This window comes from Podarcis erhardii (assembly GCF_964252035.2).
Source record: "Podarcis erhardii genome assembly, chromosome: 4".
In the NCBI taxonomy this organism is placed as follows: Eukaryota; Metazoa; Chordata; class Lepidosauria; order Squamata; family Lacertidae; genus Podarcis; species Podarcis erhardii.
Genome location: NC_138508.1, coordinates 48,347,700 through 48,491,878, shown reverse-complemented (window position 1 = coordinate 48,491,878; position 144,179 = coordinate 48,347,700). Strand labels below are relative to the sequence as shown.

Below are 144,179 nucleotides of genomic sequence, written 5' to 3'. Positions count from 1 at the left end.
ATACGTATGTTCTTTTGGCAAAGGGACTACAGTGTATGTGTTTTCAAAAGAGCTGAATATGCAGCTCAGCTTTTTCTAAATATATAAATGCAGAAAGGGGCTGTAGAATCCATGAGGTTCAGTGTCATCTTCCCTTGATGAAACGCCTTTAGGAACCCAGCCAAGATCCATGATGCATGACATATTACCCTAGCAGTATGTCAACAAGGCCTTCAAAATGCAAAGTACATCTGGGAAGTTATAGTTGTTTGAAAGAAGCTGGTAAGCTAAAAGGGGTTATGGACAATATCTTTTGTGTCATAAAGGCAAAGCAGAGCTTCTTTGTTTGACTTTCCAAATCTTATATGGGAGCAGAATAGTATGTTTGTCATATGTTTATATAAACATAGGAGCTTTATGTAAACTCTAAGACAGAAATGGCATTGTATTCCACCCAGTTTTACCTACTGTGAAATGCATTACAGACTGTACTTTAGCATCAATTGGCAAACTCTCAGTCAAGAGACATGGTTAGGTTCACGTAATTTATAAGGGCCTTATGGAGTTGAGCGCTTTGCATAGTGCCTTCTTGCAAACCATCCATAATTCTATATCTCAGATTTTAGGAAAATAAATCCAAGATATGTTATGCTAAGTTTGTGTAAATAGAGGGATTGCTGACCACAAAGTGCTGCTGTGCCACTTTCGAATTCTGGAATTTGATTTTAGTGTTGGGGCTTCTAGGGAACAAAAACCCCATTTGGAAAGTTCTATGAAGCAAGTCTATGAACCTAACTGACCAGAAAGGGCTGCATCTCAGCAATAGTAAGTGCACTCATCCCTCATACAAAACAACAATTTCCATTGGCTCAGTATTGTGTACATACCACCTTAGTTGTCCCATTTGTATTTTGCTGCCAACCATGAAAAGGCACTGAGTAAGCAGAGTGGCTTCTGATTCAGATGAGAAGGGTGTTCATTAAAGGCTGTCATCAATGCATCGATGGTACCAAACATTGAATCCATGCCCAATTTTGAGCATTTTGACAATTTGCATCATGTACACATTGAAATGATTGTATACAGGGAATGACCACTTTGCATGCAACCAATGTACACACAACCGCCTTTGCGTGTGCTGCTTTTTGCCCCTGAATGGGGTGGGGCTGGAATGGGCTTATGCATGACCACTGACACGTGCAATAACCCAGAATGCAACCTCTGCACAAATGGGGACCTGTCTGTGCATGGGAATAATGTGCATCATGTACACACTGCAATGAGGTGGGGCTAGAACAAGATTTTCCCTATGATGGGTTTGTCACCCCCCCTTTTTGGACAAAGGTTCTGTGCCTTTTGTCATTGTATGACATGGGTAGGCAAACTAAGGCCTGGAGGCCGGATCTGGCCCAATTGCCTTCTAAATCTGGCCTGCGGACGGTCCGGGAATCAGCATGTTTTTACATGGGTAGAATGTGTCCTTTTATTTAAAATGCATCTCTGGCTTATTTGTGGGGCCTGCCTGGTGTTTTTACATGAGTAGAATGTGTGCTTTTATTTAAAATGCATCTCTGGGTTATTTGTGGGGCATAGGAATTCGTTCATCCCCACCCCCCAAAAATATAGTCCAGCTCCCCACAAGGTCTGAGGGACAGTGGACCGGCCTCCTGCTGAAAAAGTTTGCTGACCCCTGTTGTACGACCTGGAGAAATCCATCTCCTTTCGCTTTTTCAGGCATGAAGATACAGCAATGGTTTGCCAGGCATATATACAACAGAGATAGGTCCCGAAGCACCAGCTAATCCCATAGTAACAAACACCTCATTGTCACTAGCAACAAAAGCTTTTGCAAGAACTAATAATAGAGCAGGATATAGTTTTGCCCAGCCATCTCTAGGTGCAGATCATCCACCATGGCCGTGATTGGGTTGACACAGGTTTAGGCTCCCTGCTGCTCTTCACAGGCTATAGCGGAGTAAATCTGACTGAAACTAGAAGGGTCAGTTCTAGCTGAACTGTGACAAGGCAGGGACAGAGCCAAGCCAAGAGAGGCAGAAGCAGGGGTGGGCTCAGAGAACTGAGTCTGCTTGCCTTTTCACCCTGATTCCATCTCTTGCCTGTGTAGGATTCTGATAGGAACATGTGGAGCTTTTATTTATTATTTATTTGATTGATGTTGAGAATCTTTACTCAGGGCACCATACAAAGGATAATTTAGAATAATTATAAAACCAAGGAAGCCACACAAGGAAGCAAAGCAGCTAGAATTTCATCGTAAGGTCAGGCTAAAGTGAGTCAATCTAAATGACAGATGGAAAACTAGATCCAGCCAGCAGGATGGATGTTGAACTAACCCACCCCCATGGGCCCCTTTGACAACTGGACAGGCCCTCCCAACTGCCATTCTGCCAATCACCTGATGACACCAGGAGATAGTACTTGTATTTCAAAGGAAAGAATAAGGAGCACACACTAAATGTGCCGTCAAGTGATCATTCCCCCCCCCCTTTTGCAGGCACCACTTAAACTGAAGCTGCCTCTGCAAAGGAAGAACCTTTGAATTCAAGGCAGGGAATATAAGGGAAGAATCAGGAGTGCACTCCAAATGCCCTCCCAATTCTTCTTTTCAGCCAAAAGTTGATGCCAAATCAAAAGGTGTTCATTATTGCTGCAAAGGTTTGCATTCAAAGTTTACTCTCCACTCTTCATCCTTTAGCCACAGCTTGCACTTGTCTATGCCTGATGTGATATATGTCAGGCCCAGGAAAAATAGGCATGGTTTGTCCAAACCAGCGGTTCTCACCACTGATCAAAGTAACCTTCAGCTGGTGCTAGATAGGACATGAGCTCCAGACCAGGGCACCATGACTGACAAGGCACTCTCTGCAAATACTGCCCACATCATCTCTGACAGGAAGGAGACTCAGAGAAAGGCCTATTACATCAGACAAAGGCACCTATATACAGTTTTCATTCACTTCTCTAAGACACAAAAAGGGTCAGTCCTAAGACGTTTTTAGGCTGATTACCAATTTAACCAAAGCACTACAAAAGTTAGTATTGCAAGCTGCAGCTACCAAACTCTGTGCAAATCCATTAAATACTAATTTGAGAACAGTATTTATGATGAAAACAAGACTCTCCCCACCCCTCTAGAATTTCATAGTTATTTGATACAATGTTGCTACAGTAGCTGGAGGTTGCTGACTGCTAGGACAGAATGGTTAAGTCCTCCTGATTACAGGTTTTTTATGTTATTACCAAGCACTCAGTCTTGTATTTGAGAGCCAAATTCATCGTGGATGTAACCTAGTTTGAAATGAATGAAAGCTCCTGGCCCATTAAGTTTAGCCTGTGATAAAGTCAAGGGCAAAAGGATATTCTTATGCAAAGTAGCATCAATGCAGATATGCCACTAATCGCTGTGGATTAGGAGGAGGATATCCATGTCCTCATAACACCTTCATGCTGATCTTTCTCTCTTTCTCATTTTTCTAAACACAAGTATAAGGATTTATTCCTTCCCCAGAGAAGACACAGTGCTATCTGTTAATGAAGCAACAGAGCATCATTAAAGGTGCAAATCTCTTATTACTTTGGAGATGGTGATTTGATAAAAGTGTTGTTATGCACAATGTCATATTAAAGGTGTTCATTTTGCTTCTCCAGACCCTATCAAAACCTATTAGCAAATTAGCTTCCAGTGCTGGGTACAGCAAGATCAACCTAGCCATGCCAAAAGCTGATAATTCAAACTGAATTTAGGCACACACCTGATAGTTTGATCATGAAATCAGTTCTACAACCCACTGTAGCCCCCTTCATAGGTTAATTGCATGGCGGCAACTCCACGTGATTAAGAGGAAGCAGGGCTGTGCCTTTGGGGTCATTCCTGATGTCACAAATCTTCCTGGCCCTGACCCAAACATCCACACACTGAGAAAAGACAGTGTAGAAACATGTTCTGGAATGCTGCATGATCAGGGCTGCAGAATACACAAAGGCAGCTTCTGTGGTGCCACTTTGAGACTGCTTCAGTAGGAAGATTCAGTAGGAAGAATATAAGGCAGAGGCCAAATTCATATGGGAGATTCTGGGTGGCTTCAAAAAGGCTGCCACTGGAGCTAGACTCATATGAACATATACAATTGCAAGCCGGAAGTCAATTTCATTGGGCAAAGTGCGGCTGAAATAAACATGCATAGGAGCAAGCTGTTCAGTTCTCTGATTTGTAAAAATTGAAGTGCCAAGCACAGAGGAGGCACAGAACAAAAAAGCCCTTTGGATTCAAAGTACTAAATAGGCTAATAATAAAGACAGCACCTTGGTATATTTTCAATCCTTACGCCTCATGGTATGTGTAACTGTGATGGGACACAAAGCAACCGCGCTGTCAATACTTCAGTAGCCTGTTAAAGGCAAATGTGGCAAATCATTCCTGCTAAGCTGCCTGACAGCTGCAATCCCATTATGAGACTATTGCTACATATCATGTGCACAGGTTTGCTTGGACGTAGATGCCTTGATGTTTATTGAGATACCATAAGCATAGTGCTGAAAGGTATACAAATGTCTCCTTCAGTCTTTATTCCTGGGAAATACAACCCCTTTGCGCAATGGCCACTTTGTTAAAACAATAATGGGGTCTGTTGCCAGGCTAGTAGCACTCTCTGAACTCATTGCTTTAGTATAACATACAGAGTTGACATATAAGATGGAGGAAATGCAAAATACAACTTTGCCATGTTGACTGCTGGTTTACTGGTGCATTGGCCAATTAACAGCTCTTTCACCTTACTTACATGAATATTTACAACCAGAAAAGCAACAGACAGATCACATCACATGCTCTGCAATTCCATAGCAAACCAAAATCTGTTTGATATCAACTTACCTGCTAAGAAGAGATATATTACTCTGAAACTCAAGTGAAATGTCACAGTTCAATGATTAGCTGATAATATACCGTATATTGAATTCAGTTAACATATATTGAATTCGGTTGCTGGGTGTATGCTTAAGCATATTTAAACAGAGCTTATGTGAAATATCTCTGTCTTTATGCAATTATAAATGGAGATGCAGAAGTAGATTATGATTTTATTGCTTAAAATGCATTTCCTCACTTAATCATAATGTTCTGAGTTAAGGTACATTGCAACTGGGAATGCAACTATTGAGTAAAAACTAGGTTATGTTTCTCTTCCATATGTGAGAATATGCATAAAAGATAATCATTTAGCTAAATGGATGTAAATTAAGAGCAGTGTAGATTACTGTTACTGTAAAAATAGGTTAAGATATTTCTACCACACTCTTGCTTATTCTGTTTCTAAATAAGCATACAGTTTTCAGCCATACCTTGTGTTATGTTTGCTTCACGTTGTGGCTTTTCAGGTTACGAATGTGGCAAACCCGGAAATGTTTACTTCTGGGTTCGCCCTGCGCACATGCTCATAAACGATCTGCACGCTTTGCGCATGCGCAGAAGCACTCTATTGTGCTTCACGCACGTGCAGTAGTGGCACTCTACTTACAGACTTTTTGGGGTGCAAACGGCACCCCGAAATGGATCGCATTTGTAAGTAGAAGTGCCACTGTAGTTATTAAATTAAAGGCTGACTACATGTTACAGACCAACATGCTGAGCCAAGTCCAGACTACAATGTTTTAAATACACAAGCCACTTTCCTTTCCCTTTTTTTCTTCCTCGGCCCTGCTTTCCATCTTTCCTGTTCTACCAAAGCACATTATATCATTTCATCTTGGGTTTTACCTGTTGATTATCTTTTGTGGATATTTACAATAGCATCAGGAAAGTTGTAGCCATTTGATGAGATAACTTGGTCCTGTGTAGATTTCACTAACAGATGCATTCATGGGAACATTCAAGGTTCCTTAAAGTAAAACTGATATTTATGTCGAGAGGCAGCAACATTTTGAAATTGCTCTTGCATATGCTCACACTTTCTCAGCTGGGAAAGGATTTTCAGGCTCCTAACATGCCAGAGACAGGTGGATATCCAATATAGCCGCATGCTGCAGCATCTGCTAATGGTTACAGATTACATTTAAAACAGCTATGCATCTGATAAGTACACTAAGTGTTGACAGGTATTCAGCTAAAGCAGACTGTACAATAATATGAAAAAGCAACACATTACACCCATGTTTTAATCTAAGATGCCACTTTAGAAAGGTTAAACATTATTAACAGATACAGACCTCATTTCACAGAATGCATTTTAAGGACAAGAGATCTAATGGCCTGGTACACTGATCCACATCCATTCACTTGCAAAACAGTCACAATTAGAATGGCTCTGTTATATAAACATATGAAAGTTTCCAAGCAGGTCTAGAAACAATATGTAATTTGTTTCCCAATGTTTCAGTTATTTCCTTTCACATAGAACACCAGCAGAATAACTACTGTTTGTGGCAAGGCATGGGGTTCCAACTTTGCATAACCTTTGCAATCATACATTCCCCAGATTCATCTGCCAGTCATCAGTAAGAGTCGAACAAAATGCTACTACCACTGGAGTTTGGGCTGGTACTTTATATTTCAGCGAGCATAAATGAATTTCCAGAACATAGTTAAAATCGCCTGTTTGGCAGCAAGCTCTGGACCTAGCCTAGAAATAAACAGAGGCCCCCTGTGAAGGAAAAGAGCATTTTGCTTGCAAATTCCTGCCTTGAAGGACCTGGTGGCATGCCAGGTGAGGAGTACAGAGTACCAGCACTTACCCCCCAAATGTTCAAAGCGTGGCACTTACTGCAGCAACTTCATGGTGAGTATCAGCAAACACACACACACACACACACACACAGAGAGAGAGAGAGAGAGAGAGAGAGAGAGAGAGGGAGAGGGAGAGGGAGAGAGAAGCACTGGGTGAGTTACATATGACTAGACACTCTAACCCAACCCTCATGTGTTCCAAGGCCATCAGTGAAACAGTTGGTGCAGTTTTTATCAACACATCTTAACAGTATCTAAGGGCTTCACTGTGGAAGAGGTTGTGGAAGTAATCTGCATTACATTCCTGAAATGAACACTCCGACGATCTGTTGTGGTAGTGATGTCTTTTACAGCCCCTCTTCCCCCCCAAAAAAAACCACAAAAATAAAAGCATACTGGATAGCTTCGAGTATATGCAAAGGGTCTCAGCTCTGCTGAGTTCTGCCAATTTGTGTACACCCACAGTGAACTGTAGAAGCAATCTTGTCTTCTGCAATTCACACAGGTTTGGGTAGAATGGAACATTCCATTCTCTGTCAAAATGTCACAGAGTGGAACAGGCTATTCTGTTCTCCCCTCATTCTCTAGGGGCAGGTCACATTTGCAGGGTAGAATCTGCAGATGGGAAAGTAATGTGTTTAATTCTACCCTAAGGTTACCATGTTGTTGTTTTTTCAAATAATCTCTGGGGAGACTTTTTTTTTTTTGAAAAGGGAAAAAAAGCTTATTTTAAAAGTTTGGGGTTTTTGTTTTTGTTTTGTTTTTGTTTTTAAAGAAGTAATATCTTCTCTTCTGTAGTCTCCTCTGTCATGCAGCCTTCCTCTGAGCCCCGGCTTGCTCTCTTGGAGCGCTAGCCGCCGTGGAGTAGGCTCGGCTCAGGCCTGGGCTTGGCCACGTGTCCTTACCCTCCCGGTGCTCTCCTACCTCTCCTCCGGCAGTGATGTGGCAAGGTCAGGGCTCCCCTCTTTTTTCTCCTTCCTCTTTCTCTCTCTTCCTTCTCCTCCTCTCCTCCTTCTCGCTGCATTGGCTCCGGGGTTTTCCTGGCCCCAGAGCACCGCTGGGCAGTTGGTCGGGCACTCTCGCTCTCTGCTCAATTTGGGTCACTGGGGGGGAGGTCAGCAGTCCCCCCCCCCAGTTGATGCGCCGGCCGTCCCCAGTTCTCCCTTGGCAGTGGCAGTGGCAGTCTCAGCAGCCCAGAGCCAGCCTGGTAGCGCAGTTGGCTCTAGCTGGCTTCAGGAGCTGCTCACTGCCGTGGTGCCCACCATTTTACCTTGCCAGAAGTCCCCATATGATGTGTCTTGTGCCATTGAACCAACCACACAACATTCATTCCCTACTAATAAATCTACAACACTTAAAATATAAATTCAGGGACATTAAATGAAATCAGGGGCATTCTGGGGATGGATTTTGTCCGGGGACAGATTTGTAAATCCAGTGACTGTCCCCAGGAACCGGAGACATCTAGTAACAATATTCTACCCTACTCCTCCAGTTTTCTCCCAAATGCCACCCCCCAGGAAACCAGACACTACAGATCCCCACTGTAGAATGTCTCATGACTGCAACATGCTTCAACAAAGATCAATGCAGTAATTGTGTTATGACATTAAGCTGCTAGACTACATTTTCAGTGAGGAATAGTGAAGCTCGCTGGGTGACCTTGGGCCACTCACAGCCTCTCAGCCTAACCCACCTCACAGGATTGTTGTGGGGGTTAAATGAAGATGAGCCACCTTGTGCTCATTGGAGAGAAAAAAGTGGGATATAAATGAATAAATAAAGTGTATATTGGTAGTTGTACCATTTCCACCCCACTTTCAGAATCCTATATCAGAACACAGTGAGGCAGCCCTTTCCTGATGTGAAGGCTACAAATGCCTTGCATCAAATTTCCACCAGACATCTTAGTTTACTGGTACATGATGAAAAATGATAATGCTATATTTATAATCTCTGTGGTTTCTGCAAAATACAATTTCATTCCTGAGGACACATTTTTCACAGAAGGATTCTGCCATTATCAGCTTCTCATATATTGCAGGAACTTACTTTCCAGTTCAATTCTCCTTCATGCTTTCGAATGGGGGGGGGGAGGGTTAAGGCTGTAATATAGAGATACATGAGATGAGGCTTCCCAGGGTAGCCCACAGAGCAGGTTAGAGAACAATTTTTCTGATGAGGACTGTGTTCGTTCAAGGGTCATTTGTTGGGGTCCACATGTTGGCAATGTGAAGGACCACTGGTGGGTGCAGCCAACCCCGTTTCTCTTGTTCTCTTTCTGTCAGTCCATTCTCTCTCTTTCTCCTTCCTTCTCTTCTGTCTCCATCGCTGATCACCAGACTGCTAGGGCAGGGACAGATCACTCTGACCTGCTCACCTGCAGAGAGCAGTGGTGGCACCAGGGGGGGAAATCTGGGTGGGCACTGAAGGATCAAAGCATATTTCTGGGGGGGGGGGAGAGTTAGCTCTCTGAAATAAAGCCAACACTGTATGTAAGTGACAGGATCCCAGCAATGGAGGTGTAAGTGGGGTGGGAATCTCCTTGTTTGGACTGGTGTTTGCCCCTTACCAACCTCTGGCAGAGAGCTTTTGAAATTAGATTGAAGACCACACAAAATTACCCAGAAGACCACATGCAGACTTAGAGTGCAGAATGTAGATGCCATCATGCTTAGGATAATATTTTATTCTCTGTTTTAAATGCACATTTTATATTTGACTTCCTTTAGTAATGTTTTATTTTGAAATGTTTAAGATAAATATTTTTTGTTAACTTTGCTATGTTAAATGTGCATTCTGTAGCTGACCTCTTTGCAATGTTTTATTATGAAATCTTTAAGATAATATTTTAGTTTCCAGTTAAATATATTGCTTTGAATGAATAAAACAGTAATGTTTATTATAGAGTCATAGAATCATAGAATGGTAGACCTGGAAAGGAACCAAGGGTCATCTAGTCCAACCCCCTGCAATGCAGGAATCTCAACTAAAGCATCAATGACAAAGGGCCATCCAACCTCTGCTTAGAGTTCATAACTTCCTGAAGGAGTCCGTTCCACTATCAAACAGCACTTACTGTCAGAAAGTTCTTCCTTTCTTGTAACTTGAATCAATTGGTTCAAGTCCTACCTGCCAGAGCAGGAGAAAGCCAGCTTGCTCCATCCTCCATGGAACACCCCTTTAGGTATTTGAAGATGACCATCATATCTCCTCTCAGTCTCCTCTTCTCCAGGCTTTATCCTGTTTTATTGTATGTTTTAATGTAAGCTGTAAGCCACTTGGATTTTTTTTGGCTTTAAAATATAAACAAATATAGAAATGAAATGAATGATAATTATAATCAGATGACAAAACAAACCTTCTGGAAAAAAAGGGTGTTACCTTGTAAGAGGGTCACTCTGAAATTAAGTTTACTTTTGGCCCAAGCTGATCAGTGGTGTAAGCAACCTAATCTGGAAGGAAGAAAAATGTTTCTCAATAATGCAAGTAGGATAACTGTGAAGATCCCAAGGATGTTTAAGGTCCCTGAAAAGGTTAGAAGTTCAGTGCTTCATTGTTCCAATGGGGGAGACTACTAGACTCATCACCACAATGGGGAAGACAAAAGCCATTTCACTGCAGCAAACCCAACAGGCGGCGCTCTACAGAAATATGGGGCGATTTCCCTAGAAGCAAAAATGGTAGAACCTCTTGCATTGAATGGGACTGCACTGTTGTGGCACAGTCACTATATTTGGCCCTGAAGAATCATGATTTCCTATTTGTTGAGAGCCAGAGGATGCTTATGCATGTGATAAATCTCACTATATTCAATAGGCCTTATTCGCTAGTAAGCAAGCCTAGGATTGCAGACTTAAACCTTCATATTATCTTTGCTGTGACCCTATTTTAGTTTAACAGAAAAGGTTTTCCTAATTTGACTATTATTCTTGGTGCCAGACTGATGCATTCTTTCTCTCAAGTCCTTTAATTTAGCCACAACAAAATGCATATGTAGGATATTCACTTATGTGTCAAAAGTAATATATATTAATCGCTGCGGTTGTCTGCTTTAGGGCACAGAATTTGTAAAACTCTTACTGGCTGCTCATCCTGGTTGTCTAATATCTTTGAGAAGAGTGACCCTGGATCCCTTTAAAGTCACAGAGAATTGTGGTTAAAGGTCACGGGAGATTTAGGATGTCACTATGTGTATGCTGGTTAACCATGCTCCAGCTCTGTATAAACAGCTTATTGTTTAAGCTCCCTGTCCCTAGCCTTATTTCTAGCACAGCAGAGTCATATAAGGGCATACAATTGTTGCACCAATTACTCATTGTCCTTAGATAATTCTGGTGGCGCTTCCTCATGCCATCTTGTGTGCAGTTGCTAAACTACACCTTGGGCTATTTGCTTTCACATCCAGTCCCAAGGGGACTGATTCATGCGGATGCAGATTCACAGGGGGCGGGGATGATAATTTTTTTAACCAAGCATAAGCCCATGTGGATGAACAGCGAAGAGATGGTATGTCCTTTCTCTCTCAATTTGCTTGATTGGTTTGTAGCTTATTTCAAGCCAACTGCAATAACGCATCTTGTCTTGGACAAGACTGGCTGATTAGCTTCTGGATGTGATAACTGGATAATTCCTTGGGCATTTCCTTCCCCTTAGAAAATTCAGTTTAGAATGATGGGTTCCTCTGAGTTGTCTGGTAAAGAAAGCCCGTCATTCTTTGGCTTTGATGGAACTCTTATCAGCAGATGACAAAGGCACTACTCATCAAAGCTCCTTGTCAAATCTGTTCTTCAAAATCACTTGTCAGTCTTTCCAGCCTTTTCCAAGCTATCCAAGGGTTGGCTGACTTCCTATTCATACTGAAGGTCCTCTGACCTATCTTGAAGTTTGTCTACTTCTTGGCAATCTTCTCTGCAAATATCAGCTCTCTCTCTTTCTCTCTTGCCCGTCTCTCTGTCCCTTGATTCAAGGCTTGTTGATAAAAATATTGTTGAAGCAAAATATCTCTTGCCATATGATTTTAACCGTCTTGTAGTCCTTGAACTCTTCTTACACTTTATACAGCAGCAGAAATGTACAAAACTTTATTTATTGATATGTTGCCTTTGGGGGCGTAGCCCACCCAAGATGGTTCATGGTATCTTAAAAACACAATAAATCCTCTGAACTAAAATAACCAGAACTAACAATGGCAGCAACATTAACAATTATTTAAAAGGCCAGTTACATAAGCTGCATAAAATTCTAGGATGTGTAAAACTCAGCAAACAGCAAGAAGCCATTTTATTTGCACTGTGCGGACTGCAGTAGCTCTTGCGCAGTGGGAACCCATGTGGGAAAGTTGAAATAATGCTACTAAAATTCAATATCCTTTGTCTTAAGTCACACTATAGCAATATACAATTTAGTGAAGGACTGTAGTTCATCCATTTTGCATGCAGATGGTCCCACTTTCAAGCTCCAGCATCTCCACCAGAGTGGCTGCCTGTCAGTGTAGATAACAGTGAGTTAGATGGACCATTGGTCTGACTCAGTATAAGTTAGGTTCCTATAGCCCAGGGCTGAATTGGCAAAATAGGGAATTAAGTATAGAACAGTAAAGTGTTGGTTGTGGTATTCTGTGCCCTATATGGTCTGGAGCTGGGGTGCCTGAAGGATTCCCTTCCCCACATAAGCCTTTCAGAACATAAGATTTTAGGAATTCTCTGAGTGTTCACTATCTTCTGAGTGGATGACTACCAGAAACAAGGCTTTCTCAATGCTGGCACCCAAATTATGGCATCTCTCTCTAAACTGGTGTACTGTACTTGGCACCTTAAGTCTTTTGGGATAAGTCTGTCCCCTTCATTAAGTCTTTAAAATGTCACCTGATTTGTCTTGTTATAGTATCAGCTACTATTTATTTTCTTTTCAGTTTAACAGAACCTGCTTGTTATTTGATTTTTTTTGGATACTTGTTACTTTTTTATTGTTGTTTATATCTATATCTATATCTATATCATCTATATCTATATCTATATCTATCTATCTATCTATCTATCTATCTGTCTATCTATCTGTCTATCTATCTATCTATCTGCAGATGTATTTGCCATTTTTTATTTAATGTGATGAGACATTTATATGCACCATAGTTTAATGGGTTTTCAGACATTCTGTGCTGGGTATGAGTGTGGTATCAGAAAACCTTTGGAGCTATTCCACTGCAATAAATGGGGTGACTTCAGAGTAAGTGGTCTGAAAGCTTCAACCTCAGATATTTCCATGCATTTCATAGCAATGAAACTGCAGAATGGCTAATTGAAAATATCTTTGAAGAGTGATAAAAAAACCAGGAGCTTCCATCTAATTGTCTGGGCTGGAGAACATTTTCCTATTAGGTAGAGTGAATTCGGATTCCCTTGCCGCCACCTCAGCTTTTAGTGAATAATAAAAGACACCAGTCACTGGACCCATCAACAAAAATTATTTAGAAAGCCATGAATGGTGTCTCCTTCAATACTTGGGGAGAGCCAAGACAATTTTGCTGTTGTGTACAGACTTGAAAAATGTGATGTGACTAGTAATTAGCATGCATTCATATAACAACTAGCTGGATTACTCATCAGGAGTGCAGTATTATGTTGCATAAACTGCACAAAAGAGAAAGAGACACTTAATGAATTTTGGCTGAGTAGAGCTATGTGCAGTGATATTCAAAACATTTTGGATCCTTGCCAACTGATATAGAAGAACATGTCTAAAAGATTAAGAAGCAATTTGACCAATCCTCCTGCTGATCATAGAGTTGCCCATTGTTTCAACATTACCCCCCACAAAAAATATCTTAAAACCAATATTGATTAATCTGATTTTCCCAGAAAGCTAGCCTGTGGTCAAGCTCAACCAATAATTTTTCAATGTAGTCAAAGAAGCGAACAGTTTAAGCTTTAAAACACTCCCTCATTCTCATTAAAGAGCTTGCTTTTCTTTCTGATCCTCATAATTTTGCTATGAGGAAATATTTGAATGGAATGCATTTTATTAAAATAGCCAGTCTGTAATTATTACTATTGAGAAAGATCAGGTGTTAGTTAAAAGTAGGTTTTATACTTCACACATTGCAAAACATAAGCAGCGGATCCCTCTGGACAGTGGAAAGAAGTCACGATGAGAGTGTTCAAATTTAATTCCATGCGCACCAGGAGAGGCATAATTATGGCCTCAGTGTCACTAGTGAAATTGTGCCCAATTCCAATCATTACTTGGTGATTTCTCTGACACTTATTTCCAACACCACTAAAATCCCACCTCTGTCCTTTCACTTCTTATGACAGCCAGCCCCCCTCCTTGCTAGGACAGCCTCCAAAGAAGTACAGGATTTTTTTTGGAGAGATGGCATGAAATTCCCTTCCAGAAAGAATGCAAAGAGGAGGTACTGGTTCTTAGAAGTTCCACCTAAGAAGACTTGATTACAGCTCAACATGTTTCAGAACACAGGTTCCTCTGGCAATGTGATGTGGTTAATTCCCTTCCAGCTCCAAATGTCTGCAATGACCATTGAAATTTCACCTCATGGAAAATTCAGTTTGGCTGTTCCTCGTCAAATATCCAAGGCATTTTCAAACCACAGAACTAAAAGAATTTCCATGAGACCTGTGACATTTCTCAAAGCAGTCCTCAGATTGTCACTAGTGCTTACTCAGAGTAAATTTTTGAAGTAGAGGTTTCTCTTCAGATGAAATATACAAGGATTGTTGAGAGAACTGGATAAAGCTGGCAAAAATTCTTACAGGGCTTTCATGCATCTGTACAGATGGTAAGTGAGGTTGTTTGGTGGGGTGAGTGGCAGTATCCTAAGAAACCATTTCACAAGCTGCTCTATACTAATTGATTGGTGTATTACGTACTGAGAAAGAGTGCATGTTATGCACCAAACAACTATTCATACTTGTTTTATTAGGTATTGCATCAATTTGGTTCATTGGAAGATTGAAAAGCGACCTGATGATGTTAGCCAATGGAACAAACTCAGACAAAATGTGATCTCATTGCTCACAAGAGGCTGTTTATTGAAGAACAAGTTAACATACAGCTGTATAGGAATATGAAAGTAACCACTAGAACAAGCTAAAGAGGGAGTTTTAGCTGTAACCCATATTAATGGGAGTCAATATTTATAATTTCCCATTATTTCACTCATGTTGTAGTTAAATTTATGTTTATTATATTGCATTTGTAAATAAATAAATAAAGTTAGAGGCCACAAGTGAGGTAAGTATTGTACCTCCTTGTTCCTCTCTGAATTAGGTATGATAGCACAAGCTTTGCATGTACTTTGGCTACAAAAGATTTAGATCAATAAATTGCTTACTCATCAGTCCTACTCATAAGGATTTATACTTTGTATAAATATCTGCTGTTCACATCAAGAAATTTAAAATCTGACCTTGCCTTACTTTCCAACCTTGACTTTTGAGCATCAAGGCCAGACACTGAATCATTACCATTTAAGTTTGTACCCTTGACATTCCACTAGTAATTTATCTCATCTCTCCATTATTATGTTAAGCCTATTTGGATTTAGAAGCTTGAGATTCTTTCTTAATTGACCTCAGCTCCCCCCTACCAAAAAAGTAAGATTACTCAAGACTGACATGGGTAGTTCATAATTTATCTGAATTTAAATGATGGACTTACTGGTATGTATGAAGACTGGGATTTTGAGACATAGTGAAAGCCATACTTATTCTTCTGCCGTGTGTGTGTGTGTGTGTGTGTGTGTATATATATATATCACAGAGCATTTTCTCAATTCCAGATGTTTATTTAACCACATCCATATAGCACACAACAATGAATGTGTTATACTTTGCATAATACAACACCGACACATTTGGCGATGTTGACCTTTTCCAATTACTCCCAGCTCAGTTTGTTTAGCTGTTGTCCTGCCCCAAACTATATGGTTGTGGTGCCATACCTCAGGTGCCCACATTCACTAATATACTACTTACATCCTAATCCTGACTACTCAATCGTATACCAACTCATACATACGGCTCAACCATCCCAAATTGAGCAGGACATCTCAGAATTACAGAAGCCATCCCGTTTTTTGGTCCAGCACTCTGGCGTGAGTCAGCTGGTCCATTCCAGACCAAAAGACACTTGTTTTTTGGTCTCGTGCTCTTGTGTGAATCAGCTCTCTCACACCAGAGCGCTGGACCAAAAGACATTGGCTCCCACGAGACCATGGAACCAAAAAACGAGTATCCTAATTTTGATAAGCAAGATGTTGGAGAGTATACTCATAGACTTCAGTAGTTTGAAAGAACTCTGAATGAACTCTCTAATGACCTTTCTTAAGACTTTCATGCATAAGGCAAGGCCTGGTTTTGTTTTAAAGCCCTCCAGCCAGCCAGGTTATTGATGAGATTGCTCAGTTCTCAGGAGGATCAATAGCCATGGATATGTCTTCACAGTGAATCTTTTTCACATTTTGTCTCTCACATGCAGTTGCAACCATGACCTCAGAGCAGCTACTGAAACCACAAAATGACAAGCCAAAACATCCTCCAGTGATTCTGCCTTAAGATGCTCTGTCTCTATGAATTAACAGCTGAGTAGTTTCACCTGCATGGGAGAAACAGCATCAACTCCAGTTAGTATTCTCCTTTGAATATACACTGACCTTTCTTGTCAGGAAATGCCTTTCTTGGGAACAGATTCTTCAGAACTATTTATGCTGGAATCAGTGGGATAATCCTGAAGATGCTATTCAGCATGACTGAGGAGGACATTTATTAGAGACCATTTCACTTCTCCGCAGCAATAATGAACCAGCGTTCAGAGGCTCAGCCATGCAATCCAAAGTGAACTGAGCAAGATGGTGCAGCTTTGAATGATACAGGTACACACACGATCATATCTGAAATCGGTGTAGTTGAGTGTATAGAATCACATAATGGAAAATCAGCACCTACTTTGGCCAGTGAATGCTCTCCACCCACTTGCAATAACTACCACAATTTATTTCAGGCATCATCATGTCTCTATATCAATATAAAGCAGGGATGGGGAACTTGTGGCTCTCCAGATGTTGGTGGTCTCCAACTCCCTTGACCCTTCACCATACTAGGGCTGATGGAAATTGGATTTCACTAACATCTGGAGGGCCACGTGTTCCCCATCCTTGTTTTATATTGATTTGGAGACATGTTAGCCACTTCAGCCACCTTGTGAACTGCCCTGAGACCTGTGGGTACAGGACAGTAAATAAATCATCATCATCATCAACAACAACAACAACATTCTGTGGCTAGAGATATTCATACCCAAAGAGGGGTAGCCTTTATTTAGGGCTGGTTCTGCCGCTGCTTTTACAAACATACCTCATATTTTGTAATCATGTTTGGGAGTTCAAGGCTGAAACTACTCATATGAAAATGTAGCCAGTGAATCCATGAGGACCCAAGGTTCATACAGAGCAGATAATTTGAGCCAAGGGAGCCAAGCTACATTCTCCAGGTCAGGTTACACATGTGATATAGACAAGTTATTAAGCAACATGGAAACACAAACCAATTTTATCCCTCTCTGTCTCTCATCAAGATACGTTCTTCCATGAGATGAGAACCAGACCAACACACTGCTCTCTCTTGTCTCTTTCTCCTGCTGTGGTAGCACTTGCTGGACTAATATCATACTGCTCTGGACAAGCCAACAGAGCAGGCAGGCAGGCTCTGGGCTAGGCTGTCAACAGTGGACTCACCTGAGGATAGCAGCAGGCTATTACTGCCCTCATCAAAGCGGCAACCAGTGATTAAGCAGAGCCAGCCAGCAAGCCAGTGTGCCTTTCTTCCTTCTTTCCAACCATGCAGCTTGCCATGCATTCCCATGTTATACTGTATAAGCGCACCTATGGCACAACCGACAGTGATTCCAAGTGGACCTGACAGCCAGGCACATTCCTACTTGCTTACCTGCTGCTGCAACAGCCATTTCAAGTTTTAGACATAGGCTCTCTCTCACATGTTATGCTTTCTCTACTTCTTGCTTAGTATGCATGTATATTTACATGTGGAACAAGTGCAGCAGAAAACCACAGTAGAAACAAACCAAAATGGTTAAGATAGTTAAATAAAGGGAGGAAGTAAGCCAATTTCCACTCCTCTCTCTGTGACCCTTGTCACTTCTCAATCTAATCCATGGTCACTATATGTGTTGTATTTCTCATCTGCCAACACCAAGAGATTGTTGAGGGTGAGAGGCGTGTCCTTGCACTTAGCAGGCACCAACATCATTGCAACTAAGAGGAGGAGGAGGCTCCATTTGACTTAGCACAGTACAGTGCACACTCGGCAGGGTTACACAATAGCAGAATCAGAATCAGAAGCCCTGTTCGTCCAGAAATGAATGTGGATTTGTGGATCCTATTATCTGTCTAAAATCTGAGGTGCACTTGTAGCATTCCATGTACCAGTCCCTTCAGAGGAAGCTGCCTTGAAGGCAGCCCTGTTTAGGGAAGCTTTTAATGTTTGATGTATTGCAGTATTTTAATATTTTTTTGGGAAGCCGCCCAGAGTGGCATTTCCACTCATAGTGGCATTTCCAGCATTTCAAACAGAAGTCTCCCCCACCCCTACCTGGAGATGCTGGTGATTGAATTCAGGACCAGATGCTCCAACAATGAGCTATGGCCCTTCCATCATCTTGAGTTTATGGTGCCATGACTTTCTCTGTGATGGGGCAGCACATGCACACCCACAGGCTTTGAGTGACTAGAACCTGCCACGGTGACTGGTTGTGCTTCTACACCCAGTCATATGAGCTATTGTCTCAGAAGCTGCTAACAGCATTTGGCCATAAAAATGTTAGGCTCATGACAAAGCCTCAATTTATTAAGGAAAACACAGGACTTTTCAGACATATTATGTACAAATTTGGTAAGTGGCCTCATGGATCAAACGATGGAATCATAAAAAAGAAAGAAATGAAACTAGCTGATCCCCGTAACTGTGTGGAAAAGGTGTTATAAATATTATGAGCTGCTTGGCTCTATTTGTTCACTGTCAAATATATTCCCTCGGGTCTCTGTTCCATGCACAAGGCCATTATTTGATGGAAAAGTATAAAGTCATAACAGGTTGATGTAAATTTCTTTTAGATGCCTCGTACCTCATAAATACCTCGGGGAATATGAAACAGCAGTTTTGCTCCCTTTCATAAGCTTAAATGGAGCAAATGATTTGTTAATAGATGCCTAAGGCTAGAATGGGACGCGGGTGGCACTGTGGGTAAAACCTCAACGCCTAGGACTTGCCGATCGCACGGTCGGCGGTTCAAATCCCCACGGCGGGGTGCGCTCCCGTCGTTCGGTCCCAGCTCCTGCCCAGCTAGCAGTTCGAAAGCACCCCCGGGTGCAAGTAGATAAATAGGGACCACTTACCAGCGGGAAGGTAAACGGCATTCCTGTGTGCTGCACTGGCTCGCCAGATGCAGCTTGTCACGCTGGCCACGTGACCCAGAAGTGTTTGCGGACAGCGCTGGCTCCCGGCCTATAGAGTGAGATGAGCGCACAACCCTAGAGTCTGGCAAGACTGGCCCGTACGGGCAGGGGTACCTTTACCTTTACCTAAGGCTAGAATCCTATGCACACTTTCTTGAACTCATGGACCTCCCTTCAGAATAAACATGTATAGGATCAGGCTATACACAGATACCTAATAACATAGCCAGAGCATGTTTTTCCATATTTCACAACATTTTGAAGATCATTCTCAGAAGATAATCAAAGACATCAAATCAGAGGTTGGCTCAACTGTTTCATCTTCCTCAAACCTTTACCATTCATCCTTCAGTGTTTGACACAGGTAGAGCAAATGTACGAGTTTATGCTGTTTCCTGGACTCATGTAAGACTGAATGTGAATGTGGTGTGGCCTCCCTGTATATTTTTCCTGCTACTGAGAAAACACTTCTTATTAGACAGCAATTATCATTGTGTGTGTGAGAGAGAGAAATAAATATTATGTGATCTGCTTAATCAGTACCAGCACGACATCACCAATTTCCCATGGTAAGCTTGAGGTTGCCTGTGGAGTGAAGCAGAAATGACTATACGCGCTTTAATTGTGTGTCATGCCATGCCCCCATGAGAGCCATGTTGTGTTATATTATGCCCCACATGGCAGCCATGTTGTATTATGCCATGCTTCCAAGCAGTCATTTCATGACATGCTCACAGCACCATCTCAGAATTCAAACTGTGCCGGCTGGTCTGAAAAGATTGGTGACCCCTGTCACACTTGACAGCAATTTAGTGCCTTTATGTGGCTCATGTGTTGGTCACACTCAAGTATTCCAAGAGGGTGACAGCCACAATGTGGCTTACAAAATGTGAAATAGTCAAATCCACGGTAGATGTGATAATAAACACCCTAACTAAAATATAGCACAAATTCACTTAAATGAATGTAAGCAAAATATGAAATGTAACATTGTTGTTAACAGAGGCGGTTTTAGAATGGCATAACTGGTGTGGCGGCACTGGGTCCCATGCTGCAGGGGGTGCTACAACAATGCTATAGAACAGAGGTGGGTTGGGGGACTTTAGCATCGCACAGGGTACTGCTGAAATTTGGGAGCCCAAAGCCTGCCATTATTGTTAATGTTAGGGTTATGTGGAGAGTGAGCTTGCCCCACTCCCACTAAGACTGGAATGAAAAAATGAGGACTGGTGGGCAGATGATGAGATTGAAATTCACTGCCATGTCATTGATTAAACCAAACCCTCTGTCTAATATCTTTATATAGGTCAGCCACCCTAGGTGAGTATCCCCCACACAAAAAGTGAGCCATCGTTGACTCATTGTGCATTGCCTTAATGTGCTGGGTTGGGTCTAGAGTTTGTCACACTTGAAGTCCCTGGGTCTCCTCTAAGCATGACCAAGTCCAACCCAATGTGTAGATGTGTGGATTCAAAGATACAGAGAGTGAACTATGAAATATCAGGACTAAAACAAAGATCTGGAAATGTAGTAAGATTATTTGGGGGTCAGGGAAAACACTGATGGTCAAAAACAAAAGAGTCTTTTTGTTGCAGACTAATGCATTTATAATGGCACAAGCCTTCATAGATTAGAAGCCATTTCATCAGTTAATTTGGTCTGCAAAAGCTTACACCATAATAAACTCCTTACTTTCTAAGATACTAAAAGATGCTTATTTTCCCCCCTTTGACACACTAACACCGTGGGAGTTGTTATGATGACAGAAGGATGGGAAAAAATTGTCTTATGAGATTATGCTTTGAAATATTGACCTGATTAATTTAGCAAAAAGATGTTTGATAGGAGACATGACTGTGCTTTGCAAATACATGAAAGATACTCACAAGGAAAGGGAATGAGATCTTGAGAAGATAATATAGGTACAGTGCAAGGAGAAATGAGAATGCAATGAGTAAATGTAGTATGGAAATGACATGAGGAGGCTAAATTTCTAGCAGAATTACAGAAAGACAGTTGTCAGAATAATTAAAAAAAATGGATTAGGTTAAAACTGGAGACTTTCAAATTCATATGCCATATATGCCATATTTCATGAATCATGAGTCATGTGAAGGGAATAACAAAGGGGTTGTGTACCTGGACAAAATGCTCATTCACAGCAGAGCTTGTTAAGCCAAGATATCATAATCTGAAGTGGTTTATGATCATCCTTTCCCAAACTGGTGCTTTCCAGATGTTTCAGACTACAACTCTCATCATATCTGGAGTCAGGCTGGTGGGTGCTGTCGACAAAAACATATTGAACACATTAGGTTAGCAAAGGCTAACTTAACACAATAAGGGCTCGTCCACACTTTGGCTTGTGTCTCAAAAGCACTGGGCTCCTGTGCTTTCAGGGAACAGATCCAAGAGGTTTTGACTTTGCCCAGCCACTTTCCCCCAGAAATGCGATCTTTAACGCTAAACCAGAACAAATGGCAATCCGCAGAAAACCTGATTTTGGTTTGCTCCACTTCAACGCTAAACCTTGGGTCTCCCTGGGAGAAACGTGGGGCAAATGGAAGTGTGGATGAGCCCTTTGTATTGTAAGCTACTGTACAAACTTATAAGCAGATCATGGAGATTGTAGTTCCTTTTTTAAAAGGTGAAATAAATCCTCTCTCCCTGCCCAGCATTAAACTTGGAATGTTCTAAAACAAAAAACAACAACACTATTTTTATTCACCAAAAACTTTATTCAGTTGATTTTCTAGGCTCCCAAAATTTAGTTTTATATCCCTTTTGTGTGTGTTTATTGATTTTATATAGAAACATACAAAGGACACAACTCAGTTCAGAAATAAAACACAGTTCTAGAGATTAACAGGCCCAGCAAAAATAAAAAATAAAAAATAAATCACACAGGAATTACTCGAAGAATCATGGTAATGGGAGTTTATCCCCCACAAATCTACAATTCCCAGCACCCTTAACAAACTACAGTTTCCAGTTTGCAGACTAGGAAAGAAGACAATTTTTTTGATGATTTGCAACACAGTATTCTGTAATACAAAAGCAAACACCTAAAGACTTTTCCTGCCCACCCCCTGCTGGTGGGACGAGGAGAGGACAAGCGCTGCCTTCTGCAAGTACTTTCCTGCTGAATAGCTACAGGCAGTGTCCTCCAAGGGTTGGACATGACAATGTTGCTGGCTATGCTGGCAGCTTGCCAATTATCTTGTTGCCAATTCCTCTCAGGTAGTGACCTTGCTAGGTTATAGAAGCATGTTGTACTGACTTTATTACAGCGTGCCCTTTTATTGAGGGTATGTTTAGTGCATGTTTGGGGTCTAATTAAAATGCTAAAATATGGTTCCAGGAGATTATTATCCTTCCTTCAAAGAAGACACAGAGCCATAGGACTTGTGTGCCGAAAGTGGCTGCATAAGTTGTACAAGCAAGGTTCTGGAACCTCCACAGATTCACATTAGATGCATTATCTTTTGTGATTTCTTTCACATTACCTTCTAATCAGCAGATGCACTATCATGGAACGAGTCAAAGAGTTAATCAGAGAATATGCAAATTCTTTTACTAATCCTAGCCTTTACCCAAGTTGCTTTGCTACTTCTCTAACAACAACAAAACAACAACAAAACAGATTACCTGACAGCTTCTTGAAACGGTGAGAGAAAGTAAGCAAACCAAACTGCTTGTGAGTCTAGCTTACAACCTTGTGAAAGTGTATGATAATGGCATAAGATGCTTTTGCATTATGAGAGCACATGAATGCCTAAATCATTAAGGTCACATAATGAGGTCTCACATGTCATCTTTAAAATCTTTGAAGATACATCTTTGTTGTATCTTTGTACACCTACTGTACACTGCTTATAGACTGAAATTTCTAAATTAAGCCGTATATAAATTGTTTTTTAAAATAAAATTAATTAGGCATATTCCTGAAATTGTGTACACTTTTCATGTATTCCCCAGAAATAACTTTGTCCCCACATATTCTTACGGCACATTCTAAACTTACAGGGTCATTTAAATTCCATATTGATATTATTTTCCCTTTGGAAATGACAGGTTGTGCTTGCAGACTTCCCACTGGTATCTGGTTGGCCCCTGCAAGAACTGTATGCTGGACTAGACAGGTCTTTCACCTCATCCCCCAGGGCTTTTCCTATGTCCTTTGGTTAAATTTCTCATGTAGGTGTCAGTACAGAAAGCTCTATTGCTTTCTTCTTTCTTTGTCTGCATAAATAATAAGCTGTCAGCTAATTAGAAAGATAAGGATAAGATTTCAAAATCTCCTACTAGTACATGTGTGGTGGTGTAAACATTGGGTTAATAATGGGGGGGAAATAATGGGTAAAAGTGATTGTGGTTATTCAGTCTCAGTGAAATTTGTCTCTCCAGTCAAGTATCTGGTTGAAATATGCACAGTTGCATGGGTGGAAACTATAGCTTATGTACTTCACTACATAATGTACTTCAATACATTGAAATGTGTTTTAGCTGTTAAAGGCTGGGCAGATTCAAAATCTGTGGTTTCTATCATAGGCCTATTGATAAAGCAAGTTAGCTGGATATTAAATTCACAAAGAAAATCTATGTTGACTGAGCTACTAACTGGATAAGGTTACTGGAAACCACATGGTATCCTGGGAGATTGCTATGTGGAATCTGTATCACATGGAGAAATAGTTGCTGGTAGCATCTGATCATTGGGTTGCTTTTCCAGTATTACTATCCAAAACCACTAAATTTCTGAATGACTATGGAAGGTTTCATGGTGGTTACAGGTGCTATGCACTGAGTTCATAAGTAACTATATCATCATTCCCGGTCATCTGAATGTATTCTGTGACTATCCTTATGAATTCCATAGATGTTTAAAGCCTTTGTTGTTGTTGTTTAGTTATTTAGTCGTGTCTGACTCTTTGTGACCCCATGGACCAGAGCATGCCAGGCACTCCTGTCTTCCACTGCCTCCCGCAGTTTGGTCAGACTCATGTTGGTAGCTTCGAGAACACTGTCCAACCATCTCGTCCTCTGTCGTCTCCTTCTCCTTGTGCCCTCAATCTTTCCCAACATCAGGGTCTTTTCCAGGGAGTCTTCTCTTCTCATGAGGTGGCCATAGTATTGGAGCCTCAGCTTCAGGATCTGTCCTTCCAGTCAGCACTCAGGGCTGATTTCCTTCAGAATGGATAGGTTTGATCTTCTTGCAATCCATGGGACTCTCAAGAGTCTCCTCCAGCACCATAATTCAAAACCACCAACTCTTCAGTGAGGAAAACTACTGCAGACTGATAATAGCCTCGGAGATAGACATTTGTTCAGTGTCTATTTTATACCTTAATAATTGAGCATGGTTGCCAATAAAACCATTTCTGGATGTCACACACCTGCTGTAATATATGTAAGAAGACCAGCAGCTGATTGGCCCTTTCATTTGAAAGAGTCTACCTGGCAGTGTCATTCCATTTTTGAGGGTGTGCACACGCTCTGCAATAAGGCTAGTTCAAAAGAAGAGCCACTTATATATATCAAATCATTTACATGGAAGGCCATGCTTCCTACATAACACCTATGCTCCCTATGTAATCTGTTTCTTCTTTGTATCCCACAGCATGATCAACCTAGTGCTCTTGTTGGAGACCTAGAAGAGAAAAAGAAAACTCTCCGCCCACTCCTCTTTCTTTCTTTCCAAAGATTCATCAGAAAACACAAAATTTACACTTCCACTTCACAGTCGCTTGGGCCTTTGTACAATCTTGGCTGAGAGTATGCCTGGATTCCAAGTCAGAGCAGCCTGCTATGTCAAAGACAAGCTGGTGTCTTTGTGTGTGTGTGTGTGTGTGTGTGTGTGTGTGTGTTTACCTCATTTGTAATCCAATGGAGTAGTTAAAACCTTTCATGCTGTTCATACCCAAGAGGGTGAAATTGCATTTTGCACACCCACACTTAAACAGATGGATTGTGCAGTGCTTAATAGAGTCAATATTTAATTTGTCAATATTAATACTGAAATCTCTAACTGGGGGTTGTTGCATTACATCTCCCCCTCCTCTTTTTATTTGTAGAAAAAACATGCAGATTATTCTTTCTCAAGGCATTTCTCACAAGAAATGGTTTGCAGAATGTACAGTTGAGCCCATCCATTCCCTTTGTACTCTCAGCATGGTTTTCCTAAGGAAGTCCAACTATAGGTACCTCAGAGTTCATAAAATCCCTAGACTGAGAACTGTTTAGACAAGTGCACATTATAGAGGTGATGATTAGAGAACATTTCAATTTCTTGTTTTTCAATTCATAAGAACACCTGTGTAATGGGAAAAGGGGGCTGCTCGTGCGTAAGCGTTTAAGCCCTCAAAGCTTTGCCATCAGTTCCTAAACTCTCCCAGTCCGCGGAGCCATGGGTGCATGACTACCTCAATCGCTGGCAGAATCCGTCAGTGGGCGTTTCCGGAATTTACGCCAACATAAGAGTTCCTTGACGGAAACTCTCCTTCTGGATTCTCTGCGTGACAGTTTCCTGCGCGGAGTAGGCGTCCCCAGCGGAGGTCCTGAGCCCTCCCCGCTGTTCTCACTGGAAGCATCTTGGAGCCATTCCTCCGACTGAGTTTCTGCAGGAACTCTCCCTCTCCCCCTACTGGTTCCTTCCTCAGCATCCGAAGCTCTCCTAGCCTCCTTGAGCCCTTCCACCACCTGACTCTCCGATGGCAGTTCCCTGACAACCTGTGTTCATTTTAGTTTGAATAAGCTTCTTAAGTCCTATACTTGTTGTAGAACAAAGTTTGGGAATATAGCCAAATAGTATCCCTAATGTTTCAAAAACTGAAGTACTGTTGTATTTTTCTTGTGCTTTCCCTCTCAGAAACTCCCAACAGTTTTAACACCTGACATATGATTTGTATATGAATAGGTTTCATGGAACAAAATAAGAAAACTGCAAGTGCAAAAAGTCAAATAAAATATAACATATGAAAAACTTTAAAAAGCAAAAAAAACAAGGCCCTTTTTTCTTCTTTCTCCTTCCTTCACTATTCAGAAACAAGGCAGGCTTTGAATTTATTAGCACACTGACAGTTTCTGGGGGGAAAAATGTCTTAGTGCTAAGTGAATGTGGTTAACAGACACCTCACAATAGGTGAAATTTGGATACACCGAGCCTCATAATAAAGACATAGTTATGTGTTCTTAGCATTTGTAAGGGGTGGGGTGGACAGTGGAACTAAGCCCCCTTTTAAAATGGGTTACACATTTAGCACTGTCATGTTTTTTTGAATTATTTGGGGTATTATCCTGCCCTGTCCATCAAACCTCCCTCATGGTAGACATTGGGCACAAAGAAACATTGAATCTGGCCTAAAATACTAAAATGGCTCAATAGCATCCCAGTGACAAAATGGGCCCAAGAGAGGCTTTTTGTCAGTTGCAGAAAACATGAAAACCAGCCTTCCATGAATGCCCAGTTCATGGAAGACTGATTTCCTGTTTCCAACGAATGACAAAATGCTTCTCTTGGGTCCAGTAACTCATGGTGAGAAGATAAACAAGCTATGTTAGCCTTTCAAAATGTTGTTCTAGTACATTTGCAAAACTTGTTCTGTGGTATGTCTCACTCCTACCGACTGTCCTCAGAGGAAAATATTGTTTCTACAACAGAGATGACTGTGCATAAAATGAAGAATTCCTTCTTACGTGCCACAGGCATGCAGCTTGGACAGGATTTTTAAAGCCTGCCATTTCAATAATAAAGTGATACAGTAGACGCTGCTGAATGGTCTTTTCATAATAATCCAGAAAATTATTAGTAGTATTAACATTTATTTATATAGTGCCATCAAGGTACATAAGCAGAATTCTCTCCCAAAGGGCATACAATACAAAAGAGCATATATAAACAATACAATAAAAACCAATAGTTTAAAATGCACAGGTATGCCAGGTATACCGAAACAGCCATACTTACCCAGAACTGGAACTGCTCATGGTATAGGACCAGCTGGGATTGCTTAGCTGATAGTTGAGCCATAGGCAAGAAGCTTGTGCCTGTAGCTGGTAGCTCCCATACTTGAGGGGTGGGAAGAACAAACACAAGCTCACAATAAAGGCTGAAATCTCCAGATGTTACCCTTCTCTCTCACCTCCAGCAAAACAGTGTTGCAGCCCTGTTTCCCCTGATCAGCTCTTGATTTAAAATATTCCTCTAGCCAAATATTTGAATTTGGAATCTACAGTTCAGATTAAATTTTCACATTCTCCACTGGAATAGTGTCTTAGAACACATATTCTATTGGGCTAGAATAGAGAAACTAGAATCCAGCCCTGTTTATGGATTGTTTTAATGTATTTGTCTAACTTGCGGCAATAGTACACAGGTGTGGGCTAGAAATTGGGGCCTCCAGAGTGGCATTTTGATAGCAGCTCAATCCAATAAATTGTTGTCAGTTCTATGACAGACTAAAGAAGAGGCAGGGAAACTGTGGCCCTTCGGGTGTTATTGGAGCAGCTGACATCAGTCCCAGCCAACATGGCCAATTGTTAGGGATGATGAAAGCTGCAGTCCAACATCCGGAAGGCCAAAGGTTCCCAGACTAAAACAATGGTTTGATAGCTAAAGAAGGGTAGTTTGCATCATGGACAGAACAGCATATCTCTTAAGCTGCTGCTCTCTACATATTTTGACATACAACTCCCATCAATCCCAGCAGAATTGCAGTCAAAAACATCTGGAAGGAATCAGGTTGGTGGTGGCTTCCTTACGTTGTACCTTCCTTACGTTGTACGTTGTAATATAATATTTATATTATACGAGAGTCACCATTGCTTATGGCATATGTTTTCATTTTTCTGGTTTACTATAGTCTTGGGGGGACATGTTTTATATTGATTTAAAAACATTACAAAGACTTGTTGAACCTGTTGGCCAGGGAACACAGCGGGATAGCAAAACGAAAAATATGTATCACTAGCAAAAATGCCTAAAAACCACCAATAAGCTATTATTTGTACACAGCCTTATTGCCACACAGTTTGAATCACAAATGATGGCTGCCCCCATCTGCTTCCTTAATACAGATTATCTTTTTTGGTAGAATTGTGTGAAAAAGGGATCCATTGGATTACCACTATGGCCATGTCTCCCCCCCCCCCCAGTAGAATTATATATATTTTATTCCCATGTTCACAGCTCCATAGTTTAAAATTACACAGCTACTATACTTCATTCAGGATCAACGTAACCTCTCTCTCATACACATGCAATGGTTCTCAATATAACACCCTTCCTCTTTTAGTTTTCAAAAACAGCTTGCAAGCATCTATTCCATGCATTTTTTGTTTTTGGTAGAACATGCGGCTGGATGTGGCTGTTATACTGGTCCAGTGGGAGGAAACCTAATAATTCCCCTAGTATTTTTACACCATTTGTTATGGACTGCTTTAATTAAATGTTTGGAAGATTATCTTGAAACTCTGATAGCATATATTAATAAAATAAATAATAATGAAGTCAGGGATTTTTTTTAAAAAAAAGTGAGGCATGGATTAAGGTAGCGGCTTTCTCAGCATGAAAGAAATTGTGGAGTCAGGATGACCAAAGGACTGAAAATCTTTTGCATCAGCTGGGGTGAAAGATAAACTACTATTAGCTCCACCACAAATAAAGGCAGTTTGAGATTTCGGTGGTGGGTGTTGATGTCAGCACGGACCAAAATTTAAAATGTTCACTATAAAGTCCATTGATTTTAATGGAGATTACTTCAAGTAGTATAGGCTCTGTCTTTCATGATTTCAAATGGGTTTGGTGGTCCAGTAGTAAGAATGGGGAATGCAGCCATTGAATAGATGCCTGAATAATTTCAGAAATTCCTCTGAAGGAAGCTAAATGATCATGGGAGTAAGTAAACATACCAGAAATGCACTAGTTCTTTGCTTAGGGGATGACAAACATACGAAAAGATTTGAAAATGTCGGTGTGGACATAGATGTAGCTCAGAGGGAAACTTAAATATGGCTTTGGAGAAACTGGAATGATGAAGAAGAAGAGGACAGCTCCTGTGCTAAATGAAGGGCAGGAAGAAACTGAATGATTGTGGCTGGTAGCAGGATGGGATTAGATGAGTGCTCACTGCACAGAATCTGCAAAAGACAGATATGAGCCCTGAGTCTAAGAAAAATGGCAGTGACCTAAAGTATAACCTGGGGATCTGTAAAGGAAGAGAGGAAAGGCATTTCTTGAGTAATATGGCTGCTGATGGGGAGCATATTAATTAGAACATTAGAGAGGGCATGATGATCTAAGAGATTAATGTAGGGGATTTGATGAAATGTACAAAGCTGCCAAGGGTCAGTATTACCCAGAAAACAGAAAGAGACAAGGATCTAGGAAACTAGACAGGCTTCAGATTCTAAATAGAAAGGGCAGGGTTACTGTATATACACCCATGTACCTGGTTTGTCGCATTACCATAGACATATTCAAACAAAATTTATGCAGATGTGCACAGATATGCACTGATAATGCTGGTCATATGGGGTGTCCAGCACACATTTTAGATACCCTTAACTTTTAACAGATTGTGATTTCAATAGAAACTGGAATATGAGCTCATATTTTCACGTGGAAGGACAAAAAGGCTCATTGGACTCTCAAGCTGTAGGAAATGAAACCTTATTTCATTTCTTCATTACTGTATTTATATAGGATGCCTATATAAACATATTCTAACATCTCAAAAGAGATGAATGTGTGTATGCCCCTACCTGGATTGGCAGTGTTGTGTCTTGGACCTATACTGATTTGACAGACAGTGATGAACAATACATAGACATATGCATGGTTAATTGGAAGTAATTAAGTTTTATTTATCTCAATGCAAGTAAACTTCCCTAGGATTGGGTTCCTGCCCTATAATGTCTACTAAATATATACTAAGTAGGAGGACTAATTTAATTGATGTGACTATATCACTGTAAGTAATTTGAAAATTACATAATTACAACCCACCCAATATTATTATTCATCCAGAAGACTCAACCCAAAACCTTCAGTCTAGATTGGGTTATCTTTAAACCAGCTAATATTCAGTCTCAGCCAATCTCAATTCACTGGATTTAAATGTCCCTTAAAAATTCAGTATTATCATAATGTGTTCTGAGTCTTGCAACTCAAGACCATTCCTTCACTCACTGAGCATTTTGGCACGTACTCTCAAATCTTCATGAAAGAACATAGTGGGGATCAGGATGTCAGTTGGGTGAAAGGTGCCCACAGGCGAGTGCAACTGTCTGTCAAAGAACATCAAGTGCCATGAACCTTCCTATCCAATCAACAGCCTGCAGGGAAGGGGACAAAATCAGAATGTTCCCTTAGGATGTGCAGTGCTGCCCCTATGGCTCTCAAAATGGCCCCTTGAAGCTTTGACAACCAATTCAATTAAAGCCAGCCTTTAGGTTGCTTTGAGCCATGCTGGGGGTTGCATACGGTGCATACTGGACTGGATCAACAAAACACAAAGCAGGCTTGATGTCATATTTGTACATTCCCAAGACCAAATAATTTTTGGCTGCCATTCAGGATCTAGGCATGTCCTTTGTAATCAAACAGTAAAACAGCTCCTTTCTCCCCTGGTCTTTCTGCTTCTACAGATTGGTATGCTAAGCACTTGTATTGACCTCAAGAAGCCTTTATAGTGACATTTACAAGACCATAGAACTGGAAGCATCTCACAAAATGAATTGCCTTTTATTGGTGGATAAAGTTTAAAGAACTTTGATTGCTGAGATATGTGAGAAGAGACTCAGAATCAAGACAGCGATCGAATTCTCTTCAAGCTACTACTAACTGTAGGTGGCAGTATGCTACAGTTTTAACCTTCAGACTACAGTATTCTTATTGCCCAGGATTTGCACATATGGAAGCTCTTACCACCAGGAAAGACATTCTAGACACTGGCATGACAAAAAACTAAATTTTAAATTAGAAATATCTCATCTCAGAAAAGAAGACCAAAAGATGCTAAAGTCTGGTTGAGCATCATTAAATTTTTAATATGGAACATATTTGTCCCTTTCTTAAACATAAGACAATTGTTCCTTTAAATTTGTTGAGGTCATGGCATTATGGATCATTCCCCCCTCTTCCACATATTCCCCCCCCCCATTAATTTCCTATTGGGCTAGTTCTTAACTTAAAACAAAATGAAAAGGTAAATGGTGAGCCACCTTCCTAATCGGTTTAAATTACGCTGTCTTATGTGGGTACCTTGGTATCTGCCTATGAACAAAAATGTTCATAATGTGAGACAAGAAACTTACTAGGAGAACCTTCAAACAATATGAAATTAGTCATACAGAAGTTGTGAATGAACTACATAGATTTGTATCAGCCCAAAGCTGCAACATTTTAAGGAAAGCAGAAATGATAAATAACTGAAGCTTTAAATAAATTGGTATCCCTGACACTATGTTCTTCTCCCTTCTTTGGCATAGCATAGTTATCCAGTTATCCAGTGCAGTGCCTCCAGATGTTATTATATCAACTCCCATCATCCTTGATCCCTGGCTGTGCTTCCTGGGGCTGTTGGGAGCTGAAGCCCACAACGACAGGACAGCATTATCCCTAGTGTAGACAAACCTGGAAAAAAACTATACAAAAAGAGTGACTTCTTAGATGAATGCCTTATTATCTGCTCATTTATTTCTTCCCAGTGAGTCATCTATGTAGCACATTGCATTTGCAACAATGGAGTCTTCATTCAGGAGCTCTTGAATATGTTTTGTGCAAGGAGATTATTTCACAGCAAGAGGAATCTTTAATAATCAGGCATGTCTAAAAAGAAGCCTTTGAAATGAGGCATGGGCTCACCTGCTTGCATTTTATTCACACACGACCGTATAATAGAAGGCTAATTTAGGACTGCAACTTCTACAGTATAGGCTAACCCAGTACTGACCTGTTTCCCCCCCCCACCCCCGCCTTCCCGTCACTCTTTCCATTTCCTAACACCTAGATGTGGCAGCAAAAGGGAAGACTCACAGCTGGGGCTATAATAAGACTAGTGTTGATTACAAGTATCCAGAACCATCAGGAAAGATTTTGTGCATATTTATTGTATATGTACATTTTTCATGGTTCCTTGTATTCCTGAATGGTGTTGGAGACCCTGAGGTAGCTCCCATCTTGGGTTCTTGCTGCCTTTACAACATCCAGGTAAGATGAGAAAAGAGGAAGGGGAGGTTAGAAGTGAGAAGGAGAGATGGAGGCAGGTTCAGTCTGCACTAGACCAAATTAGGACATGGATTATGTGCTGTTCAACATACAGAATATGCCTTACAAAGTCATTCTGGAAGTAAAAAGTCCCCCAAATTACAAGCATTATGTCCACTATTACAAATCACTTTTAACTATCTCAGATGGGTCTTTTTTTGCAGAGAAGTTTGTGATTTCCTGCTTTGGAATGGGCATTTCTCATGTTGGTACTGATCATCTGTATTACAAGTCAAAAACCTTTATCTTAGATGTCCTTTTCAAGGTGAGAATATAAAAGAAAATTCTGCACATGCATTGTCAGCATTCAGTATGTCCAGATTGCAAAAGTTCTTTAATGTTAGCTCCTTACTTTAAGTGAAACCCTTATCGAAAACTCTCATTGATTGCTGAAAAGCAATGTGAACTACAAGCCAGCTGCTTTGTAGGTGCATATGCAATTATTTAACGTCCCTTGAAGGACAGCCAAATTTAAATAACAATTCGACACACAGCTGTGAGGCATTCGCGAGCTTTTTTGCGGAGAAGGTCTTGTTGCTCCGCCATGACCTCCCTGCCAATTTGGATACAATAAAGGAACTGGAGGCCCCTCGACTGTCCTCGGGTTCAGTATTAGACCACTTTGACTGGATATCCCCAGCTGATGTGGACAGACTCCTCCGAGCTGGAAAGCCCACCACCTGTCCTCTCGACCCGTGCCCGTCCTGGCTGATTAGAGCGTGTCCAGACGAGGTGCGGGGCCCCCTGGGGGATATCATCAATCTGTCTCTTGGCGCTGGGACATTCCCAGGGGAACTGAAGGAGGCAGTGGTGCGCCCGCTCTTAAAGAAAACATCATTAGATCCTTTAGATCTATCCAATTACCGCCCGGTTTCGAATCTTCCATTCCTGGGTAAGGTGATTGAGAGAGCGGTTGCTGAACAGCTTGGTAGGTTTCTGGATGAAACATCAGCTCTGGATCCATTCCAGTCCGGCTTCCGCGCTGGTCATGGGACCGAGACGGCTCTGGTCGCCCTAACAGATGATCTCCGCAGGCAGCTGGATCGAGGCGGGTCGGGGCTGCTGATTCTTCTAGACCTGTCAGCAGCCTTCGACATGGTCGATCACGAACTCCTAGACCACCGCCTTGCCGACGTGGGGATCCAGGGCACAGTCCTTCAATGGCTGCGCTCGTTTCTCTCTGGTCGGGGACAGAGGGTGGCGCTTGGGGGGGAATTGTCATCCCGCCACTCCTTGGTGTGTGGTGTGCCCCAGGGTGCAATACTCTCCCCGATGCTTTTTAACATCTTTATGCGCCCCCTCGCCCAGCTTGTCCGGAGTTTTGGGCTGGGCTGCCATCAGTATGCTGATGACACCCAACTCTATCTGTTGATGGACGGCCACCCGGACTCGGCCCCAGACACACTGATCAGATGCTTGGAGGCTGTGGCTGGATGGTTTCGTGGGAGCCGGTTGAAGTTAAATCCTTCGAAGACAGAGGTCCTCTGGCTGGGACGGGACGACTTGGGACTGAGGGGGCAACTCCCATCTCTTGCGGGGGTGCAATTAGTGCCAGCACCATCCGTTAAGAGTTTGGGTGTAATCTTCGATACCTCCCTCTCTATGGAGGCGCAGATTGCAGCTATAACAAAGGCGGCATTTTTTCATCTCCGCCAAGCTAAGCAGTTGGCTCCTTACCTCTCTCGCCCTGACCTAGCCACTGTGATCCACGCGACGGTCACCTCCAGACTGGATTATTGTAACTCGCTCTACGTGGGGCTGCCCTTGAGACTGACCCAGAAACTCCAACGGGTGCAGAATGCCGCAGCGAGACTCCTTACGGGGTCTTCGCTTAGAGATCACATTCATCCGGTGCTATACAAGCTGCACTGGCTCCCGGTGGAGTACAGGATCAGGTTTAAGGTGCTGGTTTTAACCTTCAAAGCCCTATACGGCCTAGGGCCCTCGTACCTACGGGACCGCCTCTCCTGGTATGCCCCACAGAGGAACTTACGGTCTTCAAATAAAAACACCTTGAAGGTCCCAAGCCACAGAGAGGTTAGGCTGGCCTCAACCAGAGCCAGGGCTTTTTCGGCTGCGGCTCCAACCTGGTGGAACGCTCTGTCACAAGAGACAAGGGCCCTGCAGGACTTGACATCTTTCCGCAGGGCCTGCAAGACAGAGCTGTTCCACCTGGCCTTTTGTTAGGGCGCAGCCTGACTCCCTCCTTTGGCAATCTTTTCAAGACTTTAGCTTATGGTTGCCATTAATTTTGTTTTTAACTCATTTTTATAATGTTTTATAATGTTGTATTGTTTTAGTGTTGTTAGCCGCCCTGAGCCCGGCTTCGGCTGGGGAGGGCGGGATATAAATAAAATTTATTATTATTATTATTATTATTATTTAATGTAATCTCTTTGCATGCAATGGAACCGTTATTGATTGCTGTGAACTATGTGACCAGATCAGCAAGCCAAGCAGCTTTGGGAAGTACCTTCTTTCTGTTTGGGTCAATTTTCAAGATTGTTTCTTGCAGACAGTTGGTATGGTTGTAGTCTCCCATCCATACCTAAAACCCACTCTTGTTCCTAGGTACGTTTGTTTTGGCAGCAGAGAGGTGATTTTCAATTCTCAAACAGCTATTGCCACAGCTGTGCTGAAAACCAGTATTCTGGGAGGTAGGGTGGCATTACAAAACAGTGCAGGAAGACCATTGAAAACCAGAATGACCCAATCAGCCCTGGGTCAGCCAGCTAGCCATTCATTCATTCATTCATTCATTCATTCATTCATTCATTCTCTCTCTTTCTCTCTCTCTCTCTTGAGTGGGGGACAACCACGTACACTACCCCAAGCTCATTCCAAATGAGTTTTTACTTTCCTTGTAGATGGAAATGAGCAACATGAGCCAATGCTTTGAGACCTCCAAATATACCTCCTTTAACATGTACATTTAAAACCCGCCTGTCTATGTTCAGGTGTACAAATTGGAGCACAGCTGCCAAACTCACAGCATAATGGGTTTTTTAACCATGATACATCCTAAGTGATTTGATGGCCATTTTAAGATCTCCAACTCCCACTTAATCGGACGAATAACAGTGCTTTGCAGCTTTGTTAATATGAAGACTGCTGTATTTCTCTTGACTTGTGTTCTCTTCTTCTTACCAGGAACACATGTGTTTTGCCTGAGGTGTGAGATGTATCTTTGGAAACTGCCAGGCTTTGTGATGTTAAGAATGGAGATCAGCTATTGCTTCTGTATCCCAGAATCCTAGCTGTAACCTGAATCCTGCAGCAGTGCAGCAGCTAACAGACACTCATTCATTCAATCAATCTGCAATCTCCATCTTGAGACTGAATCCAAATGCCAACCTCCATTCCTACAGTACAAAGCCTAATTTTTGCACCTTTCTTCCTTATTCCTACATCCCCTGCTTTGTATGACATCTAGTCTGATGAAAAGTTATGAAGTACCTGCTTACAATATTCTGACATTTTGGTTGATCCAATAAAACTCTGCCCAACCATGGGTTTGGGAAACATGGCTACCTTAAGTGTTGTGTTTTGCTTTTTTCTAATATGGCATGATACTTATATCAGAGTTGCCAACCTTTTTGGCCTATAGGCACACCTGGAAGTCTGACAAAGTGCTGTGGAGATTAGTCATAAATGATCTCCAATGAAGGCATAATACACAATGGCTGTGGTGGACATGTGGCACAATATGGCCGCGACATCCCAAAAAAGCAGAAAAAGAGGCAGGCCCACAAAATTTTACGGGCATGCCCTCCCCACATCATTGGAGAAAAGGCATCTACACTACCGACCCCCATGCTCCATCATAGAGAGAAGCTCTTTGCACCTCTCCTCTGTTCAAAATGAAATAATTGGTGGTTATCTAGTCCTGGCAATGAAATGTGGGGATGTTTAAGAGGGCACATTCAATGCAGACAAGGCAGAACAGGCAATATAGATTTTTGAGGGGATTTACTGAGATCGTTTGTGGACTCCAAAGGAGGTACTGGAAAGCAGAATGGTTCCTGCAGGTGCCATTTTAGTGAACCCTTTCTAAACACATCCACAGTCCAGTCAAGTCACAAAATAATACATTGCAGCAAAACTTAACAGCTTCCCAGATGCAACTGAAAACCAGTTTTGGTTTTTTGGTTTTAATTTTTGAGATGACACAACAACTACCTTGCAGTATTAGCATGTGGTGGCTTAAAAATTCCAGACTAGCTTGTTGCTTATTTTTTTTAAAAAAAATTATGTGTGCCTAGTCTGTCAAAAAATGTGGATTCTCTGGATTAATCACAGTAACAGAATGTGGATTAATCATAGCTGGAGGTAGTTTGCTTCTGAATACCGATTGCTAGAGACCACAAGAGATGAGAACCCTCTTGTGCTCGGGTCTGCTTACAGGTTTCCCACAGGCATGTGGGCAGCCACGGTGAGAACAGGGTGCTGGACTCTAGTCCAAGAGGGTCTTCTTGGTTCTTACAGTATGAATAGTAATGCACATTTCAATGTATAATTAAACATTCAAATGCACATATACATTCAGTTGATGCCACAGTTCCTGATCCATAAAGTCATGTGATGTGTGCATAAGCTATGGATCATGTACCCATATCCCACTGACTGATTCTAGTACTATCGATTTTAGTGAGGTCTTCATATAAATAAATATGCTTAGCAAGACGACCTGAAATGATATGAGGGGCTGAATTCACACCCTACATTTTCTATGGGTTCTTCAGCTTGTCAAATAGCTTTCCTTACATGGCTGGTGGAGATAAGCTCATGAGGGACTTAATTACTGCCAGCATGGTATTTTTTCTAATTACACATCATTAATCAAAATTATGTGATTTGGGTCACTGAAATCAGGTTAACCATATGGCAAGCACAGCGAAGGCTTAGTAATGTACAGGTTTGCTAAGGTTTAGGAATCTGTTAGAGCACAGATTTGGAATTCCATTGAAGAAAGTAATGAACTGCATTTGAGAGGACGGAAAGTAATCTCGGATAATCAGAGAAAATAGAGTCTGCTTGACAGTATGTTGAAAAGGTTCAAGAGGTGAAGCAGAAGTCATGCATAAATACGAAGAGGCAAGGCTTTATTATTTGCAGGGGGTCTGGAAATCTCCAAGGCTGTGATTATGCCACGAAGTATGAAATATTGTATTTAATACTGAACCCCAAGAATCCCAGCATTCTATGACACAAATAAAAAAAAAGCTTTCCTTTCATAGAAAAAGGCAAATCATAACTCAGAGCATGACAACTACATTTAAATGCTCTGAAATTATAATGAAAAGAAGGGTGCACTAAATACTTCATAAATACTTGACAAAGTCGCAAACTCTGCTCTCCATATATTAATTACCCTGGCAGGTTTTCCTGACTTACTGGAAGGTGACACCAATAATCTTGATGTAAATGAAGTAAGGTGTTTGGTGAAACATGGAACTCTTTCTTTAGTACCAATTATTTCTTTCCTTACAAACACACAAAGACATACACAGAAAATTGCTCTTTGATTGCCCTTAATGAAACATGGATGTCTATAGTATATGAAAATACATTTGGCTTATATTCACAGCAATTATTGCCGTAATGTACTAAGTATTTTGCTTTTTCATATACACAGAAACAAAACAAAGAACACTTCAGAGCCAGCATGGCTTTGGAATGATTTCCCTGTATTAAGGCAGATTAGCCTACTGCACACCACTTTCCCGAAGCCTTAAATCCCAGCTCTCATCCCCCACCCTCTACAAACAACATGAATAACTTAAAACTCATTTGATTTATTTACTTCTAGTGCTGATACAAAGATCATGACAAACACAACAAGGAAGAAGATAACTAAAGCATGGGAAGGGGCAGATTTACTGGGAGATGGTTGTGGTTTTGATGGGTTTTGGCAGTACAAAGGAAATTAATGCTGGGGAGATGCTTTAGCCAGACACTGCAATAAAGCCAGCATTTGTGGACTTTGTTGCGAACAGAAATCATCTACTTGCAAGGTCTTTTCCAGTCATTTCAGCAATGGGCAGTGCACTAGGGATAGCCAATGTGGTGCCTCCACCAGCCAAGTCAGCATAGCCAGTTGTGATGGGAAATGGGAGTTGTAGTCCATCAACATCAAGAGGGTGCCATGTTGGCTACCCCTGCTCTACATTGAACTGCATGGCAAGGCTGATGCAGGGTGTCCATAGCATAGCATTGGCCTTCAGCTGGGGCTGCCTTTCACAGAGGCCCCTGCGGCACCCACCCAAAGTAGAGTGTTTAGGAAGTTACCACCCGTGGTGTTCCCACCTTGATACCTAGCACAAGACCCCACAACGGGGAATTATAGAGAAAAGGAAAACAGACCCAGTGGATCCAAAAGTGGCCCATTTCACAGGCTGCTCAAGCCTGGAGTTTGCACAGCAAAATAGAAAAACAAAATACCACTTTCTACCCTGATTGATTTTTTGGATCTGGTGATGGACCTGGCACTTGATTCTGCCCTGCTGCTCCCGGCTGAGGTTTGGGACTCTTCTACTGAGGTTTGGGACTCTTCTAATTGGTATGCCCTAAGACTCTTCCTGTATCCGGTGCTGCATCCAGGTTTGGGGAAGTCCTTGGCCAACATACCCTCAGAGGACCTGCTGCCTGAGTTGGCCATGTCTTTTTCACCACAGCCCTCTGCCTTTGGGCCAAGCCACACAGCCACCCAAAAGGGAAGGTGAGTGGAAGTGGCAGTTCCTTCCTCCTCCTACCATTGCCCAGCTGCTTACAGGAGGCTGAGGAACAGGCACAGCAGAAACAGCAGAGTCAGGGGGTTCCAGAAATTGGCAGTGCCCCCTCCTTTGTGATGTGCACCTCAGTATGTGCCCAAGGATCCTGACTCTCGCTCTGCCTGTATCAAGCATCCTTTCACTCTTAATGCTGCTTTGAGAAGCCTCCTGGTTAAGAGAAGTGTTTGTCCTGCAAGGGTTCATTCACCAATCCCATTGCCCTTATTGGATTTTATGACTTTGTTCCTGTGAGCCCCATCAAATCTGTATTGATTTTAGGTGGCCTTCTCTTTATATATCCATCTCTCATTCATTTTAGCTAGTTGCTATCTTAAACAGATTGTTGGGGGAAACAATCTGTTCTCATCTCTAAAGTAACTTGTGTTTCTCAAGGAGATCGCCCTCTTAGTCTCTTTAACATGAGCTATAAAGGGCAAGACTGATTAACCTTCTTTCAAAACTCTAATTCGCAAAGCTCAGAATCATTTTGGTTGTCCTTTATTACATTCATCTAATCATCTACATCTCCTGCATTGCGTATATATGATGGACAACTCTGGTTGGTGTTTCTTTCAAAGAAACATCTGTGGATTCGGCATGATCGTCCCACTGATCTAAAAGAAGTAGTATGGGGGGGGGGGATTTTCACATCTAAAAAAACCTTGCCAATTCAAATCTAGATTTAAACTTGTTTTCTGCTATTACAGTGGATCTGGCAATTATTTAAGAATAGTGTTCCTTAATACATATTCTGCTAGGCTCATTTAGTTAACTTGCAGAATGGCAAAAATAATAATAAAGAATCACGACAGTGAGTTTAAACAGTTGCAAAGAAGTGTTTTTAAGAAGGCCCAAAACATACATTATGAAGCTTGAAAATAAAGCATCCTTAAGATCAAACAAGATGTATTTTTGGAGAACAATAAACTGTATCCTCCAGGGTTTTATCATTTAAAAACAGCTAATGGGTGTTAGGGGTTGATGGGAGTACTGCAGCACTCAGGGAGCTGAAATCACCACTCAGGGGTTCTCAACCTGGTCCCTACCACCCACTAGTGGGCGTTTCAAGATTCTAGGTGGGCGGTGGGGAGTTCTATGGCACAAGCTGAATCCTCCTTCCATCAAGCACTGGGGGGAGGTATGAAATTTTACCATCGAGAAAGATGCATTAGTGGGCGGAAGGTATAAAAAGCTTGACTACCCCTGATTTAGTTCTTGAGAAGTATATGTATGTCCTCTTAGAAGCAAAATGGCAGCATCATGCCATCGTTTTCCACTTTGTTTTTTTTAAATGAATATTTATTAGCATTTTCAATAACAACACAAAAACAAAAATAAACAAAAAATGACAAAAATACAAAAATACAAAAGTACAAAACTTAAAAACAATTAAAAACACATAAAATTTCAATTGCTTATTTTCTTTTAACTTGCTTCTCAGACCTCCTCGCACCTCCCCTTCTTGTATTCCAATTCAAATTATTAGCTCAGCAAATCCTTATTACTTATTTCTCAACTTTAACTTGATAATTTATTTTAACATGTTATTATTTTATTTTTTCTCTTTCATCCATTTCCTCAATTTATTTTTACAAACCTTTTCATTTAATTTAGATCGTTTTAAAGACCAGTTTTAGCTTATCCAAACTTAAACATCAATACTTATACATCAATACCCATTCTTAAACATTTTTCCTAAAGTCGACCAAAATTCCCTTCCACGACTTTCCCAATTTTCGTACGAATAACAAAATAAAAACAAAACAAATTATAATTATATACCCTTTGGATTCCCAAACTCCACCCACCCCCTCCCCGGTTTCAGTCCCCAGCAAGTGTCCATCAGTCTCAAAATACTATTAGCCTGGAGATCTCACATCCGAGGCTCTTAAATCTCTCTCAATTCCTCTCTGCCGGCCTTTTTGATAGTCCTTAATGTTGAACCCCAAGTCTCGGAGACGCTCCGGCCCAACGGGATCCATGTTTCTTCCAGACAGACCTCCATACTTAAAAGTAAAGCCTATGGGGTATTACAACTCTTGTTTCATACTCCTTTCCAGTCCAAATGTCCCCAAAGCTCCAACTTCCACCTTAATCAAATTTATAATCCTTCGGTCTTTAGATCTCCACATAAGGAGATCTCTCAATTTTTCACTCTCCAATTCAGGCCAGACTTTCCACATCAAGTTTTTATTTTCCTTTGTTGCCATCATGTCAGGCCTCAAATTACAGCTCTCCTTTGACATCTGCAGAATTACAGCTCCTCCTTCCTTCTCTTCAGGGGCAACATATGTCTCCTTTTCCATGTTCTCAAAGCTCTCAAGTTTCTCTATTTGTCCAATTGAATAGGCTTCCTGTTTCAAATCCTTATCAAATTCAACAATGTTATTTACTGTTATGTCCAAAGTTGTAACATTTGTAGCCAAAACATCGATTTGGCCTTGTAACTTTCCCAAGAGAACAAATGCTCTATCCAATTCAGCCTGAATTTTCCCTCCTCCAGCCATTCTTGTAGTGTCCCTAAACCCCCTCTAGAGGGATTTTGGTTCTTTAATATTCCTTTCAGCTTAAATCCAAAAAACAAGTTAGTTTGTATCAGCCCTTCCTTATTTTCGACAAATTGTAACAGATATAGCCAGCTTAAGCAACAGAAACAAAGTTCTCTTTTTCCGTCTTGACAGCTAACTTGACAGCTGTCAAACTCTTCAATACTTCAACAACAGGCTCTCTCACGGGATGCTCCCGGGTCCGGGGGGTGGGGTGGAACTTCAACTCCCAAAATAGTTCTTCATCCTCCAGTAAAATTTCTTATAATACCAAACCGTGAAATTAAAGTCTTTTACAAGAAAGAAAAAAAGGATTCTCTCGACCTTAGTTAGCAGGTCCATTGCTTTAAATTATTTACAAAGAGGGGGGGCGGACTTCCTATTTAAACCTTCCCCGCGCGTGCCTAATTCATCAAAATTTCCTTAAAATTCCAATTTCCGTACTACTCACAGGTTGTTGCTTTAGAGTCCAATTGTTCAAAGGAAAAAGTCAGCGCTCTCCGACAATGGCATTGCGGCTTCACTCCGCAGAAGAAGCAGTCTACTCTCAGCACCACGCCGCACCCCATCCCCGCTCCGGAGCCTTTAAAAAGGCTCCTTCGCAGCTTGGGGGGCGCAAATGGTGCCCGCCGAGTCACCACGCTCACAGGCATCCACGCCTGTGATTTTTAAGGGTCCCAGTGTCGCCGCAGCGGCAAGACCCGATCCTGCAGAGCCGGTTCCCTCCGGAGCTCAGAGGGAATCCGCCATTAGTCGATGGCGCTAACCCGGAAGTCCACCATCGTTTTCCACTTTGAGGGAAGGGAGATGGCCCTTGGAGTGCTGCAAGAGTCTGTAATGTGCAGCGACTACCTATAACCTTCGCTTGCTGAGGGGAAAAAACAAATAAGCAATGCAGGCAGGAATGTTGTAAATGTCTTGGTATGCTTGATATGAGAAAAGAGGAATTGGAGAAAATTGGTTTCTTTTAATGTTTTAGCACGTTTTTCATTACTGCTTCATGAAGTGTTTTTGCCTTTCTTTGGCAGCATTGCTAGAAAAAAGCAAATATAGATATGATTTCATTAATAACTTGGTAACCAAGACACAAACAAATACTGTAGAAGTATTATACAGTGGTACCTCTGGTTGCGAACGGGATCTGTTCTGGAGGCCCGTTCACAACATGAGCAGAATGCAACCTGCAGCGGCGCGTCTGTGCATGCACGGGTTGCAATTCGCCACTTCTGCACATGCACGTGACATCATTTTGCACGTCTGTGCATGCGCGAGCAGCAAAACCCAGAAGTAACCCTTTCCGGTACTTCTGGGTCACTGCAGGACGCAACCTGAAAAGACGTATCAGGAAGCAAACGTAACATGAGGTATGACTATATATCATTACAACACACTCACACTTTATTATATTTGTATAATTATTTATTGATGTTCTTTATTTTTCTGTTGTTGTTTAGTCGTGTCAGACTCTTCGTGACCCCATGGACCAGAGCACGCCAGGCACTCCTGTCTTCCACTGCCTCCCACAGTTTGGTCAAACTCAAGCTGGTAACTTCGAGAACACTGTCCAATCATCTCGTCCTCTGTCGTCCCCTTCTCCTTGTGCCCTCCATCTTTCCCAACATCAGGGTCTTTTCCAGGGAGTCTTCTCTTCTCATGAGGTGGCCAAAGTATTGGAGCCTCTGCTTCAGGATCTGTCCTTCCAGTGAGCACTCAGGGCTGATTTCCTTAAGAATGGATACGTTTGATCTTCTTGCAGTCCATGGGACTCTCAAGAGTCTCCTCCAGCACCATAATTCAAAAGCATCAATTCTTCGGCGATTAGCCTTCTTTATGATCCAGGTCTCACTTCCATACATCACTACTGGGAAAACCATAGCTTTAACTATACGGACATTTGTTGGCAAGGTGATGTCTCTGCTTTTTAAGATGCTGTCTAGGTTTGTCATTGCTTTTCTCCCAAGAAGTAGGCGTCTTTTAATTTCATGACTGCTGTCACCATCTGCAGTGATCATGGAGCCCAAGAAAGTAAAATCTCTGACTGCCTCTATTTCTTTCTCTTCTATTTGCCAGGAGGTGATGGGACTAGTGGCTTTGATCTTAGTTTTTTTGATGTTGAGCTTCAGACCATATTTTGCGCTCTCCTCTTTCACCCTCATTGAAAGGTTCTTTAATTCCTCCTCACTTTCTGCCATCAAGGTTGTGTCATCTACATATCTGAGGTTGCTGATATTTCTTCCGGCAATCTTAATTCCAGCTTAAAGGCCTAAACGCTAAACACCAACACTTTTAATTGTGCTCGGAAGCGTACTGGGAGCCAATGTAGGTCTTTCAAGACCAGTATTATGTCTAGCTGCTGCATTCTGGATTAGTTGTAGTTTTTGGGTCACCCCACATAGAGCGTGTTGCAGTAGTCCAAGATTATATGCCACTTAATCATCAAAATCTCTAAGTGCTTTGCAAAAAATATACATTAAAATTACTGGTAAAGTAGCTGTTAGAAACAAGCTAGCTTGATTTTTTTTCCATAGCAGTTTTAAAATATTCATTATAAAATAAAACTACATATAAATATACATGCCAAATTTACACGTCTGGACTGACCTGTTTCAACAAAAAGGTTCAGCAGGTGATGAAAGCAATACAGCTAATAATAACAATCCCCTCCAGGAGGTTGGTTACACATATGTGCATTGATTTAAATTTTAAGTTTTAAAGAGAATTTCTTTTGCCCTTTTCAAAGATAATGTGGGTGTCAGTGTACTGTGTGAAAAGAATCATGAGTAAGAGACCTATATGCACATCACACATTATCATTCATGCTTCTCTTGCAACACAGGAACTGTGCAGTCATGTTCTGTGATGTATTAAGCAAAATGCCCATCTACAGAGCCACAGGTACAATGTGTGATAATCCCTCCCTGTCCCCCTCCTGCATTTTCTGATTTAGTCTGGCTAGGTGAATGGGCTGCATACCTTTGAATGCTATAATCCTCTGATTCACACGTTGAGTTAAATTCTTAGCAGTCTGTAGCACATGCTTCTCTCATCCATTAGCATCAGACTACATACTGCATTCACCTACCGAGTGAGCAAGAGTAATAAATGTCTACTATTTATTTAGTCTACAATAAATTTAGTCTTAATAGATATATATATTGATCATGTATTTACTTTACAGAGTTTCACTGCATATTTAAAAACTGACATCCTGGAGCACTCCACTGGTACTATGTTCATCAGGTTCTCTCCTTTAATAGGTCAAATCATCATTATATATCACTGGGATGCCGGGTTTTAATTCATTTAACATTTTAATCTTTCATCAGTTTTTCATTTAAGAGGATTTCACTGCATATACTGGATTTGTATAAATCTGTGTGTGGTAAATTTATTCTTTTAACAGTTTTATTCTTTCATCAGAAATTCATTTAAATAGATTCCACTATATATCATATCTACTTCCAGTGAGGCTTTAGGTCAGGCTGTAATTGATGCAAAAGCAATGAGGTATTAAAAGAGATGGGAAATATCTGAAATTGGAAAGAGTTCAAAATGTGTGCCATTGTGAGGGCATGACATTCCTCAGATACGCAAGGGGAGGGGAACTAATGAACCATTTTGTTCCAAAGCTTTGAACAGTAGATCATTTTCTGTTCTTACGGGAAAGTCAAAATCTACACTTTCCCTTCCCTTTAAGTCAAAAATTAAAGGAGTAATCAATGTGATATTTCACCTCCGTCTAAAAAATAGCATTTCCCATGTTCTAGAACCATTCAACAAAAGCCTTCTGACTTTTAAGCCTTTAAGACTTTTAAGCCTACTGAAAACTTTGTTCTGCCAGGCTTGTGAGGGCAATGAAGAATATGTTTCTCCATAATAGTTTGTTGCTGGGCTCTGATTTTAAGTGGCCATGGTTTTTTTTAATGAAAATGTGTTGTTGTAAACGGCTTTGATATTTTTTATGATATAGGAGGATAATTACAATTTCCTTATTACAACAGCTTCACTCGCTACTTCTCTGCTTCCAAGCACAATTCAAAGTGCTGCTTCTAACCTATAAAGCCCTATATGGCTTAGGTCCAAGCTCTCTGAAAGACCATATTCCCTCATAGATCATTGGGGAAGGCCCTTCTCTCAGTTCCACCACCCTCACAGGTATGCTTGGTAGAGACACAGGAGAGGGCCTTCTTGGTGGCTGCTCCCAAATTTTGGAACTCCCGCCCTAGAGAAGTTTGAGTGGCTCCCTCCTTGTTGTCCTGCCAGCAGGTGGTTATTCTACTGATTGCATTTAATGAAAGGACTGTTTCTATGGTAATTATCTGTATGGTTTAAATAGAGGAGAGAGTTTCTCTTCTTTTAATTTTTAATTGTTTCTTAATACTCCCCCCACCCTGGGCTATATTTTTAGCTGTTCTTATGTTATCTGTAAGCCACCTTGGGTCCCTGTCTGGAAAAAGCCAGTAAGTAAGTAAACAAACAAACAAACAAACAAACAAACAATCTGTAATGTCCAGTGTAACATTTGTACATTTCTTTATATAATATTTTGTGTTTTAGCTAACAGTATTTAACTCCAATTAACCTTTAACTATTAGTTAACTGCCTTTACCATCCCTACAAAAATAATTAAGGCTTTTGATCCATAACAGCTATATAGAGTTGTTCAAATTTGTATTTTATGATTCCGGTGGATATTAAAAAGCAAGTGTTGTTGGTTTTTAATGCATAAGAGAAGAGACTGCTGTAGAAGAGCATACCTTACCACGGATCCAAATCAAAGACTCAAGAAGCACAAGTTACAGTCCCAAGAAGCTGTTCTTTCCTAGCCATATAAACTGCAATGGAAAATGTGAAAGGAAGTGGTTTCATAGGTGAGTAAACCCAAGTCATATTTTTTCATCCTACTCAACTGTGATAGAGAGAAAAGGAAGCAGAAAATTTAAAACTGCTGATCAAAGGTTTATGTGGGGTGATGCAAACACTGGTGAATGATGGAACGGAAATGCCAGAGGAGTATAGGAGGGTGAAAAATATAGCGTGTTTTACAAGATCTCAGTGAAACAATGAACTAATTTATTTGAGAAGAGCCCAGCTATGAATATCACTGATAAATTGCATTTATGTCATGTGCTCAACAGCCTTTTCAATGAATAACGTTGAATGTTAACCATACCTGCAAAATTCAAACAGATTTTAAAACAATAAGTGTTATATTTTGCTTTCCAAACACCACACAGTGGAAAGAAAGGGAGTTGAACTACAAACCATTCCCCAAACAACAACAAAGCGTGTTCTCCTTCATGGAGAGCACATGTTGCGGTGCGGTCTTACAAGACATCCCACTGTTGCTGGACGGGTAAAGGTAGTTGGCCACCATTGCAATTGGGTTCCTCTTGTCGTTGGGGAGAATTTGATGTTGCCATTTTTTGATTGACAGCCAAGAAGTTTTATATTCCCTGCACACAGCGTTGAGCTTCCTCTTTTCACTGTGTGCATCAGATTACCCGCCCACCCTCCCTATATTTAGGGTTGTTCGCTTTGACCTTGCTATGCCTGTCATGGGGCTGTCTGCTTTGGGGGCAGGGGCCTGGTAGGAATTTTGTCCATCTGGCTGATTGGCTGGTGCCCCTTGGTTTTTGCCTGCTGCGTAGCAAATCGTCACAACTTGTAAGGTTGGGGTTCGGCATTGGTTTTATGAATTGGTTGGTGGAGGGACATGGATTGGCTGTGCCTGACACTCCAATGCTGTTGCTGCAAGGATATTCCGTTAAAGGAATCCAGGGGCTTGCCATGCTTTTGTCCGAACCTCTGTCAAGGGGCTAGGGCCACGCAAGAGCCCCTGGGAGCATTTGGGGAGAGGTGAGGGCATGGTTCCCAGCTCCATCTTTCTCCCCAAAATGTTTTCCCTTTCTGACTTTTGCGGGCATGTGAATGTAAGTCTGTCCCCGGGCGGGGACAGATAGTCGCAACCAATGCATTTTTGTACCGTATTTTTCGCCCTATAGGACGCACCGTCCCATAAGGCGCACCTAGTTTTTTGGGGAGGAAATAAAGGGGGAAAAATTATTTTCCCCCCAGGCGCGGGGCTGGGGCAGGGGAGGCCCGCCCGAGCTTCCCCCGACCCCAGCCCCCAAACAGGCAGCTCTCTGCAAGCCGTGGGAGCCCAGCGCTGGGTTCCCGCTGCTTGCGGAGAGGTCCGCGAAGCCTGGACGCGCTGAGCTCAGCGCGGGCAGGCTTCAGTATGCAGGCAACTCTCCGCAAGCAGCGGGAGCCCAGCGCTGGGTTCCCGCTGCTTCCGGAGAGGTCCGCGAAGCCTGGACGCGTTGAGCTCAGCGCGCGCAGGCTTCAGCACGCAAGCAACTCTCCGCAAGCAGCGGGAACGCTCTCGCTGCTTGCGGAGAGTTCCGCGAAGCCTGGATGCGCTGAGCTCAGCGCGCGCAGGCTTCAGCACGCAGGCAACTCTCCGCAAGCAGCGGGAGTGCTCCACCACTGATCCTTATAGTTGAATGAGCAGAAAATACTGGCAGACCCAAAATGGGTAATCCCATAAGTCTGCATTGCAGCCTGGTGCCTCTGCATTATGTCATGATCCCATGTGGCCCTCCAATCTTAGGTTTTCCAGCTGGTGAAGTGGCTTGCTTCATTAGCCAGGTTTTCGATTCAGGCCTACCCATGAATTGGCCCATGTTGGGCAGGCCTGAATGACAGGCACCTCCCTGGGGATAGGCCCAACAGAGGCCAAGACTTCCCTTGGGTTCACTCCTAGGCAGTGCTTTTCCCCCCTAAAAAATATGTTTATGAGTACTCTCATTTTGACTCAAGAAAATCACCATTTTATTGTTCAAATCAGGAAAAATAAATACAATAAATGGACAAAAGTACAAACATTTACAAAATATTTAGGGGTATGCGTACCCCTGTGTAGTCCACCCCAAAAAGCACTGCTCCTAGGGAATAAATACCAGCCTGCCCTTGACCCTGGGTTGCAATTCTTCACCGGGTCTCCCTGTCTCCTTCTCTCCCTCCCTATGTGCTCTGCCAATTCATTGTGGCATGAACTTGCTATGGTCATTGTTGGCCACCATATTCAGGGCCTGGCAGGAATTTCTCCCACCAGGCAAAATGGTTCATGCCTTGTGGTTTTCATCTACTTCATAGTAATCATCACAGTTTTGGTGCTATAGGCATTGGGTAAGCCTTAGTCTTGGCTGGAGGGGAGGTTCTAGCCTCTGCCTGCGCTTCCAAGAACTGGCTATTCCGTTAAAGGGATCCAGGAGGAATTGCTTCTGTCCATATGCCCAGGTGGGGGCGGGGACCACAGCACTCCTCAAAACAGTAATCCTGCAACAGGTGACCCAATATGATGTAGGTCCCAGGACCCCTCTCACTGTTTGTTGACCTGATAACTTAATTCTGGCAGGTGGGCCTGAAATCAATGGTAATACCCAATGCCTATGCCACACCTAGGATATCTGTAATTCAATAAAGTGGTGGCCTTATTTCATCCCAATGCACTGTTTCTTATCCAGTAATTGTTGGATGTGATGATGGGTGCTGTAGGGCCTCAGCACGTAACTATCTGCCTAGTAAATAGAGAACAAAGCACAGTCTTAGCAGCTATTGGAACTCACTAATAGCATGCAGCTGAAGAATTGGCTGGTTAGTTCAAATCAATAATTAAATCTCCCTCTCAAACACATACACTTTGTTTTAGCTTTTATTGACCTCTTTGATTTGATTTGCTGCAGTGAGAGTAGAATCTGCAAAAGCAAGAATTCACTTCTATGCAGCTCTTTCAGATGCTGCAGCCATGTCCTGTCCTAAAATCCCTAACAATGCAATCCTATACATGTCTAGTGAGAAGTAAGTTCTATTTCGTTCAACAGGACTTAACATCAGGGATTGCAGCTTATTGCGTGGACAGGCGGAGTCCCCAGATCCCGTGCGGGCCCCCCCCGTCATGTGGAATAACGACTCAGGACAACGTGCTATGGGATTAAATTGGCCACAACTTTATTAAATTTCAAATGTGGGTAGACCTTGGCTCAGGCATTGGGCGTTCTCCTTCCCCAGTCCCCAGCCAGGGACCTAGGGGGCATCAGGGTTATCCAGTGTGTGTGTGTGGGGGGGATAGGCCGGCTCTGGAGAACATATGTTCAAGCAAAGATAGCCGCCCCCGTTACGCTGCCGCCGCAGGGGAGAGCAATGACGACCTTTCGGCGTACGGTCAAAGCCTCCCTTCAGAAACCCCTTTAACGGGGAACCCTGGTATCGCCGCCGCAAAGAGGAAGATGGACTAAAGGATTCCGCCCAAGGCCTGATACCGCCAAAGTTGTGACGTTTTGCTACGGGAAAGGCGAAACCTGCCAATGCAGGGAAATTCCTTTCCGGCCCTTTAACAGCGACCTTAACGTAGCAGCGCCCACATACCTGTGAAGAAAAGTTAACCTGCAAAACCTGTGAAGAAAAGTTAACCTGCAAAATAAGACATTAACTGAGGGTGGGTAGGGTGGGAGAAGCTCTGGAGCCAAGTGAGGATTCCCAGGTAAGATCCTTCCTCTATTGTGTGGGCAGGTAATCCCTCCCCTACCTGGCCTGGTCTCCTTGGCAATGCTTCCCCCCAGGTGGGATTGGACAACTGACTGAGGTAGGCGAAGACCTCCAGGTATCCCACCTGAGGGAAGGCAAAGCCAAGCCTATGCTGTTGGAGCCGCTCCAGACCTAGGGGCTGCACGCGCCCACGCAAAGGGCGCCCCCCGTTTTAGGCGGGGAGCAGTCATTATTCCCAAATTCCTTTGTTTAACTTTTTTTGGGCCAATAGTGCACAGCCCTAGTTCCATTCCCCACCTTGATTTAATTTCCTTGGCTCCCGATTTCTTCATGTCTCAACCACCCATTCCTCAGGTTCTTGGTTTTAGGCCAATGCCTGCTTCATGTCACCTCCTTTACATATCCTGCCTCATAGAATGCAGCTTGATTTTAAGAGTTGTGCTTTTTCATTGCCCCATCCTTAATTTAGCCTTTTGTAACTTAATTCACTGTCTGCTCTACTCTTTCCCATGGTTCTCTGTGCCTCTCCAGTGGCATCCTTTTTATTGTGTACTCATGACAATTTGTACTCATTATGTTATCAGAGCAGTTACATGCAACCCTGCTTCTTATAATATTAGTAATTACATATTTTCACATCTAACCTCACATACAGCAAGTAATGCATGCAAATAATAAGACTTCCAATAAACATACATCCACAAACATGTACGCACGTAAGTCAAGATAGACTAAAAATAGCAACCATCCATTTTGTTTCATAGACATAATGTGAAAGCCAAGTGCAGTAGACACATTTGAAAATACGTTTATCGGTTTTTCGTTTGATGCTTCTCTATAAAAAAACCTTCGTTCCAGTAAATATTCAAACAAATAGTACTGTATTTTTCCGTGTATGACAAGCTTTTTTGACCCAAAAATGAGGTTCAAAATTTAGGCTCGTCTTATACACAGGTAGTGCTGAGGAGGGACATGTGAATGGTTTTTTGGCACGAGCCCAGATTGTAATAGTCGACTGGCTGCTTGATTGTTTGGGGGGGATGCTGAAAATCGCTCACCCGCCAGAACGCAGCACACAACTGCTCCCGTCGCTTACAATCACTGCTTACAATCTCAGGCTCGCACTTTGTTCGACTTTCAGCATCTCCCCACAAATAACCCTGCCCAAAAGCTTAACCCCCCATTTTTTAAATTTTGAGGCCCCCAAAATAGGGGGCCGTCTTATAGACGGGGGCATCTTATAGACGGAAAAATACAGGACTTTACTGAAACCAGGTTGTATGGGAGTAGCTGTTTTATGGCTGGAAGTATTTGTGGTTATAAAGGAGCAGCATGCGAAGAAGCCCACATAAGTAGTGGTGGCTTCCACACCAGTAAGAGGCAAAAGAGCCCTAGCTGGTCTTGTATTATACAGTGGTACCTCTGGTTACGTACTTAATTCATTCCGGACGTCCATTCTTAACCAGAAACTGTTCTTAACCTGAAGCACCACTTTAGCTAATGGGGCCGCCCGCTGCCACTGCGCTGCTGCACAATTTCTGTTCTCATCCTGAAGCAAAGTTCTTAACCCGAGGTACTATTTCTGGGTTAGTGGAGTCTGTAACCTGAAGCGTATGTAACCTGAAGGTACCACTGTACAGCCAAGAAAGCCAGTCTGCTAGGAATTCAAATTTCTGAAGCTATAAAGCTATGCTAGGTGATCCAGACTTATGTTCTGGTTTTAAGGCAGTAACTAATAAAAGCACAGTTGGTGTTTAAGATAGAAGATTGTCCCACCTCTGGCCTGAAACAATCTGCAGAGGTACTTTGGAGAAGCATTAAAAGTGCCCTTGGAAATTTATTTTGGACAATCTCCAGTTCTCCGACCTCATTGTAACCCAATAATTCTGTACTATAAAGTATTTGTCCTTTGTACTTGAGCTTTAATAATGAGGAGTGCAAGTGAGATCAAGTTTCCACTTCTTGATTTTGTACAACCCCAAATTGCCTGCATCGTGTACACAGCTCTTCATCTAACATAGTTGGGAAAATACATTGCAAGTCTAGACCCTGCTGTGCACTGTCTCAGTTAAGCCCTGACTGAATCACCCATTCACAGCTACAGTAGCTCCCTTCACATGAAATAATCATAATTAATTATTATAATTTATATACTGTATACACAAGCAGGGCCCTGCAGCAAAATATTGCAGTGTATCACTGGTGTCCTGTGGTGGATGGGGCTGAAAAATGAAAAGATAATGACAGCTAAGGCAAGAGTCCCTGCTATAATTTGGCTCTTACTTCATGCGCATTTAAAAAGTTTATTGGTCTTATATGATAGTAAACAAACATAAGTAAATGTAAAGCATTCTCCCTCCCTCCTTTAAACATTGCCAACTAATGTGCAATTTTAAACAATTAAAAGATTAAGCAGTCTGCATGCAGACAATATGAGGCTATTGCATGCAATTGAGTGCTGGATTTGTCCTGGGAAGAAGTCTGAGGGGGACAATTTAAGTAGATTGACCATTGCTGCAACATGAAGGGTATGGGGGATTCCTTGTTCCCTCAGGGAATTGGTGGGCTGTATAGTATTTGCACATTGATTATGCGCCTTTGCGGACCTAAACATTCAAAGTTAGCTATATACTTATGTTCTTAACCATGTGTCCTACCTTTTACTTACCCATGGGTTTGAATGAGCATCAGCATGACTAGCTTTAGATGGATCAGAGTCATTCTGTAATCTGTCAAACCCTTTAATGTTTCTGTATATGAATATAAGCATATATTCCTTTCTGATAGGGTTTAGCGTTAACCAGCTGTTATCATCCATATGCTGGCCTCAGTGAGACTCTGACATGTTTCATTGCCCATGAAGTACCTTCCACTAGCTCATATATATATTACGCTTGAGAAACAGTGTTTTGCAAGACAGGCATTTCCAATAATAAAGTGTGTTTTTCCAGAAAGGGTATTAATTTTACTGACATGTTCTGGATTTGGGGGTTCTAGACAGACCAAATTAGCCACACGTAGGGCCTACTAAAACCAATGTGAACAGTTTGTCATAGCTCTCATTGAATTCAACACATGTCTAGTCAGAGTTAAGTCTCATTGAGCTCACTGGAGCAAACTCCTGAGTAGGTAGGTTTCCAACCCATTGTGTGGAAATTAGGAATGTAAAGAAGCATTGTTTCCCATTCTGCTTGTATCTAGTTTATTGTTACTGTACACAAGTAACAATAAACAAAGAAACATGCTGCAGATATTCAAGTGCCAGTTTGGTATAGTAATCACCAGTATGTTGGATTCAGACCTGTTTAAAGCCCTGTTCCATCACAGTGCTCACTAGGTGACACTGGGCCAGTTGCTCTTTCTCTCTCAGATTAGTTTATGAGTCAAGGAACTGAACCCGTGTGGTGGTAAAGAAGAGACAAGGATGCAAGAATTTAGGTTAATGGGCTGAAAAAAGGCCACAACTTTTATTGGTTACAGCATATGAGTGGTATTGGCTTAGGCATTGGATAAAACAACCTATACATGACCCCACTCACGCAGCAGGGGGGTCTTTGTTAACCTTAAAATCAGTGGGAGGAGCTTGTTGATGCAAATACAACTGGAAGCTTCCCCTGATGTCACCGGGGGTCGTGCCATGGCCCTAGCCACTGACAGGGCATCGGACAGGATCCACAACTGCCAGATTCCATTAACAGAATACCCTACAAGGGTAGGTGGTGGCCAAACCCCGCCCACCAAAGCACAACACATATTCCAATTTCTAACCGCCAATACCGGAAAAGTTGTGACAAATTGGTACGAGGTAGGCGAAAAACCAAGAGGCTGGTGCCAATTAGCCAAATGGATAAAAACTCCTACCAGGCCCCCTGTACAACCAGGGCAACCAACCAAAGTCCATAGCAAGGTCAGAAACATGAACCTAGCCTAAAGAGCGGGTGGGCGGGTGATCCGTCGTCTTCTGAGGGCTGAATGAGGTGCGGAGGTTGCTGCGGCCGCTTCAATGCGGCTAAGCCCCTCCCCCAGACCAGCCCTATTGGCTGGCCAGCCAAGGGGGCAGCAGGGAGATGACGCAGGGGCCGAACACGCCCCGCTGCTGCCACGGGAACGGTTCCCGCTCACAATGCCTCCCCTCTGTGAGGAGGAGAGGCTTTGCCTCACAATCGGAGGAAAGTGGTATAACATATCCATGTAACTCACATACCCTTCATATTTCATCCAATGATTTCTCAAATCAGTGTGAGGCATTGGGTTGCCTTCAATGAGCACTAGATGAAAAGTCTTGATAAAACACCCTGAAACAAACACACGTAAAGAACTATATGAAAAGCAAGCCAAATTCAAGCTTCTCACAACAATGAGCCTTGGCAACCCTGACATAGGCACTTCCACCTATATGACTGACTGCAACTAATATTTTGCAGCATTGCTGGCAAAATGCTATGCACCCATCATCCAAAGCACATGGGCCAGCATGGCAGGTTTTAGGCTCAGGCTGAAAATGTGATTAAAATAAACTGAAGAAAGAAGCCACAACATTAAAGTGGAGTAAATGTGCCAGCTAGGTGGAGGTGGTAAGACCCTTAAGGTATAATTAAAATATTTTCTCCAGCCATATTTGTCAGCATCAGTTGCACTGAAATAGCTTACAAATAATGAATGATTATCTCTGAGTTGGCAATGCTGGTTTTCTGAAAACAAAGTGATTAGTTTGGCTTAGCACTGTATTCCAATCAATGTTTATGATGCTCTACTTTCTCGAAAGCCTCCATCTATCTCTTAAATGCAACAGTTTTATTTGCTTAGGCTTTCTTAAGCATTTTACCTTTTTGCAGTATATTAAACATATACTGCGGAGTTGAATTATCTAGGCTTTAAAAATATGAAATCGTGCCCAAAACAGTGCTATAGAATGTAGTAATTCACTATGTTGGCTGTAAAGCACAGATGGGAATGTGTAGAAGGAGGATTAAGCAGCTTTCCGGATCCTAAACGTTATCAGGGATAACAGAGAAAACTGTGTCATTCATTACTGCCTGGGGAGTTGTCGAGTGTTAACAATTTATCTTGCTTATACATTAAACAAGATGGAAAGTGTGAGGGTTTTTTTTATTAGCAATAATAGTCTATAACTAAAATGAAAGTAAATTGTTGCTTTGCCAGAGTTTTACTAATACAAAGCAAGCCAAACATCGCAAACTAGTTTATTCCAGCTGAAAACATAACTTGCCAGACCCTAAAGATTTTGGAATGAAGCAGGCATTTTGGGGTCAAGTTCCTTTAAAAGATAATTTATGTTTCGAAACCTTGATTTATCTAAGTGTTTATGCCAGTTTTACAGCATAAAAATAATGAACACATCATTTCCCGTCAACCTGACTTTCACTTATAATGCGTTCAGTGAGAGTTAAGGTTGTATCAGGTCACACACTGCTGAACAATTCAAAAATACTTCAAAGCACAAAAATGACCAGTTAAGGTGAAAGTCACCTTCACTGCTTGCTCTCTTCATTTTGCCTATAGTGCTATCATTTAATACTTAATCATCTCCAGCCTGATCCACAACCCAGTCATATCACAGTACTTGGATTAAAGTTGATACAGACACTTTGAAGTATAATGGTCAGGGAGCCCAGTTTGAAAAAGGCATAGTACTTATGGCCATGTCAGAAGTGGTTCTTATTGCATGTCTGAAACCTATTCATGGGCATCTCTATCCACCTGAGCCAGTATTTTCTTTGGTGCGTTTAAACGGAATAGGTTTGGGGTCACATCTTGATTCAATAGTGTTTTGAAAACTCTTGGCACTGTCTTGGTTATTCAGGATAAAAATGTCATATTATTCCAAGGAGCTCAGCTTTGAAGGCTTATGGTAAAATAACAGCAAAGGGAGTGGGTCATACTTTGATGTAAAAGTATTTGGTCTCAAGTGCCTTAGTGTCTGCAGCTTTGTTATATCTTGGTAAGCTTAAACAAAACAAATTCCTTCCAGTAGCACCTTAAAGACCAACTAAGTCAGTTCTTGGTATGAGCTTTCGTGTGCATGCACACTTCTTCAGATACCCTTCAGATACTTCTTCAGATGCACACGAAAGCTCATACCAAGAACTGACTTAGTTGGTCTTTAAGGTGCTACTGGAAGGAATTTGTTTTGTTTTGACTATGGCAGACCAACACGGCTACCTATCTGTACTTGGTAAGCTTGTCCCACTTCTCCCACTTCTTCCTCCAGAGCTGCTTTCTTTTATTTCTCCTTGAGTTTAGGTTGAAGCACTGAGGTACAAGATGCTCTGGAAATGAACTGAGCACATTTTTAATTCATGAATGGGCTTAACCACAGTTAACTACGTGTTGGGCTGTGGCCAAAAAATGCATTTTCTTTGACTTATGGAGTGCACCTTTGTTACACAAAGCCCAACAATGTACTGATTTCATAATGCTCCCCTTTATTTGCTATAGTTACTGTAGCACAGTAGTTCTCAATTGTTTCACTATATAACCTACCAATGAACCTTTGACTCTGAGGTAATTCACACAACCATTTTGTTAAAAGTTATTTTCTCCCAATACATGCCAAGAAGTGCAGCAGTTGAAAAGCCAAAGTCAATATTATGAATTATTAGGCACTAGATAGAAGATAAAATGGCAAGTGCCATGATTTTAATACTAAAATATGTAATATCCATGATGTGACCACGTTTGAAATTTTGTGTATAGTTCTAGTTGCTCCATGTCAAAAGCAGAACTATTGTAGAACGGGAAAAGAGAAATTAAAATCAAGTGGCTAAGAATCAATCCTATGATAAAAGGTTAAGTAGACTGGGGCTTTTTTAGTTTTTTAAAAAGTTGATTGAAGAGAACATGAGCAAAGGCACACAATTCTTAATGGTGTGGTGTGCGTGAAAAGAGATAATTTCTCCTCTCCCATAATCCACAACTCAGGGTCACCCAATAAAGAAAGTTGTCTGTAGGGTCATAACAGACAAAAAGAAGTACTTACTCACACAATACACAATTAACTTGTGGAATCACTATCCAATGTCATGATGATCTTTAAAAAATATTAGTTAAAAGAATGGCTGAAATCCTAGACAGCCATAACTGAGAGGGAAGTAGAACACTTGTAGGTGGAAGTGTTTTGGAAGTTTGTACTGCAGTTGATCACCTGGCTGAACAGACAAGCTTGGTTTAAATGAAAAAGTGACCTGTCTATTCTGCTAGGTGATTGATTGGTATCAAACAACAAAGGAATACAGAGAGTAGAGCCTCATCAAGCACAAATTCTGTATGCAAAATGAAGGTATATTGTACACTAAATATCTCAATGCACTGTGTGCTAAAGTACAAAAGAATAAAAACTCAAAGATTATATGTACAGTCTCAAATCACTATTGGAGGTGATTGATTGGTAGCAGCGGGGGGGGGGGGGGACCATCACCAACAGCTTTCAAAATGCTTATGTGTGCCACTGCTGTCTAGGATTGTGGCCATGGAGCCTAGGTCTATTAATAATTTTCAGCCAGAATAGTTACTAAAACACTATCTGGAGAAAGTATATCACTAAGCACCAGAAACTGAGGAGTGGAGGTGGCCATCGCTGTCATACCCTACATATATGTCAAGTTAAATTCTTTTTTTTTTTTTAATAAATTTTTATTTTTTTTCCAAACACATAATTAAAAACAAACAATAAACAAACTAAAAACATACAAACATATAAACATGTATAATTCCATTATCTTATTTTCATACACCTTATTTCTCCGACTTCCCCATACCTCCCTTTTACTGCATTCTTATTTTTTACATTTCTTTAGCAACTCTCAATAATTAATTATTTAATTCACTTTCATTACAATCCTTTTTCTTTAACTTATTAGTTACAGCTGCAATTCTCTATTTCTTATTCCCTGACATCTAGCACTCCTCAATTTTACAATATTTTTTAAGATATATCTTGAATTTCTTCCAGTCTTCTTCCACTGTCTCTTTCCCCTGGTCACGAATTCTGCCGGTCATCTCTGCCAGTCCCATATATTCAATCACCTTCGTCTGCCATTCTTCCAAAGTAGGTAGTTCTTGTGTCTTCCAATACTTTGCGAGAAGAATTCTTGCTGCTGTGGTCGCATACATAAAAAACGTCCTATCCTTCTTTAACACCAACTGGCCGACCATACCCAGGAGAAAAGCCTCAGGTTTCTTAGAAAACGTCTGCTTTAGGACTTTCTTAATTTCATTATAGATCATTTCCCAAAAGGCCTTAATCCTCGGGCAGGTCCACCAAAGGTGATAAAAAGTACCTTCAGTCTCATTACACTTCCAGCATTTATTATTGGGCAAATGGTAAATTTTTGCAAGCTTGGCTGGGGTCATGTACCACCTATAAATCATTTTCATTATGTTTTCTTTTAAGGCATTACATGCCGTAAATTTAACACCGGTGGTCCATAACTGTTCCCAGTCAGCAAACATAATGTCATGACCGATGTCTTGTGCCCATTTAATCATAGCTGATTTCACCGTTTCATCCTGTGTATTCCATTTCAACAGCAAATTATACATTCTTGACAAGTTCTTAGTATTGGGTTCTAACAATTCTGTTTCTAGTTTGGACCTCTCCTTCTGGAAGCCTATTTTCCTGTCCTGTTTAAATACCTCATTTATCTGATGATAATGCAACCAATCTCGTACTTTAGACTTTAATTTCTCATAACTCTGTAATTTAACTTTTTCACCATCTTGTTCTAAAATTTCACAATATTTTGGCCATTTAGACTCCATATTAAGCTTTTTCACCTCTTTAGCTTCCATTGATGACAACCACCTGGGAGTTTTACTTTCTAACAAATCTTTATACCGCATCCAAACATTGTATAATGCTTTTCTAACAATATGATTTTTAAAGCCCTTATGTACTTTTACCTTGTCATACCATAAATATGCATGCCAACCAAATCTAATGTCGAACCCTTCCAAATCCAAAATGTCTGTATTCTCAAGTTAAATTCAGGACTGGACCAACCATGAAGTAAAGTAAAATGTCAAGTTAAATTCAGGACTGGACCAACCATGAAGTAAAGTGAGACAGCCAGCTTCACCAGGCAGCTGATTTTAAGTGTCATGAAGGGCAGCAAATTGTGCTCATAAGCCCTTAGCACTAGTAGTCATTCTAAATTCTTTACTCCCAGGGGAAATGAGAGGCAACAGAGAAAATGTTTGCCTCAGGTGCCAAAATAAATCGTGTCCTCCCTAGAAGAGGGCACATGTTGCGGTGAGACCTGGAGACTGACCTTCTGTGTTGTGGGTGGGTAAGATTGGTCAGCCACAACACCCAATTGGTAGGTCCCTTGATGTTGAGTTCAGATTGGCCAATGGGGCACAGTCCAAACGGATTGAGGGACCTATATATACCCATGCATGTGACCCAGAGCTTCCTCTTTCAGTGCGTGCATTCGGAACACCCGCCCACCTCTCCCTACTTTTAGGGCTTTTGCGCTTGACCCCGCTATGCTGTTGTGTGTCATCTGTCATTGGGACACGGGCCCAGCACGAATTTTCCCCACTTGGCTGATTGGCTGTTGCCATTTGGGTTTCGCCTGCCGTGTAGCAAATTGTCACAACTTGTAAGGTTGCGGATAGGCTCTGGTTCAGGTGATAGGGATGGGAGAACGCTCTCGCCACCCCTAAGTGAAGGGTATTCCGTTAAAGGAATTCAGAGATTCAAATGGTTTGGTCAACCCCTGAGAGGGGGTTGTGTCCAGGGAGACATCTGGGTGGCAGACATAGTCTGTTCCCGGATTTCCGCCTATCCAGGTGTTCACCCTTGGCTGACCTATGCTGGAACCCTGGGTCAGCACTGCCTGCAAGGGAGCTAGTCGAACCAGAGCCTATGCAACCACTCACTTTCTGTAATCAATAAAGTTGTGGCCTAAATTCAGCCAAAAACCAAACTAAAATTTGAGTCAAGTGTGAATTTATTTAGGGGGGAGGTCTCTGGGTCCAAACATGCAAATTGACTGGCCTTGAGTACTATATGTCTTGAAGGAGAAGCAGGCCTCATTTGATAATGTGTCTCAGGCAGCAATGTGGCTTGGAAAAGACAACCTGGCTAAAATTTAAACTCACTGCAGGTAGCTGTGAAGCCCTATTTAGGCATTATACTATTGAACAAGTGGACGACATGAATGGGTAGAGGGTGAATGCACTAGTTCCATGTCTGTCACCATCTCTGTTGCCCTCAGTGAATTGGAAGTGGGGAATTTTCATTGCTATGCAAAAGGTCCTGAGTAGGGCTGAGAAAGAGCCCTGTCTGAAACCCTTGCCAGGGATGACAACGCTGAGCTAGAGGAACAAATGGTCTGACTCTTTGTGAGGCAGTTTCCTATTTTCCATAGCATCCTCATTGGTAGGCACATGCACACCTTTTCCACTTGTCTTTTTAAATATACAGCTAATTGATTCTCGCAGCAATGTGGGGAATGGCACCGTCAGGAAAATTAGAAATTGCATGCCTTCAAGTCCTTCATACAAGGACATACTTGGAGAATCCTAACCTAGTTAAGATACATTTAAGGAAAGAGAGGTAAGCCTTCTTAGTAAGCAGGCTGGAATATCTCCAAACACCTTTCAAATTTCTGTTTTTAAATACTTTCCCAAGACCTGGCTAAGCACTGGATTAGAAAGACAGGTGCCTGTTGTCTAAGCTGTCTCAGTCATGTCATGTCCCCTCCCCCTCCCCACTAACTGATGCTCTCAATGATTCAAAAGGCAAAATAAAATCAAAAACCATTACAAGTAACAAAAAGGCTGAGTACGTGAAGGGAGGAAGCCTCTTGCAGCAAATGTCTGAAAAAAACTGACTGGCTCTTAGAGGTTTGCCAGTACATTACCAAACAGAAATGCATGAACTATGTGATTAAGAGAATACTAAGTAGTGAGTACAGAAATCAATTCTGTTTAGTGAGGATGCAAATCCCCTTGAGGCTTTAGAATGTTTTTTAAGGTCTGATGAGGTGGGGAGTTGACGTGTCTTCTATAAATGCACAGAATTACTGAGCACAGGGGATTTATTTAACCAGGAAACTTGCATTATTGAGATTAGACATCTCGCTTTCAAGGTGCTCCTGGAAGATAATGACTGCTATATCCATAATTCACAGTAGACATCAGTTTTGTCAGGTAATATATAAATAGGCCTGAAGATGGAACTTAGCAGTTTTCACTCTGAATTGCAAAACAAAATTATGGACCAAGTTTCCTAGGATTCAGTAGAGCTACCCCAGCAGAAAATTTGATCTGGTGACTTGAACATATTCACAACTATATTCAATATTCAATATGTTTCCACTTTTCATTGATTTGATAACACATAAGATAATCATTTGAAAAACTATACTTTGGAATTTTTATAGCCCCTTCAGGCTTAAAACTGAGGTTACATGTCAATCCTGTTTGGGTTTGGAATCTTCTAGGCTTTGTGTGCTATATTATGTGTGTATTTAGTTTTGCTCTGTGTATACTTAAAGGTAAAGTAAAGGTACCCCTGCCTGTACGGGCCAGTCGTGACCGACTCTAGGGTTGTGCGCCCATCTCACTTAAGAGGCCGGGGGCCAGCGCTGTCCGGAGACACTTCCGGGTCACGTGGCCAGCGTGATGAAGCTGCTCTGGCGAGCCAGCACCAGCGCAGCACACGGAAACGCCGTTTACCTTCCCGCTATAAAGCGGTACCTATTTATCTACTTGCACTTAAGGGTGCTTTCGAACTGCTAGGTGGGAAGAAGCTGGGACCGAAAGATGGGAGCTCACCCCGCCGCGGGGATTTGAACCACCGACCATGCGATCGGCAAGTCCTAGGCACTGAGGTTTTACCCACAGCGCCACCCGTGTCCCTCTGTGTATACTTACTACCTTCCAAAAAGTACAGTGTCTGTGTGATCTCTGAGGCAAACAAAAACTTCATTGGTTTCAATTGCTCTGCGAAATCTTAGAAAATAGGTCAATTTAAGGGATTTTATTGTGCAGGGTGGGGATGGAGCGAATGAAACAGTAGCCTGTCTGTAACACCTACATCAATATTTGGCTTAAAGGGTCACTTTTGCAGGCAGTTTTGTAGTCCTGTTTTCCTTAACATTGCTTTCTTCAGTCAGTGGGAAAGAACATTTGGCAATTTCCAAATATGGATTAGTTATCAGTAGGAAAGTGTCAACTGATCGTGCCAAATACAGCCTCTGCTTGCATCAAATTTGTGATGGGCTCTTTGCCACTGCACCACCATTTAGTGACTGGTGGGTCTAGTAATATTCAGTCATCCCAGTGGTTCTGGGGTTGGACAATTTAAGAACCCTTGCTTTCATTCGTATATTCAATGGGGGGTGGGGCTTGGCAGCACAAAAACAACGACAAAACAAGTGGTATATGGAACAATAGCATGACCCTTATGTACCACCACACATACGTGTAATTTCTTGTGTGAATCAGAGCCTTCACATCAACATATGATTGCAAACCAAGGGGAGCAGGGAAATAAATAGCACAAATGGGTCCATTTAGCAAAATTTGTGTCATTTTAATGTCCACGGACATGCCTTAGACTTGGTGTTTACCTCTACGGATGTTGGTGATCTGACATTAACTAAAAGCGAAACAAAAGAAGTGCCATGGTCAGATCACTTCCTGGTGCAACTGGACTTCTCCGCAACCCTTCCCCTCCGCAGGGAGGTAGGACCGATTCGGATGGTCCGCCCCCGCCACTTAATGGATCCAATTGGCTTCCAGAGAGTGGTAGGGGATGCTTTATGCCAAGTTGATGGCCTTTCAGCTGATTCCCTGGTGGCACGCTGGAATGCGGAGTTAACCAGGGCTATTGACTGTCTGGCTCCGAAGCGCCCTCTCCGATTGCATGGAGCCCGGACAGCCCCATGGTTTTCCCCGGAGCTGAGGGTGATGAAACAATCGTTGAGACGGCTAGAGCGCCGGTGGCGGAAAACTTATTCTGAATCAGACCGGACACGGGTTAGAGCTCACCGTCGAGCCTACCAAGTGGCAATGGCGACGGCGAAGAGGGCCTTCTTCGCCGCCTCCATTGCATCTGCAGAAAACAGCAGCAGGAGACTTTTTCAGGTGGTTCGCAATTTATCAGAACCACCTGTACCACCGGGGCCTGGTAGGGACCCCAAGATCTCCTGCAATGCTTTTGCAAAGTTTTTTGCAGATAAAATCGCTCAGATTCAGAAGGAGGTAGACTCCACTGTGGGAGCAGGGCCAGGGCGGGAGAGTGCTAGAGTTCTGTCTGGTCCTGTTACATGGGATCAATTCCAATCTGTTACCTCCGAGGATGTGGACAGGCTGCTTGGACGAGTGAAACCGACCACCTGTCTCCTTGATCCTTGCCCATCCTGGCTGATAAAAGCGAGCCGGGAAGGGCTGGGCGATGGGCTCTGCGGGGTGGTGAATGCTTCCCTCTGTGAGGGAGCCTTCCCAGACCCGCTGAAAGTGGCGGTCATTAAACCGCTTCTTAAAAAAATATCTTTAGACCCGGCCAATTTGGCCAACTATCGCCCAGTCTCAAATCTGCCATTCTCGGGCAAGGTGATTGAGCGGGTGGTTGCTGAACAACTCCAAGCACGCCTGGAGGAAACGGACCATTTGGATACCTTCCAATCGGGATTCAGGCCTCACCATGGGACTGAAACTGCCTTGGTCGCGCTGGTTGATGATCTCCGGCGGGCTAGGGACAAAGGTGAGAGCTGTTTCCTAGTTCTGCTGGATCTCTCAGCGGCCTTTGACACCATCGACCATAACATCCTTCTGGACCGTCTAGAGGGGCTGGGAGCTGGGGGCACTGTCATACAGTGGTTCCGCTCCTTCCTCCTGGGCCGTGTCCAGAAAGTGGTGGTGGGGGGTGAGTGTTCAGACCCCTGGGCTCTCACTTGTGGGGTGCCTCAGGGTTCTGTCCTCTCCCCCATGCTTTTTAATATCTATATGAAGCCGCTGGGAGAGATCATCAGGGGGTTTGGACTGGGTGTTCATCAGTATGCAGATGACACCCAGCTCTACCTCTCCTTTAAATCAGAACCAGTGAAGGCGGTGAAGGTCCTGTGTGAGTGCCTGGAGGCGGTTGGAGGTTGGAGATTGGATGGCGGCTAACAGATTGAGGTTGAATCCTGACAAGACAGAAGTACTGTTTTTGGGGCACAGGAGGCGGGCAGGTGTGGAGGATTCCCTGGTCCTGAATGGGGTAACTGTGCCCCTGAAGGACCAGGTGCGCAGCCTGGGAGTCATTTTGGACTCACAGCTGTCCATGGAGGCGCAGATTAACTCTGTGTCCAGGGCAGCTGTCTACCAGCTCCACCTGGTACGCAGGCTAAGACCCTACCTCCCCGCGGACTGTCTCGCCAGAGTGGTGCATGCTCTAGTTATCTCACGCTTGGACTACTGCAACGTGCTCTACGTGGGGCTACCTTTGAAGGTGACCCGGAAACTACAATTAATCCAGAATGCGGCAGCTAGACTGGTGACTGGGAGTGGCCGCCGGGACCACATAACACCGGTTCTGAGAGATCTGCATTGGCTCCCAGTACGTTTCCAAGCACGATTCAAAGTGTTGGTGCTGACCTTTAAAGCCCTAAACGGCCTCGGTCCTGTATACCTGAAGGAGCGTCTCCACCCCCATCGTTCAGCCCGGACACTGAGATCCAGCGCCGAGGGCCTTCTGGCGGTTCCCTCATTGCGAGAAGTGAGGCTACAGGGAACCAGACAGAGGGCCTTCTCGGTAGTGGCGCCCGCCCTGTGGAACGCCCTCCCATCAGATGTCAAAGAGATAAAGAATTCCCTGACATTCAGAAGACATCTTAAGGCAGCCCTGTTCAGGGAAGTTTTTAATATGTAATGCTGTACTGTTTTTAACACTGATTGGGAGCCGCCCAGAGTGGCTGGGGAAACTCAGCCAGATGGGCGGGGTATAAATAATAAATTATTATTATTATTATTATTATGTCTGAATTTAACTAAAATTCTGAATTTGAGGAGGGTGGTCAGTGGAGCAGCCCTATCAGTGAATAGTCTGCATGTCACATGAGATATTTTTAGAAAAAAAACTTATTAAAATGTTTCTTTACTACATTCAATTACAGTAGGAGAAGCAGAATTTTTAAAAGCTGTTTAAATGGAAATGGATTGTTAAAAAAAATCAATAACATTTAAGAGTTAGACTTCCATGGGTCCATTCCAAATGGTTTAGTAGTATATAGATCAGGGCCAGTGGTTGTATGCTTGTATTCTGGAACAGAATGTTCCAAGGCCTCTGACCTGATTTTGTCAGTGCCATCTTAAATGTTTTATGGAAGTGGGCATCCAGAAGTGCAAATGATACAGATACAGCATCTTGGAACTCACACATGTGAGTGCACATTCTCTGCAGGTGAGAAACAGAAGTCTATGGCAGAGCTTTCCAAACTTTTCATGTTGGTGACACACTTTTTAGACATGCATCATTTCACGATACAGTTATTCAGTTTTACTAGCAAGCCGCAGGTTAAACTAACCCCTTTCCAGCCCCAGGAGGAGTGTGGGGAGTGTTTGTGCAACACACTAATGTGTTGCAACACAGTTTTGAAAGCTCTGGTCTTGGAACTACCTAAGCAGCACAACCCTAACCATGTTTACTCAAAAGTAAATCGTACTGAATTCTAAGGACTTACTCCCAACTTAGCAGGGTTACCATTGAGGCTAAGAAGTTTGCATGATTCTCACTTCTGAAATTCTTACTTCTAAATCATTTGGGGGGGGGGATACAGACTTTCTTATTTAAAATGGAGGTGCCTATGGTTGCCCCTGCCCCCCCCCCCCAATTCCCTTTTGTCACTTGATTTGTCTACGGTTGACAACTAGCAGCAGAATGTCTTTACTGACTCTGTTGGAAAGTCTTAAAGGGAACAGAATAGGAAAAGGGGCTGAATTTTGAGAACTAATATTACAGAAGAAACCAGAAAATGATCCCCATGATATATGTTAGAACTGAACAAAGAACAAAAATAAGTACAGTATTGTGACAACTTGGCGGTAAAATGTAATAAAGACATTCCAGAGAATGGGATGCAATATGGGGAAAGAGTCCAGTGCTTTTTTCCTAGAAAAATAGGAGCCAGTACTCACCATAAAGTTGTTACAGTAAGTGTCACATTTTTTAACCAAAAAAAGGGGAGCTGTAAGGAAGTGCCACACTTTTTAGCAGCAACAAAAAAGAGGTGCTGGTACTGCATACCCTTGAGTGAGCCCTGAGAAATAGGCACTGGAGAAGAGTAGCTATCTTTCACCAAATGCACTATTTTTAGAAAACTTATATAAGATATTAGCAAGGTGGTACATCACTTCATGGAGAAGAAAACAGATATCATAAGGTAGATACGCTAGTTGTTAGAAATGTCTTAATGTTCAAAATTTGGAAACATAATAACTAAAGAGGCAATAACTTCAGAAGCAGAAATCCCATTGGATCCTATTAGAATTCTGTTGGAATATATGAATGCAATTAGATCAAAAAGCAATAAATAGTTTATATATTACTTCATCATGGCTACAAAGGTATAAGTATCCCAACATTGTAAAAATGAGGAAATAGCAACAGTGAAGGACTGTGAAATAAATTGTTGGGGTGGTATTAAACTAAATAACTGTGCATATGGAGTGAGTTCCACTTGTACAATGGGACCTCCCCCTTCTCCCCCCCCCCCACTGCCACTATCCACAGATCTGTTCCAGAGGGATGGTGGAGCAGATTTAGGAGGCAGGTGGGGCGGGGAGGAGAGGGAAAGAACATTGCACAAGGAGAAATTAATTGCACAAGGAGAAATCCTTATGCTGAAACAACACTCGACTTAGCACTACATTGAATTCCACCCTATTATTTAGTTAAATTTTCAAAATTAACCTATTGCATGGAAAATAAAGGAAGAAGAGGGAAGAATTAATGAAAAATTAAGAAATAATTGAAATATTTTTTATTAATCATTAGATTTGAGAGGATTAGTTAGTTGGGTTGTGCTGGGAAAGACTCCCTGACCAAACTCTGGAGAGTGTTGTCAGTCACTGTAGACGGTAAAGAGTTAAGATGGACTAATGGTTTGACTCCATGTAAGGCAGCTTCCGAAGACAGAAGTGCCTGACGTGCTCTGGTCCATGGGGTCACGAAGAGTTGGACATGACTAGACTAAACGACTAAACAATAACAAAGGCAGCTTCCTATGTTCCAAAATCCAGGTGGGTGGGACTAGTCAGTGCAGATGGCATCATAGATGTGGTTAGTTAGCATGGTCTTACTCACACATTGCTCTACACATGAGATATCACTTCCGCTTTTGTTAGTTTGTTAGTTTGTAATGCTTCTCTTGCCTCTTACCCAAAACACTTTTTTCTGTTTCTGTTTTTTAGGATTCTAAGCCATTCAAACAATGTCTTATAGAAAGTCAATTATTTGGAATGTGGTTACTGCACTTATTTGCAATATTCTGCACGCTTTCCTAGCAGTAAGCACATTGAGCAAAGAGGAACATACATCTAAGTAAGCACAGCTAAGATTGTGCTGTTAGCTTCACATTTTTTTGATTTCTTCATAGGTGTATGAAAGTGTTCGGATTCTCTTCTTAAACAACAAGCCACAGGGGTCCAACTGGGGTCCAACTGTCACCTCTTTATCTTGCTCTGCTCCTGGCATGCAGCTGAACATTTTCCTGGCATGGAGGACAAGTGAAGCTTCACTTCTTTGAGCCAGTCTGCTCAAAACTGTTCTACAGCCTTCCTTTTGAAGGAAGCCTTGCCATAACGGCTGCTCATAGCTTTCTACATTTTCTCCAAGCAGCAGAGAGCTCCAGGGCACTGCTAGGTAGTTATTCAGGACTCAGACCCATAACACAAATATGCACAAAGGTATAGAAGGCATATGGGCAATTAAGGTTGGGTAGTTGTGGTCTTACTGGCACTTCACTAGGCAGTGCACCAGGCTTTAAGCAAAGTTCTTAAGAGGGAGAGTGAGGAAGAGGCAGGGCAATAGACCTTGGACTCTTGACTGTCTCAGTCATCCTCTAACAGCACCCCTGACAGAACTACTCCTGTTATCTCCAGCCCTCTTCCCTAATTACAAGTTCATTGAAAGTTTAAATGGCTTTGCAAATGGTTGGTACTACCCTCTGGTTTTTCACCACAATGCACTACTGTTTCAAATGTCAGATTTTCAAGCACCAACTGTCAGGGATGCCAACTATAGGGGGCGAGGGTGAAGATCAGAGGCGGGGTGCATCACGTGACACTGGGTCCTCTCAATTGGAGGACAAGTTGGCGCCCCTGCCACCTGTTGCATTTTATATGTTATTTTGTAGTTAGGGTTGGCATTTTATCCCCTGGCATGTCCCCTTTATCCTGAAAACGGCATGGTAAGCATGATTTTTCTAACAAGAAAACACAGTGCTGCACTTGTTGAATAGGTGTCTTTCGGAAGCCCTGCCAGAAGAATGGTGACACTCTTTTCGAAGTGTAACATTGGGAATGTAGGTGCTGTAGACACTAACTGAGCCAGTCAGGCTTGCTTTGGAATCACAAAAGTGCAGTAACCTGAGCAAATTAAATTCAAGGCTGCTGGACCTTAATCTGGTTTTGTTGGTAAACATTGTTCATTAATTTAAGGAACTGCGTGTGCTGGCCCAGGCAATCCTGTCTCATTTGATAATGGGCTGGGAATCCAGTGGATTATTGCAGGGATTTTATCTTGCCCTAATCTCTAGGGAGAAATGTTCAAACAGCTGGGAAGGGCAAGAAGGAGCTGCATTCTGTGGCTGCAATTCCTTGGACGAGGATAATATTTGTAAATGCTGCAAATTTTGACTTTGGAGAAAAATGAATCTGTTCTGTTTTTCACTGGTAAGTCTCTTCTTAGTCTGCCTTACTTTATAAACATGAGCTTTAGTCAGGTGACAGAGATTAAAGGTGTTAAAAAGAGAACTGTTGGGTGTACAGTATGAAACTCTCGGTTAGTAAGGGGAAGGGGAATAGAACAGCAAAGGAAGCAAATCATAAAAATAAAAATAAAATAAAACCATAGAGGAGCGTGATTTAGAAGTATTTTGTCTGGTAGCTGTGGAACTGATGTCCACCCCCCTTAATGGTTCATGTGGAGCCATTTTTTATTCATGAAGATGAAACAGTTTCTCTTTGTGTCATGCATTCAAGAAACGATTGAATTCCATTTCTAACATGGTGGTTTGAAATATTGAGACTTATGCAGTTGCAGTGTGACCTGGGGGGGGACATTGTGTGTTCTCACAATATAAATGCCATAAGGTTTTAAAACTTTGATAGCACACTTTAAGTGTAAGTACTATTGTAAAATGCAGCTCTTTTCACAAGATATTTTAGTCTATGTGCTGTAGTGTTTCAATATCTTTTCATATGGTGAAAGGAAATGCAGGGTGTGTGTTTTTAAAAACAAACAAACAAGCAAGCAGTTTTTCCTACCTGTTTGTGAATATTTATGCTTCTACCATGAAAATTTAATTGAATACATTGCTTATTTGTTGAAAAGAAATATATATATATTTTTAAAGTGACATTTTGATCTAGTTCAATACATGCAAGTATCTTGTTTTCATTTATTTTTAGATTTATAATCCTCTATTGTATACATCATAAAAGAACACTGGTAAATTACAGTGGCAAGTACATTAAATGAGCCAACAACAAAGTGAGAATACAAAGAAGTTGGATTAGAGATCAGGTCAAGAATCTATTAGCACACCTTACAGTGGCTTCTATCTCATCAAACCTCATTAAAATGATTGTTCTTGCTGATTTCCTATGAAACTAAGGATCAAGAGGGCTTGATGTATTTCCCTCAGATGGAATTACATAAATGAAGTATTTTTAAAAAAACACTTGCCATTTTACCTATCAGTGAAAGTTTCCATTTCACTTGAGACGAGGCAGACATAATTGCAGTATCAGGGATTACCTGGGACATTTTGCCGCTGCAAGTGGCTGTATGTACAACATGAGCCAAGAGATAGTTATTTATTTATTTAATAAAAAATTATACACCCCTTGATTTTAAAAAACAAAAGAAAACCATCCATGTGGTTTACATCAAGATAAAACTATGAAATCAAGAACAAATTACAATAGTTTAAAACATACAAAATGTTTAAGCAGAACATGCTTTAGCTACGTACTTTTCATCATATTTCTCAAAACAGGAAAATATAGTTTGAAATGTAGTAATTGGCTCAGACAAATTCCATTACCAAATTCAAAACTTTTGAATGAATTATAAGATCAAAGGATAGCTCAGCTGGTAGAACATGAGACTCTTAATCTCAGGGTCATGGATTCGAGTCCCACATTGAGCAAAAGATACATGCATTGCAAGGGGTTGCATTAGATGACTCTCATGGTCCTTTCCAACTCTGTAATTTTGAACAAATCATTTGTGACCCATGTATTTTGGCTTCTTTATTGAAGGTGCCAGAGTGTGCTGGCTAGAAACTGCCTATTGTCTCATATATCTTGGATTACATGTTGCCCTGACTCACATGTGCCAATGGGGTAGCCTAGTCCTGCTCATTATAAAATTGAATCTTCCTGTGACATATCTGATTGGCTTTAGAACAGAACTGAAGATTTTGAATGAACTTCTTTAGAATGGGTGTGAGAGCTGGGCTAGAAGCAGGGAGAAGGCAGAAGGGGAGAGAGAGCGAGAGAGACTTGATTTCTGCTTGATTCGAAGGCTGTGACTATAGTAGAAGCAAGACCTTCTGGGGAGTTAATGCTGTGAGCCCCTCCATCATAGGCTCAAGTTGTATTAATAATAATAATAATAATAATAATAATAATTTTTATTTATACCCCGCCCTCCCCAGCCAAGGACGGGCTCAAGGCGGCTAACAAGCAATAATAAAAACAAGGTGAATGAATACAACTTAAAAACGAAATTAAAATACAACATTAAAATACTGAAACATTAAAATATTAAAATATTAAAATATTAAAATGTAGCCTCATCGCAGGAGGAGAAAGGAAAAGAAAAAAAGAAAGGGGGGGGAATCAAATTGGCTCCAAGCCAAAGGCCAGGCTTACAGAGTTATTTATATGTGCAAATAAACCTTATATCATAAAGACACCACAGATTCCACTGTCTCTCATTCCAAGGAAACCGAACTCTGAATAAGTGCCTGGAGGTGGCTTGCCGAAAGGTCACCAACATGGTATTTTTACAGGGTGAGGGGGGCATTTTGGGAAAGGATGGTCAGAGCAGAGATGTAGCAATGTAGCAGTGTGTGGCTTTGTAGGTTGGTTGGACGTTATTGACTTTAAAACTTTGCAATGAGTCTCTAGAAGCAATGGAGAACATCTGTCCTGTGGGACTAATTAGACTCAGCAGGGATTCTAATTTGATTTACCCCAAGCTGCACCCACCTGCCTTACACGTGATATCCTATATGACATCAGCAGCTACAAATGTGGATTTCTTCTGAAAATTGGGTTTTCAGAAACTGCCAGACAGATGATCGACAACACCGACCAAGTCCTGTGCCATGTGAACTGATTTCCAACCACACAGGCAAAGGAAATGGGGTTTGCAGGCTCTACTGATCAGGTGATCATTGATGCATGCAAAGCCCTGTGCTTTAGCCTGCATTGTTTGATTTCAAACTATGTGGGAAAGGAAAATACTTCACCTGAGGTCATGCAAAAGCAGCTGAAAACTGGGGAATTTTCAGGTGTGTGGCAGATATATAGGTGGGATGGGAAATCTAAGAATCTAGCCCACCAGTTAGAAAAGTTTCCCCATTCCTCTTTCATATAGAGGTCCACAAAACAGTCTGCCTATTTAGGGCCAGAAATCTAATTACTTTGTCCCAATGTGCAAGACACTGTTGGATTTTATTAATTTGCTATAGTAAGGTTTTGCATGAGGTTCCTAAACAACCAATAATCATAAGCAATTTGTAATTACATATCCAGTATGTAACAATTGTGAAGGTTATGTATCTGGTGTGAAATCAACTTCTGTGGAGAAAGACAAAGGGATGTTATCCCGGCTTTTCTGTGGTTTGTTAAACTCAACTGAGGAAAGTTCTCTTCAAGTCATACAGAAAAGATATACAATCTGCTTGCATCTGCTGGAAGATGAAAAGAATTAACCCAAATAAGGTTTCTTCCATTTCTCCATCTCTCTTCCATATGTTGGCTCTAAATTTTACTGGTAAATCCTAATATTAAATACAGTGTGGCAGCTTAATCGTCTTAACGACTTTCAGAGCCACTGAGCCACTTTTGCAGTTTATCAATATTTGGTTCAGCAAATAAAGGGATGGTGTAAAGAAAATATTCTTGTTCTTGTTAATCTTTGTTAAAGCAAAACAATAGTTCTGCAAACAAAGCTCTTTCTTTGTGGGATGTAATCCAGATGAATATGCACCTGAAGACCAGTTGCTGAGAATGGCAGGTGGGCAGAATGCTATTGCATTTAGGTTCTGCTTCTGGGGTTCCTAGGGGCATCTGGCTGACCACTGTGTACCAAGACTGCCCAAGTTATTTTGACACCCGAGGCAGAATGTCCCACAATACATAACCATCTGCTGCCCTTTCATGGCACCCAAAATAAGCTGTGGTGTCTGCTTCACTTTGCCCAATGGTGGGGCCAGCCCTGAGCCTATTCCTGGACCAATTCCCTGCCATAAACTCAGCAAGTGGGGCATACCAAGGATAGTGGTGCAACTGGCAATGTTGCCACTTACTGTAAGATCCTCAGCACCTGCTTTTTTCACATCTTCAGACCTGGGCATAATCAGGCCTCCACATGAGTACAGCAGATTAAGATAAATACTCAATTTAAAATAGTTGCAAACCCCACCCCCACTAATTGTGGACCCTTGGTGCGATTTTCTTTTGCCCTGGAAACTCTGTGGAACCTGTAACAGCTGTTTGGCATGCTGTTCTTACTGTACTTGAAATATAAGAGAGAGTGGCCCTCCCCAAAATATCAGAAATAGAAGCAATACTTGTATGAACTGACTTTGTATGGCAGACTGAATACTATTCTATTCTATTCTATTCTAATCATTATTTCTTACTGGTCCTTTACCATAAGATCCCAGGGCAGATTAGAACAATAAAATATACAATTATAGAACAGTTGCTAAAACAATTATGATGCTCTTGAATTTCAGGAGGGCTCTATGGATAGTTTATATGAACCAGTTAAGGAAAATCAAGACCCACATGAGACCATTTGCATGACTAGCAGGGCTAACACCCCAGTAATTGCCTCTGCAAAATGTGGACCTCCCGAAAGATCTCAGTCTTTGGTAAGTGATCCTACATCAGTAATTTGATGCTTAATCACTAATGTCATTCTGTCTTTAAACGTTTGGACTGCTTTTCAATGGAATTGTTATAACTGCTTAGGTTTGAACACAGACTTACAAACACAACTCTTTTCAAACTGGTACGTCTCTGAAAACACCAAAAGTTATGTGTTAGAAAAAGCCCAGTCCCTTCCATAATGGTCAGTAGTATCTGGATTAGGATACGGTCCAGGATCTAGGACCCTGTGTGCCTAGGGCAGTCCACTCTCCTTAATGAGATGTGGAAGTTCCAACCAAGCATGAGAATTCCCCAGTGGGTATAACCAGCATCTGTTTATTGTACATGACTTGGCAAATGTCTCCATTGTCCATCTCTGCTTGATGCTCATATCCTATTTCACTTCTGCACTAGCACATGGTACTAGTGTGAAGGCTCAGTGTGCAGATGAATTATGGGTTTTTACTCTTGACCCCATCGCCAAAGCAACCTGGCTTCTTTCAGCTCCAGCTCCAAGTACTAGGGATGCCTGAGGTCCAAACTTCATGCATAAATCTCTGTGCCTAGAGCCCTGTGTAATCTGGTGATGTCTACACACAAAAAAAAACTCATATGCACAAAAACTTCCCTGTCTCTCACATCCATGCTAACATGTAGACCTGGGGCAGAGCTTTGCATCACCAGTGGAAGGTGATTAGTCAGTTTACGGCTTATCCACACTTCCCCTTCTCCCGCCGCTTTTTCCCTGCTCCCTACCCCCACCCCTGGAAAACCACTCTTTAGTGCTCAATTGGAGCAAATGGCAATTTGGATTGGTGTTTGTTCCAATCTATCACTAAAGAGTGGGTTTTCCCTTGGAAAGGAGTGGAGCAAGGGGGAAATCGCCCAGACTCATGCTTTCTGGACCTGCTTCTCTTGCATGCAACTCTGCATGCACCATCTATTGCTCAGCTGGGCTGCAGTCCAACAAATATAACCAGGAGAAACAAACAAAGAATACATCCATCAGGAAAGGGGTGGAAATCAATGCAATATTCCAAATGCTTGCATGATTTAGTTCCATTTACTTTCCTAGTTGTTTTCAAATGGAGCTTTTGAAACACTTATCTATTTCCAATAAAACCTAACTGCAAGCCATCTGTGCAATGTTTAGCAGCAATATTATTTTAAAGAAAAGAACACACAAGATCTTGATTGTATGCAGTATGAATCAACAGATGTTATTTTCAAAAAAGAGTCTGGTATTACTATGAACCTATTTCTGTTATCCCTTGGAAATCAGGTCACCATGTTAATGTATGTTACTAAAATTAAAGTCATGGCATGAGGGGCAGTCACAAAGGGCAGCCAGACAAGATGTACAGATTTATCTTTGCTACTGTTTTATGAATGAGCATTCAAAGTCACTGTTTGTGCTCCTGCAGGAATCGGTGCCTCTGAAATAAAGCGGCACTTTTATTTGGTACAAGTACTGGTAGTTTCTCAACACAACTCTACCTCAATAATTTCATCTGGTATGCCAGCTATGGTGGTATCTAGATTTGGGTAACTTGGCCACAGTATTCCATGCATTGGCCATCTCAAGACTGGATTACTGCAGTATGCTTTACGTCGAGTTGCCCTTGGCCCTTGGCCCTTTACTGGAGCTCCAGCTGGTGCAGAAGGCAACGGCTAGACTGCTGATGGGGGCAGATGCCCAGCAGCATGCTACACCTCTGCTAAAACATCTACACTGGCTTCCCATTTGCTTCTAGGCCAGATTCTTGTTTTGCTATGCAAATCCCTTAATAACTTGGATCGAGGATGCCTAAGGACTACCCGAGCCTTTATATCCCAGCCTGATCATCTGGAGGTCTGCCGTTAGTTGTCCTCTAGAAGTTGGGTGTTTATTGTCACCAGTCCGATTCTGTGAAACATTCTTCCAGCAGAGATTTGGCAGGCATTCTCACTTTTGACTTTTAGGCTGTTGGGTGATGTTTTTTTAATATTGAGTAGCTAGTCATTTTAATTATTGTTTTGTACTGCTTTTAATGGTTTCTTTTTAAGTGTTTATGTAGTTGTGCAATGCCCTGATATTCTGTGAAAGGGCTGTATGTAAATACTTAAATAAATAATCAATCAATCAATCAATCGTCAACCTCTCAAAGGCAGACCTTGGTAATATGCTGCCCTGTGCAAGGCCATTTGATGCCCCCCCAGCCCTTGTGGCGCTGGCTTGTGTCAGGCTTTGGAAAGGAGGTGTGAATCTCTGGCAGGGTCCTAGAACCCTCCTACCTCCTTCCCAAAGCCCATTAAGCACTTGCCTGGCTTTGAGAAGGAGGAAGGATGACTCTAGGACCCTGTCCGAGCCCTCGCACCTCCTTGCCCAAAGACAGGCAAGTACTTACTGGCTTTGAGAAGGCATCCTCCTTGGCCCAGTGCAACTGCACTGCTCGCACTGCCCTAAATCCACCTTTGCCCTTTTCTCTGATATTAGCACCTTGCACTGCTGATGAAGCTGAAACGTCAATTCTGACAGGTTGGACCAGCATGGAGTACTCTTGTTCAGGAATTATCCATAGTGATAACTCTTTGGTGTCATGTCTTTGTCCCAGCAGCAGAAGCAGAAGCAGCAGCAAACCTTTTTATATAGCCCTCCCACCCAGAATTAGGAATGTTATACAAGTCAGAGAAGCTTGTGCAGTTAGAATATGCAAACTATCATGTTTTAAAGTATGTAACATGCCCTAACACACTTGCCATGTCTGGTTGAATGTGTGAATCTATCAGGCTGTGGTTCACTCTATCCTTGCTGACTGGCAGGGACTCTCCAAGGTGTTTCCCACCTCTGCCAGGGATTACATTTGGAACTTTTCCTTTGTTCCCATAACAGAGAGCAAGTGGATTCACCACAAAGTTAAACTCACACACACTCAATGCACACAATAGTAAGCAAAGCAATCTCTGACATCATCTCTCATTCATTGACATCACATGTTTCATGCCCATGAAGAGGGAACATTTTTTAAATGCTGCACTACCTTTTTAATGTAACGCTAATTAAAATTCTTCTTTGGGGGGGGGGGAGAAAAGAATACTAAATCAGTTAAATTGCTCACTATCAACCAGCTTTAATGAGGAACATAAGTATCCTGTTGGATCTCTACATTTTTGTTTTGAGAAATGTTTAGTACAGTAGTTAACTAAAAATAACAGCTCTCTGCTGTGTCACTCTGCTAGCTGCAGAATCAATATGGTTATTTATAAAATAGTTTCTAGAAATGGAAAACGAGATTAGCAGTGACGTTTCAGCAATGTGCCTTGTGGAAAAATGCCGCTTAGGCCAAAGCGCAATGTGTAATCTCCTATCTGCTATTTCTAGCATGAGAGTTATTAGGCCTACACCTTATATGCAGCTCTAAGCTTATTAACTGAGCCTGCCTGGACTCTCATCTTGAATCCTGTCAGTCACCATCTGAACACTGTCACCTCATGATTTCAAGGCGCATAACTTTATTCCAAAATCAACAAGGACTCTCTCTTTCAAACGCTGAAGAATTTTGCTAGAATTCCTTTGTGATGAGGAACAAGTCATACATGTACAGCAAAGGGGTCTTGCTCCAATATTCTGCAATGTATACCCATCACTGAACAGGAATGTTCCATCTCAGCCAAGCTGCCTTCCAGCTTACTATGAGCAAAAGGGGATTTAGGGCAGTGCAACTGGTTCTGCCACACTGGACATCACAACTATGACATAGTCAATTGAGCAGAATGGAGGGGTACGCCGAATGCTGGCCCCTGAAATTTGAAGGGCCAAAGTCTGCCCCTGCTATAAGGGCTCCTCCAGACTATTTGTTTCCACAAAACTTATCTGTAGATGAGACTGTGCCTGGTGTTTACTGAACATTGATTCTGAATAGTTTTGGGAGAGGTTATACAACACCGAGCATCCATTCTGGATTTACTCAAATTTGCTTGCTCGTAGCTATGCATCTTCCTGTTATTCATTCATCCCATGCCTTTCTGAACCACAAGAATCCCATTTTAAAAAATGAATTCATGGACCTAAAATGACTTTAATTCACTTAAACTGCACAAACCAAAATTTCCAGTATGCACTTGAATCCCTCTTGCAAAATTCTGACAGTTTTGAGAAGACCTAGAATGTTAGGAGCTCAACAACCCAATTCCACCTCCCATTTCTTCTTCCCCTAATTTCCCATTGTTTTTCTAGAAATGGTACTCAATAGTCTGTAATTTTTGCAGTCCACTTAGCATGCTCACACTTCACTGAGAAGTTTTGGGGAGGTAGTATGAATTTTAAAGACATATTATAAGAACGATTTTTTTTAAAAAAAATGTGTTTTTTAAATTGGAAACTAACCAGCTTTATTCTTTTCACCAAAGGAATTTTCTGATATTGAAAACACATTGATGAAAAAAAGACAGTAAGTGGACATTTATAATAGCATCCGTGCACTGTCTCTAGTTTTGTGTACTAGCCTAGCCTCAGTCTTTGTTTATGTATCTCAATTGTTTATGTCTTTGTACTGTGTATGTGGCAGTGCTAGTGCCATTTGAAAATGTATATAAGCTTGCAAAACACTCTAAATCTTTTTCAGCATTTTGTTTCCAAACTTTCTCTTTACAATAACTGAAGAGGAGACATCAAAACTCAGATACATTTAGTCATCATTAAGCTCAGCATGGGTTAACCATATGTATGGTTTCCCCCCATAAGACTTATATGGTAACCTATTTCAGAGTGTGCTTGTACTATTGACCTGATAATCTTCTTGTGAGTTTCCCCTCCCCCCTTTATCCCAATACAAATTAGTTTTCAAAATGATTTGGATTAACCACCAAGCCAAGGTATATTTTATCAGGCATTTCTGTGACAGTAGTTTGGTTGGACTAAGATTTGCATGAGCCAATCTTATGATTGTTTCTGCTAATGACTAGTATGCACACTGATTTATTTTTGTATTTATTTAAGAGAAGAGCTGGACTGGCAGATTCCGAGCTTCTGACAGGATCTTTGTAGGTGTTTCCTCTTTCAATTGCCATCTCATTTTGCAATCCCATCTTATACAACGACTTATCTGCAGATCTGTGTCTATGTGACAGACATACAGGGCCAGCCCCAAACATCTTGCTATCTGAGGTGGGCAATCAGATGGCACCGTCTCTTCTTCAAGACACAAAAGCCCAAGGCCAGCCAAGTTTATCTTGGCACCTGAGGCAGAAATTTCCCCAAGTACCTCTCTCACTCTTCAGCAGCAAAAATAAATATTAATATTAATAATATTAATAATAAATAACAATTTGCTGCCTTTCATGGTACCCAAATCAGCTCATGATAGGGCCAACCCTGCAGACATGTCAGCTATTAAGCCATCTGAATTTCCGGATCACTATTATCAACAGATGAATTTATTGTCCAAGTTCAGGCTCAAGATAGAGAGAGAGCTTGTCTTGTGAATGTAATGGTGATCAGTTGATAAAAATACTATTTGAGGTGCATTTCTCCAATAACAATAGACTAATGTCCAAGGCTTTCTGCTGGGCCGGTAAGAGGGAATCTTCTGTACCTATAATAGTTATACAGCAGAGGAAGTTTTCTCATCACTGAGTATTTATTCTTGGGATTTATACTCCCTACTCATCAACAAGTTCCAAACTGTAGCTCAGTGCCAAGGTACCTGCTTGCATACAGAAGGTCTTAGGTGCCACTCCTAGTATACCTAGGGTTGGGCCAGGAGAGACCCTTGTCTGAAATCTTGGCAAGCCACTGACATTGGCATATAGATAATATCATGTGAGGTACCAACTTGGTATAAGATAGCATCTTGTGTAACCTAAAATTATAGTAGAAACAAAAACTTTAAAACAATGCAATTTAAAAGAGCAGACAAAATAAAGCAGACACAAAGCAGCAGCTTGAGAAGCAGTTTTTCATAGTGCTCAGATCCTCTCTTCTGCATAACTATATTAAGTATGTAAAATATTTCTGTTCTCTATTGCATCTGATTATTTGTAGAGACTCCTGCATTCCCCTGGTCTGTTGGGGGGGGGGAGCTGGCCATGCTCCATGTGACAGCAGGAGTAGGTAAAGGTAAAGGGAAGCCTGACCGTTAGGTCCAGTCGTGACCGACTCCGGGGCGCTCATCTCACTTTATTGGCCGAGGGAGCCGGCGTACAGCTTCCGGGTCATGTGGCCAGCATGACTAAGCCACTTCTGGCAAACGAGAGCAGCGCACGGAAACGCCGTTTACCTTCCCACCAGAGCAGTACCTATTTATCTGCTAGCACTTTGATGTGCTTTCGAACATTTTCAGCACTGGAGGGAAGCAACTCTGTGGTCCAGGACTGCTGTCCCAGGTAGTTTGGAGGCACAGAAATGGAGAAACAGGTAGACCTGTGCCTACTGTAGAATCATTCAGGTCACATGAGCACCCCTGCCCAACTACTGCCAAAACAAACATGTCCTGATGGAGACAATGCTTTGGATGGATTTTGAGGGGCAGAGAGGGATCACACTTGTCTCACCTAGGACAGCATTTTGTTTTTAGCAAGCCAGATTCTTGAACCTGTGTGAACAACAGTTGACTCAGACAATCATCCACTCATTACATATAATGAATAATGTAAACCAATTATTTGTGAATTATGTGCTCCCCGAATGAGTCATGCTCCCCTTAACTATTTGGTAAATGCTTGGCAATGAATAATAGATGGGAAGAAAATTAGGCTCAGTTTGAGAATAATTTTCTCATCCAAAGCAGGGTCAGCCTTATGATAAATGACTTAGAGTCCTATGGCAAATTTATTATGGCATGAGTTTTTGTAGGGTGCAGGATTGTTTTATCACAAAGCTCCACTGTAGTTTGAGTGCACAGGCATCATTTAAAGATAGCAGACAAAAACCCTGGTTCAGTCGTTAGAATAACTACGTTGAATCAATTAATAAAAGATCAGACTCTACATTCTTTTTATCTCTTTCTAGGTCCATCCAGAAGTCCATGTCAGAAAATGAAGCATTTGGTTAGTAATTCACATTGTGTTCTGTTCAGGCTTTTGTGTTGTTGTTTTATCACGCAAATAAGGGGACATTCATGTGTTGAATGCATCTAGTGAAACCGACAAATCCAACACTCTGACAGAGGTTGCCGGAAAGTACCAGACATGCATACAAAAAAACAATTATGGGAGCATTTCAGATTTAATAGAATGTGTGTCTAATTTGTTTTCCATTGTTAAAATGGCTATTTTCCTTTGCTAGTTGAAACCGCAAACATAACTTGAGAAATGAAATGTATTTTCATAAAATGTCTAATCATTTTTTCATGTTTGATTGTGATGGTCAACATATCCTGTTTTCAGCAGCTAGCTTTATAAAAATCATTTCGTATATATTCCAAGTTGTAGAACTGATTTATTCAGACATTTTAAATACTTTTTTTTTTTTTGCTGAATATGGAAATAAATAAAAACATGGCAATCCATCATAAAGAGCCTATCGACCTCTCTGTGAGTTTTGCAGTTCAGCAGGATTTGCATCCATTCATATTTTATCTCACTAGATGACAATGAATGGAGAACATTTAAAGCAAGGGTGCTTTCTAAAGGTAAAAATATCAATTTTAATTGCAAAAACCTTCATATTTCATGACACCATATTATTGCTTTAAAGCCCACAAGTATAAAATGGCCATGCCATATCAAAATAATTTCCTTTCTTTTTCTCGAAGTGTATTTAAAATGAAAAAAAAAAACAAAAAGCCTTAAAAGGAATTGCATCACCATTCAGAAGAAATCACAACAGATGTTTCATAGATGTGGTTCTTAGGACACTCTTGAAATCAATACAATACAGTCTTGAAATCAATATGAACCATGAAAGAGATGCAATCATATTCCTAAAAAAGATGATACTACACTCTCACATGTTGAAACCATAAATTTGCTGATGTCTGCTTTGAATAAATCAGTGTGGCATCCTTAAAACAAAATCATGGCAAATCTGTACTCATAGAACTTTCCTAGGGATATTAAGAGCAATTGCTTCACATGCAAGTTGACAAATAGAGATAGCGAGTCAATAGTAGCTTGCAACCCAACACAAGTTTCTCACATCAGCAGTCAACACATATTTGCCAGCTTTGCAGAGTTAATTTAGAGGCTATGGCCTCACGGTTTGTGGCAGCTGCTTCTCTTCAGACGCTTACTTTTTGATGCAAGAGTGACACCTCCAACATCACTAGCAACAGAGCCCAACCCCTCAGCATGCTTGTCTTCTTGCCTGACTTCAGGGTTTGGGGTTTATATTTACCAGTGCTGACCCTGAAGGGGGCAGGACCAAAAGGGGATCTCCACCTGAGGGGATCCCCTTACGGGGCACTGCAGGAGCCATCTCCTTAACATCTAGATAGCATGAAGCTGGGGTGTACCTTTTCTGAGGCTTTTTGTGTTGGGATTAAGAACCACCGGTTCATCTATCTGAGTATTAGAGTATTCCCAAATTGTCTAAAATAAACATTAGTTGGATCACTCCCAAATAAACCATCACTGAACCGAAATCGAAATAAGCTACTGACTGATTTCAAAGCTCCCTTCCTGGTCAAGATCCTTTAGCTGGTAGTTACTGGCCAGATTTGGATCCAGTTTAGGCTCTGTTACAGGCTTTAGTCACCCGGAGTCAGAAGAGAGACAGTGGGTTTTTGACTTTGTTGATTCTCATTGATCTTTCAGCAGCTTTCAGTCCAATTATCTTTCAGTTTTGACCTATAAAGCCTTAAATGGCTCAGGACCACAATACTTCAAGGCAGTGGCGTAGCGTGGGTTGTCAGCACCCGGGGCAAGGCAAGTAATTTGCGCCCCCTAACCCGTGGATTTGCGCCCCCTAACCCTAACCCCCAGATGTTGCGCTCGGTGCGGCCGGGCCCCCCTGCATCCCCCACGCTACGCCACTGCCTCAAGGACCATATGTGCCTCCTTCGCGAGAGGTCAGGAGGGTGGCAACACGAGAACGGGCCTTCTCTGCTGTGGCTCCCCATCTGTGGAATGCTCTCCCCAGGGATGTTCGTGTGGCGCCTTCACTATACACCTTTAGGCACCACACAAATATGTTCCTTTTCAACCAGGCCTTTGCCTAACTCGATCCTATACCCTGTTCAAAAATGCTAAATAATAATAATAATAATAATAATAATAATAATAATAATAATACTACAGTGGTACCTCGGGATGCCAAAGGGATCTGTTCCGGAGCCCCGTTCGCATCCTGAACAGAACGTAAGACGCGCCTGCACCCCTGCGCATGCGCGGGTCACATTTCGCCGCTTCCACGCATGCATGTGACGTCATTTTGACCGTCTGTGCATGCGCGAACAGTGAAACCCAGAAGTAAAGTGCTCCGTTACTTCTGGGTCGCCACAGAGCACAACCTGAAAATACTTATCCTGAAGCATATTTATCTCGAGGTATGACTGTAATCATAATAATATCCTTCTGGAGTAGCTGTCCAAGTTGGGAGCGGGCAGTATTGCTTTGCAGTATTTCTGGCCCTAGTTGGATGGCCGACTCTAGAATCCGGTGTTTGAGCGGTATTGTTCAGATTTTGTTCAGAAATTGTGCAGATTTGTGCAGCCACCAGTGTGGGGCTCTACATGGTTTGAGCATGGTTTTGACCTCCATGCTATTTAACATCTACAGAAAACCATGGTGAGGTCATCCTGAATTATGGAGTGAGTTGCCATCAGAATGCTGAGGACTCACAGCTCTGCTTCTCCTCTTCATCATCCTTATATTCCCAAGCAATTGTTGTGCTCTACAGGAGAGGGCATCCTGCAGATACTGTTGTTGTTATTGTTGTTGTTCTAAATCACCCTTCACTTAAGGTCCCAAGGCAGGCTCCAGCATAAAAAACAATATTAAAAACAATTAAAAACAACTTACAACCATAAAATAAGGGGCCCCATTTCACACAATGTTGGAATAAGGACTTTGTGTGGTAGCACCTCTCATTACATATCAGACAGGTGTCTTCTCTATTGTTTTTTCGGCATTTGTTGAAAACTGTCCTCAACAAGCATAGATTTTTATCCCATCAGCATCTGTAATGGATTTAAATTTGTTTCTATATATATAGTGGGTTTAAATTTTATATATATATATATGCATTTTATTATATCGTTTTTATATATGCAATGTGAAATTGCTTTGAGATTCTTCATGACAAGCAATTCATAAATGAAACAGACAACTGAACAAATGAATAATCACTGGCCCTTGTGGTACTGTAAGGACTCTCTGACACTGTAATATGTATCTGCAGATCAAACTAAATATTGTGCATAGATGCCAATTGGTCTAAATCTTTTCCACTTTTAGAAGCTTTTTCAAGGAAATTGCCCTTTGGGATTGGTTGATCTGCATCCCAACGCTAATTATGTGGAGTTTTCAGCTGCTTCACTAATATGATATGAATCCAGGAATCTGCTTTCTTTGCTTCGCTTCTAGATAGGAAAAATGTGAATGGCACACTCGGGCAGCTTCCCAAGAAGCAAGAGAATGATTTGTACTTCGGAAGGCACTGTCAGTCTGAAGGTAATTGCAATACGCATTTCAGCTGATTTTGCATTTTCCTCAAAACATTTTAAAGGGCACAGAGGAAAACAGTGAAATAATTTGTCAAGGCCTCTGGTGGGGAGGGCTGACTCTTCCCCAAGGGAAAGATATGCACTTTAAATAAAGTGAAAAGTTGAAGCAAGGAACTGCATGGCTTCTATTAAATGCTTCCTGTAGCTGACATGTAGCAGAAGACCCTCATGCAACCAGCTTGATGTTGTTTTGATCCTGGCAGAAGATTAGTATGCCTGCTATTTGACATGTATTTCCGATGAACTGTATGCTACGTGCTTTGTAGAAAACAGAAGTAGCAAAGCCTTCTAACAGGAAGCCCACATTGGGGGAGGGGGGGAAGAAATATAAACCCCCATCCTGTCTCAGTAGCAGAGCAAGTGCTTTGCATTCAGAAGGTTCCAAGTTCTTTCCTTGGCATTTTCAGGTAGGGCCAGGAGAGACTCCTGCCTGAAACCTTGGATAGGCACTGCCAGTCCGAGTAGACAGTGCTGAGCTAGATGGACCCGTGGTCTGACTTGGTATAGGACTGCTTCCTGTCTTTCTAGCCTAAACATTTTTTGTTTAGATGTAAATCTCATTGATATCATTGATAATTCTTGCGCCAGAAGTAGTCTAGTCATGCTGGCCACATGACCCAGAAAGCTGTCTGTGGACAAACGCCAGCTCCCTTGACCTAAAAGCAAGATGAGCACCGCACCCCATAGTCATCTTTGACTGGACTTAACCATCCAGGGGTCCTTTACCTTTACCTACTAGAGACAAAATCATGTGGGGTTGGGGGCGGGGAAGAAGACATGTGTACAGCATTTTAGACTAGACTCAGACTGGATACACACCAAAAAAATTAAAGCACATTATTTCCCCAAAGAATCCTGAGAGCTGTAATTTATTCCTACAGAGCAACAATTCCTCACACAATTAACAAACTAGGGCTGGATCTAGGCACATCCAAAAAGTGTTTCAAGAAAACGCATTGTATGCTTTATTATGGGAAATCACATTGGCAAAAGACGGGAGCACCTTCTGATGTCACAGTGTTATAACACATATAAAATGCTTTTTCTTTACTAATGATGACATAAGGTTCTTCAAATGCATGGTGTGTATGCAGGCTTAAAGTATATTTTCACTATGGTTTGCCAACACTGCGGTGGGTCCTATCAGTCTGATTTTACATAGCACTATGGACACACCAGTACGTGAATGGAGTTTCCAAGGAAAGGTACCGACATACAGGAGAAGTGAGCCAGGAAGCTGTGGCCAAGCACAGCTATAAATATTTTTTTACATATCTACCACCTTAACCACTGGTGCTCCTGCTACCTTTCCACTTTGAATAAAGGAGCCAATATGAAAGACTAGTTATCATGGCACTTGGGGGTAGTACATAATAGCTTGAGGAGCAGCTATCTCTATGCAGTCCTTTCAGAATTCTGGTCTACTCAGTTTAGATAAGAGAGTTGACACAAGAACATGGCAACTTTTATGTTATGCCTTATCAAAAAGCCTGTTTGTTTTTAGAATTCACTGAATCAGGTAAGTTGCCTCTCTATTTCCTTCTTTCTTTCTCCTTACTTGTCCCTCCTTTCTAAAGGCAATTGGGTGTGAGGATTAAGTGATTGACCCCACAGAATCTAGACCCTGATGAATCAAAGCACTAAACCACAGGCTTAACTTTAAGCACCTTAAAGCCATAGATTTCAAATAGGCTATTCATGAGCCTATCTTATCTTTTAGCTTTTCTTTAACCATTTCATTTCCCTTGGCACACCATGAGGGTCTTGTGCCAGTTTGTAGTACAGTTTACTTCTCCCATCATAGTTTTGAATAATCCTACAGAGAGTTCCTACATTGCCAGATGGCCTGGTTGCTTGGGTTCATTTTAGGATCTGCACATTGACTTTGCCTTGCTATGCAGTATTTCCTGCACAGTTTACAGCAGGAAACGGCGCATGAAGACATAAAGGCATAAGGAGATGTTGTAGCAGCAAGAGTGGAGGGTTTTGCACGTGGTCCTGGCTAAAAAGCATATGATGCTACCTTATACCGTGTCTAGTTCAATATTTTCTGTGCTGATTAGCAGTGATCTTGCAGACTTTTGTGCACTTATAGCACAATAAAATAGGATCTGTGCTGAAGCTAAGTAGGTCTGGTTAAAGCTGAAATGAAAAACCAAGTAGAAACCCATCTCTACTGCTTTGAGTTCCATGATGAAAGGAAAGTGGGATACAAATGTTGTTGTTGTTATTATTATTATTATTATTATTATTATTATTATTATTATTATTGCAAAGGGAATACACAAAGCTTTGTTCCCCAGGATGATGATACTGCAGATTTAAAGTAACATTTTGGTAACACCTTCACATTTCCCAAAAGAATAATAATACCAACTGTTGCTGACATTAACATTTTGAGGGAACATAACTTATATTTTCCAGAAAAGTAGACTGATTTGATATTCTACTAAAACAATTGTGGAAATCTATATGCTCATGTGCATGCAAATTCCATTTACATTAATGAGCTGTTTGCAAGTGAAAAGGTTTAGGATCGAGGTGTGAAATCTCTAATTAGATTTTGGTTGAAATACATCATCCCACTTCACCTAATACAAACTAAAGGAGTTGGATTTTAAAAAAATAATAATCATGCCATATTAAAAAAATTAGAAAATAAATGAAGACAAAAGTAGACTTTCTTATTATCGTTGGCATCAATCTGTCTCAAGAGAATGGAGTGCATCTCCAGGGTGATGCCAAATTTCTGGAGAATCACAGTGCCTGCTGTGGCTGCAGAGGCTGGTAACTCGTAACTGCTGCCTCCTGCAATGTTTTTGCTGTGTTAGCAGCACCAAAGTGACCTATCTGGGGCACAAACGTAGGCAATTTGTATGGGGTTCTTGGGCTGCCCAGACAACAAGTCTCTCTTCTCATCCTTACTAATGTGCTCCAAAGAAAAATGAGCAATATGTTTGGTGGAAGAAGCATACAAGACGCCATCCATCCCTCTTAGGAACTCCACTCTGGATTTGTGTAGGGTTTACTCCTTAGCCTTTTCTTCTCCCAAATAGGTCCCACAAGGCAGCGGGTATGGATTTTTCCTCTGGGTTTCCTCCCAAAGTCTTTCTCGTGAATGAATATATCTGTAAGGCAACAGAGGTTTAGGATCATAGTCTTCCTTGATTTGGATGAACTGCATTCCCAGGTTGACGAGCCCCAACCTGGCAGGTGGAGTAAGTGCCTTCTTGACCAGTGGACACACTAATGGTCTTGTCTGCTCAATCTGCCAGAGCCTGTCTTCACATGCAGGAGAAGTCCCTAACTCACTGAGGTTTTAAGACTCATCAGCTTCCCTCACCTAGTTATCAAAGCTGTTTGCTGGGGTGTGGCCACTGTCACATGCTGACAGTTTCTAGGAGCCACAGTTGAAAACTGAGTGCAGGGTAGGGAACAAAGGTGGGCAAAGTACCCCAGAAGGAGCACAATGTGTCTCTCACAAGAGGTACTACCCATCCCTTAAAACCTATACATAGTAATAGTATAGAAATGTTCTTTATTAATTCGAGACAAAAATGTAAGGTAACACTTCCCCTTTACTATAAATTTCTGATCAGTTTTAGCCAGATGCAATGAAAGAGGCACAGAGTTATTATTTGTTTATTTCATCTACAGTGACATCTATTTCATTCCTAAGCACAATTCAAACACCTGACTACATATTGATAAGCCTTCGGCTTTTCCTACCTCTGCTTAGGACTGTAAAATTAGGAAGTGGGTTATTAAGGATTTAGCAAATCACAATACATGGATGGCTGTTGGAATTCTGCTTCAAGGCTCACAATTTTGTAGGCTTTGCCTAGAGCTAGCTAGTAAACAGATCAAAAGTCTAATGCTAACCAAGTTTGTTCAGATGCATGCAAGTACTTCCACTGAAATATGTTTGGGACTGCTACTTTAGTGATCCACAAATTAGGCATGAATGAGTTTAAGTCCAAGTATACCAGCTTAAGTAGCTGATGAATCATAGTGGTGATCTTTAGAAAGACTGGGACAGTAAAGATGTTCCCACTATGGAAAGCAGCATGGAAGTAAAAACAAAAACAAAAACCTTCACAAGAACTTTGCTGAATGAAAATCTTGATTTCAAACAGTAAAAACTCATTATTATGATTAGAGAAAATTTTCAAAGTGCTTCCCGTGCGTTTGTGTGTGTGTGTGTGTATGAATGAAAGACAATATGTGTTTATCCTATAGTCAAAGAACATAAATGTTCTGACCTCCTAGGTGTCTGGTGTACTCTAAGTTTCCCCATCACCACAGCTATTTTAAATGTCTACAGCATACCAAGAGGCAATGAATATTTTTAAAGCTAACAAGATGTTATAAGGGAAGGGAAGAAGCCCAGAGAACACAGGAAATAAGATTGAAAGCTTTAAAAAAGAAACAACAACTCCAATTTTCCTACTGTGGTAAAAAAATATCTCTGCGTTTCCTACTACGTTTCTGTTATATTTGTATATGTTACTCATTCTATTTTCAATGAAAATGTACTGCAAAAACTTTAATTAGGTTCTTCATGATAATAATCTCTGTACTTTTCTAATTCCCACCTCCGGACAGAAATGAATGAAGATTTTCTTATTGGAGAAAGGTTTCATTTACTACAAGGAACAAGAATAGAGGAAACTACATGTCAGGTAACTGTGAAACTGTAGCAGAACTTGGGCAATAGAAATACCTGCCTGAAGTTCTTTCTAGACTGGGTTGCAAAATGGATCCCACGTGTCTGTAGGCTTGGCTGGATATTTTTTTTTATCAGCCTGCTCTCTGACTAAGGACTGCTAATGGAATCCCTGCCACAACATCCCCATTGAGCCACCCTGGCACCCTGCTTGGAGGGTCATGCATAATTTTTATTGCGTACTCAAACAAATGGGCCTGCCAAATCATTAAAGTTGGTGGTTCTCTTTTGGTCTGTGGTGGTTGAGCAACTCATGCTGGCTATGTTTATAAGCTTTTATAATAGATGCTCATTCACACAATCCACATTAGTCAGATCATGAGCTTCCTGGTGTTCACAAGCACTCCAACAGGTTAGGGGTAGAGCTGTAAGTCAGTGGTAGAACATCTGATGCAGAAGACCAAGTTTCAATCCTTGGCATTTCCAAGTAGCTCTAGGAAAGGACCTTCTCTAGAGATCCATTGCCAATTAGTGTAGACAACACTGAGCTAGATGAACGTACAAGGCAGCCTTGTACGTTCTTGCCAACCTTCTGGACCAGATATGTATCTCCTGTAATTGCTTCACTTAAGGAGAAAATAATCTCGTGTGGGGAGCAAGCGTATTTAGAGTATTTTTTTTATTTTTCCACTCTTTTAAATAAATGCGGCTAGGAAACTGCTTCAAGACAGGTTCCTATGAATGTGTCACAATCACACTAGGTTTGTGTATCTGGTGTAAAGAATGAAAGTTTGAGTATCTCTCTTGATTTGTTTTTATTCAGTGGGTTATTGTTTTTTATATATATATGACCCATAAGGGTTTAATGTTTTGTAGCACACACAAACACATAACTAGGCTGCCATTAAATTAGTATTGTGAAATTTTATTTGGCACAGACCTATCCTAAGTGCTTTGATCAATCTAGCCAGCTCCAGTTTGGTGTATGTGTCCAGAATGTTTCTCAATTTTTATAAACATATACTGTGTCTCCAGGCACTTGTCTTCAAAAGACTACATTAATTAACCCACTAGTATGAGCAATTAAAGAAGCCTGACCCTTGGGCCTGTGCATAATAATATAAAGGTAATTAATGATTCATCAGTTGCTGAACACTGAAGAACTAGAAGACACAGCAGAAATAGGTGTTCCTAATGATGCTGTTGTTATTGATATCTCAGAAATCCGTGAACAAATTAAAAGGAACCAAAGGGGCTTCCCTTATCAATGGGCAAGCAAGTTGCTACACAATTATATCTCTCAACCGGTATGTTACAACTTGTGTTTGGTTTGGAGTGAGACAAACCACAAACCTAGGTTTGCATATAATGCTAAGCCAAACCATGGCTTAGCTCCTAATGATGTGGAAGTAGCAGCTCTGAGGGAGAAGAAAAGTGGCCATAATTTTCTAAATGCCAAAACCAGGACATTTATTCATTTATACTAGGCCATTAGTGTTATATGTGAACTAGGCCATTATGTCATTGAGAAGCAATTCAAGATGCTGTAAGTCAGCCTGGGAGAGCTATGCCCCCCAAGGGTAGCATCTATATTATTTTATGAATGAAGTTTGAGTCCCAATGTTAATTTTGGCTTGCTTCTTCTTCTTGGACAGTTCTTATTTGACAACAGAGAACCATGTGGGGGGCTTCACAGCCAATCAACTGATTTTGAAAAATCTACCTCATTGGTATTATTGATACCTTTTATTTTAAATGCATTCTGCATAGCCCAATTGCTTTCATGATATATCTACATGGTGCTGTTGCAATTCCTGTTGTTGACATTTTGTTTACCCTTTTGTGGCCAAGGTAATGACATTTGAACAGTGGATTCCACCTCAGAACCATGTCCCAAGTGCATCCAGTGATACAGTAAGAGAGATTCCACAATTTATATTCCTTTTTCGTTTTGGCTGAATTATACATTGGCTGCAGTGTTTTGAAAAGCCTTCTTTGGCTAAATGAACATGCAGAACATTATAGAAGCAAACCCTTTTAGATCTATGTCTTTGTGCCCTCACACTGATTTGCCAGCCAAAGTTGAGTGTGCCTCAATAGTATTTGTGCCTGTGGAGATTTTAGGAGATCAGGTTGCCCCCATTTCGCCTTATCTACAAGGACTCTGATAAGAAAAAAGTTTAGTAAAAATTTGTGCTAGTCGAAATCTGATCAATGTAGCTAACTGGTAGCATCAGGACAACTAAGATAATGCAGTGTTAGATTATGGAGAGAAAGATGGGGAGCTGAATTAAGCCTAGAAGCCCCATACCTGACACTCCCCAATTTTGACCAAAACTCAGCCCTGCACCCTTCTAGATGCATGAAGAACCAGGCAGAAAATCAGGCAGAGGGCTTTCTCAGTAGTGGTGCCCGTACTGTGGAACGCCCTTCCATCAGATGTCAAGGAAATAAACAACTATCCGACTTTTAGAAGACATGTGAAGGCAGCCCTGTTTAGGGAAGTTTTAATGTTTAATGTTTTATTATGTTTTTAATATTCTGTTGGGAGCTGCCCAGAGTGGCCAGGGAAACCCAATCAGACAGGCGGGGTATAAATAATTTATTATTATTATTATTATTATTATTATTATTATTATTATTATTACAGTCAGTACAGAGGCTGCCGTGAAAGATCAGTATGCTCCATTTGCTTCCCTGTACTTCTCTCCACTAAGGTGAAGTGCAAACAATGAAATCTTAAAGTATATTCTCCATAACTGAAGAAGTGTGCATGCACACGAAAGCTCATACCAAGAACTGACTTAGTTGGTCTTTAAGGTGCTACTGGAAGGAATTTGTTTTATTCTCCATAACTGTGTGCTTTCTGGCACTATTCAGGCTAGGAATATAGAAAGGGGCCTTATTCCAGATCACACTATCTGTCTTTCTGACTCAAGACTGACCAGCAGGTCTTCCAAATCTCAGACCATGAGTAAATGATATCCGCATGGGTTTAGCATAGATCATATATTGTATGATTGTGACCCATTCATATAGGCACATGCTTGAGTGACTCAAAAGAAAGACAGGAATAGGTTTATTTGTCACAGATATAAATATATTTAATTTTTATGCATTCATTTTCATATGCAACCTCCCTCCTTCCTGTTCAAGTAGTTGATATTTCCCCTACCCCCACATAGCAATGTGATGCTCTGAAACTGTTTCAGATCCTGTTTCTGATAAGTTGCTGTGGTCATGAAGCCCCAGAACATTTGGTGCTTATCCTTAATCAAAGCAAAAAAGAAAACTCCAAAGCTTTCATTAACACAGTTTGCATCAGTAAAATATAACTACTGCATTTATTGTTCTGCTTACATGACTTTTGCTAACATAAAACTCTCCCCCTCTCCACAGTAACTGCTCTTAAAACAAAGAGGATTACACTTCATCCATTAGCAAAATTGTTTGAGTAGATTATATTCCCGTTTTACTTTGAGACGCTCAACCATCCACCCCTCAAATAAAATACAAGTTCAGACCTCAGTTCAAAATTCATAGCAATGTTATTCTCAGTTAATACCAGTAATTAGAGTTGGACACGTTGTCTGCTAAACAATCCACTTGACTTGGGTAGGTTTGCTTCTGGCTAAAATGCGATGATTTCTGTGTTGTCAGCTAAGAAGCCATTTCACTGATAATTATCCCCATTGCTTTTTGGTGGAGTGGTACCCACCAAAGTACTGCACAGTAGCTTGAATCTATTTGCTGCATGAACAGATGGAACATCCATTAATGGCAGGACTCCAGCTGCTCAGGAAAGGACCCCTTCTGCATTTTGAAGTCTCATTCTGTGAATGGAATGGCATTATAATCTCAAGCATGTCTGACCCAACCAAGTGGTTTTGATATTTTAAATGAACATGCAACTTCCCCCAGATGCAGACTTTTGCATCTCGTGTTAAGATGACTGTGAATGAAATTAGATTTTCTATTCCAATTCCACACACTCAAACATAACTTGAGTTGCGTCAACATGCACCAGCTGAGGATGGCATCAAATAAAATTAAATCCAATGCAAAACTATAGACTGCTTTTTATCTTTCAAATAGAGTTCTGATGAAAAGTTCTCAGATATGTAAAATCATTCTTATATTTCAGGGGGTCACGCTTGGTTCAGCATATTCAGTAATGTTATATTGCATCTCCGGATCCTATTATTTTGTAATCTCTTCTCCATTATATTTTCCCTATTCTACAAACCTGCCAGTTCCTCATATGATTTGTGTACTCTAAAATCTATGGTTAGGTTGAAGAACCATTTGTTTCAGAACTCTTCCATTAGCTTACTCAAAAATGTAGTGTATTACATATTTATTCTAGTAAAATATCATATTCCTAGGGTAAGGTACTCTGTGAAAATACCCCTTACCAGCCTAGTAATGGTATTCCACACATTTGTAACAGAAATGTTGTTGTTATTTAGTCGTTTAGTCGTGTCCGACTCTTCGTGACCCCATGGACCAGAGCACGCCAGGCACATGCCTGTTGTCTTTGTCCATGGAGTTTTCTTGGCAGGGATACTGGAGTGGCTTGCTGGTTCCTACTCCAGGTGGATCACGTTTGGTCAAAACTCTCCACTATGACCTGTCCATCTTCGGTGGCCCTGCATGGCATAGCTCATAGCTTCTCTGAGTTATTCAAGCCCCTTCGCTATGGCAAGGCAGTGATCCATGAAGGAGTGAAACAGAAATACTAGTATTTAAAGGGACTTTTGAACTACAATCCAATTTTGATGAGCACAAAATAGCTGCCAAATGGAAAAACGTCTCTTTCTCTCTTTCCTTGTTGTATTTGTTAGTTGCCCTATAACCTGAGTTATTGAATCATTAAAAAAAACAGAAACAGAGAATTCATAAAATACAATCACATGTATACTTAAAAAAACCACAAAAAACCCAGGAGCCTAAACCTGGTTCCAGAGCACCAAAATAACATAACAGAGCAAAAACACATCCATCCTAACCACCATAGAAACAGACTCCAAAGTGTTAAGATCAATGTTTTAAGTATTAAGTTAAAATCAAGGGAGAATAAAGAAGACTTTCCTTGATGCCAGCAAAATATTAATGAATATGCTAGGCAAGCTTTTCTGGGGAGAATGTTCAATAACTAGGAAGCCACCATGAAAAAGGCCCTCTCCCTTCTTGCCCTCCCTCTGAACTTCAGGTTTGGGAGACACTCATAGAAAGGGCTCTGTAGATTACCTGAGGGCTCAGGGAAGGGTATATATGAGAAAAGGCAATACATTAGATACTGCTGGTCCTAAGTAGTGCAGGATGTTATAGGTTAAACCCAGCACTATGAGTTGGACCTAAAAACAGCTTGGGAACAGACTTGGTGCACATACTTCCTACATACCTTTTGAAGGAGTGAGTTTTATGACAAGAGAGGATGTGTTCACATTACTGCTTACTGTGGCTCCAGTGTGCTCCTACCACTGTTTTTTAAAGCCAGGTTCACATGACATTAGCCACACTCCATCTGCATCCTGTAGCATTTAGAAAAATACTCCTCTTTGATTAGCTTTTTCTCAAACCAGCTTTCCGTTGCGGTGTGAACAGTTCATGGTTCTGTCGTGGTGTGAACAGTTCAGGCTGCTTTTATGCATGTGCAAATGAAAGCATCGCTGATCTGCAATTTGGTGCATGCAAATAAATAACTGGTTGAAGATATTTCCAGTCCTGCTCTGCTATGAACAGCAGTGGAAAAAAGCTACTTGAAAATGCAGCAAGAGGAAATGATCTTGCAGTGTTTTAAGCCACTAATACAAACATAGCCACAAAAAAGAAAAAACCACCTCACCAGTGTCGAGCTGCTGCACCACAAATGGTTTAGTGTAGCACTAATAGCTATGTGCCAAGTGGTTCTGTATAACAGCCTTTACTATCTGAATTATTGCAAAAACAGCTTGTCTGGTTTGGATTTGAGATCTCTTTGCAGGCATAAACAGAGAACCAATTGGACTTTCCCACCCATTCTTTTTCTTATTCTATGGAAGATAGGCCTACTGGTAGCAAAAATCAATATAGCCAGTTCTGAACCAATACACCTCTGGCCACCTAGTCCTAAGAACTCAAAAGTAGAGAATAGGCATTGCCATCATACCTTGCTTCTGTACTGCTATGTCTAGCAGCTGTCAATAAGTAATAATGAATGAGTCTCACATGGCATAGCACTTTTTATGTTCTTATATACAGTGAAATACTACAAGTTCCATAATCACAGCTAGTGCATCCTTACATATTTTCCTTTCTTTTTCTTTCACAAAGAAAGAAGCTCACAAGTTATATACTTGTGGCTGATTTAATTAATATTTTTGTAGCACCTTTGAGAACACTTCAGAGTCAATTTGTAGCTTGTAAAAAAATTACACTGTATTTCTTTGCTTCTTGGGAGAGAGGTTGCCATTAATTTTTGAAGGCCAAAGGCTGACTATCTCCACCATAACTTCTGTCTTCTTTCAAAGCCACATACTGCTTGAAACCTGAGAAGAGGTAGTGCAGTCAATCCATGAACATTATTATTGAGGGATCTTCAGACACATGAGAAAGACTCCTGTCTGCTGCTAGTTAGTGTAGACAATATTTGATTAGGTCAACTAGTAGTCTGATGCAGTAGAAACTATGATGTTTGGAAAGCCAGGAAAATGTGCATAGAACAAAGACTCATGGAAATTCAACCTTTTCCATGAGACTATTTTTCAAGTTGTCCTTCAAGCAATCATGCTGTTATTGCATCAGTCAGCTGACTGATTTAATTAATATTTTTTGTAGCACCTTTGAGAACACCCCAGAGTCACTTTGGAGTTTGCAAAAAAATTACACTGTATTTCTTTGCTTCTTGGGAGAGAGGGAAACAAACATTTCAATGTGTTTTGACCATATATTTCTTTTCTACTCTAGGTTGCAGAATCTGATGAAAATAAAGCTGAAACAGTGGGAACTTTAAAACGGTTGCAGAAATTAGTGCAAACTAAGAAAGCCAGTATACACAGTTTGGATGACATCAAACATGTTTTGATACCTCTCAGTAAGTAAAAGGATACCTTTTGAGTCTATATATGCTTGCGCTTATTTCAGATTTCTATGTAGGTTCAGAGAATGAGTACCAAAGTAGGTAAATTATGCAGAAAAATATTATTCCCTCATTTATTTAAATTAAATATGTCCTGGGGAGACTATAGTGTCTTCTGAGTAAGCTGAAAGAATCTATGAATTGTGAGATCAGTGGGAAGTTAGAGACTTCCTTGCTTCAACAGAATGTCTGCAAACTGGTTCAGACAATACCTCAAGAGTTAATGCAGCTCATAATGTGAAACATACGCACTATCCCCACCTCTGCTGGCTTCACTCACCCATGTGGGGATAGACCATTCAAATGTGGCCATCTCTGCATAAAATCTTAGGTGCGTAGGTCATAATTGTGGGGTCGGTTTCCTAGATCAACTCTTACAAATATCCTATACTTTATACCAAGTGTGTGTTAATAGTTCCACAAGTTCGGTACAGAATTGCCTGCATCCCAATATTTCTATGTGTCTTTGGGGATGGGTGGGAAGATAAAACACTATTTCAAACCACAGTTTCATTTATTTATTTTTAAACTTTTTAAAGATCCACTGCCACAAGATGTATATGTCTCCGAAGATGAGGATGAAGCTCCAACATCATGTATGAAATTAACCAAATCCCAGGACAAGAAAGTATTGAGAGAGAATACAAGGCGAAAGGATGAAGCTGAGACGAGAACAGGCCTTCTATCAACTTCCTTGGGAAGATCTTATACTTCCAGACTAAGCAACTTAGGAAATATTTCCATCCGTTCAGAAACTGAATTTCAACTCTGGAGTGATTGGAAACCTTTTCCTGATAACCAGCTGTGCCCCTGTGATTTCCTGATTACAAGGATAGAGGAGTGGGAAAAATGTACTTGTTGCTCTCACCAACCCCGTCTTACTTCCTCTCTCACGGACGTTGATCTCCCAGATTCATGGGTAAGTTGCTTTCCTCCCAAATATTTAACTCAGCTATAAAGACTTGTTGGGTTACGTCTGGCAGTTATTTTAGTCTACCTGTGACATGGCTGAAGCATCCAAAAGAATGGTGATAGAAAAATCCTGAAAGACAAATCTGATCCAAACCTGACGTTGCCTTTATTCATCCCCATAATTGTCATGACAGATGATCCCAGTCACCTGCTCATTATAGTCCTGTCAAATTGTTAAGTAGTGCTAATATGTCTGTAGCAACTGTAGGTTTATGAAAGTTAGGTTCTGATGGTTCAGAATTTGTTCTGGAGGAACTACCCTTGTCTCAATTCAAAATGGATTCACACATCAGAGGAGGTTTTTTTTTGGGGGGGGAGAGAGATTGAAAAGTTCATAGATTTCTCTTCTGGCTTGAATTATCATCACATGCACTGATAGTGCTGTGCATATACCAATTATCATATGGAAATTGTTGTTAGTTTTAGCTACATCCACAACATAGCGCTTGAAATTCAACTAGATCTGGATGGGCAACATTAACAATGTTAAATTTCTGCAAGAAAGAATAATAAGAATTAATTTACCACCAAACAAAAGTCTACTTGGTTAGATGATCTGGTCACATTATTCACAGCAAACAGCAAACGCTTAGTCAGGGCAGATGGCTTTGGGTACGCACATGACACATGCAGAATGTCATTTTACATTCTGAGACACAGAATAACTTCTAGAGAGAATAGTGTTCAATTTTTATTACACCTGAGCATTATGAGATGGACAAATTTGGATTTTGAACTGGATATTATTATTGTTTTATTAATAATATTTATTTGTTGTTGTTTTTTCAGAAAAATGACTCAAACATCAATGTAAAAACAAACATTAAAACTAAGTATAAGAATACAACTACAAAGCTCTTAGATTTCAGTATCAAAAGTGAAATCTGTTTATATTTGTGTCATTCCACTTTAGTATTCAGAATAAGGAGATCATAACATCTATTAAAGAGAAGTGGTTTTTGTCTCAGTATTTTGAAGAAAACGACCTGTTAAATCACTATCCTTTCTCATCCAGCAAAACCTTGCCTGTTGTGCGGGATGTGTTATTTGACTTCTTTCAAGGTTGGCACTTAAAATACTCTTAAGAATATGGTTCCATACTCTTGCTCCTGCTTCCTTCACTAATCTAGCCTGACAACCAATATTGCTTACTGTTTCAGGCCCTTTACACTCACAACCTGTTTTTCCACCTTAGATTTTGCTAAGAGCTCACATGTATCTAAACCCAGACCGCCATAGAAGTTTAATTCTTTAAGTATATTAAGCTTAGTTTTGCATCCATGTTTAAATCATACCAGCACTTGAATATGACACTGATGCAATTGGGCTGACTGACAGACAAAAGACAGCCACAGTTGTCTTTGGTAAGGTACAAGTACGGAATAGGAACCAAAACAAAGATATTAAAAATGTAGGGAATATAAAAAATCCACTCCACTTCTCTTCCTGCTTCAATTTTTTGCCAGCTTAAGCAAATTTTACGTAAACAGGCCTGGTCAGACCAGGACAATGAGATTCTTTGCAAACTAGAAGACTGGCATGCCCCACTTCATACAGATGCCCAACACGTGATACAGGCTTGGAGAACATTGCTATCTACAGCAAACTATGAAATTTGTACGTTAAAAATAAATAAAAAGTTTGCTTGTGCCATTCACATTGTATATGAGGCAAAACAGTGGCAATTCAGCAGTATGACACTGACATGAAGAAATAAATTCAGTTTGAACTGATGGCCCTGGCAGAAAACAGCTTATTGATAGCGGACTCTGCTTTAGCATTAATCAGAATACATATTTGTTGATCTTGATTTTAATCAGAGATAGGAAGACAGATAACATCACGTTTGCAGCTTGAAAGGTCATCCACTACATTCTGCTTGCTCTTGGAGCTGCTTTGTAAAACAAAGGTTTAGCAGACCTCACCCTATGTGTCTGAAATATAGTCTGTTGATAATGTTGCAAATCCTCTGACTAAAGTGTGTTCGGTTTTTCTTCTTGTCAACTCCAAAATGGCTCTCCTTCTTTCAGCTTTGTACAGATCTTTCTAATTTAAAGCTTCATCAGAATGAATTGGTAGCCCCAGCATCTCCAGTTAACATAGAAGGGCAGGGAAAGGCCTGTCTCACATCTTACATCTTGGAGAGCAAATGCCAATCCTCTAGTCTGACTTGGTATGAGGCAGTGTGAGATGTTCAGATCATACCAGTTTCTCTAGTACAAAAGGAAGCAATGGAGCCTTTAGCTGATTTTTTGACTTGGGAAAGGTGAATGTAATTACTTTGATTATGGTGCCCATTCCTCCCCTTTTAAAGTCATCATTGTTAACTTCTCTGCTCTCTGATAATGATGCATTGTGGACACATTTACACATGAATATATATTACACAGTGATGTCACTTGATAACTTTCACCTGAACCATCCGTGCACCGAGTCTGCTGTGAAGTTCTATCCATTAAATGATGTGCAGTAATTTGCATATTCTGTGTTGTGTGTCTGATAAGGCTGATAAGTCTGATAAGGCTTCTCATATTTTCAACATATCATTTAATGTTAGTCATTGAGAACATAGTTATGGACTTGCCTTCATGTTGTTTGCTATGCTTATGGCATGTTAATTAATGAGAGCCAGTGTGGTGTAGTAGTTAGAGTGTCAGACTAGGACCTGGGAGACCTGGGTTCAAATCCCCACTCCGCCTTGAAGCTCACTGGGTGACCTTGGGCCAGTCACTGCCCCTCAGCTGAACCTACCTCACAGAGTTGTTGTGGAGATTAAATGATGAGGGAGAGAACTGTTGAACCCTTTAGAGGAAATGGTGGAATATAAATTCAACAAATAAACAAATCCTTGAGTGCTAGAAAGGTGATTGGGAAGTTTGTTGATGAATCTGGTTATCTGGATACATTTGAGTCAGTTTTGGCACCAAATCAGCCTTGGTCAACCTGATGATTGGTAGAGGACTATTGGAGTACTTGATCTCTCAGTGGCTTTTGATACTATCAGCCATGGTAGTTTCCTGCACAGGATCTGTGAGATGGGTGTCAGAGGCACTGTTTTACAGGAGTTATGATCCTACATGCCCTGTCAGTTCCAAAGAGTGGCACTGGTGAATGCTCATTGGCCCCTTGGTGTTTGTGCTATGGGGTGCAAAAGGGGACTGTTTTGTCCCTGGTGCTATTTAACATCTTTATGAAGCAACTGGGAGCAATCATTAGGGGATATGGAGCAAAATGCCATCAGTGTGTTGATGACGCCCAGTTCTACTTATCTGTAATATCAGAGGTAGATTTAGGGGAGTGTGACTGGTTTGGCTGCATCAAACATGGAGCCTTGGGGGCACTGCAGGGGGTGACACAGCCATGATGTAGAATGGAGGGTGAGAGGCGGCGGGCACCAAATTTTGGTGCTGCACAGGGCACTGCTGAAATTTGAGACCCCCATGGTCTGCCACTAGTAACATCTTAAATAGGACTGGGTGTGCAGACTCTGGACTAGTGTCTTGCCAATGCTGTGGACTGGACAAGGACTAATAAACTGAGTTTAAATGCTGGTAAGCATAGGGGCCACCTCCTAGGGGCTGAGATCCCTTTGGCCACCCCCACCCCTCAGTTGATGGGGATTGCCATTCAAATGATGTGTCTGCACCACATCTTGACATTGATTATGTGAGATGGGCCTTACCTGCCCCCCCCCCCATATTTTATTCAAGCTGTTACCCCTACTGACAATATAGAGGCCCTGTGGGGCCTTATGTTTGAGAGACAGGTCAGTTATCTCCTTTTCTTCTGCCAGTGGGGAGCTTTTGTGCCTTCTATGCGTAGAAGGAGGCCTTCATTTGTGAAACAGTCAATCTTGATCCAACCCATCTAGTTTTATAATAAACCTACTAAAAGTCTCATTGGCAGCTAATTTCTCTATCTATGATGCATCACTTGTAAATGCTAATGGGCTACAGAAAATGGAAGAGATCCATTTTACCTTGAATATATGTTCTGATCTTACACACTGAGTTTTCACTACTATTAACTACAGTATGTTTTTACAATACGGTCAGTCATATGCATGAACAACCCTGCGTGTAACATTATCAAATGTGATGTTCCAGGTATTACTATCAAGTCATTTCTTACATGGGAGTGCAGGAATTTTGTAACCTGTAACATACACAACTAATTGTGGTTTACTAAAAAGGACTGATCTGAGGTATTCAGGTGCCATTTATAACCATCCCTAATAGTGTGTGTGTGTTTCACATGCTCCCTGTTCACCTGTCCCTCTTTATGATCAATGTTGTGCAATGCATTCTTCATATTAGACCATTTGAAAATTAAAAAGATAAAACTCTCAGACTACATTAACTTTCCAGGCATTAAAATTCATTCAAGATTCCAGCTTAACTCAATTATGTGCTTGTAATGTTACGAGTGTCAGTCTTTCGCTCTGTTTGGTATTTTCAACAACTAGTGCAGAGGTCAAACTTTCAAGGACAAGGAGATAATCAGGTCAGCCTTCAACCTGCTGTAATTTTTCTGATGCATGGAGAGAGGAAATAGATATGGGTGGGCACTATATCTCCTGAAATGGCCTCTTTCTACCCGTTTAACAATAAATATTCTAGCAAAGGGAAGCTCATATATTACTCTACATATGAATTCTCTTTTTATTAATCACACAGATTTTAACAGTGGGCAGAAAAGGAATTAATGTTTGAATTATCAAGGTGGGTTGATTCCCTCCTAAAGGTTTATTTGGTGCTTTAAAGGTTGGAACAATGGCCAAGAGTATAACAAATGAATTTATAATTGCATGAACTTGGGTTCAATGTGCATTTCCAAATGATATGATAAATGCATTACAAGGTGTGTTGTGTTCTTGTTGCATTTATTCTCCACATTTCATGTGAGTTTGGTCAGGTCTATGATGGCATTTCAGCTGCCATTACCAGACATATGAGGATGAGAGATATTTTACCCTTCCAACAATTTTATTATTGACTCTATTGCAAGAAAACAAGATAGATTTAAGCATGTGAAACTACTCAAAATCTCATGAAAAAATTGATGAGAGAGTGAAACCTGAACATGAATTTCTGAAATGCTAGAATGGCTTTTAATAAATATAGGGTCTAATCCATAGGGAGCTTCTCTTACAATACTGTATCAAAATTAATGGACTCATGATTTAGCTCCTGCCCTGCATAGACCAAAAGAAGGCTGGATTGTGCCCATAAATGCACTTTTCTTATTCAATTGTTTAGAAGGTTTAAAAGAAAATAGTTATGAGGATACCTTATAAATACTCATCATGTTTGTAATCTTTCTTTGTTAGCTAGTCAACCCAATTTGATCACCCCATCTTGACATGATATTGCCTCCTCAGATTTGCATAAATATATACAGTGACCAGAATAACAAAATTAAATGATAACTCATCTGAAGGGTGATATATAAGCTTCAAGCTTTCTTTCTCCGGAATATTTATTGTTAACTCCAGAAAGACAGAGGCCATTTCAAAAGATATAGTACTTATCCATTATTTCTTATTCATGCATCAAATTTTACAAGGGCGGAGGGAGAGGGTATATAATTGAAGGTTAAAGTATTATCTTAGCAACTGTTGATATGTGTTTGGGTCTTTTGACAAAGTTTTGATTTGTTTTTAATCCATGAAGCACTGTGCTAAGAGCTGAGCAGTACACCCCCCCCCCACACACAAACACACACACCTTACTGGTTTCATATATAAGACTATAGAGATATAATCTAGGAGGGCGCAATGACCACAAGAGTAGGTTCACACTCCTGTTTGCTGTTTTGGAAAGTGGCCCATTTTAGTTTGTGCTGCTTTGCCTTAGATTGATTTGTTGTTGTTGTTTAGTCGTTTAGTCGTGTCCAACTCTTCGTGACCCCATGGACCAGAGCACGCCAGGCACTCCTGTCTTTCACTGCCTCCCGCAGTTTGGTCAGACAGTTTGATATCAGCACCTTAATTGATATCAGCACCTTAATTTTGAAAATCTGAAGCTCTGTGCCGCTTTATTGACTTGCATCAACAAATGACTATAGCTCTGTCTCTCATACACACTTTTTTTTGACAGAAGTGAATGAAATTTGTAGGCATAGCAGGCCCTTCTATATAAAGTCTTCCAAAACTCCAGACAAATAGGTCCAAGTTATATTTTTGTTGTTTGGTGCTGGCTGATGTTGAAGTTTAACCTTTTTAAAAAAGAGAGAAAATCCTCTATGACTGTTTAAATTCCATGTTAGTTCTACTGGATCCAACTTTTGCTCAAATAACTTGTAAAATTGAGGAATGTGCATGCACACATGCATGTTTTTTCTCTATTTGGGGAGGAGAGATTAGCAGGAAAAGAGGCAACAAGTGTGGGTGGTGCCCACGGTACTCTCAGAATTCCAAATGGGTCCCAAAAGACCACTATGCTGTTCTGTATAAGCTAAAATGCACCACTTTCCAAAACACAAAACATCCTTGTGGTCATTGCACCCTCCTAGATTTTATATCTCTAGAGTCTTATATATAAACCAGTGAGATAGGGGTGTGTGTTTATTACTCTAAAAACCAGTTGGCTAGAAGTACCAGGAGTAAAGCTGTTTTTCATCTCGTTGATATCAAACGATCTAAACTACCTCATACCAAGTGTAGGCTGCTAATAACAAATATGATTCCATTTCTGGCCAGGATGACAACCTAGGGAGGATTTTGTTTTTTAGGGATAAGATTGTTTGGCACATTTAGATGTTTTTTGTAGGAATATGCCCTGGAGCAATGGTTGCAAAAGAGTCATGAGCCTAGCTTCCTATGCACTTCTGAAAACCTACTCTAAAGAAAACATGTAAGAATATAAGAAGAGTCCTGCTGGATCAGACCAAGGTCATCTATCAAACAAAAGTAGTTCCTCTAGTGCAGTTCCTCTGTTGCCCACGGTGGCCAACCAGATGTTCCTGGGAATTGCACAAGGAGGCAATAGCAGTCTCTGCTTGTTTCCCTGCAACTGGTAATGCTGCAGGAGAATGGATATAAATTGTTTGTTACCCACTCTCATTAGAAAATCACATTCTAGGCAGTGTTTGTTCTTTTACACTTCAGCTCACTATATTTTTAATTTGTTTTGAGAGGGATGTGCCAGAAGATCATGGTTGCTGTGGTGCTTCCTGAAAGAAGAGAATAATAATTATCCTGCTGTTTGGGATGTTATAAATTGTTGACAAAGCTATAGAACACTGCAGGGGGTTGAGCATCCCTGACTTGTTCACCCTTCCACACAAGGCTGCTAGTATGGAAACAGTGCATCAAGCACCGTTTCTGTGGAAGCTGCCGTGAAAGAAATGTGGGGAAGAAGCTGAAGGAGCAGCGCTTGCTGAGTTATACCCAGAGCCTCTCTCTCTCTTTCTTCTTCTCATTTTGTCTTCCTTCCTCTATCTTCAGTATTTCAACCAGTCCTAGCAGAAAGCTGAGTGAAGTCACATCCTTAGCAGAATAAGGAAGTTTTATTTTGCTGATTTGAGCTCTGTGTATCATTCACACTGCTGCACTTTGGCTGAGCAAATCGAGCAACTCTGCCTTATAATGGTATTTTGATTCAATCTGAATGTTAAGATGTTGAAGAGAAAACCTTCGAATGCTTCAGATAAGGAAAAAACTCAAAAGCCAAAGGTAAGAGAATTTAGCATTTAAGAAGGAATTACATTTAGATGGAAAAACCCAAGCTGTGGTGCTCAAAATAATCTCAGTTATATTGTACCAAATTACACGTTTTTGATATTCACAGCCCAGAGTTCACTGGGACTGAGGGCAGCTGGACAATGTTCATTTCTGGAGGGGGGTGGGCTTTTTTTGGTGAGGGTAATTTCACACAAACAGGCCCTCCCATGAAAATGAGGTGGCAAAGACCCTCTCTTCCAGGAGTAGATGTTACAGGTTTCAGACCTAAGTACCAAGCAAGCAGAGGTGTCCTTGAAATTGTCTTCAACATGCTGCCCTGAGTAATTCCTAGATTTAGGTAAGCAAATTCAAAATGAGAATTTTACAAAGGTCCCACTTAAAAGAGAAGGCCACCACCCTCAGAGGGAGTTGCACAAGTCCAAATCTTGGTAACTGTATGCAGCCCTCATCCCCAGTCCAGTGAGGGACCTTGATTCTAAGTTATTTTTAGTTGAAAAATATGAAAGTAGCTCCTTCAGAAGTGTCATCGCCACAGTTCTTCTTCTTTAATTGTGAAATGACCCTACAGGGGTCTTAGGACTAGTACTGACAAAAAGTAATGGGCATTTTATCCACAAGGATGTGTGCTCAGTTACATGACTGTGTTCAGAAACTTTGTAAATTGCTGTGTGAGGAAGTTGTCTAGGAACTAGCCATGGCTTAGACAGGAGTATCACTATGATTCCATAATTGTTGCAGATGCTTGTTTCTGTGAACCAATAATTTTGTTTTTCTATCTTTAGTGAACTTTTTAGTTTAACAGTCAGTTGTACTTTACTGCAAGTGTTTTTATAGTAAAGCCTAACAATGGCAGATTGTGAATGCATTTTATTTGAAGTAGCAGACGTTTGTTATTTTGGTACCCCTTTGCCTTCAGGTGTAATATAATTGATCCCTCGAGAATGTTTATTGTTCAGTTCTTCATTGTTTTGGCTGCCTGTGTTTTACATTTACATTCAGAGGCAAAGATAACATATAGAAAGATATATACAGATATACAGTTATAGCTAAGATATTGAATGCATACATTTTAATTCTAAGTCGAAATTCCAATCCCACTGATGTCAGAGTTGGACATGGTAGAGTTAGATTTTTCCCATAGGAACATAAATAACAAACTTTGGATATTTTGTTCCCAGGTTAGGACATTCAAGTAGCAAAGAGGAGCAGAGGAGAGTCTTGCCAAGAGCACAAGACAACCAAATTATTATTTTCTGCCCTTGCATTTTTATTTTTCTTCCCTCCCTTTATTTTTGGCAGAAAAAATTGTTGCATTGGTGTAAAATCATTACTTGTGAAAGGAATTGGGGAGGGGGAATATTTTGGGTTCAAAATGAATTTTCACAGTTAGATCCACTTTTTCCATTTTTTGGTAATTTATTTTTGATGGCCTTTATATCTAGCATAAAAATGTTACTGGTACATCTGTTCTGATGACTGGATTGAATAATACAGATTTTCATTTTTGAAAAAAACAAAGGGTTTTAGTTGGGTCAACAAGATATTGTTTATGGATGGATTCATATTTTTTCTTATCTGGTACTCTAAGCTTTCTGTGACTGTTATTCTGTGTATGTGAATTGTAGGTGTTTGTATAAAAATGTTAATGTTTTATATGAATTTCAGATGTTATAATGTATTTATTTTCCATTTTTAAAAACACAGGTCACTTGGAAATCTTTAAGGTATCAAGTGACTAATAAATCTTATTACAAATAAGAGTATAAGACAAGGTGCAGATATTACAGCTGTAATCTGCTGTATTGCTGTAAATATTTTAATTAATTTCAAGTGGTTCAGTGAGTAAAATTTTTCTACACACATAAAACCTTTAAGTTCATGCAATAAGTATGAATTTCCTGAGCTTCCTAAGACTGATCTTCTGATGATAAAGGGATTTTCCCAGATTGAATTATACTTTCTGCCACTTTCTGGGGAAAGAATGGATGAACTTGTACTATCAACAGTAACCTTGAACAAGTCAATATTTTCTGGGAAGATAGAATGGATAACGCAATCCTCTTTTCACTGATTTAAAAGCTGATTAGGATTGTGATAAAATGGATGAATTAATAATTGGTATCAATAAGTTATTTGATCTTATATGTTTAATGATGGGCAATGGCCACCATTGGGCAGTTGCTGAGCGAACAGCACTCCAGCTGTTTCTCCTGAGGCCCCTGACTATTCCTGTCAGTTGGCAATCAGAACTATGTGTAACACCTTCTAACTAGATCTGCTGACCTTGGGCACCCTGAAAGACAGTATCCCATTGTCAATGTTGAAATAAGATTCAACTGCCAGCCTGGTTGGATTCTATGGATGGAATGGGGGAAGGGATGTGATCTCGTCTTTTGCCTCAGGTAGCTGACTCTGATGGTTGCTAAGCAAGGAGGTATGATCACACTACTGGAGAGACTTTCTCTCCTTCAACTTTGTTTATTTTAGATTAATACTGTAAACTATCATGCAAATGTTTTTATGTAGAAGGTAGTAGTATGAATTGATTTTTATAAAAACACATTTTCACACACTTGGTGAATGGAATTGCAATAGTAAACCAGCCCCTACCCCCGCCCCGCCCCAATGCCTCACCTTAAAAATATATACCTTTTTTCTTTAGTGGCTTTCACAGTCTCCAGTAAACTTCACCAAACAGTTGCCCATCATCGGGGGTGGAGTTGTGTTTGAAACAGCTCCATTCTACAGCTATAATGTATTGACCCCTTGCAGAGGGCTGATAGGTCCAGAAATTAAATCTGGCCCCTGACAGCCACAACATTCAGTGAGAAAGAAAATATTGTCATGGACACATTGCTTCTTAAGCCTTTCTGCAGGCTGGGAAAAGATGGTAATTTTAAAAAACCTTACATGGCTCCTTTGAGAGGAGACATGCCTCCAGACACTTCAGAAGTACATAGTATTGCCACACTTTCACAATCATTCCATCATCTAGAGTGGCTGTGTTCTGCGTTATGACTGCTCATTGAAAGTCTCTAGATGACTGGCTTTCTACAAGTTTAGAACTACTATGTGCAACATTAAATGGCCACTCCTCAGCATATTTCCCCTTCTAGTGAACCACCACTGCGGCTCACCAATGTTTGTACCCACCACCACCCATTTTCTCTACAATATTTTACTGATACCTTTTTATTATCTTAATCAATTTAATTTCATGGGAAGGAAATGACAAAATAAATGACGAATGTACCACAGGGTAGTACATTTATCTGTTATTTTGATATGATATATATTTTGATAATGTTTAATGCAATGGGGACGCGGGTGGCCCTGTGGGTAAAACCTCAGTGCCTAGGACTTGCTGATCATAAGGTCGGCGGTTCGAATTCCCACGGCAGGGTGAGCTCCCATCGTTCGGTCCCAGCTCCTGCCCACCTAGCAGTTCGAAAGCACCCCTAAGTGCAAGTAGATAAATAGGTACCACTTTATAGCGGGAAGGTAAATGGCGTTTCCATGTGCAGCACTGGTGCTGGCTCACCAGATGCAGCTTCGTCACGCTGGCCACGTGACCCGGAAGTGTCTTCGGACAGCGCTGGCCCCCGGCCTCTTGAGCGAGATGAGCGCGCAACCCTAGAGTCGGTCATGACTGGCCCATACGGGGGGGGGGTACCTTTAATGCAAAAGCATAGTGGTGCTAAGCCAGTGTGTCTTCCACACATTTTATACTGATTTTCACTATGTGTTTAAAAGTAGGGAACAGTGGGGAAAACCTAACTAAAATCAATTCTGCATTCATCATACTGAATTTTGCAATTCCCCTCTAAAGAAGATTGTTACCAAACTAACCATATGGTTGGGAAACATTTAAAACATGCACCTATAGTTGCAAAGGAACTGGCAGGATTTCACAATGAACTTCCTTGCGTGCCTTCCTGGATGGTCAGGCATTGCATTCTACAAAAACTAGTAACAGTCATGCTTAGTAGTTTCAATATTTATCTAGCAACCATTTATTTTTCTTTTAAAATGAGCTTCAGTATAAACGAGAATCCCCTATTCACTTCAGTGGGTAAACTGAGCAGCTACACACAGACACTCAGTGTCTCTCAGAGATGCATTTTTTAGGTCAGCATACACACACTATCATCTTCATATTGTTGGTATAGCATGTTTTTGGTGTTCTGAAAGCACCTTTCTGTAGAACAGTTATAAGCCATCTTACATCTTACATTTCCTTGTGTGGAAAGTGAGAATGCCATATGGGAACCTCCTCTGGGGAGAGTTTTGTGACATTGTTGGACTGCACTTGTGTAAATACTCCCCCACATCCTTCCATGAAGATATTAACCTGAGAGGTACCTGAGCCATTTGGTGTTGGGATTACTTTGAAGATAATCAATTGCTTTTGTAAAAAAATCCCCAAATATATTGGTATATTTTAGTCTTCGGAGAATTGCATAGGCTTCACTAATGTTTTGCTATTTGAAAGGAAGGGGCGGAAACAGCCTCCCTTAAGTGTTTATGCTCTTTAAAAGGACAGATGGAAACAGCCACCATTAACTCTTTCTCATCTGCACACAAACACAATTGGGAAGGGTCTGGCTTCTGCCATGGTATTTATTGTGGTGTTGCTTTTTAAGTAATCACTCCAGTTTATCGAAACTTCAATCAACTTAGTGTTGTAACCACTAAAAACTTTTCCACCAAGAGCCATTTATCTGATGCTTATGGTAGCAGTTTGATAGCATCCGTTTTGTGCATTGCCCTTGGACAAAACACAGCTGTATGGTGATATTGGACAAAACACAGCTGTATGGTGATAGAGTCACCACCATGACTCTAATGGAATTAACTGGTATAAAAGGGAACAGATATATTGGAAGCCTGAAGTGCCAGAGGGTCTATGAAGTGCCTTTTTTTTTTTTTTTGCATTCCTTGTTGAACAAATCAAACTGTGTGATGTTCCAGGCCTGTCTGGTGCTAGGGCAGGAACACTCTGAGCACAATGCCAAAAGTAAAAAAGATACGTAGTTGCTTGTGTGGCACAACTGAAGGAAGCCTCTGGGCAAACACTGAGTGCAGTATAACTGTATGTGTAACCTGTGCTACTGGACTTTTGGCATCTCAATAAACCTATAAGCATTTTTTCATAGAGTACAGTGTGCATTGAACAGGGAGGGAGCAAAGAAATTGATGTGCTAGAGGGTCTATGACCTCTGCGTGGCAACTGCTCATGTTGTCTGCACAGCATGCAGGTGTGGACACCTGCAAAACAATGTCGGCAAAAGCGCTTTTAGAAAAAACCTCAAACTGCAGGGCTTACAGGCTAATGTGCACACAGAGACACACTTCACACAGTAGCATGTAAAGAGCTGCTCCCATCATTCCTAAAAGCAGGGAAGTGGTAGCCGGTGGAGAATTCTATTCTCCTACAAATGGAAAAAGCTGCTTGATGAGGATGAATGAGTTTAACTTTGTCCAGGAATGGATGGAGGATGGGGCACAACCACAACCACAATCAAAATTGCTGGAATCTAAGGGCTGATTTACTTGATTTTTGTACATTTCAGTTTCAGACAGGATCCTGATTGCATAAACTGACTCAAAAACTGTATTTTAAGTTCTATCCATGGTGACTCATTCACACGTGCAGGTCATTACTTCCTGTTGCAGTTCTCAAATCATTAGCATATGCTTGTGAACAAAGTTTTAAGTGCATTGCAACTCTGTGGGTTAAACCACAAAGCCTAGGACTTGCCGATCAGAAGGTCGTGGCTTGAATCCTCACAACGGGGTGAGCTCCCATTGCTTGGTCCTTGCTCCTGCCAACCTAGCAGTTCGAAAGCACATCAAAGTGCAAATAAATAAATAGGTACCACTCCGGCGGGAAGGTAAACGGCATCTCCTTGCGTTGCTCTGGTTCGCCAGAAGCGGCTTAGTCATGCTGGCCACATAACCCGGAAGCTGTACACTGGCTCACTCAGCCAATAAAGTGAGATGAGCGCCACAACCCCAGAGTTGGCCACGACTGGACCTAATGGTCAGGGGTCCCTTTACCTTTACCTTTACTACCTAAGTGCCCCATTTTTACCGGGACATTCCTGGAATTACAGAAGCTGTAGAGCACCTTGGGTGGCTGGCAGCTACCACCTACCACAACATGCACAGAAAAGGGCCGCAGGTTCGTGATGTACAGTGCTACTTCTAGAAGTAAATCAGTGTGTGGTGGTGGCGGTGAGCCCCTGGCACACAGCTGAGTGGTGGTGCAGTGTGGCATGCAGTAGTGGGCATGCGCACACACAAGCCACTAAGGTGGCGTATGTGCAAGCGGTGGCGCGATGGGGGGCGGGCTAGCAGACAAGCAGTGGCGGCAGTGGGATGGGGGGTACAAACTAGCAACTGGTGGCGGTGGGATGGTGTGGGGGAGCATGCAAGTCAGCAAGCAGCAACAGGAAGTTAGTGCAGCGAAAGGGGGAGAATGTCCCAATTTTTTCTTAGGAGGTGGTGGAGCAATTCAGTGGTTTGTTATTTTATTTTTAAAAATGAAACAAAATTGTGCTTATGGATCAAATAGATTCTTCATAAATTTCCTACGTTGTTCTCCTGTTTAACGGTGGATACAATGAATTCCAAAATAGCAGATACAAAAATAAAAGTTACTGTCATGCCAAACATTCATTATTCAAAATATAATTGTGGGTTTTAAAGACCAAGATATGCAACGTGGAGACTGTATACCATTAATGAATATTAACCAGGGTTAAGCTTTCTAATGTTATTTCAAAGGCATTTAGGAGATTCAGATTTAAAACAGAAAAGTTTAGATTTCATAAAGAAATTGAGCCCATAATTAATCAGCTACTCATATCATTGTAGCTGGTTTCTACAACCTATTTGGCAGTCACATTCCTCCCCCCCTCCATTTGCATTTATTCCTACAATAATGAGAGGTGATGAGCTGATGATAAAGCTACATTTTTCTGGCTTCCAACTGTGTAAATTTATGCTTAGAGGCAGAGATGGCACATAGGTCTGTCATCAAAGGTCTTTAGTACAATCCTCCAAGAAGACTGTCAAGGTATTTGCAAGTTCTGCAAAACAGCCACAAACAGATAACATCTGGGTATGATGATTTTTGCTGGAAATACCTGTAAGCATTATCGGATGACACCCACATGCATAGAAACTTGTCTTCATATTCAGTTAAAAAAAGAACTTCAGGTGACAATACAGATAAGGTTTTCCTGTTTCCTGCAGGCCTTGTAAATTAAACTGGGTCAGAGCTAACATCGGCTGCTTCATCATCACACAAGTGTGTGTGTGGGGGGGTGTCCATTAGTCAAAGTTTCTGCAGCCAACAATACTGCTTATTTTCTTGTATTCTGTGTAGACAGTTGAGCCAAAACAATCCCCTAGAAAACTTTGTTTACCGTGGTAGCTCCTATTTATTTCAGTGAGGCCTGCAGAGGATAGCTTCTTCATGGTTTCCTGTTCATGATTGCTTGTTGCTGTTTTTAAGTTTTTAATTTTTTCACTGAGATGTTCCTTGTTTTAAATTTACATTTTTCTTCAATTGTGTTCATATATCATAACATTCTCATTTTAAGATTTATTTATTGATTTAACACTAAAGACAATTTCGGAAGTTGTAATACAGGTAACAAAAGACAATTTAAAATCATGTTAAAATATATTGTTGTGATGGTAGTTTAGGTCCAGTTTGCTAATCTGTGACCCTGTAATTGTAGAGATTCAAAATCATAATGAATTGTGCCATCATCAGTTCTACTATTATATTCCCAAAAGGTGAATGGGATTTTAAGGATCATTTTGGTTTTCGTGTTGCATTTCCAGAGCTCGCTGTCCCCCATCTAAGATTGTGCTACATGTATGTCAGGCATCATTTTTTTAAAAAAATAAGTGCAGCAAGAGGATGTGGTTGAAGGTTTTTTTAATGGTGACAGAAAACTTCCAGTAATCCAAACCAGATGGTTCTAATCTACTAACCTCATTTTTTAAAAATAAATAAAAATGATTATGATACTCAGACAGAATTTACCATATTTTGCATGGCAGATTTTTCTGAGGGTTGCTGCACTAGATCACTGTACATAATGTGAATGTGTGTGAACTTAATTAGATAAAATATCTGCTTATCTAATTTGAAAAATATCTGAGATTCAGAACAAGGAGCAACAATTTAGAGAAAAATATCACTTCAAATGAAAGAGGGCAGAAGAGTTCTGAGCCATGCCCCTGACGCTGCTTTGTCCACATCTTTGGATGTTAGGCTATTCACCCAGTAGGGCAAAGAAGTGAGTACAGAATTTGCCTGCCTACTCACTTAGGTGACTGCATAATTTGCTCTTTTATGGTGTAAATGCATTGGTAAAGTGGCTAGTCTTTTTACAGTGGACATGTTGTCCAACTGGGATCAACTTGCCGATGCATTAATTGATAAGAACTCAAGCTCTTATTAATTCATGTGCTTTTTAAGAATAAGTATATCTACTGTTTTTCCAACATCAAAGTGCTTTTCAGCAACTGAGAAGTGAATAAAAATAATAGAATAGATACCAAGAATAAACACAACAAAAATATAACTCAGTCAAAAACACTCTCAATGAGAAATTCCCAAGGCCAGATGTTTTTACAGTCTCTCTCTCTCTCTCTCTCTCTCTCTCTCTCTGTGTGTGTGTGTGTGAGAGAGAGAGAGAGAGAGAGAGTGTGTGTGTGTGTGTGTGTGTGTGTGTGTGTGTGTGTAAAATAAGTTCTGAGTGGGATTCACGTAGCAAATCCTGTCAGTGGAAGCCCTCTGCAAAGGTCTTCTTCTTCTCTCCTCCCTGCATTTCCCCCAAGTGGCTTGCAGGGCTCAGGAGAAACCCCTCTGAACAGCTCATGGGGAAAGGGAAGGGGAATTCTCCTGTCTGATATGCCTGCATAGATGGAATGTTTGTAATAGTGCAATGTTCAGATCAACCCAGTGTCATTTAAACTGTAGGAGAGATTACAGAGCCCACATGGATATCCTATGAGTGATATCCACCATTAGTCCAACTTACGTGCATAAATTTCATTAAGTCTGCTTCCAGTATGACTTAGTTGGACACCCAATGTATCCAGGCCATCTGCATATGAACCCGTGTCACTTGAATAACCTATACAGTACATTTGGTTCCATTCCTGCTCTAAAAAATGCAGCGCTGGGCCAAACATGGAGCAGCTTCAGTACTGGGGTTTTGATTACACTTTGCTCTTTCTTTTCTGCATTTAAGTCAGCAGGTTTCAGTTTTTAACATCTGTCAAACAGCTACTCAGCTGGTCCTAGTTATTTGTAAACTTCAGTGCGCTGGATCAACCTTGCATTTACTTTACATTTAAAAAGTCCTTTTACAGATTTACAGTCCGCTATATAAATGAACTGGAGACAGGGCAATCCAATAATATTTGAAATAAATTTTCCCCACTTTGCACTCAAAGGTGAAACCTCTGTGGAATTGACTACACAAAGTCCTTCACTCTATATTTTTCTTCCTTATTAACCTGCTGCCTGCAACATCAGCCATTTGTGCTCATTGAGCTTACAAACCTTCTCTTCCAAAAATCCTAAGAAAATATTTACTTATTTTTATTTATTTAGGATTACATGATATGGAGTATTTGCTGTGCATAAAACTGTCATTGGCTTTTTAAAAAATAAAAAGTTTAGGTTCAAAAAACCTGGTGGGTTGGGGGCTGCTTGGGCATGAGGTTGTTTATAAGCCCTGCTATATTCACTGCAGCACTCAACCTCAGGTGATATAAAGCATGCAAAAAAGAACTTTCTGTCAGTTTTATTATTTCTAAAAAGGTTCCCCTTGAAGGAGAAGAGTGACCTTGTTCTGCTGAGCTGACATGTGCCATTGAATTAATGGCTGAGCTTCGCTTTAGGGAAGCTTGCAGAAACATTACAACTCTCGTGGCTGAGTTTGCTGTGCACATTAATCAGGTAAACCAAAATGATGCATCAAACACTCATTTAAAAGTAGTAAAATTCCTCCCTCTCCTCCACATTCCTTTTTTTTATAAAAAAAAATCTTCCTAAGAATTAGTGTACAGTTGGTCATTGCTTATGGTCAAGGGCACTGCTGGATGGATATAGTAAAACATAGCTGAGGGGACTGAAACTTTTCTTAATCTCCAGCTACTAAAGAAGCTCAAGAAGGAAGTTAGATATAATAGGGACAGGTTAGGACCTGTATTTAATACAAACCTTATCTCCTAGAACATATTTGCTCTAATTCTCATGACCATAACATTATTTGACATTATGATTCATAACAATGTGGTAGCAACATTGATAAAAAAGGAACGAAAGAGCTTGATCACACTTCCAATGAAGACAACAGGGAGTTTATCATTCATTTAATGGAGGCCATGATCAATGGCTTCAGGCAAGACAAACAGTTTCTCCCATTGACAGTGATTTTTGTAATAGTCTGTTAATGAGATTTATGAAGTATTTAATAGTGCTTAAGGGTCCAATGCACCTTTTATTTTTCCTGCGTCATTTTGTGGTGGTCATTAACTGAACGTAGTGCTCTTCTGGAGCTCCCAAAACTAAAGTTGTGATAGACATGTCCACAAAACAGATTTAAAGCAGATTGTGCCTGCACACACACACACCTGTAATGAAGAAAGCATTCATCTAGAGCTTTCCCAGATTGTGGATCTCAACATAGTTGAACATCCCCATTTTTCAAATTTTTCAAATTTAATGACCAATAATCACATAGCATGGGGCAAAGAAGGTAAATGCCATCACAAAGTTGAAAGCCTTAGCTTAAAGAACTGAGATGCTTTCAGGAAATGGTTATTTATTATGTATGCCAATATCTGCAAAACATCTCCACAGAGACACAGCGACTAAACTTGCTAACAAAGTCAACCACAACCTGCTTTTTGGGACCAGATCAGAAGGCTGCCTTTACAAAGAGAGCATATATTATGTTGAATGCCCCAGTTCTATAATGTCAAAAAGCCCAGAAAGGTTGGAAGCAGCTATGGACTAGGTGGAGTGCTTTCACAACTGCATGGCTCAGAATAGATGCATTCTGCCCCATAATTCTTAACAAAGCCGGAAAATGCCATGCACGAATAAAAAGAAGCGCCTTGTGAACAAAGCTGGATGAATATTTGAGATGTGAACGGCTCACTAAAGTCTCTCAACAGTTATGCTAAGATACTAACCCAGTTCCAAAGGAGCACTTATGGTGATGAAACAGTTTATGGCCATATTTAAAAAAAGATTTTGCACACGGGACAAATAAAAGCCAATGTTATAAAAGCAGGTGGATGAACCTTATTCCTGTTCAGAAGGCCAGCACATGATCTCCCACTTCTTTATCCTTTGTCTTAGTGGTGCATGAGGCTCTGTGTTGTCTTTCCTGAAGTGCATATTTACCATAGTTGCAATCTAATAAGCACTAATAAGCATCTCATACAACCCCCATTTGTGCTCATAGAAAAGCATAACTTGGTATCTTAAGGCTGTCTGCCTCACCAAATGCTAATAAGCTAGACAGATAATTCTTTAGTTAGCATAACCTAACAAAGCACAAGATACGGTTTATGGCTGTCTTGGGTCTGGCTGTAAGCATTAGTTCTGTTAATATTTCCCAGTATTAAATGCTGATTATTACTATTGAGGAATGTGATGCAGGGATTAACTCGGGAAGTCCAGTGTACTACAGACCTCCCAGAAAGGAAGAATGAGAGTTAGTGATGATTTAGACGGGGAATGGAAAATACAACAATTATAACAATGTCAGCACCTCAACCAGTAGCACATTTACACCTCCTGTCCTCTGTGCTGAAAACCTCTTCTCAAAAGTATATAGTAAAAATTAAGGAGGAGGGGAAAGAAGAACATCCTAACAATAGTGACAGGCATCTGTTGTTGTTTAGTCGTGTCCGACTCTTTATGACCCCATGGACCAGAGCACGCCAGGCACTTCTGTCTTCCGCTGCCTCCCGCAGTTTCGTCAAACTCCTGCTGGTAGCTTCGAGAACATTACCCAACCATCTCGTCCTCTGTCTTCCCCTTCTCCTTGTGCCCTCCATCTTTCCCAACATCAGGGTCTTTTCCAGGGAGTCTTCTCTTCTCATGAGGTGGCCAAAGTATTGGAGCCTCAGCTTCAGGACCTGTCCTTCCAGTGAGCACTCTGGGCTGATTTCCTTCAGAATGGATACGTTTGATCTTCTTGCAGTCCATGGGACTTTCAAGAATCTCCTCCAGCACCATAATTCAAAAGCATCCATTCTTCGGCGATCAGCCTTCTTTATGGTCCAGCTCTCACTTCCATACATCACTACTGGGAAAACCATAGCTTTTACTATACGGACCTTTGTTGGCAAGGTGATGTCTCTACTTTTTAATTGACAGGCATACATATATAGAGAGAGCCTTCAGTTAAGGAAAAGCAAGGTGGAAAAGCAAGTAAGAAGAAATGGGTGGCCAACATGGTGCCATCCAGATGTTGCTTCACCACCATTCTACAGCAAAAACTGTATTGTTTAGCCCTTTGCAATTTGATTTATTTTTTATCAGCCAGCTTTGCTGATATGCTCTTGATGCTTTTAATGATGTTCTTGTTGTAGTATTTGTTCTTAAGCTGTACACTGCTTTGTTATCTCTTCTATGAAATTGTGATTTAGAAATATCTGAACAAAAAAAATAATCCCTGATTTTTGGCTATGTTGATTCATGGGGTATTTATGAATCAGGACTTAAGAGTTCATAGTCCTTGCCAAAGCAGAACATCCTCCAGCAACCTCAACTCCATGTGACTAACAAGATGGAGGGCACCAGAACTAGCTTTACAGGGGCTGAATTGTTGAAAACATAGCAGTGAGTTGACCAAGAAGTAAGCTTGTTCACCAGCTCTCACATTCCTCTTCTCCTGGCAAATCATCCAATCAGAAATATTTTGGTGCCCAAAGGGAACCTTCTGCGTTCTTGCTCCTTCTTAATGGGTGCATGCAAACCCTTCCCTTCCCGCAGCACATTTTATGTTCAGGGGGATTAATTTGCTTAATGTAGTCATCCTTCCAAAAGAGAATCACTTAATTTTATGGGATTCTGAATACCAGTGTCAAAATCAATGGCCCATTCTCTTCCAAGAGACTTGCATTTGCTTTAAAAGCTTTTGTAAAACTGGAAAATAAGGCTCCCACATTACACCAATGGCTTCACCGGGCAGATACTCACTGAAGCTGATGTGGCACAGGCGAGCAGAAGGCACAGGCGAGCAGAAGGACTCAGGAGTCACGTACACACACACCCACACCCACACACACACACACACACTGCAGGCCCTCAGCTCCTCAGTGTGTTTTTCTACACTGTTGTCATGGGGTTGAATGCATTTTAAAAGGTGGCAGCTATATTGATTACTTAATGGGGAGAAAAAAGAAGTTGGGACTGAGAATTGCTGAAGTAGCCCTGCTTAATGCTCTCCTGTGCAACAAGGCCATTATCGAGAATGGTGGAAACCATCCTGCAGCTCTTATTAATGTTTAATAAGTACGGCACAACACAAAGGTACATGACAAAATAGCCCAAGGCCTCTGCTCAGATAGGATAGAAGATTGTTGTGAGCCTCGAAAGGAATAACTGATTTCCCTCAGCTCTGGCTCTTTATGAGAACAGCAACGATAAGCATTATTTCCCCTCTGCTCCTCAGTGTCTCACTATCACATCGGCACTTCAATAAACAGGGATTCATTGTAGGCATCCCAAACGCTACTGAAAGGCACTGGCTGCTAAATTTGTATCATGGCACGAGCTGTTCCTCAATTAAACATTGTGGTGAATTGTAGCCTTCCTTCATTTATCTACAGTGCTGTGGGGCATATTCAGCAGGACTGAAAAGTCAGCAAAAGGTGTTAATCCTGCCTAATAGGCCCATAATCTTTGGTGCACTGTGTGTTATATCACACTATTGAGATGCCTCTCACCACTTGTCAGGATATTGTTCATTGATTTAATATAGAAAATCTGTAAATGAAATGTTAACTGTACGAACTGAGGGGGATATCTGATGCCCATTTGCAAAAGGTATACACACACACACACACACACACACACACACACCATATGTAATGGGTAGCAATGAAAATGCTCTGTTACCATGAATCAAATAAGGGGGCAAAGTAAGCTTGATATAAAATTAGAGTAAGCCAGGAGTGGAGAAGCTTTCGTAGCTCAAGGGCCACATTGACAGACTGTTCGGCAGCTATGTGCATGGGATGGATGTGATAACCCCAGGCCTGAAACTCTCACATGACCAGTAGTGGCTCACTAGGTGGGGCAGAGCCACTACACTAGTTTCCAGCAGATGGGGCAATGCTGCCTACCAGGAGGGAGGAGAGATGAGACAGGGAGATCAGTGTGCTGCAAACGCATTGGCAGACCCCATTTGGCCTTCCTGCTGGTGTGTTTGCACCATGATGACCTCCCCATTGCCCCATTTTGGGGGGTGGAAGAGGTGTTGAAAATGAATAGCAATGCAATCCTAAGAAAATTTACTCTGAAGTCATTTCCACTGTACTCAATCAGATTTTTTTTCCACTAGTGAGATTGCAACTCTAGATAAGGAATTATTCCTGAGCCTTGAGGATTAATGTGAGCTATAAAATCAAATAAACAATCAAAAGAGGGTTGCAGCTAGCAAGACTGATCTTCATGTGATTGCAAACTAGTTGTCCAAATGATAACTTTATTCCATCAGTAAATTGTCTATTACTCTTTATTTTTAGTTTCAAAAGAATGTAAAAGAAATGGGACCTAACACAGGTAGCAAATTTGTGATTTATTACCAGGATTGTAATAAGATGAGGCACCTTCCAGAGTGAAAATTCTCCAAGGAAGCTACTTTGTAAAGTGTACAGTTAGTGTCAATTACATGAACATCAGTCTTAGAATCACCACTGCTGAACTTGAATGCACACTTGTCACTTTGCATAACGGTCAGCAATGCAAACATACCCATAATGAGACCCTTTCAGAACCAACCATCAAACCCTTGCAGAACCAAAAGGGCAATATGTAGACTCACTGAAACCAGTAGGGATTAAATTAAGCATAACACTAAATCTGGATCCAACTCATTGTTCCTACCTTATCCGTTGTTGATTTGATCGCAATTAAAAAACACTTTGTAGTACATTAGGAGTGTTTGGCAAACCTGCGTAGAAGAGAACAAAAAGTGTGTGTCTTAAGGCAGACATTTAAAGCACATCCAGTGCACATTTGAAACACGTGACTTCCCCCCAAAGAATCCTGGACACTGTAATTTTCCCCTCCCATAGCTATGGTTCCTAGCACCTCTAACCAACTACAGTTCCCACAATTCTTTGGGATGGGGAGTCATGTAGGTTGGATGTGCTTTAAATGTATGGTGTGGATTTGACCTTAGTTACTTTAAAAGTCAACTGTAGCTACCTGCTCAGGGTGAGATTGATGAGTAGAGCCAACCTTTGGGACTGGACTCAGGATAAAGGTAACAACTGATAACTTCCAACTCTGCAAAGTTCTGATTGCTCATCTATAATGTATTTGAATCGCTGACCATATGTCAAATATGAATGCATAACATGTACCAACTGGAACACTCAGCAAAGTTATGAAAACTTTGTATCAGCTTACTCTAAAAATAAATAATTATGCTAGTGTGTTTATCTATATATATTTTTTCTTTTCATAGCGAGCAAGTAGCTTTGGGAACTTTGACCAACGCAGGCATCAGTCAGTTTCAAAGCCAGATGATTCATCTGAGGTTTGTATATTACTCAATCTAGTTATTTTACATAACGGCTCCTTAACTTCTGTACATGCAACAGAAAGCACATTGTGCAAAATACAGTGGATTTTGCACCAGCTGAGTGAGAAACTGACTGCTGAATTGAGTAAAATTTGTGCAGACTTAATGATTTGATGATACAGCACACAGAACCTTGGTTTTGGGAGGGGGAAACACTGAAAACACTCAAACAGCAGGTTGCTATTGTTGAGAAGTTGTACATCTCATAGTCATCTATTGTCTATTGCCTGTTACATTGCTGGTGTTTAGTTATACACCCACCTTCCATAGTTTTGGAGATTTGAAGAGGCATGTCCAAACACAACTGGACAAGGGCCAACAAATCTTGCCTTGCTTTGTTGCCACCAGAGTACTATCATCATTACCCTATTCCCCCATTGAAGTACAGGGGGAAGGGCCTTCTTACATTATGTTGAATTCAAAGCTCAGCCTGGCTGTGGGGTGTCCATGAGAAAGAGCAACCCTGACCTCTTCCACAGTGAAGCTCACCCTCATTACATTTAGTCTCAGACATTCAAAAAGTGCTGAGAAGTCTCCTGGCTCTCCACGTATTTCTGAGGTTCAATGCAGTATCAGGGAAAGTCTTTAAATTTCTCCCATGCTTCTGAAGTCAGCCTGGTACGTTTCCAAGCACTGAAGAATGGCAGGAGCTGTTCTTGATTTTGTGCTCTTTCTAGAGCAAAAGATTCTTGCCAGTGGAACTCTAACACAATTTGCCTGTAATAAACAAACTGTAATTTGAGGGCAGAAAACAATGACTTGCTACATGTATCATCAGAAAGCTGCACCAAGAGACTCCTATAAAGTTTTAAATAAACTTTTTTTCTTTTTAAAAAACCCAGATATGTGAAGCAGATGCTGTAAGTGATGGTGGAGAACTGGGACATAACAAATCACCAAATAGTGGGGGAAGCCTTGGAAAGAAGATGCGAGCCATTTCCATGACTATGAAGAAAAAGATGGGTAAAAAGTACATCAAGGCACTTTCAGAGGAGATGGTATACATATCACTAAAATCTTTTGATCTTCTTTATCTGCTTGTGGTTTAACTTCCGGTTTTTAAGCTCTGCTGTCAAAGTTGCTTCATATTTAGCTGTGCGTGTCACTGTGTTCAGGCAACATCATAAACACTGCAGTGGTATTGCAAAACTAATATGTAAAGTAATTTTCTCCAAACTTATTGAACTATGCTTAATCACGCCAATCCACTTCTTTGAGTGAATTTTTTATGTGCAACTGATTGTGCGTCTTATTTCTGCAAATGAAGGCTTTGGGAACAAAGTGGGGAGAAATGTTCAGATTCTGTTAGTGGCAGTAGATTCAACACTGGAATCCACCTTAAATCTTAGGTGTTGTAATTCAAATACTTTCCCTTATTCACTCCCATTTGGGAGTTGGAATGTTCAGATGGGGATGGGGAGATTACATCTCACACTGATTTGAATAAATAAATCAAGCAATTATTTTGTTGCAGACTTCCAATACATTAACTGAATTTTTAATAGAATTTCTGGGTTACCATTGTACACAGTGGTATTTATCCCTGAGTAGACATGCATAGGTTTACACTTTGATGACTAAGCTAGAAGTTACCCTGAGTTGCTTTTTTCTCTATTTGATATTGTGTGTTATAAAGTTTTTCTAAGTCTTTTTCACCAAAACAAAATGCCAAGTTGTTGTTGTCATTGTATTGAAAGAATGCCTCTCTTTGACTACTGTTTAAAATCACTGGAAGCCAAAAGTAGTGCATAACTCCCAAAATGGCAGGTCTCAGAATCATGCCCTGAAGAAGTTATATTCTTTGACCCCAAAGCTTTTTCTGCTAATCTCAGATGTGAAACAGCTGGCTGAAGTTACTTAGGGCAGAACTACACATTATTCAAAACCATGTGTAATAAAAAAAATGGCTACTTTTCTAATGGAGGGTGGAAGCAAGAGTAGATGCTTAACTCTGTCTTTGCCAGCTGCTTGTCCCTCCCTCCCCAATCAGAACCTCAACTTCTTTTTCTGCCCAAAGCTTGCACTGTGAGAGTAAAGATGTGTCTGGATCTCTGCAGTAAGAGAGATGCAGTTTGGGACAGTTGCTATTTGGAGTGGAGAAGTAGTGGGCATCCTCCTTTCCCTTTTCCACTCAAAGGGTTCCCTTTGCAGCCATCAGGCTTGTGTGATATGGTCCTGTGGCCCTGCTTCTGTCATTAATTCAGTGCACATGGTACATACAATGGGGGACTCTTGATTAATATTACTTCACTTGCTCTGCTGTCTTTAACCAACAGATGTTCGGGCTGAGGCTAAGCCCCTTTTCAAATTAAATGCTGAGTTGATGATAGGCATAAATAATCAGACACATCTTTTGGCACGAAGGTGTGTTCAGTGAAATAGTCTAATGATTTGTATTCTGATATTTATTTTTAAAATCCATTAATGGCCCGGGGAAGACTGTGAAAAGTAAAATGGCAGAATTTGATGAAAGTACTAAAGTAGGCTATGAAGAATTACAAAAGAATCTCAGAGCCCAAGCAGAATGGAAAACTATATGGCAGCTGAATATCCCTTAACTGAAGAAACACACCTTGGAAATATAACCCAGTTCTACATAAATATGGTTAGATACTGAATACACTATTACTGCCAAGTAAGGAAGTTTGGGAGTCACTGTGCATACTTCCTGGAAATGTCAATTCAGGCCACTGAAGTCTTGAAAAAGCAAAAAATGTTAGTGATTATTATTCAAGGTGACATAAAATAATATGCTAATTCTCTATATAAGTGAATGGTACAGTCTCTTGCAAAAAAGTGATAGCATGTGAATTGTCAAAATTGTCAGTGGTATGTTAAGTTTTTCATGTAAAGAGAGTCTAAATGAATATGATTTTTCAGTTTTAAGGACGGGAAATCCAATAGCCACAGCACGCACAACTGTGCATAAGGCAACAAAATGTGGTGGGTGAGCAATACCACACAGGAGTGCACATAGGAGGTACCATTTCTGAATGATCTTCCATGTGAAAGTGTCCAAAAAGAAAGACATCAAGGAGAAAAATTCTAGCTAAGCACAATTCCTACAGTCTTGTTTTCCCTTGCAGGGAAGGTTAGGTTGGGGGGAAAACCCAGAGGGGAGCATTCCACAGTGTAATCTCCCACCAGCAGGATGAATGGGTAGCACTTTGGCATTGTACAACCCTCATTCTGTTATGAGGATAGACTCAGTCTAAGTTGTTGAGACAATCATCTGCAGTTTGGTAAAAAGAGACCAGGGTTTGACCTATATTGGATGCAATGGATTCTTATGGTGTAGTTTTAAAATTGACTAGATGTAAAAAAATATTACCAGAAGGCACACAGTTCTTTTTGATAGTGGCAGTGTGCACATTTGCCAATGAATCAACAAGCAACATGAATAGACTAGTAAGTAGTGGGGCCCTACAGGTAGGGGAAAAGGCTACCAGCCAACAACAGAAACCCTCTTGTGGGAGCAATGGATGATATTTTGCCACTGTGAGAATAGTGGACAGAATGCTGGGGTAGATGGGCCATTGGCCTGATCCAGTAGGCTCTTCTTATGTTCTTAACGAATTACAGAAAAGCTTGTATGAGTTGGTCCTAATCCAATATTAATACATTTTGGAACATAAAAATTCCCATAATGGGCATCATGGGGAAATGTGCTTCAAATCTCATCCTGTGTGTAGCTGCTTAAATCAGGCAGCTTTTGAGTCTTATCTGGGGCATCTGATCATTTAATCCCTTACTAAGCCAAAAGAAATTGCACTTTGTCATCAAGGTAATGCATCCTGCCACCCAAACATCAACTTAGAACTGCAGAACTATAGAAGTGGAAGGCACCTCAAGAATCATCTAGTCCAACCCCCTGCAATGCAGGAATCTCTACACAGGGTCACCCATCCAATCTGAAACTATGCTGGACCCTGCTTAGCTTTGTGGATCATGTAGTGGATTAATAGTGTCATCGCTTTTGTCTTACTCACCAAACCTAATAACGTGAATGTGCTGTAATCTCCCAAGGTACATGCTACCTCTCTGTCATGCTGACTTCATATGTTGCAACCATAGGGAGAAGTTGCTTCCCGAGTTCCCCTTTTCTTGTGAAGTTATTGTTGCTTAATTATTTAACTTAGACAGTGACACATAGCAAGTGGCCTCACTGTTACAATACGTTCCCATTTTAATGTCATTACTTTAAGCACTCTGGATTAAAAAAACACCCCAAAACAAATCATAAGCAAAGGTAACCAATCCTGTTAGGCCATAAGAAGAAGAAAAAACCTTCAAAATCCACAATTTGGAAATACATTTTCTCGGGGCCAACTAAAAATGTCACAAAAGTGTGGTAAGTTTTCAAGATCTTCTAAACTCTTCCTTGGGCAAGATGTTACAAAGAGGAAGGAGTGAAGGGGACGAGGAAGAATTTAAAGTACAAAAATTCAGCTAGATGTTATAGCCGTGAGGTCAGTTTGTGGATTCAGTTCCAAAATGGAGATTGTAAGCAGAATTAGTCCTACCCAGGTGCTGCAGATAACAGCTTCCGCACCAGGATTCTGGGATAAAGAAAAAATGGCTTCTCCCCATTTCAGAGAGATTTAAGACTGGTACCAGCTATAGCAAATTTTAGATGAACCCAAGTTTCTGTTAGAATAAATGATTCCCCCCCTTTTGCCTATTTGTTTGGTTGCTACCTACAATGACGTACTTGCAGGGCTCAAAACCACTAGGATTTTTTTAAAAAATGATGTTGCTCTGTTACATCAAAGCTAGTAATTATAGCCTTGACATACATGTTTGTCCCTTGAATTCTGAAAAACAAAGTGATTTTCAATCTGACAGCAGTTGCCCAGAGAATGGCAGAGAGGAGTGATCACTTTTTCCAGGTGACAGGAATTGTATGTCTTCTGCCAAAATTGCCTTCATTTCAGACAGCCTTGCTTTCTTTTGAGTTACTATATATGTTTAGCAAGCTCTTTCTCTTACTCCCACCACCACCACCTACGCATGGCTTTACTAAAACCATAGCATGTGACATCTCAGCTAAAACATCTGTTCTCGCTGCCTATATCCTTCGGGGACAGGTCAAGGTTCATGCATTGATATACAAAAGCCTGAACAACATGGGTGCAGGATACCTTATATCCCATTATCACAGCTCGATCACTGAGATCATCTGCTTGAGCACTGTTAGTTGTCCCCATGTTACAGAGGCCCAGCTGACCTCAACTAGAAGTTGGCTATTTAGTGTTGCTGGTCCCATGTTGTATGTAAAATGCTCCTCTAGCAGAGATTCAGCAAATATTCTCCCTTTTGACTTTCGGCTATCTCTTGGTGACTTTTTTATGCCAACATGCCTATGCAGATGTTTAAAATGCCCCTTGATTGGCCAGATATTTTAATGACCTCTTTGTATCACTTTAATATTTTTTTTATACTGTCATGCACCACCCTGATGCTTTGTGAGAGGGGGTATATGCATACATTTTTATAGAATTAAATAAACAAAATAACACCTTCTTCCAAGTTCTGTTTGGTCCCCATTCTGTTTTGCTGCAGGTACAATGCCAAGCCTCTTATTAAATTTAATTTTAGCACATCCACATTTCCCAGAAGAATTTGGAATTTGTGACGACTTGGTGGAACTGGTTCTGCTTAAGTGCAGCAGATGAGGAACTAAACAGTGTGATATATTTTGGCTTTGATATACTGCTTCCTTAAGGGGACATATTTTATTTGACAAATGCATATGTGGGTAATGTTTCTTTATACTTACCATCTTCTCTCTCTCTTCTGCTCTAAAGAATGATGAAGGAAGAGATGATTCCTGTTCTAATCGAAACAGTGACCCTGGTGGAGGGTCAGGCACTGAGAAGGCCTCCCTAAAGGCCAGCGACTCCATGGACAGCCTCTATAGTCTTAATAGTGGCCAGAGCTCATCAAGTAAGTGCCAGTTAATGATATGCTGCAGAATATATATATTTGAATGGCTAGAAAGAATCTTAAGAACATAAGAGCATCAGTAGGCTTAAGTTCACCTAAGTCTGAATTGAATTGCAGCCAACGGCAATTCTTAACTTGCTTTCACGTGCATTGAATAGGGCTTTCCTGCCTTCCCTTTCTATTGGCAGCCAATCAAAATCTTCTCCTTGTGTTGGGTTGCCCTGGGAATGGTATAGGATTTGGTGCAGGTGGGTACAGATAAGAGCAAGAGCTGGTGAAAATCACCCCTGCTTCCATTAGCAAATAGAATTCAACGTGGTTGAGTTGCATCTAGTGATGGCTTTGCTTTAGTGGAAACCACTTCTGCTCATAGCATCAGAGGCGCTTGGTTTTGATCCTGACCCATATTTCTTGATAAGGCAAAGGTACCATCAGATGCCACCCACTGTCTTTTCCCAAACTATTTACATTTTATAATTTAAGATACTAGGGTATTTACATTGTAATACCAGATTTTAGTGTTTGTATAGTGCTGCAGAGTATGCAAATAAGGTACCTTCACATATGTTATTTCAGTTTTTACAACAGTCCTATAAAATAGGTCACTCTTCTTATTCCCATATTACAGTTCACTAGTATTGGTTTGGCCAAAATGACTCAATGAGTTCAAATCCTAGGAAGATTTTTGCTGGGGATTTAATGACTCACAATCAACTCTTTGGGGGATGTACCCAGTGTTAGTTATACTGTTCAAATTAATGTACACAACTAACTTAGGCTCATTAATTTTGGTGGGCCTACTTTGATTAGAATTTAGTTAGATAAGTTGTCATTAAGCTACATCAGTATCCATGTTATTTAATACCAATGCATTTAAGTGAAATATTGTGAACGAAATATATTATTTATCATTGCTGATTTTGTCTTTGGTGAAAATTAATTTAGAGAGAGTCTAATTTTCCAGAAGAAATATTTGTATTACCTTTGTTTATTTATGTATTTTTTAAAAATAGACCACATTCATAAAGTCCTCTGTTCTTGCTATTGCAAGGGATATCTAACATGCTGCATAGAACATGAAACTAAAAAGAGGCCAAATTTTCCTTTTTTAACAAAAAGTAGGAAAAGTTAACGGCACAAGCTTATAGAAGTTTACTCAAATGTAATTCCCATTCAGTGGGGATTAGTCCTTAGAAAGTGAGTTTAAGATCACACCCTGAATCTTATGTATGTCAGTAAAAATTGTGTCCTAGGATGTGTTGCATCTGATCAACAGTACACATAAAAATTATGGATGAGGCTTGTATCTGGTGAGCAACGGTGTTTGAATGGCAAGCACTGATAGGGATTTTGTTATCATATGCTTTCACAGAGAACTTATGTAAGGTTTTATATTGTCATTCTGTCTAATAGAATTGATTAATGACACTAAATGATCCTATTTTAGTCTTTTGAGCTAAAACACCACTCCACTGTAAAACAGAATTGTTCACTGACATATCAATTCAATTTTCATTTCCTAGGTCTAGGTTAACCATATTTCCAAAGCAACATGGCTTTTGTCCATTTAAGTGCTTAAATGCAGGGTAACATTCTGCAGGTGCTACTTCTAACTCTTAACTGCAATGGTGAGTTTATACAGATAGCCTATCTTACCCAAACCTGATCTCTCCTAAGCAGGATAGTCAGGCTGTCTCAGGTTTTTTTTTATTATTTAAATATTTGTATGCCCACCAAACACAAGTCCATGGAGCAGTTAACAACATTGTGTAAAAGAACTGCAAAGCCAATATAAAATGGATAGCTATTCAAATTACACATGTAAATAACACATCCCATACACAGCCGCAAAACTAAAAAGTTGCCCATCAGATTTTAGATACTTATGTTAATGCCAGCTCATATGAACAAAGTCCACTGGAATAAGATGGTCTAGAGAAGGGCTTCCCCAAGTTGGGTCTCCAGATGTTTTTGGACTACAATTCCCATCATCCCTGACCACTGGTCCTGCTAGCTAGGGATGATGGGAGTTGTAGTCCAAAAACAGCTGGAGACCCACCTTTGGGGAAACCTGGTCTATGGATAAAAACTGAGCCTACATGGTGGGCCTTTTGAGGGAGGAAGTTTAAAATGAAGATGCCACTGCAGAAAAGCCCATTACAAAGATGGGCATTTAGATGCCTATATATGTATTGTGGGGCTTGTATGTACAAAGTTCTCTTCTAAGTTAGTTTCTTCATTTTAGTTTCTTCATCTCTCCTGTAGGGGCATACCACATGGTAAGTAGCATTTTACCAGATATCAAATGCCAAGATGTGGTATAGTCAGATGGGGAAAACTGTACCTGTGGAACTTTTGTTTCCCTCAGAGATCTTCAAAGTACAGAAGCTATGTCCCTCTAGGAATGTGGTCACTATGTTTAGGCCTCAACCCTAGTTTTCCTATGTCAACGTGATACAGAAAATGGTATGTTGCATTCCAAGCCATCTATGCAAGAACAAACTCTCTAACAATTTTTGCCTGTGAGAAAGACCGAAAATGGAATGTAAGTTGCCTCTTGGGTTTCTTTTACAGTGGTACCTCGGGTTAAGAACTTAATTCGTTCTGGAGGTCCGTTCTGAACCTGAAACTGTTCTTAACCTGAGGTACCACTTTAGCTAATGGGGCCTCCCACTGCTGCCGCACGATTTCTGCTCTCATCCTGAAGCAAAGTTCTTAACCCAGGTACTATTTCTGGGTTAGTGGAGTCTGTAACCTGAAGAAGAATGAAGGCATAGCTACCGGAACATAGGAAACCACTTTATACTGAGTCAGACCACTGCCCTATCTAGTTCAGTATTGTCTGACTGTCAGAGGCTCTCTAGAATTTCAGGCAGAGTTCTCTCCTAGCCCTAACTGGAGATGCCAGGGATTGAACCTGGGACCTTCTGGTGCAAAGCAGATGCTCCACCACAGAGCTACAGTTCTATTTCTCCCCTGTTTCCAGTGGCCACCCTCAACTCCTGCCAGCTGTCAGAAAGAATCAGAAGTCCTGCTTGCTTCAGCAGGAGGAGCATAGGGTGAGCGAAGTCATAGACTAAAGAAGCTATGGATGGCGCTCAATTAAGTTTTACTCAGAGCAGTTCTATTGACAGTAATGGACATAAATTAGTCATGTTCATTAATTTAAATGCATCTACTCTGAGTAAAATGTAGGTGAATACCACCCAATGACTGCATAACATTTTGAGGGTGTGGTGCTTCTTTTAAATTATCATGACCTAGCAACCGTATTTATTCCTCCCCCATGTATAGCTAAGCAAGCACATCAAGTGAACCAATTTTTGTGCTCCATTATCTGTTTTGTCGTGGGAGAATTCAAGATGCTGCTGTTATCTAAAGCATATTTGAATGGAATATTTCTGTGCTTGCTCAAATGTGCTGATGCAGGTTTCTTCAGATGACAAAATGACAGAAATCTTGAGAGTAAAACTTTTTCCTCTCCGGTGTGCAATTCTTTTGAAGTTCTGTACTTTGCGTATTCTGAGACATCACCTGTAAAATGTTATCCCTGTTTGTCTGAATAAAGAGGTAACAGTCAGCAGATGGTTATTCTACATTGTATATGAAAAACACACAGTATTAGTTTTGGGCCATTTTATTTCAGTGAGCCCTGAGTAAAAATCTAGGCTCAAGTCTTCACATCACTCTATTGATGGAGATTTTACCATTTTAATTGCATTTCCATTGTTTCAGGATTTTGAGAACCAAATAGTCTATCTCTTAGCACTTTCTCACAATTAAGTATTACCCTGCAGCATATGTTAATTAATTGCATGGGGCATGATCCACATTTGCACAGACACAGAATAGAGTAAGAGGCTCTTAACCTCAGGGTTGTGGGATTTGAGCCCCACACTAGGCAAAAGATTCCTGCATTGCAGGAGATTGGAGTAGATGACCTCCAGGGTCCCTTCCAACACTACAGTTCTATTATTCTATTAAATCCACTGCTAAATCCTGTGGACTGAATTCAGTAGAACTGTACAGAGCTTATTTTTGGCTGGAATGCATCTACTCCATAGAAAGTTGACAGTAGAGATTAATAGGAATGAAGAGTAGATTTAAATAAAGCCAAGCCTAAGCAGAGTGCCTTGGAGGAATTGGGTCTTTTCAGAAGTCAAGCAGGATCTCTGTGAGATGGCACAGGTGAAGTGGGAACCCCTAAATCACCTCATAGTACCTTGGTAATCCAGACATTAAAAAAAAATCCTAGAGACATGCATCTACAGTGGTGCCTCGCAAGACGAAATTAATCCGTTCCGCGAGTCTCTTCGTCTTGCAGTTTTTTCGTCTTGCGAAGCACAGCTATTAGCGGCTTAGCGGCTATTAGCGACTTAGCAGCTATTAACGGCTTAGCGGCTTTAAGAAAAAGGAAACAAACTCGCAAGAACTCGCAAGACGTTTCGTCTTGCAAAGCAAGCCCATAGGGGAATTCGTCTTGCGGAACGACTCAAAAAACGGAAAACTCTTTCGTCTTGCGCGTTTTTCGTCTTGCGAGGCATTCGTCTTGCGAGGTACCACTGTACTAAAAGCAGAAATAGTGTCTCTCAGCTTGCCATATGAGGAATATAACCAAAATTGGGTGATGAGGGAAGAGAGAGGAAGTACCAGGGTGGGGAGAGGATGGATGGAGAGCCTTGTTGTGGTGGACTGGTCAAGCTAGTAATCAGAAGGAATTATTTTTACTTTGAACCTGAATCTATTTTAGTTCTTCCCACCCACAAAGTCAAACTTATTTGTGTAGCAGGTTTCTTACTCATGAACATCTCTCTTATGTGTTCTTTTTTTGCCCACCTGCAAACTGCAACAGCTGTCCTTGTGGGTAAGCCACTGCAGCTATCCTTCTGAAATTTGGCATAATTTATACCCTCTAAAAGGGTAAAGATAAAGACATATCCTTTTCGGTTGGACTAAACTTTAAAGGTGCCCAGCACAACAGTCAGTGCCCTATTTCACTGTAATTTAGCAAGCTTTGATTCTATCAAAGTTAAATTGTATTTTAATTATCTATTTTTCTATATTTTAGTGGTTCTTGTTTTATCTGTAAGTCACCTTAAGTCCTGTCAGGGGAAAGGGTAGGGTATAAATGAAATAATAATAACAACAACAAGCTCCTTCTTAGCAGTAAGTATGCCTTCAAATTTCATCCACTTCTGTAAAAGGGGGGGGGGAGTTATAGTCTTTTTTTAAAAAAAATACTCCCTCAAATAGTGAATTGAGGTGGGATGAAGTGGTCTTAGGTGAAGCCCAATCCAATTCAGGCAGCCTACCAAGTGTCTCAGATTGAGGTGGGCTGTTTTCCAAAGGGCTGAATTGGGAGTCCAAACCAAATCTTGTGGCTCATGCACACCTCTTGTGATTTTTCTGTTTTATATCTTTCAAATGATTTCATCATCAAACTCTTTTGGCTTCATGTTGTATCCATCTTAAATGTTGTGAAAGGTTGATCATTCTTATTGCTTCCAGGTGGGGTTACTAGTTGCTCAGATGGGACAAGCAACAGGGACAGCCTAAGGCTTGATGATGAAGTTCCTTACACTGGACCTTTCTGTGGTAGAGCTAAAGTACACACAGACTTCACACCTAGTCCTTATGACACAGACTCTCTCAAAATCAAGGTGAGTTAACTATTTGTTAAATTTGCTTTATTCCTGAAGTCACTGTGAGGCTCTCCCAGTTCAGGCAGCATTATATAGAAGTCTTTTTTTTTTTTATAGAAGAACAAGTCTTGCCAATGAAGAACTAGCTTGGTTTCCACAAAGCTAGCTTGTGTCTAACTAATCTTTCCACTGAGTGTCTCAATGAGCATGTAGACTGGGTTGATTTGGTGTGCTTTCAAAAAATTTTTGACATAATCCCTCACTAAAAATTCCTGAGTAACCTTTGCAGTCATGAGATAAAGGGACACGTTCTCTTAAGCTGCTTAAAGAGTGGAAAGCAGATAATAGGAATAAGTGGACAGTTCTCACAATAGAGGGATGTGAAAATATACATGGTGTGGAGAAAGTGCAAAGGGAGACATTTGCTGGATCCTGGAGAAGATGGATTTTGGTCTGCTCTGGGGGGTCTCTTGATACGTTCTTATCAAACTTGTACCTTAAGCTTTTGTGTCACAAAGAAAAAGACGTAACGAATAATAATCTTCAGGTGTCTTTTCTAGCTTTACTTCATATTGTGCTGCCTCACACTCTGCTGTAGTTCTAGTTGAGTTATGGCTGTGGAGTGTGACGTGTGGGGAGGGAGCTGTTTCACTTTTCCATATTAACAGAGACAAGATGATGTCTCATGACCATGTTCCCAGCAATGTGGGGTATGATTAAGTGCTGATTTGCTACTAGGGGAACTCTGAAGTAATAATTTGAGTCCCAGGAGAAAGGAGGGACTGCCCAGGTTGTCAGTATTTACTAGAGCATAACGGTGATATGCTCTCTTTAAAGTGGCTGAAAGCAAAAACCAATGGCTGCTCCCAAAGTACAACATAATGCAGATGTTTCAAAAACAGAACACAGTACTTGCCTAACAGATGTGTTTGGATCAGGTCATATTGATGTGTTTGGATCAGGTCATATTTGGTAAGCCGCATATTGTGTTAACTTAAGTGCTTTGGCTTAAATTCTGCCTTGCCAGAGCAGAAAATAATTTCCACTTGCACATGGAGGTGGAAATCCCTTTTACATCTACAGCAGCCCCACACACCACAATCCATTCTGCTTCTGAGGGTCCCCCTAACCCTGAAGAGCAGATTGGGGGGGGGCACAGGTAGCTGCAGCAGGAAAGAACTTAAAATTGTGATATAGAAGCTGGTGAAATGTGTTGCACAACTACTTGTCCTTTGTCTTGGCACCTGTCTGGAAAGATTACCTCCTGTGTTTCTGGATATTTTGATGCTGCTCTTTCATTTTTGCTATTTACCTGACATATGTGTTTGGATTAACATGTTTTGAGTTTGAACAAAACACAGTTTTCATTTTTTTAAAAAAAATCCTGCTTTAATTTTTATAATAATGCTTCATATACGAGGGAAGTGCAAAAGGGTAAATGACACATTAGTAGTGCACAGACCAAATGCTAGAGTTACATTTTAAGTAAGTATGTGAGGGGGAGTGGAGGGTCAATGATACTGTCATTGGAAATAATGAATTGTATTTAGCTAAGTCTTCCTCACTGAAATTAATGAATCTGTTAATTAATTAATGAACCATTAACTTCAATAGACATATTATGACGGGACACCACGACAAGTGTCAGAGCGCACAGAAACAGAGTTTACCTTCCCACCACAGTGGTACCTATTTATCTACTTGCAATGGTACGCTTTTAAACTGCTAGGTTGGCAGTACTAATAATTATATTATCAACCTAATAATTATAGCAATTGGTCTGTTACTTCTCTTCAGACCTTCCTGAAATGGTGTGGGAAACAGCTGTGTTACTGTCCACTTGACAATATGGAATTAGATCTGGATTGGGCCATTTTTGTCTATCCTATTTTCTATTTCAGTTAGGTGTTCTTGTTTATAAGTCCTCATCCATACTGTCGTTTAATGTGGATATTAAGCTTCCTTTACCTTCATTAATTCTCTGTTGTCCATATGATATTTTCCTCTGTCACAGCCTTCCCCCACTTTTCCCTCTCTCAATCTGGATTTTCTCATACTAGAGATACGCTGAAATGCAGAGGGTATGAGAAAATCTGGAGGGAGGGAGGGAAAGGTAGTGATTTAGAGAAGAATATCATATGGACAACAGGACGCTTACTCTCCACATTAAATGACAGTATGGATAAATAAGCTCTCCTTTCTTTTTAGATAATGTGTATCACTATTTGAGCCAACTCTGATTTCCCATTGGTCTGCTTTTGATCAACTGAGGCAGACTAGTCTTGTGTATCACAAATAATACGTACAGTACTAGTTTCAGAGTTACATTTTGTTTCTTTGTTTTTCTTCCAGAAAGGGGATATCATTGATATCATCTGTAAAACCCCAATGGGTATGTGGACAGGACTGCTAAACAACAAGGTGGGGAATTTCAAATTCATTTACGTAGATCTTATTACAGAAGAGGAATCTGTACCTAGAAAAATAAAGCCACACAAGAGGAGTAAAAGGGCCAAGCCTAATTCGCTTCAAGAACTCTTGGACCGACTCCATCTCCAGGTTGGTAAAACTCAAAAATTTTATTTGGTAAAGCTTCTTTTTGCATATCATGATCATTCTCAAGCTCAAAACTTGTAGCTTCAGGCCATACCTTAGGAGCCACAAGCAAGATTTGTTGTGTACTTTGGCTAAAATGGATAATTCCTTTGACCTCTAGAGTCAAATTGCTCCATTTATTAGGCAGCTATCAAATTATCACCCAGGTTGGTTGCATGTGTGTGGCCAGATATAATTAGCCAATAATCAGATAAGTGCCAATCAGGTATTGAAGGGGAGACTAAATAAATCCTCTGCTCCCCCTCCCAAAGGGTTGCTTGATGCTGTCACTGATTATCTGACTAGGGTTATGCATGTACAACTGACTCCTTGTGCAGACTAGAGTCACAGGTGGCACATTTGCAGAATAGGAAAGTTTCTCAGATTTATATTGTTTGGTAACATCAATATACAGTAATATGTCTCTGACAATGTAGTTTGGTGGTTACTCTGCGAAATTAGATCCAAGCTCCCAGGTGACCCAGATCTGATGACATGAATAAAATCAATAATATATAATCTTACCACTTGTATTTTCTCAGCATTCAAAGCGTTTCATGTACATCTATTAAAATAGCTGCTTTGGTTGTCCTCAGAGGAAAAGGTAGGGTATATATTGTCTAAAATGAATGATCAGGTTATAAAATTGTTGGGGGTAATCTACGATTCTCTGGTTGTTACTGGACTAAATTCCCACCACCTCCGACCATTGGCTATGCTGACTGAGGTTGATGGGATTTGAACAACAACTGGAGGACCATAGAGTATCCTCCCTCATTTTACAACAGTCCTACATGGAGGTATTATTTCTTTGACTGTAATACAGAGAAAATAACAATAACCACCTGAACAAAGTGTTGTTAGGGTTGCTAAAATAATACGTGATACAAGCTTCCAGTGCTTAAGAAAGCTTCTGTATTAAAAAATATCAAATTGATATTTATATAATTAAGATTATTATTCGTCAGATCTGAGACAACAAGTAGACATCAGGAACCAAATCTGAGCCATAGGCAAGGATATAAACCTATCTTGAAGCGGCAATTCTTTCGATGAACCTGTCAATTGTATACTTAATATTTCGTTAATAAAAATCCTTCACTCCACTTTCTTTATCACTAGAGAATGGTTTGTAGCTGATTTCAATGTAGTTCCTAAGGTATATACAACTTCCAGACATAGTATTGCTCTATTTAACTAGGCATGTCCAAAGTCCGTTTTGGGGTCTAATCCAGCCTGCTCGTCGGTTTAATCTGGCCCCTGGGGCAGTTTATTTCCTGGGATAAAATCCTTAAAAAACCTCAACAACTTCAATCCTAAAAGAAGCCCAACAACAACAACCCTAAAAGAAAAGGTCAACAACTTCAACTTCAATCCTAAAAAAAGGTCAACAACCTTGGTTGGCCCTTTGGTCGGCCCCCAAGCCCTTCACTTCATCAAATCTGGCCCTCTTTGAAAAAAGTTTGGACACCACTTTTTAAACCATAGAAAAATATTACAGCATTGATGTAATACAATATAATCAGCATTTTCATTAATGCTTCAGAATCACAGTGTCATTTTCTGTTGTTAATTAGTCCTCTTAACTTTGCACAGTAAGATACACAAATGCTTTTTTATTCACATGGACAGTCTTCAGAAATGTATGCCTATAAATATATAGCATGCCACAAAATAAAAGACATGCCTGTGCTACTGCACTTTATGTTGTGTGCAAAAAATGCAGTCCTGCTTGAAATGGCATACTTATAAATTATACTGGTGACATAATGATTTCCTCCTACAAACTAGATATAAATTTTTCTTTATATAATATTCAGCAATGATTTGTTTGAAAACTGCATTAAAGAGGAATGTAAATCAATTGTAAAGTAGGAGAAAAGGTCTTCAAAGGGTTAGGTTTGCCCCAGCTTGCTTGTTGAAACCTTTCACTGAAACTGTAGGTGTATAAATAAAGAAAAACATATAAAGTTCTGAGTGCATTTCTAAAAAAAACTTGGGAATAATCTTGCCAAAGTGAAGCAGTTGTAAGGAAAGGTGCATAAAATCTTCAGATGAATCCTGAGTAGAACTGAGGCTCGGGGGCTTCAGAAAGATTCTGGACTTATCCAAGCTGAAGCAGGATCTCTCTGGAGTGCTCTGAACCAAACTGGGGGCCACTGAAGCATATACGGAAAACACCAGAGTGGGCCCAAAGAGGGAGAGTTCTTTGTGACTGACAAGTTTAATCAGGGAACAAGTTTAGCATCTGGAGGGACTACTATGCCTGCAAATGTCATTCACTTTTGTCAAAAGGAATAAAATGCCCCATTACTGAATGTAGCAGGGGGGAACTAAGTGCCCTACCAGAACAAGGCAGCCTGTTTTCTGAAATGCCAAGTCAGGGCTAATTCAGGCTTCACACCCCTGAAACACACACACACACACACACACACACACACACACACACACACAATTGCTTTTCTCTTCAGCAATACAATCAAGAGAGAAAAAACTGTCAATGGAGAAAATAACAGAAGTATGTTGTTTTTTTCAGGACTACTCATCAACCCTCTTACTAAATGGCTATGAGACTCTGGAAGATTTGAAAGATCTAAAAGAGAGCCATTTAATTGAACTTAATATTGAAAACCCAGAAGACAGAACAAGATTACTGTCGGCTATTGAGAATCTGCAGGACTATGAAAGTATGTCTGAAGTTTCCATTTGGTATTATATAACGTCACTTTTATGTGTAAACCTCTATGTCCCCTACCCGGGGGGGGGGGGACTGATGGTGATGGTGGGAATCTAATACAGTAGTACCTAACCTGGTTGAATTTCAGCTCTTCTCAACCCCATCCAGTATGGCCAAAAAAAGGTACAGGGAACCCTGACCATTAGGTCCAGTCGTGGCCGACTCTGGGGTTGCGGCGCTCATCTCACTTTTTTGGCCGAGGGAGCCAGCGTACAGCTTCGAGGTCATGTGGCCAGCATGACTAAGCCGCTTCTGGCGCACTGAAACGCCGTTTACTTTCCCGCCGAAGCGGTACCTATTTATCTACTTACACTTTGACGTGCTTTCGAACTGCTAGGTTGGCAGGAGCAGGGACTGAGCAACGGGAGCTCACCCCACCACGGGTATTCGAACCACCGACCTTCTGATCAACAAGTCCTAGGCTCTATGTTTAACCCACAGCGCCACCTGCCAATAGTCAGGGCTAATTCGAGTTTTTTTCTGGCAACATCTGGAAGGTATCCCCTTGTCTACCCCTGGTCTAATGCGCTACCATAGGTGTGCCTTTAAAAGATACTTCCAGTCTGCCAACACTCAGCTTCATGGGATGACCCTGAGTTCTAGCTGTATAAGGAGGGAGTAGAAAAACTCCCAACTAATAGGGGCTGAACTGTCAGTAATTGATCAAGCTAGACAGTGTGCAGTCAAACTGACCCCTAACCACCTGAGCACCTTTTTTGGTTATACAGAGGTAGGAGCTCCATAGGGCCAGGACCATGTATGTCTTCATGATGTCAGACGGAGGAATATCTGAAGTAACTCCCTCTACCCCTAGAGAGGGAGATCTAATGCTTCCCAATGGCCCTTTGATGCTCTTGCAGAGGCCATAGGACTGCAGGGCCCACTATCTGGCGCATAGTTATAAAGAAGCTCTTAGCAAGACATTCTGCACTTAGCTTAATGCATGTATAAGGAACACTTTAATAAAGAAACTTGAAGCGGGTCTCAATGGCAAATTGATCTTTCCTATAGAACAGTAGCGTTTTCCCCCAGTGTAGATTGGTAATGCGGAAGATAAGAAAAATCTGCAAAAGTATGCAATGGGATATATTAGGTCATCCAGTCAAGTAATTATAATGAAAGAACGGCAGCCAAGATGATCCTGGGGTTAACTCTTAGCAGAGTAACTAATTCTGCATGACCTTGGCAATAGTGTTTAAGTCAACCCGAGTGGAAAATTGGGTTGAAAAAGCTGGACATCGTTGTTGTAACTAAATATTGCATCTGAAATCAACTTTCCAAGGTCAATATTTTTTTCTTAAATAGGCATGACTCTGTCTACTATAAATGATTTCCTAATTAAAATTGATTATCTGTACTGCTTAGAAGTGAGATGCATAATTACCCAATTGTACTAGAGAATCTAGATTCTGACCACAGAAATTACACTAAAGTGACAAAAATATAAGCATCACCTACAAATAGAAATGATCTTTTGTTGAGACTGTATGGGAAAATTCCACTTAAAATAAAAAGCTTGTCTTCCTTTAACAAAGATCCATAGCACTACGGATCCTCTTTTGAAGGTTTAGATGGCTGACTCACATATAGGCCAAATATGACATGTGAGTTTTTTCAGTTTCCCAAAATTTAGACAGTTGGCCTTCCATTAGTTTGATTCTACAGGAAATAAATTACATCACCAATAACTTTATTTTTCCTAAAATAAATTCCAAAGAAGACTGACCTTGATCTTGTGAACAAGGTTTGTACTGCTAAAAATCCATTGTGAATCCCTTCCATGTGAAGCCATGGCAAATTCAATCGAGCTCCCCACCCACAACTGATGACTTCACACCACCTGAGCAACTCTGCAGCTGTTCTTATAGCTAAAAGATGTCTACTTTATTGTTAAGAGTTTTATTACCAATAAAGGGGATTGAATTGTATGATGAAATGAACTTCCAGCCCTCAAACCACTTTCTCGAGAACTGAACTGACCCCAAGAATACAGCAACTAGAACATCATCCAGTGTCTTTATAACAATTGTGTTTTGGGAAATAAGAGCCCTTTACATTTTAAACCCATCACCTGTACAGTTTTCACAGTGAGGAATCAAAATGATTGTTGTGACTCACCGCTGAAATAATTGCAGGGCACAACTCTTGGGATTCTAAGAGCGCAGGTGGCCCATGGACTACATGCCTGGATTTTCTGCACATAGAAAACTAGCATATCACTATGCTAGAATCCATCTCCCTTATATGCTAGATTATGTGTCTAGGAGTCTTTATACTTGAGTAAAAAACTAAGCATGCAATCACTCATCTACAGAATGTGGGTTGTATCCCAGCAGAACTAGCACATATCTCTATTTGGATCTGACAATCAGTTCTAAATGGACCCGTAGTTCAAGTGAAGGACGTATCTAGAGCTTCACCAGGAGATGTCAAACTCATGCATACAGCAATTATTCTCCAAACAAAGATCCTTTCAACTGCCATTTTCTTTATGAAGCAAGCCATATTGTCATAACTTCCATTGCAGTGATCTAGACACCTGTACATTTGCAAAGGCAGGTTCCAAGGGCAAAACAAGGGCAAAAATGGAGATAATGAATATTTATAGCATAGCTCTTGTCAGTGTGTATGCATCAGCCTTATATTTCTTCAATATCCATAGCCTAATCCTACAGACTAAAGTAGTATCAGACTATACATGTCAAAATGATGCATATCATAGACTGTACTAACCCTATCTTAGACAACTCTGACTGAAAGCCATTTATCTTTTATGAAACTGCTATGCTTTAGGAAAATTACACGACTTCTAGTAGCTGATAAGATAGCATGTTCCGCTGATTCTGCAACATTTAATAGTAGCCCTTTAAAAAAAATTCTATCCTGGGCCTTTAACTAATATTTAACAGATTAAAACCAGCATCTGCCTTAAGTGGCACAACGCTTCAAATCAAAACTTGTGCATTGAGTCACGAAGCAAGCTTGCTACTTTTAAAATTAAAAGATTGAAGATTGGCATATGCTTCAATTTTCTGGTCTTTGGAGTTGTAGTCCTTTGGTATAGCAAGGTCTCAGCTTAGTTAGGGTCCCAGGAGTGGACTGAAGGGACAGCTGATGCACTCCTGCTGGGACTGGGAGGAGTCTCCTCCACATTTGGCCAACAACCCCTTGATAGGACAGTTTGCATGGAGCAGAGGCAGCTCACTTACACCTCTTCCTAATGGGCTTTTCTGGCCCATAGGTGCTACAGTGCTGGCATTTCCTCCTTCCATATAGGGCAAAGGATTAATTTAGCTGCTGCATAGGTTGATCCAAAGCTGATCTTTTGGAGTAAGGTGTTTGGGTTCTAGTGGCTCTACCATTGGTAAACTTAAGGACAGACTATTGCAATGCATTATCTGTTGAGCTACCCATGAGGCTCGTTCAGAAGCTGCAACCTGCTTTCAATTCTGCAGCCCTGTTTTTCTCAGGCATAGGCTACGGACACCTATATAAACACCTGTGTTGAAGGAGTTGCACTGGCTGCCAGTATACTACTGAACTATCTTCAAGGTCTTACTATTAGTATTGTTGTTGTTTAGTCGTTTAGTCGTGTCCGACTCTTCGTGACCCCATGGACCAGAGCACGCCAGGCACTCCTGTCTTCCACTGCCTCCCGCAGTTTGCTCAAACTCACGCTGGTAGCTTCGAGAACACTGTCCAACCATCTTGTCCTCTGTCGTCCCCTTCTTATGCCCTCCATCTTTCCCAGCATCAGCGTCTTTTCCAGGGAGTCTTCTCATGAGGTGGCCAAAGTATTGGAGCCTCAGCTTCAGGATCTGTCCTTCCAGTGAGCACTCAGGGCTGATTTCCTTCAGAATGGAGAGGTTTGATCTTCTTGCAGTCCATGGGACTCTCAAGAGTCTCCTCCAGCACCATAATTCAAAAACATCAATTCTTCAGCAATCAGCCTTCTTTATGATCCAGCTCTCACTTCCATACATCACTACTGGGAAAACCATAGTTTTAACTATACGGACCTTTGTCAGCAAGGTGGTGTTTCTGCTTTTTAAGATGCTGTCTAGGTTAGTCATTGCTATTATACTATTAGTATATAAAGCCCCAAAAGGAATGTGGCCAGTGTTCTTAAAAGATCACCTTACTCCTTATACCTCTGCAGGTTCTTTGCATTCTGCCACTGAGGCACGTCTGACAGGGCTTGGCAGTGTTCGACTGCCCTCAACAAGGAATTGGGAATTTAGTGTAGTGGCACTGGTGTTGTAGAACTCTCTCCATAATGAAATTTAAGTTTGAAATCAAACTGGTTGCCATCTGTAATGAGGTTTTTTTTAGGCAGCAACTTATAAATTGATTATTTATTGTGAAAATTATCTACTTTTTATAACTTCCTTGTAGGACGAGTCATTCTGCACTTCTGTTTCCTTCCATTTTGTATTTTGCTTTGATTCTATTTGTCATGTTGTTTTGGTGTTGAGATTCATACACTCCATTTTTGAATAGGTCTGTGACATAGAAATGAATAAATAAATTTGGTGCAAGAAATCAGCCCTCCATTTCTCTTTCCCCAATAGTAGATTGTGCCCCCTGCTGTTCCTAGAGCAGTGATTTTTTTCATCTTTTGGGAAAGCATGTGCAACACTGGTTTTCACATACGATTCTCCCTATAGGATTAGGATGCTATGAAAGGAGGTCTTTAAGCAGAGGCTTGACAACCATATGTCAGGAGTGCTCTGATGGTGTTTCCTGCTTGGCAGGGGGTTGGACTCGATGGCCCTTGTGGTCTCTTCCAACTCTATGATTCTATGATTCTATGATTCTATGAAAGCATGCCGTTTTTGGTTATGATTTATTTTTGACATTTTAAATCCTGCCTTCCTTCCCCAGAGTTCAGGGTTATGAGCAGAGTTCAACTCATGTTGTCCTTGCAATATGCTGAAAGATAGTGACAGGAGCCAAGGTCACCCAGTGAACTCCATGGTTGAATTGGGATTTGCATCCAGGCCTCCCCAATTCTAACTGCTACCCTGCACTGGCTTTCTGTGATATGAATGGAAATTGGCTTGTAAGTTGTCTGGTGCCCTTCCTGCAGGTCGAACCAAAGCAGCCACATAACTATCAATCTTTTACTCAAAGGGATTTTTATAGCATATTGTTTCAATTTTACAGATGAACAAGACCAAGAAGCAGAGCAAGTGCCACAGACCTTAAGCCCTGACCTCAGCTTTAACAAGTCACAGTTAAATGACTGTCCAAGAGACTCTGGTTGCTACATCTCACCAGAAAATTCAGATAACAGCAAAGAAGACCTGGATACAGAGAACCTGCCTGACATGCTGCGGGCAATCACCATCACTGAATCAAACTGAAAACGGCTCGCATTTCCAGCATAGTGACTCACAATGAATTTGCCACTTCAGCAAATGCATGGAACTGATCTGTTAGTCTGGGCATGCAATAATTGACAGTACCATGCATTATCAATGAACGTTAAGACTGGACAAGCCATTTGATTTCCATCTTTTAAAAAACTGCAAGAACAAATATGTCTGTTGAATCTTCTATATGTTTGAGCAATTGCATATGTTTGAACACTTGCATTTTTATACATTATTTGTACAGTAAACTGCTTTTCTATCATGTGAGAGTAACTAGATAATGGTTTATAGTTCCAAGATTGTTCATTTAAAAAAAAATCTAAATATTGTAAATAGTGTATGTAATTGCTATTTTGCAAGTTATCTTATCCTTTGTATCTAATTATACTTCCACCACCAGCACCACCACCAAAACGCCACTGTGATTAAAATGTAGCCAGGCAAATGTTTAAATATGAATTTTTCTTGCCCTAATTTCAACAATGCAATGCAGAGTTAACTCTAATCATCACTTAAAACGATTTATATTGTCATAAAGTAAAGGAATGTTAATATACATAGAAATTAGACTATAATCTCACTGGGTAGTGTCTTCCAAATACTTTATGCATGTGCTACTTTTTATAAAGGGTTTACTTATTCCTTTTGTTGTTTTCTTTGTAAACAAGTGAAAGGAGAGTAATTAGAAGCAAGGGATTTTCTTTTTCTTAAATCTCTATTTCAAACCCTTTTTCAATGTGCTTAATATAAACATAGACATTCAGAAATTTCTATTTATTAGTGAACAGTCAATTACAGGTTGAAAAATGAGTATATAACATTGTCTATCCCTCAGAGAACTATCATGTCTGCATGTATCTTGCAATGAAGTTTTTTCCATTTTCTTCTTAAAAGTACTCTCCTTGAAAAATAAACCAATATCACTGAGTCCATTTAATTGTTAACGTTTACATTTCTACCCCTATTATTTATACTAAATATTTTTCAGAACATTTTATTTTGTATTATAACAACATAGACAACATATAACAACATATTCCATATTATAACAACATATCAACATAGAAGCTCACACTTCACAATATAACTCCCATTTTAAAAATATATACCGGTAGTTTTAGTTACAAATTGGAATTTATTGAATTTGTAAGGTGCAAAGTAAAACCTACTAAAGATGGGTGAAAAATATGGTATTCTGATCTAAAAATGGTTCAGTGAACCTATATTGTTCATCAGTCTG

At 40.9% G+C, this 144,179-nt stretch overlaps 1 protein-coding gene and 1 long non-coding RNA gene across 4 annotated transcripts; one reads left to right on the top strand and one right to left on the bottom strand.

Annotated features, from left to right (window-relative positions):
• Positions 1 to 21,372: 21,372 nt before the first annotated feature.
• LOC309340072 lies at positions 21,373 to 46,629 on the bottom strand. Its single transcript, XR_014155795.1, has 3 exons — positions 46,557 to 46,629; positions 44,768 to 44,872; positions 21,373 to 21,496 (listed from the first exon to the last, which is right to left on the bottom strand). It is a non-coding gene; the product is annotated as an uncharacterized lncRNA (long non-coding RNA).
• Positions 46,630 to 69,154: 22,525 nt separating this feature from the next.
• On the top strand, positions 69,155 to 143,871 carry SAMSN1 (SAM domain, SH3 domain and nuclear localization signals 1). 3 transcript variants are annotated; one of them, XM_081858527.1, is made up of 16 exons: positions 69,155 to 69,253; positions 73,558 to 73,695; positions 78,083 to 78,123; positions 80,682 to 80,719; positions 84,197 to 84,283; positions 88,942 to 89,018; positions 90,854 to 90,916; positions 95,951 to 96,077; positions 96,662 to 97,041; positions 120,528 to 120,599; positions 121,487 to 121,642; positions 126,452 to 126,590; positions 132,099 to 132,250; positions 134,585 to 134,791; positions 137,364 to 137,514; positions 142,731 to 143,871. In XM_081858527.1, exons 1-16 carry the CDS (start codon positions 69,230 to 69,232, stop codon positions 142,928 to 142,930), a joined length of 2,052 nt encoding a protein of 683 aa, XP_081714653.1. In that variant the 5' UTR covers positions 69,155 to 69,229; the 3' UTR covers positions 142,931 to 143,871. The 3 variants fall into 3 exon arrangements, with proteins under 3 accessions (XP_081714653.1, XP_081714651.1, XP_081714652.1); XM_081858525.1 differs by lacking the exons at positions 69,155 to 69,253; positions 73,558 to 73,695; positions 78,083 to 78,123; ... (4 more) ...; positions 95,951 to 96,077; positions 96,662 to 97,041 and adding an exon at positions 104,601 to 104,769; XM_081858526.1 differs by lacking the exons at positions 69,155 to 69,253; positions 73,558 to 73,695; positions 78,083 to 78,123; ... (4 more) ...; positions 95,951 to 96,077; positions 96,662 to 97,041 and adding an exon at positions 107,144 to 107,212.
• The last annotated feature ends 308 nt before the right edge of the window (positions 143,872 to 144,179 follow it).

Bases quoted from the DNA above. Each gene is read 5' to 3' on its own strand.
- SAMSN1 (XM_081858527.1), top strand. From the start codon at position 69,230: ATGAATCTGTTCTGTTTTTCACTG. The intron at 120,600-121,486 runs GTTTGTATATTA...TAAAAAACCCAG, and splicing joins AGCCAGATGATTCATCTGAG to ATATGTGAAGCAGATGCTGT. The intron at 132,251-134,584 runs GTGAGTTAACTA...TTTTTCTTCCAG, and splicing joins CAGACTCTCTCAAAATCAAG to AAAGGGGATATCATTGATAT.